General features: G+C 43.9%; 1 protein-coding gene across 2 annotated transcripts; it reads right to left on the bottom strand.

Annotated features, from left to right (window-relative positions):
* Window positions 1-572: 572 nt before the first annotated feature.
* ARHGEF38 (Rho guanine nucleotide exchange factor 38) lies at window positions 573-110,251 on the bottom strand. 2 transcript variants are annotated; one of them, XM_083178834.1, is made up of 13 exons: window positions 69,325-69,609; window positions 62,725-62,848; window positions 61,240-61,387; window positions 50,697-50,714; window positions 47,726-47,925; window positions 43,753-43,883; window positions 42,668-42,772; window positions 30,408-30,530; window positions 24,643-24,963; window positions 14,390-14,530; window positions 11,565-11,763; window positions 3,965-4,227; window positions 573-1,117 (listed from the first exon to the last, which is right to left on the bottom strand). In XM_083178834.1, the coding sequence occupies exons 1-13, from the start codon at window positions 69,601-69,603 to the stop codon at window positions 932-934; spliced, it is 2,238 nt and encodes a 745-aa protein (XP_083034960.1). In that variant the 5' UTR covers window positions 69,604-69,609; the 3' UTR covers window positions 573-931. The 2 variants fall into 2 exon arrangements, with proteins under 2 accessions (XP_083034960.1, XP_083034969.1); XM_083178843.1 differs by lacking the exons at window positions 573-1,117; window positions 3,965-4,227; window positions 11,565-11,763; ... (5 more) ...; window positions 47,726-47,925; window positions 50,697-50,714 and adding an exon at window positions 110,050-110,251 and having other exon boundaries at window positions 61,236-61,387; window positions 69,325-69,512.
* Between the last annotated feature and the right edge of the window lie 33,928 nt (window positions 110,252-144,179).

Below are 144,179 nucleotides of genomic sequence, written 5' to 3' on the forward strand. Positions count from 1 at the left end.
GATCAGAATTTCCATTATGACTCTACAACATTTTAACTGTATCAACACTTTGGGCCAGATTCTCTAAGCTTTCAAAGTGATAAAATGGAGAGTGATAAACAGCCAGCCAATCAGCTCCTGCCTGTTATTTTTCCAACCCAGCCTGTGACATGACAGGTAGGAGCTGATTGGCTGGCTGTTTATCACTCTCCATTTTATCACTTTTGAAGCTTAGAGAATCTGGCCCTTTGTCAGCCTATTGACTAGCACCCGATTAACATTCATGGATGCTACAAAATATGTATGATATAAGTAATAAGAGGAGAAAAGGAAAAGCTTTCCGGCAGAGAAGGGCAGGTGTCATTTGGTTGAATATTTGAGAATACATATACATTTAATATTAGATAAAAAAATTTCAACTGCATTATTTGCATTATTTTTGCATAGTACCCGCATAAAGTTTTTTTGGTCAAAGCATTTTTAAAATAGAATATATATATATATATATATATATATATATATATATGTCTGGTGTCTGTGTGTCACCGAAACATTGCCATCTGTTGGCAGCAAGTGAAACTACATCTCTTTCTCTCTCTTACATTAGCTACCTTACTAGCTTTCGAAGCATTTCCTTCGAGCGGGCTTACTAGTATATATAGCTGTATACAGCGTACATCTGAATCCAACAATTATGGTAATCACAAACAGATCAAGTTTATAAGTGCTTTAAACAAAACTGTATCTATGTTCCGTAGAACTTACAATAAGAGAAGCCTGCAGCCTGCAAATGGGCCTGTGTGCACATGACTTCTGTCTGTTTTGCCACTCTTTTCAATAAGCGAACATAGAAAATAGATCCTTCACATTGTATAGCACAGGAGCATCTAGAAAAGGAAAAATACATTCCAAATTCAACCCATGCTTCTTCATTGCCCTTAAAACGGAAATGCTAAGCGTATGTCATCTTCCCCAAATAATTAGCTGGAACGTATCCTCTCCGGCCATGAGCCTCTCCAAGCCACCACTCCTTATTGCCACTCAGGTCACAGAATTTAATTATTCTGACCCTCTGGTTCTCTTCCAGAGTGAGTTCCTGCTGACTCCGAGCTTCAAATGCATAAACAGCATAGAAGATCTGAAATATACAGAAAGCCAATTATAAGACCTACAATACACACATAATATATATATCAGATAACAGACTCCCTCCTATAAATCATATGGATATTATGGGTCACAGAGGAGTTCTGGGATCAGGCATAAATTGGCCATACACTACTAATACTTCTCACAGGGGTGTATGGCCAGCTGATCCTCCTTGTGCCACCCAGGACCTTTTTGAGCAGCAGGATCGCATGCGCACTGGACCGAGCCACGGATGGGGGGGGGCTGATTCTGGCTCACGCGCAGACGCAAACGCTGATTACGAACAGCCCGTTCGCACGGAGGGGTGTGGGGTGGGGGGGGGGGATGTAGGGTAGCCATGGGTGTCGCCCATTTGAATGCCCAATGTTTCATGGGTGTCCCCATGAAAATGCTGGGTGTTCCCATGGGATTGTCTCTACTGACTTATATTTGCGATAACAGGGGAGATAATTCGGCAACCATCGAATGATTTCCCCAGCTGTGGGCACATGCGAGGGGATGTGTCTATATGGTTGCGAGGGGAAACGGTGACGGGCAGTTTGCCTGGGCAGTGGGGTGGCGTTACAATGACTTGGTATGTTGGCAGATTCGCAGTTTATCGAGTCAACCAGAATCACCCCCTGGATGTCAAACATCCGATTTGGCCACTTTTGATTTCTCCTCCTGATTTCAGAATTGGGTGAAAAGTTGCCAAATCATACTAGTGTATGGGCATCTCTGGGCAGCAGGACATGTGATATAATATAAGAGAAAGACATTCAAGGTAACTAATAGCTTTTAAAATAATGTATACTAGGGGGTGAGATTTCCAAATCAAAATAGAAGTGATAACATCGGGGGCTGACCAATTACAAAGCAATTACATCAAAATTCACTAGTTTTACATATAGAGCCTGTTTCTACTGTAAGTCATACATAAGTCAAAAAAGAAATGCTTCTTGCGGAGCTGAAATTAGGATTTCCATTACCCGGCAAGGTAGCAATTTAGCTCATTTGCACTTTCATAGAGCGTTCAAGAATGAAAGATTGACAAAATAGGGATTATTCTGGTTCACTCCTTCAGGCAAATTGCTTCTCAAATGGACAAAACCATGTGCACTGCAGGTGGGGAAGATGTAACTTGTGCAGAGAGAGTTAGATTTGGGTTGGATTTTATCTATATTGCAGTGTAGAAATAAAGCAGCCAATATTTTCCCTGCACAGAAACAAAATAACTCACCCAAATCTAATTCTCTCTGCACATTTTACATCTGCCCCCCCTGCAGTGCACATGGTTTTGTCCATTTAAGAAGGAATTTGCCAGAAGGAGTGGACCAAAATAGCCCCCCATGTGCAGTCAGAAAGATCACTCTGTGAAATGGGCATTTCTGGGTAGCGACTGGTTGCACGGAGCAAAACCATCTTGTATTAGTGACATGGGAGTATTGTGGGCGTGTAGCCAGATTTCCCTGCTTGTTTGAGGCATGCAGACACTGTAGAGAAATGGTGGACCCTGTGCACCCAGCATGGGGTGAGGTTCTGATACTAAATGATGATATGATGATGATTATGGCTGTGGCTGGGAAAACAGTGGTGGACAGATACTCACATATTGCAGGCAAGGACATCCCAGTATGCCAGCACTGTGTGCCTGACTATGTTCAGGACTTTCTACATACTGTAGTACTGTTTCCCCACACATTACTAATGCTGCAATACCTCAGCAAGTAGTAATTAGTATATTATTCTTATTATAAGTGTTTACTGCCAGCTCTTCTATTGGATTTAATAAAATGGAGAGTGATTATAAATGTGATGTAAATGTTTATTTTCACTCATGTAATTAGTGATAGGACTATTAATACATATTAAAGAGGTGAAATTAACTTATATTTATAATGTTTAGACATGATAAATATCAAATCATAATTTTTATTTAGTTTCTGTATTAAAGGGTCTATATAATGTCCTAGGTGATACATTCAGCATGCCAGTGGTTAGGATGCTGGTGTTCAGTATACCTACACTGGTATCCCAACTGTCTTCAGAAGACAGGCACCATAACTTTGAAAGATTCAGGATGCCGACAACCGTCATCCTGATTGGTGAGTATGCGGGGCAGGTTAGGGGCAGGCCGGGTAAGGTTTAGGCACTTGTGGGGGGACTTAGGGTTAGACCAAGGGAAGGTTAGGGTACGAGGAAGGGGGTTAAGTTTAAGTACTTAGAAGAGGGGGGGGGGGTCAGGCTGCAGGAAGCTGGGGTTAGGTTTAGGTGGGCACTAGCAGAGAGGGTATGTTCAAATCCCCCTGTTATTAAGCATAGACCCCGAAGGCTCTCTGGCTTTTCATTTTCATAGATTGATGTTTGATTATATTTATTTTCCCCCCATAATAGAAAATCATGTGATGAGCACAAGTTATAAGTCTGGTCCCTAAGTAATGGGACATTGTGATGACTGTAATAACCTAGGCAGTGGTCCTCAGTCCCTCACACAGGTCACAATTTTCCAGGTCACCTGGCAGGAGCACTGTGTATCACCAAATGTTACATTTTTTTAATCCACAGGTAACCTGGAAACCATGAACTGTGTGGGGTACTGACGACTGAGTTTGAAAACCTGCGACCTAGTCTTCTGTATATCATGAATAGGACTGTTATATTCCTAATTGCCCTGTATCTCAGCTCCATGCTACCCTGAGTGGCAATGACAGTATCCAACTTTTACCTCATTACCTTGAAATATTGATAGTATGCTATATGACTTTCGAATGCTGTAATTATATGCATACTTCCCCATGCATAATTACATTATTTGTTTTTATCAAAATAGATTCACATGAAGGCATAAAATAATTACATGATATTCTTCACTATTCTGCCAATTGTCTGCATCGGATTCAATAATGTCATGTTTCTCATCGTCTCCATTTATGGATGGGCTACTGTCTCCCGCACTGCCCTGTGATACGCTGCTGTTTCTGTCACGAGGAGGCCGAGATGAGACAAAAAGACTGAGGTCATCAAAATCTTCATCACAGAAAGCGCTGTCCGATGAATCTTTTTGCTGTCTTCCAGGGTTGTATGGCTTCAGGAAAGACGAATAGACATAGCCTTGCAGTACTGAAACAGAAGGTGAATACGATAAATAGGTGCATAGTCCAAAAGGATAAAAGTATATTCCATCATAGGTCCAAGTACCAATTTGGAAAGCCCACATTTGCTTAAAGTCAATGCCCAACCACATGTTGATGCTGTTGCATTGGCAGCACTGACTGAAATTAATGGCTCAGCACTGGAACAAATTCCATATAGCCCTACTAAGCACCCTGTGATTTCTGGGCATTCCCAAACCTGAAAAAATAACTGCTTTGGAAGAAGTTTTGAACAGATGATGAAGTGCAAAAATGCCACAGTTGCAACATGAAAAGTGATGTCACAAAACAATCTACTGCATGTCTTTGAATAATTGTTGAAACACTGTGAAAAATGAGTTGAACGTGAAGGACGTTACTTTGAAAAATAAAAATTAGAGCCTCAGTCTCATTACTTTTCAACCAGTACTCGTAGATATATGAAATGCAGTAGTTCTAGTGCAGGCCTGGCCAATGTGTTGCTATCCAGCTGTTGTGAAACTACAATCTTAGCATGCCTTGCCACAGTTTTAGCATTCTCTATTAGCAATGCTATGGCAGGGTATGCTGGGAATTGCAGTTTTACAATAGCTGGAGAGCCACAGGTTGGTCAGGAATTAGCTAATGGATGCCCACAGAACTGTTCATCGTGGAAAGAAGAAACCTGTATGAAGGTACTAACTTAATTAGGTCATCAAGTGTCCCTCTTTCCTCATTTGCTACCCTGAAGGCTGGGACCTGAAGTGAAACCCATCCCACCTTGCTGCTGTTCTTGGTGAACACTGAGGAATTTGCTAGACATTGTGGGGGAAATTTACTAAAGGAAATTTGTAAAAAAATAGGCGTATTTGTATCCAGAAATACACTTATTTTTGACATTTACTATCCCAAAAATACGGCAATTCGTAGTCGTATTGATGTGCTATCAATACGAATACGTCTAGCCGTATTTTCGGGATAGTAAATGTCAAAAATAAGTGTATTTCTGGATACAAATACACCTATTTTTTACAACTTTCCATTAGTAAATTTCCCCCATAACATGATTATGTGCCATGTATTGGTATAATTTGAAGTGGCCCTTGAAAGTTTACGAACCATTCAGAAAACTACCTAAAAGTTAATAAAAAAGAGAACCAAAACAAACAAATGGCGTGCTATTTTTTTTATTGAGGAAAATTATCCAATATCACTGTCATGCTTGGCTTTAGCTGGTATCTGGGATATGATTAGTGGCAAATGAAGAATGGAGGAAAGATGATGGTTTAATCCACCTTTAACTCATAAAAGAAGATACATATTAAAGCAGAAGAATTTGGAATTCACGTAGGCATTCTAGTGGTATACAGGTCAGGAGACATGAGAGTCTATGTTTGCTGCAATGAATATAACAAGTGGGTGAGTAACCAGACAGAAGGTTTGATAGAAGACTGAAGAGTAACCGGACTGAAAACCAGAAGAATAATCACATTAAGGACTTGAATGAGAACTGTATAAATACTGGACTAGAGACCAGAAGAATAACTGGATTAGAGCCTTGGAATGAAGACTGCAGTATAACCAAACTAGAACCCAGATTAACCAGATCAAGAACTTGAATGTTAACTGTAGAGAAACGGTACTGGAGACCAGAAGAATACCAGAGTGGAGCCTTGGACTGAAACCTGTAGTTTATCTAGACTGGAGCCCTAAAGGTGTGTACACATGGGTACAATCAGCATGAGATTTTGACTATATAGTCAAAATCGCATCAGGATTGCATGCAGATCACTCAAGTTTTTTACCTTGCAATCCCAATGAGCGCTCCCGAAGCAGCAAAAATCGAAACCTAGATAGACAGGGCTGCAATGACTATATAATGCAGATCTGCACTATATTGTCCAAATCGCATGCATGTCGGATGGCTTGCTGTGCAATTCAATCCCGATGCGATCTGATTGCTTTGGGATTGAATAGCAAGCCTAATCGACCGTGTGTACAAACCATAAGAATAACTGGATTGAAGATTTTATATAAGTACTAAAGTGCAACCGGAGTGGAACCAGACGATTAACCGCAATGAAGAGTTGAAGTAAATACTGAAGTACAAGCAGGCTGAAACCAGAAGATGCACAGCAAAAAAAGAGAAAAAAAGTAGTGCTAATATACCAATGAGGAGTTAAAAAATTAAAATATACATTTAATGGTGCACATAAACATACATAACACAAAAGATAAGGGAAATTAAAAATTACACATCAGATTGCCAAACTTCATAATAGATGATAATGGGATCCATTCCTATGTACACCGCCATACTTGGATGTAAAAATGGGGAAAGATTGAACCACATTAGTTGGCAAAGTCTCCAGTGAAGTTCTCAAATAGTGGTATAGTTACCAATTGTATACACCTAAGGAGTTAATCCAATTTAGGATAGCATAGCAGCGATGTCCTCTTCGTTGGTGAAGGTGTAGAGATGAAGTCCCACTGTGTGAGGTAAACAACTGGAATTAGGTCCCCACGGGTGGCAATAGGCAGTGGAATAGGCTTGCAGCCACTAACGCGTTTCACTGGCACAGCTTTTAAAAAAAAAACTGTACCTGTAACAGTGAAACGCATTAGTGGCTGAGTCATCTTTCGAGCTGTAATGAGACTGGACTTCTTCCAATTAATTAGCCATTCATGGGCCTGAAGGATGGACAAAGTTAGCTGAATGTGCTCATGAAGGGTGTCCTGAGAGTCTGCCATCAGAAGGAGGTTGTACAAATAAGGAAGTAGTAGGATGCCTTGCAGTCTCAGTCATCACTGCCATCACTTTCTTGAAAACACAAGGGGCCGAAGACAGACTGAACATCAGGGCCTGGAACTGAAAGTGACGCTGTTGGATGGCGAAACAATGAAAACTCTGATGGTCCTTCTGAATTGGAATGTGCAGATAAGCATCCTGCACATCTTAGGTTGCCAGGAAGTCGTCCTTCCATAGAGCATGCAGAATAGATCTGAGGGACTTCATCCTGGACCTGGAGACTTACAGGAATCTGTTCAGAAGGTTTAGAATAAGGCGGAAGGAGCCGCCTGGCTTTGGGAAAAGAAAAAGGTTTGAATACAACCCTGGTCCTTGTTGCAGAAGAGGAACAGGTTCTATGCAGCCAGGAGAGATTTAACCAGGATCCAATTGACTGATACAATTGGCCAAGTAGACAATAGAGGAGACACAATCTACAACAGATATCCCCAAATGAGGTGAGAAGGTAAAGAGGGATTAACAAAATAAAACCTATATATAGACATCTATATCCCAACAACCAACAGAATGAGATGAGGAAGGGGAACATATGACCTGATGCAGGGTAGTGTAGAGCAGGAAGGCAGGAGAAAAACCCTGTCCGGAGCCACCCAGAGACTACCTTATGAAAGTATAACTTTCTCTGATGGCCTAGAGGGGAGTCTGAATGATCGGAGTCCCCACTGTTGGGACCGATGCCGCTGCCTCTGCTGCCAACGGTAAACTGGCGCAAACAGGTAGAGTGGGGGTCCCCCGGAGGGAGTCTGTTTACCTTACATCCGACTCCTGGCACTGTTACGGCTCTCCTGATATCTGAGGAGGCGCTGCGGCATCTGGCCATAGAGGTCAGAGACCCGGCACAGCGCGGCTGTAATGCTGCAGACGGGCACGCTGTGTGAAACAACGCTTCTGCAGCCTGTAGTTAGTAAAGATAAATAAAATTTAATAAATAATAACGGTTAAATCAGGGCTAAAATGCCCTGCTCCTAAAAAGTGTGCCCTTTCCTGAGGCACCAAGGAGAAAAACTGACTGTCCTGGGGCATGCTGGGTATTGGGGAGGAAGAACCTCTCCCTACTGCACTCCGGAAGTTTAACTCTTTGGTGCCCGGTCTGTGGACCTGCAATACCCAATTCCCAGTAATCCAAGGTAACCTTTAAGGTACTGAAGGCCTTTCTCACATTTGCTAATGTTAATGTTCATGAGTCACCATCAGAAGGACACTGATCAACAATGGTGTGCATGGCAGGATTGCAAGGAGAAAGCCAATGCTCTCAAAAAAGAACATTGCTGCCCATCTACAGTTTGCTAAAGATCACATAGCCAGAAGGCTATTGGAACATTGCGGTTCAATGTTGATAAATGTAAGGTCATCATGCATCTTGGGAGACGTAACCAGTGTGCTACCTACAATATAAATGAGATACAGTTAGGGGGAAGAATCACATCTGAAAAAGGACCTAGGAGTGCAAATTGATAACAAACTGGGGTGCCGTGCTCAGTGTCAAGGAGCAGCAACTAAACTCAACAGGATACTAGCCTGTTTAAAATGGGGCATGTAAGCTAGGGACGACACTGCCAAATTACAAGACATTGGTTAGGCCTCCTCTGGAATTCGGAGTGCAATTCTGTGCTCCACACTACAAAAAGGACATTATAAAACTCGAAAAAGTTCAGCAAATGGGATTAGTCAAATTTGGAACGTTTACGCTTGAGAAACGACATTTATAGGAGACATGCTTACATGTATAATTATATCAGGGGGCAATATATGGAACTATCAGGCACTCTCTTTACCTGGCCGTCATTGACCAGGACACATGGACATCATCATCTTAGACTAGAGGAGAGAAGATTTTTGAGCCTCTGACGGAAAGGTTTTTTTATGGTCAGGGCATAAAAAGGTGTGGAACTCTGCCAGCTGAGGTGGTGTTGGCGGACACAATGAATGCATTTACATGCAATCATCCATGGCGAGTGATTGCGAACGGATTTGCAGCTATTCGCAGTGGCAGCAATATTTTTGCAGCCCATTTGCAGGCTAACACAGGACGGATTTCACTCTGGTTGGGCAACTATGTGATTTTAAGCGATCAGGTCTGAATCAGGCCCAATGGTTTTTGTACATGGGAGACCAAAATAGAGCTTTTTGGTTAAAATGAGAAATGGTATATTTGGAGAAAGGAGAACACTGCATTACAGCATAAAAAATATACCATCTGTGAAACACGGTGGTGGTTGTGGTATCATGAGGTGGGTCTTTTTGCTGCATCTGGCCCAGGACAACTTGTCATCATTAATGGGACATCTGTCCCTGTGCTGCACCTCAACCAAAGAATGGTAAAAGAAGAATACATTTTAAGTTTGGGAGTGGCTAAGCCAAAATCCTGGTGTTAATCCAATTGGCATGTTGTGGGAGGACCTGAAGAGAGCAGTTGATGGGTGGGAACACACCAGCATAACAGGGTTGAAGCTGTTTAAGGAGGAATGAACAACAATTACAGGTGAAATGTTTAAATGCAGTTATTGCTGCACAAGGGGGTCATACCAGATACTGAAAGCAAAGGTTCACATACTTCTGCCGCTCACAGATATGTGATATTGGACCATTTTCCTTAATAAAAAAAAATTAGCATGTCTAATTTTTTTGTCTCATTTGTGTGCTTTGGTTCTTTTTATCTACTTTTAGGAATAAAAATGGATAATCTAAGGTAGTTTTCGGTTAAATATCAGCAGAAATATCGAAAATTCTGAATGGTTCACAAACTTTCAAGTACCACTGTATTTTGCTTTTTACAAACTTATAACCAAAATTCATGGTTGGTAACTTGTGTACTTATTATAGCATAGTGATGAATACCAAGGGCCTGCTTTGATGAACAGGTAGGTTTTCTGTGTCTGTTAGAAGCTTGTTACAGTGTTAGGGGTCAGCACCGGAGATATTTACACAGAAATAGCCATGTAATGCCCCATACATACTTACAGTCAATATGTAAGTATGTAGTGAAGTATGCTCCTACATATTTATACTGTATATCTTCAAACTGTCCCTAAATGTTCACATGCCCCTGGTGCTGAATGTGATACCCACATGCAGGGGTGGGGGAGACGGAGCAGAGCCAAATTACTCCAGGTGACGAAAATCCTAGTTTTGGCTTTACTGACAGTTAAACTTTGTGGACCATGAAAGAGGCACAGTTTTGGCTAGTATCTATGTTAGTGTCTTGGTGTTTGGGTCTACAATGGTATAATTTGAATGGGTTAATGTAGGGCCTTTTTTTGTTCCAACTTCACATATCTATTTGTTGGGTAGCACTGTATACCCTTCCAGAATGGCTGGGAGGCTCCCAAAAATCAGGTTCCCCTCCCAACCCCCCCAGAAAGGTGGGCAAACCTCCCGGAGTCCGCCAGATCCCTATACCCCGCTACATCTAGGTGCCTCAGTATTGTAATACCACGATCCACGGCTTTTCGGGGGGGGGAGGGGGGGGGGATAAAAACGCAAATCGCATCATTTTAGCCCCGTCCTCACCTCAAAGACTCACGAATTGTGGGATTTTCAGTACTGGGGGCGGGGCTTGATGACGTTTCCTCTCTGTGCTTCTTAAAAGTAGGGAAGCCTGGTATGTAGTATATCCTCACCTCCACCATAAGGGCAGTTTCACACGCTCTGGCTCCTGCCGGGTGGCGAAACCCTGCACGGCCGAAAGCTGTGCCGTGCAGGGTTTCGCCACCCAGCGGCACCCAGTTGTTCGGCTTCTTGGCCGTGCAGGGTTTCGCCACCCAGCGGCTGCCGATGTGTGTGAAAGGGGCATAAAGGTCCTGCACTATCCAATCGCTTACTCAGCTGCAGAGAGGAAAATGTGAAAAATATTTTGAAAAGTAGCAAAAATAACCAAAGTATCTAAAAAGTGCCGAGAGCTGCAGGACACAAATGAGCTCCTGTCTATAGGAAATATATTGGTGGAAAAAGTAATGTAAAACTACTGTAACCTGTAAATGGTAGTGCTTAAATGTGTTAGGAAAACTCTATAGTGTAGATTACTCCAAACGGCAGGTTTTCCATACAGCACTTCCCGGGGAAGTTCAAAGTATTTAACTCTTTTGTTTCCATATCGCACACAGGGCCAGATGCACTAAGCTTCAAAAGTGATAAAATGGAGAGTGATAAACAACCAACCAATCAGCTCCTGCCTGACATTTTTCAAATACAGTCTGTGACATGACAGGTAGGAGCTGATTGGCTGGCTGTTTATCACTCTCCATTTTATCACTTTCGAAGCTGAGTGCATCTGGCCCACAGACTGAAGTGAGCATTTACAAGTTTCATGCTTTACCCAGGAAAGGGTTACTTTATTTGCATCATATTATACTGAAACCAGGAAATCTGCTCCGGTGCTGTAAAAATAAATATGCAGAGGATGTTTATTGTTCAGCACTGACAGAAGGACCATATTTCTAGTTGCTTAGTAAGAAGAGAACCACTGTGCTCAGAGCATGGAACAGGCTGATGTTCACACAAAAGAAAGTCAATATTTCATTGAGCGTTTTGTTACTTACTTCCTGTATCCACAAACCACCTGCTAGTACTTCCCAAAGGGTCCTTGTACTCCACAATAGCCACCATCTCCCCCTCAAACAGATCTATATCAAGGTCCTGGGAAGCATTGCACTTGCGCTTTGCCTGGTAAAGTTTATCGACACCATAGGTAGACAGTAGCTTGCATCTGTGAATCTCAGTCTGACGAGGTAGTTCAGGCTTAATGGAACACAAACGGGGAAGTTATTGACTGATGGCAATGTAAAGTAGAATATTTTCATGGTCTACTTAAAAAAACAAAAAGAATATTGTATGTTTGCTCAGTGGGGAATGACATGCAGATCCCGTAGAAGAGTTAACTCTTACAGTTCTCTTGCATTGTGTATATACATATCACAGCAAGGAAAACAGAGTATTTTATCATGTAGATATTATTAGCAATGATTCAGATATTTGAATATTAATTGTAATGTCTTTTTCAAAGATACAACACTTTATTTTCACTGAACCTAGGGTTGCCAGGGCAGCTGCTTAACAATAGACATCTCCAAATTGTATTCATGCATCATGTATGATTACAGATCATGAAGGACCGGTGACACCTAGGAAATAAGGGATCCTTGTGATAAACACAAAAATGCATAATCCAAACTCATGGAACTCAAAAATAACTCTGAGCAAGTAGGGTCCATGGGCCAGATGTCATAGCATCCCAGTTTGGCGGCCGTGATGGATGCCGGCTGAACTCGGACAATTTTTTAAAGGGGCAATCATTTACAAGGTATAGTTTGTACGCAAGCCTCCTATTCTATTCTCCCTCTATGGGGGTCGTGGACCCCCACGAGGGAAAATAGCCGACGGCCGTCGGGAAACCGGGCATCAGTGTTTTGACAGTCGTGAACCCGACGTCGGGTGAATGCCTGTTGGGATCCTGACTGTCGGGACCCCGTCCAGCATCCCATTATACTGTGCATAAGTTACACTGCTCAGGACTATGGTGTATTTTCTACAATGCATTCCTGTTATTAACCTGGTACATTATATTATGCATGCAACATCAGTATTTACTATATATATATTTATCAAGGGGCTCGATCATGTACTCTTTAATGCTTAGCCAAACCTCTGTGTTGGCTGGCCACACCCCTAAGCATGGACCCCTAGAACTGTATTCCCCCAGTGGGGTATTTTTGTCCCAGTCCAACTCTGCTCTGTATTTTTATTACTAATCAACATGATTCATGTATCATTACTAATGACTAATAACGCCCACATAGCTTTATTAACAATATTTATTAATTTCCAGTGTCTGCATATGATTACTAATAATTAAGTGCCATCAATATATATCTATAAATGGAAATAGTGCCTCCTTAGTTGAATTCAAACATAAATTTGTTGTGCAGAATATGCCATTTCCGAATATTGCTATAATGACAGCTACTCCTCACACAGTACCACACCTCCCCCCACCCGCTGGCAGTCAGACATGTACATGGACCCTATCTCAGCCCTGAGCCCCTGGCTCCCACCATGACAGCTGTGATAAACTGTGACAATCCTTGGAAGCCATCCGCCCAGGCCGCTCCCCCTCCTGCCACCCGCCTGTGGCATAGCACAGCCTCCGGCAGCATGGACAGGCCTCAGCCTCCTCTCTACAGCGTTGTACTGGCACTGCCCTGCCCAGGCTGCCTCCATTCCATCTTGGCCTCCCCTCACTGTTCTTTCCATGAGGTCTCCTCTGAAGCACGCACACAGCCTCTCCTGTCACCTCTGGGACCTTCAGAAAGCGGAGCCTTCACCCCAGAGTTGCCAGATCATCTTTTAATAAGCAACACATAATGAACTGCACAGGTTCTTGACTGCTCATCAAATGTAATAACAGTTGGTAAAAACTCCTCCCAATCACACCAACTGTCATTACATCTGATGAGCAGGCAAGAACCTGTGTAATTCATACTGTATGTCTTGGGATGATCTTGCAACTCTGATTCTTCCTCCTCCTCGACTATCACTCTTTGGAATTCTGCAGCTGTCCCCACTGCCAGTGTTGCAGAGCGGGAGTAGCCCCCCCCCCAGCGCCCCGGGGCCGTGACTCCCTAGCCCCCCCTCCCTGTAGTTACGGACCCGTCACTGCATACGTCATTAGTTTAGCGAACTGGGAAGTTTCTATGAAACACTCATGTGAAATGTGACATTATAATACTGTATCATTCCATTATAGTGATAACTTCATTTTCATATCTAAAATGTTAATAACACATTTCCATTTTTAAGGAAAATATTATGTTCTGAATATTGGTTTGGCATGGTGTTTCTATTTTAGTAAGTTTGCCATGGGTAGTGCCTTCTTATAACCTGCAGATGTCACTGTTGCTATAAGCTGTGTATGAAGAGATGTAGCGACTATAGCACACATACATGAATTGCAAATAAAACATACCACATACCTCCCAACTTCTGTGTTGGGGAAATAAGGACACTCGCGCGGAGCGCCCGTAAAGGGGGCGTGGCATATGCAAATGAGGCATGGCTTATGCTTATTAGCCGCAACCTCATTTTCATAGGAGAATAGACGCTGTGCGCATGCGCACAGCGTCTATTCTATTAGATTGGGGGGTCTCCCAACTGCCACCCCCGCAGCGGGACAATGCCTGCCGCTGGTGGGACAGCGGGACAGGACCCGAAAATCGGGACTGTCCCGCTGTAATCGTGACAGTTGGGAGGTATGATACCACCAAGCATCTGTGTCACTAATTGGGACACTCGCGCGTCCCCCAAAAACCGGGACGCTCCTGCGGAAAGCGGGACAGTTCGGAGGTATGAATAAAGGACTCTATCTTACCAGGGGAGAGAGTGTCTTCTTCCTCTCGAAGCTCAGTTTTCTTTCAATGAATGTACCATTGTTGTTTTCCTTCATAAAGTTTAGATTCTGCAGCTCATCCATGATTCGTTGCTGAACCTCATTCACATTTGCAGAGATCTGCTGCCAGAAAGCAAGCAAAAATCACATTAGGTTACCAAAAATGGGTTCTTAAATTACATCACCCAAAATATACAATATTTAGACACATGTAGCATTTAAGAAAGTAAAGGGTTATTTTACATACAGACAGGGGTTTGTTTTCCAACTCGACTGTCTATTCTTGCTATTCAAATTAATAATCAATTAAGGCAATTAAATTAGAGAAATTGCCAAGAAACTTAACATTACCTACAACGGTGTGTACTACTCCCTTCAGAGAACAGCACAAGTAGAAAGAGAAGGGGGAGGCACAACTGAGCAAGAAGAAAAGTATAATAGAGTCTCTAGTTTAAAAATAGACACCTCATACAGTAGGTCCTCAACTGGCAGCTTCGTTAAATGCTACCCGCAAAACACCAGTGTCAACGTCCACAGTAAAGAGTTTACTTCAGGATGATGGCCTTCTAGGCAGAGTGGCAAAGAAAATCCATATTTGAGACTGGCAAATAAAAGGAAAAGTTTAATATGGGCAAAAGTACACAGATATTGGACAGAGGAAGATTGGAAAAGAGCATTATGGACAGACAAATTAAAGTTTAAGGTGTTTGCAGTGGTGTAACAATAGCCCCGCAGACCCCGCTGTGTAGGTGTGGGCGCCGGGGGGTCTGGGGCTATTGTAATGCTGCTGCCACCTGCCAGGAGCTCACCTGCCGCATCTGTGACCGGAGCCTGGGAACTGCAGAAGATTTGTCTGCGGTCCTGGCTCCGCTGTCTTCTCCTGGCCTCTATCACAACGGACTATCACAAAATGTCTGCCCCGAAACAGAAAACTGTCTGCTGTATGGGGGCGGACATTTTGTGATGGTCCATTTTCATTAGATGCTGTCATGCTGGAGCCAGGAACGGACATGGGAGCAGGGACCACAGACAAGGTGCCTGGCAGGGGGGGGGGGTTAACTTACTGTGCAGGGTGGGGTGTTAACTGTGTGTGGGGGGGTTAACTGTGGGGGGCGCTGCCGGCAGAGAGGGTGCGCAAAACTTTAAGTTACGCCACTGGGTGTTTGGATCACACAGAAGAACATTTGTGAGAAGCAGGACAAATGAAAAGATGCTGGAATATTGCCTGGCGCCATCTGTCAAGCATCGTGGAGGAAATATGATGGTCTGGGGCTGCTTTGGTGCTGGTGAAGTGGGAGATTTGTTCAAGGTAAAAGGGATTTTGAATAAGAAAGGCTGTCACTCCATTTTGCAATGCAATGCCATACCCTGTAGACAGCGCTAGATTGGAGACAATTTCCTCCTCCAACAGAACAATGACCCAAAGCACAACTCCAAATTATACAATAACTATTTAGGGAAGAAGCAGGCAGCTGGTATTCTGTCTGTAATGGAGTGGCCAGCGCAGTCACCAAGCGCGGGGTGAAGTTTCTTCAGATTACCTCAACAAATTAACAGCTAGAATGCCAAAAGTCTGTAATGCTGTAATTGCTGCAACAGGAGCATTATTTGACAAAAGCAAAGTGCGAAGGACAAAATTGATTGATTTCAAATAAAAATCATTATTTCTAACCTTGAGGAGTCAGTAAGGAAATGTTTTTTCCGCACTACGATTGGGAAGGCTGCTGGTGCAGATGGCATACAAGGCAAGGTTTTGAAAAAGTGCGCTGCCCAGCTTGCAGGAATTTTCACATTTATTTTTAATTTATCCCTTAGAGCTTGTTACGTGCCCAAATGTTTTAAATTTACGACTATTGTACCTGTCCCTAAGAAAGGCAAAACCGAAAGTCTTAATGACTTTCGACCAATTGCCCTGACGTCATTGATTATGAAAAGTTTTGAGAGATTGGTTCTTGCTCATGTTAAGGAGTGCATTCCCCCTGGCTTCGACTCCTTTCAGTTTGCTTATAAAGCAAATAGATCTACAGATGATGCAATGCTCATGTTAGTTCATGAGCTTTCTGCCCACCTAGAATCCAAGGGTTCGTCTGCCCGGATTTTGTTTGTCGATTATAGCTCGGCGTTTAACACCGTGCCGCCATTATTATTGGTGAAAAAACTTTCTAGTATAGGTCTGAGTGGGTCCATCTGTGGTTGGATTCTGGATTTCCTGTCTGATAGGCCTCAGGCCGTCAAGATAGGTAATCAGGTCTCCACTACACTTGTAGTTAATACTGGAGTCCCTCAAGGGTGCGTTTTGAGTCCTTTATTGTATTCACTATTTACGTTTGACTGTTTCTCCAGCTCAGATTCTGTCCGTCTTATTAAATTTGCAGACGACATCGCCATTGTGGGTCTTATCACCAATGACGATGAGTCGGCTTACAGATCAGAAGTTTCGAAATTAGAGTCCTGGAGCAGAGGGAATTGTTTGGTCCTTAACGTGAGCAAGACAAAAGAAATGATTTTAGATTTTAGGAGGTATAAAAAGACTGTGTGTTGTCCGTTGGTTTTAAATGGTCAACCGGTGGAGATTGTTGATACTTTCAAGTTTTTGGGTATCAATATTGCTAATGACCTTTCATGGAATACCCATATTAACATCATTATTAAGAAGGCCAACCAGCGCATGTATTTCTTGAGGAAACTGCGACTGGCTGGTCTGAGTGAGAAGACCCTGATTAATTTTTATTCTTGTGTAATTGAGAGTATCCTCACTTATGGGTTATTGGCTTGGTTCGATCCCTGCTCGGTTACGGATCGAAAGTCCCTTCAGAGGGTTGTGTCAACTGCGGGTAAGGCAGTGGGTGTTGTTCTGCCGAACCTGCATGACATCTTTCTGAGTCGACTTTCTTTGAAGACAAAATGTATTCTGAGTGATTTAACCCACCCATATAATGATTTTTTCTCCTTACTACCATCTCATAGGCGTTATCGATCAGTTTTATGTAAGACAAAGAGATTTAGAGAGAGCTTTCTTCCAACAGCTGTTCGGATTTTAAATAACTGTAAATCCTAGGGTTAAATAATGTAGGCATGTACGATTTGGCTGTCTGTTATCACTGTCTTTTTATGCTTTTGCTGTATATATGTGCTGTATGCTATTTATTTTCGTTTAATGTTCACTGCGTGTGGCCATTTTATGACAAATAAAGATTCTGATTCTGATTCTGTATTGGTACAAGATAGAAAGAAAAGTACTCTCTGGTTTTGGGGGGCACAACTTTTACAGAATATTTTCTTAAAACTTAACTTTTAATTTTTATAGTGAAGAATAAAATGCACTTACAACACATGTAAAACAACAGACAGATACATAAACCAAAAAATTATGAGTGATGTTTGAATTATATCATACACTCAAAACTTAATTGCTCAATCTTGCATGAGAGGTCACCAAACGTTCTGAATATTGGGTGACTTTTGAGCTACTGACAATTAGATACAGTTTTAAAGTTTTGTGAATAATATTATTAGAATTAATGTATTACTCCAATATTATTTAAATACTCTCCTGAGAATTCCTGACTGTGTATATAATAAACAGCCAGGGTTGCATAACAGACATAGATATTAGTATATGCAATATTGGTCAGAGCACAGTAGGAGATAACGGAATATCCCTGTGTTCAAAAAATCTCTACAACAGTGATTGTAAGTGGTATTTAATACAATGTTTCAGGGGTATAGAGTGTGGATAATAAATTAACTGTGTTGAAATCTGACACTATTACAAGAATAACTGTATATTCAAATAGGATTCCTGGTGAATACCACTATAAATAAAGGGAAAATGCTGCTGGTTTAATGGATGAATATTATTCGCAAAACTTTAAAACTGTGCCTGTATAACCTCCCTACAAAACATGGGCATGCTCCTGATAAGGTGGCGGATAGTCTCTTGAGGGATCTCCTCCCAGATCTGGACTAAAGCATCCACCAACTCCTGGACAGTCTGTGGTGCAACGAGACATGATGTCCCAGATGTGCTCAATTGGATTTAAGGCTGTGGAAGGGCGGGCCAGTCCATAGCATCAATGCCTTCGTCTTGCAGGAACTGCTGACACACTCCAGCCACATGATGTCTAGCATTGTCTTGCATTAGAAGGAACCCAGGGCCAACTGCACCAGCATATGGTCTCACAAGGGGTCTGAGGATCTCATCTCGGTACCTAATGGCAATCAGGCTACCTCTGGCGAGCACATGGAGGGCTGTGCGGCCCCCCAAAGAAATGCCACCCTATACCATTACTGAACCACTGCCAAACCGGTCATGCTAGAGGATCTTGCAGGCAGCAGAACATTCTCCTTGGCATCTCCAGACTTTGTCACGTCTGCCATTGCAAGTGGCGAATTTGCCAATCAAATGCCAAACGTCCTGCACGGTGTTTGGCTGTAAGCCCATCCCCCACCTGTGGACGTTGGGCCCTCATACCACCCTCTTGGAGTCTGTTTCTGACCATTTGAGTAGACACATGCACATTTGTGGCCTGCTGGAGGTCATTTTGCAGGGCTCTGGCAGTGCTCCTCCTGTCGCTACTTGCACAAAGGCGGAGGTAGCATTGCTGCTGCTGGGTTTTTGCCCTCCTATTGCCTCCTCCACATCTCCTGATATACTGGCCTGTCTCCTGGTAGCGCCTCTATGCTCTGGACACTACGCTGACAGACACAGCAAACCTTCTTGCCACAGCTCACACTGATGTGCCATCCTGGATGAGCTGCACTACCTCAACTACTTGTGTGGGTTGTAGACTCCGTCTCATGCTACCACTAAAGTGATAGCACCGCCAGCTTTCAAAAGTGATCAAAACATCAGCTAGAAAGCATAGGAGCTGAGAAGTGGTCTGTGGTCACCACCTGCGAAATAACTCCTTTATTAGGGATGTCTTGCTAATTGCCCATATTTCCACCTGTTGGGGCAGATGTATTAAGCTTTAACAAGAGATAAATCCAAGGGTGATAAGGAGAGATAACGTCCAGCCAATCACCTGCTGACTGCCATGTTACAGGCTGTGTTTGAAAAAAGTCAGTAAGGAGCTGATTGGCCGGACATTTATATCTCCTTATCACCCTTGCATTTATCTCTTGTTAAGGCTTAATACATCTGCCCCGTTGTCTATTCCATTTGCACAACAGCATGCGAAATTGATTGTCAATCAGTATTGCTTCCTAAGCAGACAGTTTGCTTTCACAGAAGTGTGATTGACTTGGCATTACATTGTATTGTTTAAGTGTTCCCTTTATTTTTTTGAGCAGTGTATGTATCGGGGGGATGACGTCAGGGGAAGGAGCCGGAAGAGACGGCGTCCTCTGACATGCGCCCCATCGAGACGGCACCATGACTCCATGACAGAACGGGAGAGACAGGCCTGGAGGCCGCGGGTAAGTGTCTGGCGGGCGGGACTACACTGCCTGGGGGGGTGTGTTTCTTTTGATTGTGCACGGTATATATTTTGTTTCACTGAGAGTGTCAGATTGATCCCTGAGGACGGGCAGTAGCCCGAAACATGTTGGAGCAATAAAGCACCTGTTTATTCACTTTGAAGTTCCTGAGAGTGCCGCCTGATCTATTCGCTTGTACACAGGACCTTTGGGTCCAGGGAGGAAGGCACCGGGCAAGTACAACGTGTAACTTGAGGAGTGCCGGGCAACAGTGGATTCTATATATATATATATATATATATATATATACACCCTTCCATGGGTGCCCTCTGTGTGGATAATGAAGATAATATAGCAAAAAACTGTGACACTCAGAGACTGATGTCAGTGGCAATGAAATATGATTTCGTTCAAAACGTGAAAAACCAATGTTTCGGGTCTACACAGTACCCCTTTGTCAAAGTGAACAAGTCAGTAAATATGAATATTGGCTTACCTTATAAAGTTTACTTTATAAGTTAAGCCAATTTTTTATTTACTGAGTTGTTCACATCAGTCTCCGAGTGTCGACGTTTTTGCTGTATATATATATATATGTATATATAACACACAACACACACACAGGTATTACGCCATAGCAAATATTCTGCAGAAATCCTCGGTCCTGTCTCCTGGAACTGATTTCTGTTCCTGGAATGATTATCTGCTATGAATAAATGTCAAGTAAAATAAAAGGATTCACACTACACAGACGGAAGATATATGAGCAAGGTGATTGGCTGTGGCTGTGTGGATACTGAGGTGTTTGGAATTCAGCTCAGCTCTATGGGGATTGAGCAGGATATAAACTGGAAGCTGATAAGCTTGAGGCAACACAGATAAGCTCCTTCTTTTTGTGGCTTATCAGTATACTGAGACCCATGTGACTGCTGATACTCCTTGCATCCTATTGTTTATCTCCCTTGCTAATACAAAGCCACAGAAGGCATTGTTGTGCTAATTATCATTCACTGTCCATGTTCTCTGGGAGAGAGGGAGTTAATCCAAGTCTGGAACCCAACAGATGTGCACACATATTGAAATGTGTCTGAAATGGCCAACACGCTGGAGATGAGAAACACATGCTGGTTTGCTATATTGGTTTACTTCTATTATCACTAGCAATTCACTCACAGTGCTTAAACGTGCAAATCACCAGTGCCAGCATGTCTATAATGCATTCTGTTTTACATATGAGGGCCATATTGTGATTGTAAACATAAATGTTTTACAGTTTGTGCACCATCCTGTTATCAGAGGGGTGAACAATACATGTCAGTACATTGTCTGTTTTACTGATTTGCAATCACTCCACTTTTCTTTTATAACAGATTCATAGGTAACCGGTAGACAACAGGTAGCTCTCCTTTATCCAATGTCTCTTCATTCATGCATTCATGGGAATTTGCACATGACTATGGTAATTCAGTAAGGATCGCAAAAGCAAAATCTTTCTCTAATGCAGTGGTTCCCAATCTTTTTTGAATCACGGTGCCCTAGAGCATCAAAATATTTTCAAGGCACCCCTAGGCCAAATGCTTCTTATCAAGAAATTCAGAAAAAAAACATATTAAAGTAAGTGCATTGTGTTTATATGTCAGTTATCTGGTGAGGGACAGGATTTGCTTCTGTTTGTCCACATATATTATGATTGGCAGCCGCCAGCACTGGTTTTGCCTGGTACATTGGCCATAAATAATATGAATTGATCTTGGTCCACCAACCCAAGGCACCCCTGCAAGTGTCCTGAGGCACCCCAGGGAGCCTAGGCACACAGTTTGGGAACCACTGCTCTAATGGATAAAACTATGTGTACTGCAGGTGTGGCAAGTGTAACATGTGCAGAGAGAGTTAAGGCCTATACACACTGGGTGACTTTGAGCTGAAAGCTGCTCAAAACAACATGTTTGAGCGACTTTCAGCTCAAAAGCCACCCAGTGTGTATGCCCCGGCAATGAGCGGTGGGTGCTGCTGCTATAATCAGATGAGCTGCATTGAGGATGGCTTTGCATAGTGTTGTGCTATGCAAAGCCGTCCTCTCCCCGCTGATGGTGCCAGGCAGGGGGAAAGCTGCTCAGTGTGTATGCATTGAGCGGTTTTCCCCCCAGCGATGATAATGATTATCGCTGTCCATACACGTTGGGCATAGTCACCCAGTGTGTATGGACCATTAGATTTGGGAGGGGTGTGTTCAAACTCAAATATAAATTGCAGTGTAAAAATAAAGCAGCCAGTATTTACCCTGCACAGAAAAAAAAAAAAACTCACCCAAATCTAACTCTCTCTGCACATTTCATATTTGCCCCACCTGCAGCACACATGGTTTTGTCCTGAGGCTTGTGCTCCGGGCGCCAATGGTTTGCACGGCGCCCCCTGCTCTGTCCTGTGCATGCCAGCCTATGTGAGCTCAACAGACAGGCGGGCGGCCGCGGCGGGCGATGTACGGATTGAGAAGCGATGACTCACTGCATGCTCTCGCCGTACATCACACGCCAAGGCCGCCTGCCTGTCCATTAAGCTCAGCATATAGGCGTGCGCACGGGGGTGCCAGGCAGTGTTCCCTCTAAGCTGTGCGCGTGTGCGCGCGCACACAACTCGCCGAGCCCGCGCACAGACATTACAACTGAGCGCACAAAGGTTAAAATCTTGTTTTAGTGTGCCACGAGTTTAATAAGGTTGAAAATCACTGCTATAGTCTATATGTGTGGTGTGTGAAGTCTGTAAACATTCAAATTGCTTTATTAACTCAACAGAACTCGAAACCTAGGCCTGTATACGTTATGTGACGCACAAAAATGTACATTTCCTTCCAAAGTTGCACAGCCAATATCTTTTTCTGCACAAAGCCTTCGTAAAATTAGAGGGAACATTGGTGCCAGGGGTGCACAGGCACCTGCGGCGCTGTGACAGGGGTGCCACGGGCAGTGTTGCTGTACATGCAGCCTGGCTGCCGCTTTTAATTAATTTGTTGCCCGCAGTGACTGATCAGGGAGGGGGCTGACAGTGAGAGCGGAGGGGAGGTTTGGGGTGTGTGTGGTGGTGTGCGGGAGGGGGCTGGCGTTTTCTGCAGGATGATAAGATAGGAGATAACCGCCGGGGGGGGGGGGGGGGATGGAGGAGAGCTTTCTCTGGGTGCCCTGGCTGCACCCTACGCCACTGGTTTTGTCCATTATAGAAAGTTTTTGCTTTTGAAATCCTTACTGAATTATCCCTTATAAACAGTAATCACCAACACAGACATTTAGAAAGCCACATTGGCAGTTTTGACAACTGGTCACATATTGCGCTATCTATAAGACAAAATAAACACTGGTCATTCAATCATCATCTGATTTTGATTGGGACTAGTGAAAAATGTAGATGCCAATGACCTCAGATTCTGTGTGCCCATAATTTTACCACATGAATGTCCAGATCTATTACATTTGCCCACAAACTGGACATGAGTTGTCAGATCTGTGTATATGCATCTTTCTATTTAGTGGAAGGTAGTTCCATATACCCAAAGGTATAGCCAGAACTTTGTGGACCCCAATGTAAGGGGATCCTGCCTCAATGCTATTCCACCTCTCTCTTCAGCTGTAGTGCCTTAGTTCATCATATGACCACTGTGCCCCCTGTATATATTGTGTTACACTATAGTGCCCCAGTTCATATTGGTAGAAAAGACAACTATATGATCTGGGTGCAAGTGAATTGGGCCTCCTATGCCTCTGTGCCCTAATCAGTGGCATCTCCAGGACCCACTATAGCTACACCATGCATTTACCAGTTTGTAATATAATGGAGAGAGGTCGATCATTGAGATCTCAAAATATATACAGTATATACTCGAGTATAAGTCAACCCGATTATAAGCCGAGGCACCTAATTTTACAACAAAAAACTGGGAAAACTTATTGACTCAAGTGGGACTCTCATTCGAGTATAAGCTGAGGGGGGCTTTTTCAGCATAAAAAATGATCTGAAAAAGTAGGCTATATATCAGGGCAAAAAAAATATATATATATATATATATATATATATATATATATACATTTACATATACCATATATAGCAGGGCTGGGCAACACCGGCCCTCCAGATGTTGATGAACTACACATCCCAGCATGCCTTGCATCAGTTTCAGCATGGCCACATAGCAAAACTAATGCAAAGCATCCTGGGATGTGTAGTTCATTAACATCTGGAGGGCCAGTGTTGCCCAGCCCTGCTATAATATATATATATATATATATATATATATATATATATGTATGCAAGGCGGCGGCACTCACTCACAACAAATAAACTGAGTCCACTCAGTAATTCATATTAACGTTTTCGGTTTACTTAACCGTCATCAGATATATTATTGTTGTGAGTGAGTGCCGCCGCCTTGCATACATATATTTGAACATTCTTGTTCTTGGAAGGCCCCGCAAAAATTGGACCATATCCACAACATTTGGAGTGCCGAGACCAATCAATTGATATATATATATATATATATATATATATATATATATATATATATATATATATATATATTTTTAATGCACAAAAATCTCAGTCGCTATCTCCATCTTCTTTGTCACTGTCACAGTGAGAAAATTCAGGAGTGGACAGTTTTGGGAGGATTAATGAAATTATACTCCAGATTATACTCTCTGTTTTCAAAATGTACTCATCTAGAATAGTCAGATTGTTTTCCCAGATGCAGTGGAACGAAACCTTCTAGGGTGCTTGCAACAGTATTATAAAAATATATATTTTTTGTGTTTTATGTTACTTACTGGGAAGATTTCAGCTCCACACAAGCACGATCCCAATGCAGTAGACATGATTTCTTTCACAAGGTTGATGAAGAAGTAGAGGCAATTGAACAGGATATTTTGTGCAGCCTTATTAAACAGTTGCAGCTCCTCCACTAGTTGTGCATTAAGGGCCTCATAATCCTTCCTTGCCTGATCTAGATGGGAATCAGCTGGTTTCTGAAGGCAGCTGTGGTAGTCCAGCAGTTTATCATAGCGCTTCTGGATCAGCTTCTGAGGCACGGAGAACATGGATTGCAGCGCACAAAGTGGTGTTGAAACTAGTCGGTCCAGTTTGCTGGCCTGTGATACAAAGACAATATGGAGTTCATTTAAAAGTACAATCTGGCTCAGGGTAAGACTACTTTAATAAAGAGTACATTTAGTAAAGCTTCTAAAAATGAAAAGAGGAGATGTTGTTCATAGCAACCAAACAGATTAAGGGGGGGTATTCAATCACCGGCGACTATCTCCCCACAGGCAACTCGCGGCCATGCCCCCTTCTCTTCCCACTGCAGGCGGGACATTGAATCCCCCCTGTGTGTTCTCGGACGAGCTGACCAAGAACGGGACAGGGTCACGGCGGTCGAGCAAGCTCAACCGATGTGGCCTCCAGATTGAATACCCCCCCTATGTCTATCATCTTCTAGAATGCAATAGAGAATTGATAGACAGAAGCTGATTGGATGCTATAGCAGGCAACATTGGTTGCGTCTTTTAATTTTTTTAGAAGCTTTAGTAAATTTACTCCTACAAGTGTAATAAGGGATTTGTGGTCATCATTCCTTTGTAGGATGTTAAGAACTAGTATATGTGTACAGGCCTGCAAACCTTGTACTCCCCCCCCCCCCCCCCCCCTGTCTAGAATTGGGTGCAGAATCATATGGAGACAGACAGGAGGGCAGGTATGCAAACACAGATCCTTAAGAATTGTCAAGGTACGAAAAGCTTATGTTGTTTAAAGGCTCACAGAGACTAAGTGATCTTTTTGTTTGCATTTAGGTAATCACCACTTGCTAGCAGTCATCTCTTTCTCTCAGGGATCTTTTTTTAGTCAGACAAGGCCCACATAAAGTAACACCTTTTATAGCAACCACTCTCTAGTTTACTCTAGGACCCCTTTACTTGTGGTTGATATGACACTACCAATTAAATACTTGATTTCATCTTAGAGGCAAAACATACAAGTTTACTAACTATAGCTTAGAAATTAACACAGATAAACTTTTAATACCCTTAAGGGGATATGCATACCCTCCAACATGACCCATTCCATTAGTTACAAAATGCTCTGTTCCTGGACTTCCCTACTAGTGGCAGTTACAGATGTGAGCCTGCACAGTCCAATATTCAAAAAGGAGAGCCACATCTACTGCCACCCCAAACATCACTGTCCTGAACTCACTGGCAGTTGATGTGATCCCCATCTTTGAATATTGGACTGTGCTGAAGCCCCACCACTCTAACTGCCACTGGCAGGGAAGTCCAGGAACAGAGCATTTTGTACCTAATGGAATGGGTCATGTTGGAGGGTATGGATATGTTTGTACTAAAGGTGCCCACAGACGCATCAATTATCAAATGCGTTTTGTACTTTTTAAGCACAAATTGCATCTTATGTACAATTATTGGATGGTGTTTATGGGCTTGTGCGATGCGATGCGCGTTCCCGGGAGCCCGATATTGTATGTCTAAAAAAGTACGTGCTGCACATACTTTTTAGACTACATCTGAAATTTAACATTACAAACATGGGTTCATCACATCGCATCGCATGCATCCAAGTGCACATTGCATCGCAAGCTGGAAGAAAAATTGTATAGAACCATTGTACAGACAAAAACGCATAGCACAGTACAATTGTAGCGTCTGTGGGCACCTTCAGCCTTGCAAAGAGATAAAGTCGATGGAGATAAACTACCAACCAGCACCTAACTGTCATCATTCAAACACAATGGGGAAGATGTATTAAGTCTGGAGAAGTGATACAGTGGAATGTGATAATGCACCAGACAATCAGCTCCTAACTACCAAGGTACAGGTTGGGTTTAAAAAATGACAATTGAGAGATGATTGGCTGGTGCAATATCACCCTCCAATTTATCTCTTCTCCAGGCTTAATACATGTGCCCCAGTGTCACAATCCAGAGGCTCAAACCTAAATTCTTAACTATGAGGTCTTTCCGATATGGAAATGTGGTTTGCTTGCACTATATTTTGCTAACAGTGGGCCTTATTCTGGAGGCAAATTCCTTCTCAAATGGACAAAACCATGTGCCCTGTAGGTGTGGTAGATGTAACTTGTGCAGAGATAATTAGATTTGGGTGGGGTTTTACTTCAAAGTATGACCTATATTGCAGTGTAAAAATAAAGCAGTCAGTATTTTCTCTGCACAGAAACAAAATAACTGACCCTAATCTAATTCTCTCTACACATTTTACATCTGCCCCCCTGCAGTGAACATGGTTTTGTCCATCTAAGAAGGAATTTGCCAGAAGCAATGAACTAGAATAACCCCCAGTGGGTTAGGGAGTCCATTCAAGCTGTCCCTGTACAGCGAGGCCATCATCATGGAGAAGTTCCTGCAGGTGACTTTCTGTTATGTACTGGGTCTATTGTGAGTACTGAATGTCGGAGTTCCCTCCAATCCTGATGCTCCTCCAGAGCAGCTTAACGCAGCTCCCAATCAGCTTCCGCTCTGTGTTATATAAGGAACTTTGTGCCAGTTCCAAGATGCCAGTACAAGATTGCTACTGCTGAAATTTCTACACAGTACTTTGGTTTCCCTAGTATTGCTCTCAGCCAGTACCAACGCAGGTACTCTGTCCCAGCACTCACCAACCATGCAGTAAAATACTAGTAATTTAGGACTTCACTCTGTACCTATCCGGCTATATCTATATTGCCCTTAAGTCCGGCTCCAGCTGTAGTTGCCTCAGTTCAGTTCCAAGTTGTATATACTGGATCCATTTTAAGTTGTACTTTGCTCCAGTCCAGCTCCATGTTGTATTCCAGGTCCTGTCTGGTTCAAGCTGTACTTTGCGCCAGTCTAGATCCAAGTTGTATTCTGGGTCCAGTCCAGTTTAAGCTATTCTTAGCTCCAGTCCAGCTCCAAGCTGTATTCTATACTTAGTCCGGTTCAAGCTATACTCTGCTTCAATCTAGCGCCAAGTTGTATTCAGGGTCCAGCCTGGTTCAAGCTGTATTTTGCTTCAGTCTAGCTCCAATTTGTATTCCTGGTCCAGTCCAGCTCAAGCTGTACTCTGCTCCAGTACAGCTCCAAGTTGTTTTTCGGGTATCCAGTCGGTTCACTCTGTACTCAGCTTCAGTCCAGCTCAACGGCTATACCGAGTTCTTTCAGTTCTGGACAGTTAACGTTCCCGGCTTATTCCTGACCTGAACCAGATGGCTTCTCATTCCTGCATAATAAAGTTTACTTTCATTGTTCATTATATTGTTTTTGGCCAACCACAGCTAACTAAAGTCTCAGTGAGCATTGAGTGCTATATTTCATTTTGTGAGCAAAAGTTGGACCAGGCTGTCCAGCTTCATACAAGTGCCTTCATCTCCTGCTTTAACATGACACACCTAGACCAGCTAGAATCAGATCAGTCCTCAGAGGCATGACACATGGCTGTTACTGTAGGACCTCCAAGACTTAGTACATAGATTGTACTGGAGGAATATAGGGGACAAAACCTCAGGACATTATGCTACAGACACCATACATCTTATACATGTCAGTCAATATTTCATCTTATGTTGAGTGAATATGAGTAAGAAATGGGTATTTGATGGGGTAAAAGTATGAAGCAGTGATAAGGGAGGAGAAGGGAGCCAGAGGAGAAGTGGCCCATGGGAACCAATTAGCTGCTTTGTATAATTTTATATTATGCAAATTATAGACGTTACTTCAGTGCTGATTGGTTGCCATGGGACACTTCTCCTCTGGCTCACTTCTCCTCCCTTATCCCTGCTGCATAGATCTACCCCGATGTGCTAAATGTATTAAGCCCTAACAAATGATAATCAGCTCCTAACTGTGATTTATTAAACCCAGCCTGTAACATGACAGGTGGTTAGCTGGCACTTTATCTCTCTTTATCACTCTCAACTTTATCACTTGTTTAGGCTTAATTTGGAGATATTGGTGAGTGGTGATGATGTGCCACTGTTCTAATAGCACTTCATGGTCATCTCCCACAATGAAATCACTCTCAAAGAAGCATTATTAGCTTCTGTCCTGATGCACCAATTTGACTGTAAAATAATGAAACCACTGCAATACAAAGGTATATATACCAATATATTTTCTGGGGGGAAAGAGCTCCCTCTGTACAGTTAATGACTTTGTTTTCTATTCCTGTAATCTTACATTAATATGTTCATTAAAATGTAGATATGCATGCTAATCGGATTGTGTGGATAGGTCAGTTTTAATGTCATTAATTTGTAATTTCGGTTTGTCTATGTTTTTTTATTTTTGCATATAATTATGCTCATTAATTTGGATACCTATCTACAAATCCATTTTACCTTTTGAATAATCTGTCTTTATGCGCTATAAACCTTTGTGTATAAGTAATAGAGAACTTTGGGGATTTTCTAAAATTAAAGGTTATCATAGTCAATATTAAAACTGAACATACAATAAAATGCACATACACATATAGGGCCTGATTCAACTTCGGTTGTAGTTTTGCTAAAAAAATGCAAAACTACAAATGGCTACTCTGACATTCTTGGAACTGCCCAGCACAGGGCAAGGCCTCCTAGAATGCCAGATCCGTACCATGATGTGATTGCTAAATATTTGCAATCACATCACAGAAATGCATAATTAGGGTAGCTCACTGCCTGCACAGCCTAGTTGCGAAGGAAGTTGCCGGGCCGCCATTTTATGGCTCGCATCGGCTGTGTATGAAATCATGCAACCGTTGCGAACTGCCCCCAAAACAATCTGTACACGCCTTGTTTTATTTCGTGGTACATGGTCTCCCACCCAACATGATGTCACCGACCTCCGCTGTTACTTAGACTGAGGTCACACTCAGAATGCAACTGGGGTGCACCTATGCGCAGAATTACGAAATTTGACGAATAGTGATTTTCAGCATTCAGCGTCCACAGCTGAATAAGGCCGATAGATAGATAGATCGATCAATAGATAGATAGAAAGATTTGTTCATTACCACAAGAGGTCCCAATATATCCCCCATATTTGCCATTGATTCAGGTTGGCTCGCAAAGCATATTTGGTTTGCTAATGGACAAAATCATATGCACTGCAGGTGGGGCAGATTTAATGTGCAGAAAGAGTTACATTTTGGTGAGTTATATTGTTTCTGGGCAGAGTAAATACTGGCTGCTTTATTTTTACACTGTAATATAGATACTGTATCAGTTTGGAGTACACCCCCACCCAAATCGAACTCTCTCTGTACATGTTACAACAGCCCCATCTGCAGTTCACATGGTTTTGCGAGCCAACCTGAATCACCCCCTTAGTACACTATTGCAGAGAAGGTGTCTGACCACTGAAATTAACCACAAAGAAGACATAACTAAAGTTTCTATAGAACCTCCGGATAGGCATAGACCACTTTTAGCATCTTCAGATAACACAATACGATCATTCATGAAGCACAACGATTAAGTAAACAACCCTCTAGTAAAATCATGAAAATGCTATTACCTAACTAAACAACCAACCGCAAACATCATTGAAGATCAGCCAAAACCTTACCAGCTGTTCATACTGTGTACCAACACTGTTATGCCAGTTTATATATTGACTGCTTTCCTGGGAATCATCATGTAAAATGTCATGTAGTCCCATAACATTTAGTCCAGCCAAAGGTAAAGAATCCTAGAAGAATCACAAATACTTAAATAAAGACAATACACATTGTCAAACAGAACAAATGTTACTATCAAGTTCATTTTATCGACATTTATTTAAAGTCCCCATACAGTACATCCCAGACAGATTGTTGAAATGTCCTGACCTTTCCCCAATTGCCTATCAACACTTTTGAGTGGTAGATCAGACCGAAATGGGGAAATGGCTGCCTGACTTTCACACAGTATTCATTATACGCAAAATTTGGTGACCTCTACATTTGTATTAACATACAGCAGCATATGCAAGCATACTGTATAATAGCAAATTATCCTTGGTCTTTTCAAGTAGGTGCTGGGTTTCACTAATGTCATATATGCTCTGAGTCTTAAAATGGCTTCTACTTCATCTTTGTGGTGCACACTTCAATGATTAATTTCCATTGGAGGTAAACCCCGTAAACACAGTGTGATTTATTTTCTGTTCAATCCAGACTCGATTGGGATCAAATCAGGATCGAATCGCACAGCGCAGTGTACACATTTAAATCGGACTGTATAGTACAGATCTGTACTACAGTATATAGTATTGCTTGCACAGTCTATTTTTTTAAATTAGATTCTGATGCCACAATGCCGCACATCTGGATAGAATGCGGCTGAAAAACGTTCAATTTCGATTCGGTTTTAATTTGATTTTGACTACAGTATAAGCATAATCTGGATTAATTTCTAAAGTTGCAAGTGCTTTAAAGAATGTAACAGACAATACATGCTATTCCATAAAATCCAAAACATAAATTTTTAACTTGATCTAAATCAATTTTGAAGTTGTACAATAATACAAGCACATTTTACATGAATTTAGATATGTATATTGGACCATTTGACATATTTTATTTGTTTATTATTATTATTTCTAAATTTGTACTTTTTTATAATATTACGTTGGATCAAAGAACGGTTTCACCTACTGTACATTAGAAGTCAGTTTAAGTGCTATTATTCTTGCACACATAATAAAATTATAATCATCATTATTATTATAAATTACAAATATCATATTTGTATTATTCATATATTTTTTTTTTATTCTTCTACTCATTTTTATAGTCAAAACTCACAATCAAATCATATATGTCTATGGAAATCTGTCTCTGATACTAACCAGTACCTCCCCAGCCATTGACCTCACCGCATATGGGCCTTGATTCTTGTTGGTTCGGTTCCCCTGCGTGTTCGCATGGGGGATCGATTCTATAGTACTTTGCATGCGCATATTCTCATATGCGCGTGTGCAGGGCTTCTGTGCGGGCGCCATCGCTGACCTGCACAGTTGGTGTGGTGCTCGCACAGGGGGTGGGTGGGTCGGGAAGGAACAGGACGGGGGGTTTAGTGGTGGCGCTGGGACATGGGAATGCTAGGTGTTCCCATGCAGAGGCGGCCCTGACACAGTGTGCTGGGGGTAAGGGTCATAGGGTCTTAAATAGGAAGGTCGACCACTGAAGGTCAACATGCACCAAGGTTGACATATCTGAAGGTCGACATGGGGTTAGGTCGACAGGGGCATTAGGTCGACACAGGCATTAAGTTGACATGGGCAAGGTCGACAGTCAAAAGGTCGACATATGTTTTGTTTGCTTTTTATCCCAAATGTCAACACAGTCGACTAAAAAAGTGCACCATGTCAGCTCACATGGCTTGCTGCACTCGTCATGCATCGACCTAGCCCATGTCAACTTAATGCAGGTGTCGACCTAATGTACCTGTCGACATAACCCCATGTTGACTTTCAGTCATGATGACCTTCATGCATGTCGACCTTTAGTGGTCGACCCAATGGTTGCGAGAGGATATGGGGGGGAGGGGGGGCAGCTTTTTCAGCAGGGCGTGCACTCTGGGACTCAGTAAACTATGATCTTAACAGCTTACAGATTCAACCAGAATCAGGCCCATGGTATGCAGCTAAGTTGCTGACAGACGAAATACCGATTGACAGTATCCCCACAACCAAATGCCAATGGACAGTATACCGACAAATACAAAATACTGACAATTAAAACACCATAAGGAAGAAAACACTGACACAACCACAATGCAGACAGCCACAATAATAACACAAATAATACTGAATACAGTTTTTCATGACTTTTTTCCTCAAAAACCAACTTGTTCATACTTTACCATCCCAGCGGGCATAGAGGGAGAATATAATGTATATAAAGTGCCGCACTCAGCACGCTACACTAATACGGTGTCCACAGGGTAGAGGCTAAGACAGTAGAACAATTTAAACATGCTTGGGATAGGCATATGAATATCCTTACAAAGAAATAAGGATTAAAAAGGGTTGAGATCACCTGAAGGGTAAAAAAAGGGGCAGACTAGATGGGCCAAATGGTTCTTATCTGCCGTCAAATTCTATGTTTCTATGTCGGCATTATAACTGTGTTGGAATTTTGGTATATTGGAGCTTATTCTGATCGGAGCGGCCAAACGTGCGTACGTTCGCCATTAACGCACGCTAGCCGTACGCGGCCGTTAGGGTTAAGTCCACCCACAAATCAGCCGCTTACGTACGGGCAGAAATACCGTAGAAGGGGAGTGGCGTACAAATGAGCGTACGGCAACGTACGCGGACGGGCCAGCCCTTGCACTCCGACAACAGGCGTACAACTGAGCGTACGGCGCCGTGTACGGCCGTCTTTCCTCCGTCTCCCCACCGACTTCTTGCGGAGATCTGAGCGTACGCCAGTTTGCACGGACGGGTCCCTATTGTTTTCAATGGAAAACTCAGCTTATGTCACCGCTCGTGAGAGTGAGCGTACGTCCGTGCACGCTGGCATACCCTTCACATATATGGACCTGCAAATCTTGCCTCTCAACTACTAATCTGATAATTGATTAATTAATCTATTTGTTATTCAATTATTGTTTTCTATTAACTCAATTGTCTACCTTAATAAAGACCTAATAAAACTACATTTGAACCCACATTACATGTATATTTGTTATGTTCTAATGTGGCATTTTAATCACTATCTATGTGTCCCCATATTGCTGTTACTTTTAAATCAAGTTATGTTGGTGTTTCTGTATATGTACTAAATTATGTCCGTAATTAGTTTGTCCAAAATGTGTAACATGTATACCTACCCTGATGTTATGTGTGATGTTTTAATCAAACAACATTAAACATTCATGCATTTTCACTATGTGTTATTTTACTCAAAAACACACACATTCACACATCAATCATTACCCCTCACCTCAAATGACAAGTATAACTTACAGTACACATCTGTATGTACCTACCCTTACACGCCCTCTAACATATTTATTATTAAAAACACAGGCAATTTCGAACTGTAATCAAACTTTTATTTTATCCAAAAATAAAAAGGGGGGGGGGATAAATAAAAAATTAAAGGCGGGCCTCCAGAAGGCCAAAAAGGAGCTGGAGGTACACGAGGGTCAGCATGATTTCCCGTATTAGGGCTGCCACCTCCTCCTGCTGCTGTTCAGTGTCTGTAATGAAGGGATAAAACAAAAAATTAATATATATAACATACACAAATGTTTGTTGTATTTGTACATAATAAAAAGTTCAGAGTTATGTGTGAAGGCCACATACATTTAGAAACTACATTGAAGATGGGTCTGCTGTAAACACAGTACTAAAAAATAATATGTTAACACACACATACTGTACATAGTAAATAACATTAATTCAATTACTCCTTCATCAATGAATGTATGCTGTATCCCAATTGTTACTTTGGTTTTGGGGGACTGTCCTCTAACCTCACAATTAGCCTGTGCTATTTAAGGGTTATGACATTGTTGTGGCTTAAGCACTCCTTAGTATTTTAAATTTAGGACATTGCTGTACAAATTATAGGCCTACAGCTATGTTTGTAAAGCATGCATCCGCATGGCCTCACACACTATTACCAAAACAATCTCTACATTTAAGTTGCACCAGTGGCAGATTAAGCCTTTGGGGGGCCCGGGGTACTTTAGAGCGGGGGGCCCCCTTGCACTTGTCATTACTGGCCGCACACTGCATGGGCGAATATTATACTGTCAAAACATAGAGTAAAGGCAGAATAAACTTGGTCAATGGTTACCTGCAGGGGATATATATATATATATATATATATATATATATATATATATATAGACAGGGGGTTGGCGGCACTCGGAATAATAATAGACCCCATATATATATATATACACATACCACATGAAAAGCCTGTGTTTGTCCCTCTGCCCCTTACTCTGGAGGAGACCTCACAGTCCTAGTGCAGCCTCTGATTAAAAACCCTCCTATGACTAAGCTGCTGCTGCTGTTCTCCATGGACCTGAGAAGCATGTAATGAGCTCCACCAATCAGAGCTCAGCACAAACTTCTCAGCCTCTGTCCTCTGGTGCAAAGTGTCATGGGACTTAGTCAACTCCCAGAAATGCACTGCACACTTGTGCAATCAGTGTGCCTTGGCTCCCGATGCTCAGCACCATAAATCATTGTCACATTGGCAGATAGGTCAAGCTGCAGCACTACCCCACCCATGCACAAAACATTTAGCGAAAAAAAAAAAAACATAACTTAAACATTTTATTTTTAAAAAATACATGACAACCACAGGGGGCCCCTAGCTAGAGGGGGGCCCAGGGGCACTGACCCCTTGCGCCTCCATTATAATCCGGCCCTGTGTTGCACATCATGCTGGGAACTGGAGTTACCCAACACCTGGAGCCACATAACTACCACACCACTAATGTCGGATATCTCATTGGATGTACTGTTATGTCAATTATTCAAGGGGTGAGGCATGGCCACACTCAAAAAAACCACCAAGGGGAGCCTTGTTCCTGGAGAAGGACAGGACACACCTCATGGTCGGCCTGCAGTGATATGTTGCAACTAATGTTGATGTTGGATACACATATGTGGTTGTTGTGATTGTTTATGTGTAGAAATGTGTAGGTCAACATTAGACACATTATTTACTTACGGCTACTTGAGCCATCCTGGTTGCCGCTGCTTGGCTGTGCAGTGGTTGGGGGGGTCAGGAGCAAGGTGGATGGTCCTTGAGTTTGGCCCGAGGTAGTGGGTGTGAGTGGGGAGTGAAGAGGTTTGGGGGTGGGTGGTGGAGAGGTGTAGGGGGGTAGGAAATGGGGTGGGGAGGGGGGGGGTGGGGGTTGTGGAGGTGGTGGGGGTTGTGGAGGGGGTGGGGGTTGTGGAGGGGGAAGGGGATGGGGAAATGGTGTGGGTCCAAACTGCACCCATTGTCTCCAGTGTTGGGGAGGGGGTGTGGGTTGGGGAGGGGGTTGTGGAGGGGGTGGGGGTTGTGGAGGGGGTGGGGGTTGTGGAGGGGGTGGGGGTTGTGGAGGGGGAAGGGGATGGGGAAATGGTGTGGGTCCAAACTGCACCCAGTGTCTCCTCTTCTTCCTCCTCCTCTTCTTCCTCCTCCTCCTCTTCCTCCTCCTCTTTCTTCTCCTCCTCCTCTTCCTCCTCCTCTTCTTCCTCCTCCTCCTCCTCTTCCTCCTCCTCTTTCTTCTCCTCCTCCTCCTCCTCTTCCTCCTCCTCTTCTTCCTCCTCCTCCTCTTCCTCCTCCAGGGCTGCCTGGTCCCGGGCTGCCTGCTCCCGGGCTTCCATACGTGCCCTTGCCCGTGCTGAAATGTTCATGTTGATGGCATAGAAATCGAAGATTGGGTTTCATAAAAAAGGGGGAAAGAAAAATTCACATTAGTCATGCTCATAAGCTTCAAAATTATCATTGCTGTGATATTTCAGACATTTATCATGCAAACTATTTGATATCCTACACCCAAAAACTGATCAACTACTTAAACCCCCCCCTATACACCCCCTATACACCCATATACACCCATATACCCCCCATATACACCCATATACACCCATATACACCCATATACACCCCATATACACCCCCATACACCCATATACACCCATATACCCCCCATATACACCCATATACACCCCCATATACACCCCATATACCCCCCATATACCCCCCATATACACCCATATACACCCCCATATACACCCCATATACCCCCCATATACACCCCCATATACACCCCCATACTCAGGAACATATTTATAAAAAGTACACAAAACATTGCTAAAAAACGCTGACATACTAGTAATCAAAACTTACATCGGGCAATATGGCGGCGAAGGCTGCTGAGAAGAACCGGCTGCCGCCGGCGCAGGTCTGACCAGCGCCGCTCAACCTGCCCCAGGCTTCTGCGGACGCCGGTCGTAGAGAAGATCAGGCGGCGGGCAGCAGTATACGCCCGCCGCTTGTCGGCATTGCTAACATATGGGCCCCTGGGCCCCAGGTGACGGTCCATAACTTCTACCAGGGCCAAAAGCTCTGAGGTGGAAAAGGGCCTAGCTCTGTTGGAAGTCATATTGGCAATGGCGCAGTTATTAATTGCAGGTACATATATCACTTTTGGTGCTTGCTGATTGGTGTAAAAAATTGTTTGTTTGGTATTAACTTTATTAATCCCTCTTACAGTAACAAACTGGATGCGAATAGAAACTTACGCGGACCGTTCCGATATATACACACACCACAACCAACAGCATAAATTCAATGAAGAGAGAAGTACTGTATTTACAGTGTGCGGAAAATAATACACGCAACCCTCTACTTATAACTACGCTGCTTAAAGGGGGCACGATGCACCGATATGCATGGAGAGGAGTACTGTATATACAGTAGACGCAAAATAATACACGCAACCCTCTACTTATAACTACGCTGCTTAAAGGGCCACAATGCGACATGTTGCTGTATGACAATTTCATACACATTACATATGTAAGGAAAGCATTGTAACGTGATGTTTTGAAATGTGACTCACAAGGCATACACGAACTCCAACAGATACCAGCTGACAACACTCATCATTGGAATGACAGGTGCACACATTTCACGATGTAGCCCACAATGCTCCACAACCTGTGTATATACATATACGGGTGATTGATCAGGTGCATTGAGACCTGCGTAATTTAAGCGGCAATTATCGGCGGGAATTATCGGCGTAAATTTGCATCTACCTTGCGGGAAAAAATATACGCCCCCTTGTTCGTGGCGGGAGATTAACATATAAATATTCAGTCAGATGCAGCCCACAATTGCTGCAAACATGTCTGACTCAGACGATTCCGCAGCTGAGGACGCTCTGCAGAGAGCTACAGCACAATCCCTGCTTGATGCACTCAACAAGAGGGAACAGGAGCGGAGAAGGAGGGCCCAAGAGAGGAGTAGCCTGCAAGATCAAGCGGGCTCCTCAGTAACAGGCCCTGGTGAACCTCCACCAGCTCCACAAGGGCCAAGCAACCAGCCAGAACAAGAGGTTGCATCTCTCCAAACAGGTGTGACCCAGCAGGTGCATGGTGAGAGAACTGGGGCCACCAGAAAACGAGCTGCAACATCTAGGGTGAGGACTGAGCAGGATACCACCTCCAAAAAGAGAAACCCTGCATTTGTAGAGGCCGAAATGCGAATTCTAGTGCCCAGGGCACGCGAATGGATTGAATTGGCAACCAGGAAGCCGGGTGCCAGTGCAAGGAGAAACCTTTGGGACAAGATCACAGAGGAAGTGAACCAGGTGGCACCAGTGGTCAGAACTTGGGACGCGGTGAAGAAAAGGTTAGTGTGTTTGTCAGGGCAATTTTTCAGCAGTCTCCAGCAGGAACTGAGGCCCTTATTCTAGTTCACTCTTTCTGGCCAAATATTTCTTAGATGGACAAAACCATGTGCACTGCAGGTGAGGCAGGTGTTACTTGTGCAGAGATAATTAGATTTGGGTGGGGTTTTACACCTGCCTCACCTGCAGTGCACATGGTTTTGTCCATCAAAGAAATATTTGGGCAGAAAGAGTGAACTAGAATAAGGGCCTCAGTTCCTGCTGGAGACTGCTGAAAAATTGCCCTGGTCTTTGTCCCCCTGATAATGTCATATGTGTGTACATATGTTACATGTATGTTTTGAGACTAATAGAAAGGTGTGTTTGTAGATAGTGCTACACTTCAATGTCACATGTGAACACAACCATGTCTAATAACCCACATTGATATATGAAACATGCACCATTGGTGTGATGTGAGGTTATGGGCACAGTTCTGCTCATGTGAAGTATGTGATGGGACAAGAGAAAGTGTGTTTTTGAAAGAGTTGTTGTAACATGTTCCATATGATGCTAATGAAACAAGAATGAGCAAACTGTGCACATGTAGCTGGTGAGAAACTACACATCCCAGTATGCCATTCCATAGTTAAATTACTCCATAATAACCACATTGTCAAGCTATGGTGGAATGTGTAGTTTCACACCAGGTGGAGGTGCCTAATTTGGCCATGGATGATGTCATTTCTGCATAGTGATGTATGTATGTGCATTTAGTGGCCTAATGAATGAGATGAGACACTGAAATGCCTCCTAATTGAGACATGAATGTGTGTGTGGGACACATATGGCCAAAAAACATAAGATCACCCACACTAGGAAATGTCACGTAGCTAGGGGTACCACATAGTCCCTTTAATTCCGGACACATATTAATTACACAGGTTCTGTGGCTGGCTGACTTCAAGACTCCACTTCACCTAATTTTAAACTGCCACAGAACCGGTGTAAGTAACATGTGTCCGGAATTAAAGGGACTAGGTGGTAACCCTACACGTAGCACAGTGGTGCACATATCTCATGGTGATATTTGTATTTTTAAACTTGTAGGTGGACTGACTTCAAAAGTGCACTGAAGAGGAAGATGACTGACCGGTACAACCACAGCATGTCCACCGGGAGAGGTCCTATGCCTGACCATTTGGAGTATACCCCCCTGGAGCTGGACTCCTGTGACGTGATCGATGTGGGGGAGATCAGGGGGATCTCCAATATGGACAGTGAGCTCCCGGCGGAGGTCTTTGATGCTGCGTTTGATGGTAAGTCACAGTAATGCATTGTATTTAGAAAGATATTTTTTATTGCGTATGTGATGGTGACATTGTTTTCAATTCTTATCCTAGCTGAAGCAGAAAGCCAGGATGTACCGGCAGCATCTTCCTCTGCAGAGCCACAGGTGGAGCGAGTGGTCCAGCCTCCACCAAGACGTCGCCCCCAGCCCCAGCCACAGGAGACATGGAATGAGAGCCTGTTGGTGACGCTGGACAGGATCGAGCAGCAAGGGGTGGATGCTGCGATCCGTCAGCAGCAGGTGGCGGATTTTCTGGCGGAGTGGAAGGCCACAAACCAGCTGCAGGTTGAGGCGTTGAACCGCATTAATGAAACTCTGGCGGCTGGCATGCTAAGCATTGGCCAACACCTCAGCCGCCAGAATGAACTTCTTGCGGAGCAGCTGTCCACCGCCAGGTCCCTAAGGGACAATCCCCCATCTGCTGCCCCACCCCAAGCTGCTCCCCAACCTTCCACCTCGGCTGACCCTCCTGTGTCGACTAGGGGAAGACGCCGAAAGCCAGCTGAGCCAAAGGCCCCTGTCCCCAAGGCCCCATCTAAAAGGGGCAAAAAAGGGCCCAAATGAGACCTGGTTCACTTCCTCTGTGGTTGTAGCCCAAAGGTTTAAATTGCACTGGACATCCGCTTCCTGAGTTGCCCATCGATCCATTTGCGTGCCATGGGCATGAAAGTTCGTATTTTGACCTCTACAAATGCAGGATTTTTTTTTTGGTGGTGTGTATCTTGCTTAGTATTCACCCTGGTTGTTGCAGTACGTATTCTGGTGTCCCCATTTCTTTCACCATTGCATTTGCAGGGTAACACATGTTTGGATATATGCAACCTCTTGTTCTGGCTGTTTTATTATTTGTGTGTCTATTTTATTTGTTTATTTGATTTCTCACATTAAAGTGTCAAGCTGTGATGCTGAACAGCAAATAAATTTATTTTACAAATTAAATCTAAATTGTGGTATGTGTCATTTCTTGTGTGAAACAAATACTAGATTTATGTGTACTTACTGACCAGGGTATTTTTGAACATTTGTGGAAGTGTGGTCGAAGTTTCCCATGTGTAACCCTCTCCATGGCCATTCCCATGTTCCTATCCAACTTTTCCCTGCTAATTAGTTTGTGTCAGCACATGTGCAGAGCAACTTAATAGGTGACAAAGCAGTTTGTGTGCAGGTGAGGTAGCTCCTACAGTAGTAGGTAAAAGCAGGTCCAGAACAATGCTTTCCTCATGGAGTGGGTGAGGCAGACAAACAAGGGTGAAAAGGTACATTTGTGTAGGAATGCATATGTGTCCTCCCTAAAAAAAGATGTGTGAATGGCCCAAACATGATAAATTAGCTTGTGAACAAACATGCATAACTTTTTATATATATATGATTTGACAGTGTCATAAGCAGATGTAGGAATCCTTTGTTAGAGAGATGAGAGTGCAATAATGTGATTGGTGGCATCTTACATCCAGAGTGTAGTCAAATCCAAATCATAGCAGATGAGATAGTGGTACAGGTCATTATTTTGGGTACTATACAAAGATTGTGTGCAAAATAGTGGTCATGGGCTTAAAACGTTGCTGAAACATCCTTTGTAGGTGTTAGATGTGGTTTATGTTATTGTATCCTAAATACAAAACCTATGTTAGTATTAGAGTGAACACGTTGACACATGTCGACTTGTGTAGATTGAGTGTGCTACTGCGTAAAGTCTATGAAAGCAGGTAGTGAATGTGTCTAACTGTTTAGCAAATACCTACCTTAGCGTATAAAAAGATTCTTACCTTAAATTAAACAAACCTTTAAATGTGGAGAAGTATAGAAACATAAGCTTCCAATGTGTTTGCGTGCTGTATGTGTGGCTTGCAGGCAGTGAAATCATGGTTTGGAGTTAATAGACTGCAGCATTGCTTATTACATTCAGGTGTATGTGTTTGAGTAGTAATCAGCGTTAATTAGCCAACTCAGGCGCACGCTGGCATGCGGTATCTGTAGGGGTGGTTTGAGCTGGCGGTTGGCGGCCGCCTGTTTGGTGTCCGAAATGAACGGTGCCTTAGTCGATCGTGCGGTAGTAGCACCGCTCATTTTTGGTGCACACCCCCGTGTACGCCCATATTTACGCCCATTTTCCCTCATTATTTCGGCCGCTCCCATCAACACGCCCCTATGCCGCCCCATTACCCGTACACTCGCGTACAGGTTTTTTCGCACGTTGAGAGCCCGGCCGTAAGCGTTGTGGAGTGTTCGCGCCGGCGCATTAGCGTATCTGCACATGCGCAGATCGTGAAAAACCCCGGGACGTACGCGTACGGCCCGGACGCTCCAACCAGAATAAGGCCCATTGACTGTAGGCAGTTCAACACGTCAGTATATTATGTATGTGTCACAAAATTGACCATAGGTTTTTGGTATCCAGGTGTTATACCCTGCTGATCTAACAGTGTTGTCAATTGCCAGTAAATCATACTGATCCCCCGCATATCACTGGTTTCAGGATACTCTAATCTCTAGCCACATCTGTAACTAGCAATCACATGGTCTGTCTACAGACATGGCAAAGCAAAAACCCCAAAAGCAACCCCTTTTGGGCCAGCAGCTGGGCGAAAACATGCAGGTTACACTGAAGCTCCAATAGGATAGCCTGATAAGAAAAACATCGGGAGCGAATAAAGTCTGTTTTTGGTTCCTGATGGTTTTCGGGGGGTAATTGGGTACTCCATAGTCACTTGTGTTTTTTTGGCTTTACTTACAAACATGAATAAGGCCCTTAATCAAGACATTGGTCTCCACCTCACACCTCCCTCCGCTGCATTGGTAAAGTGAGGAATGAATGTGCGTTGCTGTTTCTTCACTACATGCTCAGCAAAGACCAAAGAAGAACAGCTGAATGCTAACTGGGAATCAGCAAGGTAGATAAATCCCTTCCCACTAAGCCTCCCTATTTTTATTATAGATGCTCCGGACCCCCTACATATTATGCAGAAATACATGGACACCTTAAGACCTTCTTTACTGTATTTTACTTATTATCTTTTTGTTCAGTTAAAATAAGAAATAAAATATATTTCCGTATGCACTCGCACCATCACACTCACATCCTCAACTCTAGCTGATGTAAAACCTATGTTCTCATTACGAACAAGACTGATATTACTCACCTGCATGTGCTGGAGGGTACACATAATGTTTTTAACACAGAACCGGACCGTCTTTTCCAAGCTCCTGAATATTTTTTCTTCCTTGTTAAATATTTGGTCTTTCACCTGCACGTTATAAAATAATTCACAGATAAATCAATTTTTTAAGTCATCTATGTGCAGTAAGGTCCCAATTTAAAACCGGACACTTTTTCTATTGGACTGAGAAAAGCCATGAGAGAAGACATGGTACTGTATAATTTATTATAGTATTTCTTTATAGTATAAATTATTGGCTTTACTAAATCTTGTATTAGTACCTTTTATAAAAGTAGCGTTGAATAGTCTTTACTAATCAACACCAACCTGCTACTTAACTTTATAGAGCAATGATTGATTGAAATATTTCACCTGCATTAGTATATATACCATGCATGTAGTCGCAAATACTGCTAGATAATTTAGACGATATTTTGGATTCAAACTGCAAACACTTAAAGCAACTAAACAGGGTTATTTGTTTATAAGAATTGTGCTTGCTTTTAAGCTAGGCAATGTTCTAACATCTAGCTCAGGGGTGGCCAAACCGGTCCTTGAGGTCCACGTTTTCCAAATCACCTAGCTGGTGCACAGCTGTAGTCATTACTAACTGTCATATTTTCAAACATGCTGCATTCGCACCTATTATAGATCCACAGCGTGCCTGAAAAACATGAACTGTTGGTAGGGCTTGAGGACAGGTTTGGCCACCCCTGGTCTAGATATTGTGCTCATCCTGAGATAAGCACTTCTGTCTAACTAGAAAAGCAGAAAGCGTTGTTGGTATATAGACAGTTGGGTGCAAATCCAATCCTATTTTTAGTACCTGTGAAATGACATGGATTATAGACACTTTTTCTATAGTCCCCCATCTCAGTGTATTGTAGTTTGTCTTTTGCAGGAAACGCCCAGATTTGGGTTTATATATTTATAATAGCATATCACAGATTCTTCATACAGGCATTCCTATTTTGTGGTGATGCAGCCATTAGGTAACTATAGCTTTCACATTGTTAAGGTGGATTATCTTGCTCTGCAGGTGATACTGTCTGAGAGGGTTATATTACCTGTTCTCCTCCTGTAAGTATCTTCAGATGACTGGTCACTCTCTTCGACTTCTTTGTAATAGAGTGAATACTGAGTTTGGAAAGTTTGTCTTTCAGTGATTCCTCTTCATCTACCCTCCTGTACTTCAGCACTGAAAAAATATCAAAAGGCATCAAATATTGTCAGACTGATGTTAAAGGGCAAACTCTTTCTGTAATGTTATATTGACATCCTTGTCAAAAACATAGTCCCGGATTCATGGAGGAAGATTGATCATATGGTAATCAAAGGCTCTGGGCTGCAGGATCAGTTTTTGGCTGCACACTTTGTGAATGAACTTATAAAATTCCAAGGCTTATTGGTGTGCACGTTGTGTTATACTGTGAAACTGGAATCTGAATCATAATTCTCTCTATCCAAACAGGGTCAGCATCAAGGATTGTAAATATTAATATGAAACAGCATATAAAAGTACAATGCAGTTATGATATGAGCAATAGTTGAAAAAGCCCAGGTTTGCGTGATAGTTAAGGGCAGAGGCCGCACTAGGCATATGCAAACTACTGTAGGAAAATGCTTAAGGCACTTGAAATGCCTTCCAAGCCTAGGGTCAGATCACATTGACATTGGCCGGTGGCAGGACTGGGATGTGCGTAATGTGTTTAAGGAAAATGGGTACAGGTTGATTATCCTTTATCCAAATATCCGATATCCAAATTATTCCGAAAACCACACATTCCAGAAAGTGATTTCTTATTTTTTTTTTGTTGCTAAAAGCACTACTTGGGACATGAACTGTAACTCTGCAAGAAAATGATTGCTTGGCATTCAAATTCAGTATCCGAGATAGTACACAAACTTTGTTCCATGTTTTTAAAACTTGTTTTATGCACAAATAAAATATATTTGTGTGTATTTCATGTGTTCTGTGTGTTTATACATCACAAATGCAAGATACCTCAAGATACATCATTGAAATATAAAAATATTCTAAAATACTGAATAATCTGTTATCCAAAATTCTTCTGGTCCCGAGCATTTTGGATAAGGGATACTCAACCTGTATTACTGTCGTATTATTTCAACAAGATGAAGGGAGACTATCATGTCATGTAATGTGAATAAGATTGCACTATTGTGTGATGTAATTTGATGTGGTACTATTTTATGTCCAAACCCTTTTCTGGGTGCACACGCCTTTGGTGCCTGCTGTCCCTATTAAGTATAATGGTGTCTTGCTGGTACATGGCACCAAAATGTCTAATAACTGCTCTGTGGATGAGGATTGCTATGGGTGTTGCTGACTGCTGCTGTAATCTGTGCTGCTCGGTAATGGGTACTGGGTCATGCAGCCTCATTGATCCCACTCCATCCTCTCTGCTGTCAACACCCGAGGGCTCAGACTGTAATGCGCATAATGCTGGGAAAATGGATGCCACACCTTTTCCCCAGTGATTTGTGCAGTGCTACTATCAGCGTAGGACTACAGTGGGGCAACGATTCAAGAAATGGGTGCAGCATGTGTGGTGTGGGGCCATATTTACTGCACACACTGCACCAATTATAAATATGCCAGGGCTCCTTCTATGTAAAAATTGTCACTAATGCAAAACATTTGTGACATTCGGCCTAATTCAGACTCAATCGTTTACATTTTTATTTCACAAAGTTTTACTGCCAGTTTCTAGAATAAAAATAGACTACATTATAATAAAACATTATGATGTTATTATGGATGATTCATGCATAATAACACTCAGTTAAGATACAGCTTGTAGCATTTAACCATTTAACTACATTTCAATAGAAAGACATATTTCCCTGCAACATTGATTGGTGGAATTCTGAACAGACATTGAAATGCCAAACAGATGATGCATGAAAATTGTTTCATTGTTTAATGATAAACTTTATTTGGTTGTTTTCATATTGTTAAGTTAACTTTAAGAAAATAAATAGGACTATTTGAAAAAGAAAAAGGCATTAATAAAAATATACTTTACTCTTTAAACTCTTTAAACTTTGGTAAATTTTCCCCAGATGGTTTAATTTATCCGTTGACTTGGATCAAATTACACCTAATTTATGTAAATTGAGTCAGAAGACCAATCGTTATTTTAGAAGTTTATCACAGCTCTTTGTCATAGATGCAGTAATATAGGGCCTAATTCAGGTTGGCTCACTGAGCAGTATATTTTCACTACCCAGCAGCAAATAAATGCCACCCGCTGCCCTCCATCCGTCGGAACATCCGCCCCCCCCCCCCCCCCCCCCCGCCGTTCGAAATCCCTGCATTTTCATGCAAGTGAATTTGTACGCTTACCCATCCCCTCGCATGTGGCCGCATGAGCAAAAAAATCATTTGATGGTCACCGACCATCGAATGATATTTCACCTGCTTGCAGATAAAGTCAGTCTGAGCTAACTTTTATCTGGGCCTGAGAAAAGGGGGCGGGCGCTGATGTCATGTGATGTCAGCAGACCGCCCCAACTAGGGGAATACCCAGTGTTTTTATGGGGATGCCCATAAATGCTGGGCATTCCCTTGCCCCAGCCTGCTTTCTGACACCTTCGTCTCCCCTGCCTGTGCGTTTACACAGCGCGTCTACAAATGCGTATTTTCTGTCATAGGCATGTGCAGACCTGTAACATCAGTCGTTGAGCCCCTGAATCAGACCCATTATTTTGATTGCAGGAAGACATTCTTAAATAAAGGTAGATGCTTTGTTTTTCTTCTCTCTCATTTTTCCTTGCCTAGGTGAAAATATAAGTAAAAACTAGCCCGCCTTACCAAACTCTCCCCTACTCTATCAATGCACTGGGAACTTAAGGCCCCGTAAACGATGCAACTTTTCTGAGGGGAGAAGTCGCATACGATCCTCTTTGCATACATGCAATCATAGCAAGACCTGTGGGATGTGATCTATCTATAGGGCAGGCAATCTCCAGCTGCGATCTGATACGCACAGGACTGCAAATCGGATCGGAATTGGAGCGGAAACACATGCAATTAGATACTTTTAACCCGATTCCTCAGCCTCAACTGTTGGAATTGGATAAAAGGGCCCAAATTGCACTAGTGTGTGGGCACCTTACACCCTTGAATGATAGTCCTGAAGAGCATTAGGGACCCCAATGTTTCCTGTGCGGTTACAGTCTCATCTCCAATGGTTCAGTGTGTAGGTGTAGGTGAGAACAGGGACAATCTACTAACTAAACTTTGGTATGTAAAATCCATTATGGGGGCCTGATTCCACTGGATGGGGTGAGGCTCTTAACATGGGTCTGTGATTAGATTTACATAGGGCCTGCCTTGTGCCTAACACTCTATTCTTGCTCCATATCATCTTCCTCTCTTAAAGGTTGCACAAATTCCCTTCAATTTAATGGATGTCAGTGCCACACTACAGCCTGCATATGTACAGTATGTCCTTGATAGAGCCTTAAGAATATGTATGCATGAGGCTGTTTTTACATTATCCTCCATTGCTGTCAGAGACATCCTACTAATCTGACTGTTAACTAACTGAGGATATATCAAGCTTGGATGGAGATAAAGGGGAGTAGTGGCCCAAAGCAACCAATCAGAAGCTAACTTTATATCAAAGACAGTGCAAGATAATAACAGGAAATTGATTGGTAGCTTTGGGCAACTACTCCGCCTTTCCTCTCTCCAAGGCCTGATACCTCTGCCACTATATCTACCAGACAGGCATGTGTCCAGCTTTCAGAGTGACATGATTTTGCACCTCTGGTACTCAATGGTTCAGGAGATGAGAATTGTCAAATGGTCTAAATTGCCCTCCATAAAAGCAATCCAAGGTAGCAGATACACTTCACTAGGAATAAATCTAATCTATTATGTAATGCATAAAACTGAACTGCATTATCAGTATGTCAGAAACGACACAGTATGGCAATGTGAAAGTTGTACTGCATGAGACCGGAGACATTATTTATGTCAGTCTTGAATCCCCATGTCTGTTACTGTACCTAAATCCTTCCTTCTCTTCAGCTCATTAATATTGCCATTGATATCTCTGATGGCTGTGAAGGCGTCCTGTAGTGTCCTGTAGTCCGGGTGACACGGAGGAGTGGAGTTCAGTAGTTCACATAACAACAGAGGATATTTCATCACTCGCTGGATTGGTTTAATTATGAGGGATCCCATGTCCAGTAGATTTGGTTTACTTCTAGGTGGCAAAAATAGGGACATCATTTACAAACAGACAATTAACAGATAAAACATTATTTGTGCAGTATTGCACATATGGCAGTGATATCATTAGTTTGCAATGCAAGACCTTCTGTAAAACATTAATGCCTATGTAGGAGCTACAGCTAGACATCTAGTAATTTTGTAATTTTGAAGACAACACTGTACTGTTCCTCAGAGAGTGAGCATCAATTTTCTGATAATGTTTTATATATATATATATTTATACTGGGCATTGAACCATTCTATTCTGTGTATTTTTTATTCTGTGTATAAAAAATACACAGAATTTGTTTCATTCATGCAAAAATGTGATACAGGTGATACAGGAGAAAATACAATAACATACTAAGACACCAGAGAGGTGTCTTACATCTGTGAGCGCTGTAGAAATCATTCGATGGTCGGCGACCATCGAATGATTTCACCAACTGCATGCAAGGCTGCTAAACATCCATTCGCGTGTGTGCGACGAAATCGGCATGCGAGGTCGTGTGGGTGGCGGGCACATTTAGAGGAACTGCAAAGCTTGCAAGTCAACCAGAATCACTCTCTTTGTACCCAAAGTTTGTTGTACTGTACATATTCCCTTCATGATCATTATGAAGCTATAATGCACAAGGAACTGACAGAGTCAGAGTAGAACGATGCATCATTTCAAACTTTTAGCATGTAACAAATGTGCAACAATTCAAAAAAATGTTTACACTTAAAGATTATAAGCTCTTTACAAGTCAATAAGTAGTTGATGGACATGAGTACGTGTTAGACAGTGCAGTCTAACACTAATCACATAACTGAGACTGAGCAGGATAGTCCCGTGACTTTGAGCATTATGTATTATTATGTATAATTCCCAACCACTTGGTGTCTCCAGACACTGCCTGTTCATCAGGCTGCTGCTATTGCAAATAAGCTCTGTGTGATATATCCCAGCTTATGGAGGGTATGCAAATGGTATTTCCTTCATAAATTACTTTTATATAACGTAGACATCACAAACAATGGGGGTTATTCAGAGATGATCACTGCTGTGTGATTTTGCAGAGACCTGTGATCAGATAGTCGCCACCCAGTGTGAAGAGTGAAAACCAGGCCCTGTGCAAGTCCGCAAATGGTTTACGACAATATCGTGGTGCAGCTGCAAATCCATGCGCAACTCACTCACCGTCCAATGAGTTTTCAAATGTGTGCAGTCTGTGTGTAACGCTGATCCTTCCACAGGTGTGCGATAGAAACAGACTGATCGAGGCCGGGGCTGACATAAAACGTCACATGCCCTCCGTGAAAATGCTTAGGCCTGTATCTTTCCTGACAAACCAGAAAATGGACAGTTACCACCCCCATACACCGGCTTCCTGTCAGTCAAGTTGCGAGGGGATTGCAATTAAAAATGTCACTTTTTTTATGCTATTTGGTCTCATACATGCGTACTGTGGCCTGTAAGCATGCGTAGTCATTCAATATAGATCTCTGTGTGAAAAACAGTGATCATCTCTGAATAACCCCCAATATTCCCTTTAGTGAAGGGAAAATCATATTCCTGAAATCAATTTAATACAAAGCACTGAAAATAGCTATAAAAAAAATAACAATTATTTTACAATAACGCCGTAACAGGGGTAAACTAGGTTGCCAGCGGGGCTGTAAGAGGTGGCGGCACTGCAGTAGGGATTCTGGCTGTGGGTGCCATTCCAGGCAACATGCTAGTCAGATGCAGAAGCTGTGGGAGAGCAGTGGGCGTCCCCATGCGAACCCAGACATGCACCTGCCTTCTGGGGGGTGGCTGATGTCACAGGACGTCAGCCACCTGGCACGTTCTTGGAACCGGGCACCGCAAGTCTAGGTCAGTCCAGACTAACTTAGATTGAGAACAGGCGACCATCTAATGATTTCGGCCCAGTACGTTACCCTGCGAATGGATGTATATGCAAAACATCCATTCGCAAAGGGATGTGCGGACCACGGCAGGAGGCAGGCATTCAGGTGGTTGGCGTGCAGCATTAGAATTTTCACTGCTTAGCGAGTCAATCAGAATAACCCCCTAGTTCAAAATGCATGGTGCGCAACATTAGTAAAGTTGTAGCATCTCTATAAAACTATAAGGGATGCATGCAATGACAGCAAGATGCAGGCGTTGCAATGGTTCCAATAGCACCTTATGATCACAACATTGCAGAATTACTTGAAACCTCAGAGGTATGCAAGAAAACCTGCCATTAACAGTAACGTCGCTCACCAAAGATGATGGAATTACCCCCTTATAATATCACTGTATTCAATATTACATATAGCACAAAAACTTATTCAGACTTTCCTGCAAGAAAATTTGCATTTTTTATAATTAACTATTCATATGCCCTATACCAGTGGTAGCCAACTCCAGTCTTCGAGAGCTACCAACAGTTCACATTTTCCAGCTCACCTCACAGGTACACAGGTGCACTCATTACTGACTGACACATTATAAAAGATCCACAGGTGGAGCTAAATACTTCACTTGTGATTCTGTGGAGAGACCTGGAAAATGTTAACTGTTGGTAGCTCTCGGGGACTGGAGTTGGCTACCTCTGCCCTATACCAACTGGCCTAAATCATCTGCCCAAGTAAGCTTTATTATAGATCTATTTTAATTTATTGAAGCTTGTTTATTAACATTGTGCAAGGTGCATACATTATCTTTAATCTGTAGCGAATAATAACACTTATATTGCAAATAAAGAAATACTGTATTGAAATAATACTTACTGTTCTTCATATATTTTTCTGTGGAGTAAAAAATAGAATAGAAAGAATTAGAGAAAACAATTCAGACAACTACATTAAAAGAATCAAATACAAATCAGACAAATGTATTTCATATAATATTTTTTGGAAAGATTTATTTGCTGGTACTTTAATATGCATTCTATTTAACAAAGTAGATTTATTTTGCAGTTGTATACCGCTAAAAGATACAATAAAATAGAAGTAAGGGTGAAATTTAATAGGATGAGAGAGTCAGAAAGTGAGAGATTTGGTAAGAAATCTACAGTTTTTTAAAGCGGCAATCATTTACACTTCAAAATCAAACTGGTTTTGAAGTGTAAAGGATTGCCGCTTTAAAAAAAAACCTGGAGATTTCTTACCAAATCTCTCACTTTCTGAATCTCTCATCCTACTAATTTTCACCTAATATGGTTTTAATTTTCCCTTCTTTTAATTTTCAGTAATCTTCCGAATAATAGATTTTCACCAGCACTATTTTTGTGTTATCACAGATCATGGTATTAAAGTTTCTAAAAACTATATAAAAGAGAGCTGGCTACGAAATTCCGGCAGGCTGGATTCCGATGGACAAAATCCGGATAGCGGTAAACATTTTAAAACTAACCTACCCCTTCTCTTCCCTAACCATTTCTTCCTACAACCTGGTGTAGATCATGGAGTTGTTAGTAGTTGTAGGTCAACAACGTCTTGGTAACTCCATAAGGTTAATGTGCACAAGGTTGACACTGAAAAGGTCAACATGAGTGTTTCCATTTTGTGGTGTCGATGTCAACAGTTGAGCATGCTGTGCTTAATACACTTTATCATACTTAATAGGATGGTAAAGTATGAAAATGTCATCTTGTGTGTACCCATCGCTAAAATGCCAGAGGGGCAAATTAGAGCCAAAGGACAGGTGGTGGAATATTGATGCGACTTGTGGTGTCTGAATGGCATGTGGTTACATTTTTTTGGCAGGTGTGATGACTGTGGCATAATGTGGCAACTGGGAATAATTTCAGAGCAAGTTTGGGGAAATGAGTGGTACATGGGCATAGATGCTGATTGTAATTGTAACAAAGCTCGCAGCTTGCAGAGTCCTCCTAATGCCACCCTGGCGATTACACCCCCCCACCACCGCTGTTTCCCCTCGCAACCATGTGAGGGGATGTATCACAAAGACACATCCCCTCGCACGTACCAGCAGCCGGAAAAATCATTCGATGGTCACCAACCATTGAATGAATTCTTTAGGGTTTAGCAAATATAAGTGAGTGGAGACTGACTTACACTTTCATCTGAAAGACAGGACGGGGGGCTGTCATCATGTGACTTCAGCCACCCACTCCCGACACACAGAGTCACACCATCATTTACATGGGAATGCCCAGCATTTCTATGGGAATGCCCATGAAACACTGGGCGTTCCCAATATCGGAGCGCCGCTACCATATTTAGAACCTATTTGTCCTATGTTCAAGTCTGAATTACCCCCAATGTGAGAGTAAGGAGGTCAGGGTGCAGGAGAATCTGGATAATGTGCAACCCTATGGCCAGTAATGGGGGCTTGCTTACTTCTGATGTAACTGGCAGCATGGCAGAAGGATTATTTGTCCTCCCACAACTACCTGGAAACACGTTTGCTTTTAGTTGGCTCAGAAGCGTGGACAGATGTAAATGCAGCACTGTAAAACAGCATTCCTGTGTCTCAAACTGCAAAATGTGGATTCCATTGTTCACAACAAAACAACTTCTTCCTGCTGGTGCTTTAAATGTTAATAATGAAATACTGTTTTATAAAGATTTCAAAAGCAACATTATTCCGACATTCATCCCCCTTTCCCATCTCATTCAGCGTCACATAAAAGCCTCCATTCTATCATGAATAACCATTTTCGGCATCTATTTAACATTTTGCTCAAAGCCTGCAATTCAATATCATTAGCTTTTTTCATATTCTTTGATTTTCAATACCAACTGGTCTGTGGTGTCAGAAGAGGCGCATTTTATGCTAAAAAACGAAACAAAAACAAAAAATACAGAGAAGCATTTTAATGCTATGTGAGAAAGGCTGGGCCATCCCTATGATGTGGTTGGGAAAAGCAGATTGCTGTGGGTAGAACCTCTGCAGGCCACTGATCAATCTGCTTTGCAGACAAATACATTGAGAATGTACTTCAAAACAGACCAAGGTGTTTGTGCGCCGTCCTTGAAGAAAAATAATACCCTACAAGCTTTGTTTAGGTCATTATTTAACCCCCCCCCCCCCCCCCAAAGCACAGAGATGAATCAATTGTTTCACATTTTAATTGAAATGGTAATTACGCTTCATTAAACACGGTCCACTCATGAACGTATTATTGACTATTGCTAAAAAGAAGAAGAATTGCATTCAGTATTACATTGCCTTCAGGAGATTATCTGTAGTAAGGGAAGAGTAAATGATATGTATCTTGGAAAATATATTGTGTTGGCACACAATGTTAATATTCAGGTATTGTGGAGCCTTAGGGCTGTAGGGGCAAATTAACTAAGGCTTCTCAAAATAAAAAGAGGTGATGTTGCCCATAACAACCAATCAGATTCTGTCTATCATTTCTGTATTGCATCCTAGAAAAACAGACAGATTCTGATTGGTTACTATTGGCAACATCACCTCGTTTCCTGTAGTGTTGAGACTAGTGACTTGTTTTGCCAGCAGGATTGGCTAATTGGAATATCAGTGTTCAATCAGGTCATTTTAAATGTAACATAATTGGGTAACAGTCACGCCATTATAAGTAAGTAGTGCTAACGACATGTTATTTGACAATTCACATGTGTCCATGAGTGTCACATCTGTATAAACAAATGCATCCCTTGCCTGGAGTTAAACAATAGGTTGCTTAGAGCAAAACAGACTGAAGTTATGGCTTAAGCCATAAACTAATTGGCCAAGAAGTCAGGGCCGTATTAACCCATGGCCCTTAGGCCCCTTAGTCTTTCAGGTCTTTCGGGAACCCCTCTGGCACTTCAACCTTTCACCCTGCTACGGCTGACATTTGAGAGCAGAACTTTTGATGTAATTTACACTCTCAGTATTAACACACACTAATACCCAAATGAAATAAAGTCTGCTGCCCTCTTTTCTCTCTCTGGGGGAGATGTACTAAGACTTGAAAAGTGATAAAATGGCAAGTGATAAACCACCAACCAATCAGCTCCTACCTGTCATTTTTCAAACACAGCCTGTGACATGGTAGTTACGAGCTGATTGGTAGGTGGTTTATCACTCTCCATTTGATCACTTTTCAAGCTTAGTACATCTGGCCCAGTGTAATCATCCTTTCTTTTCTGTTTTGAAATAGTGCTTGTGCCCTGTTGGCTAGCTGTCCCCCTCCCTTCATTGTTTTGAAAGAAATCTCAGCTGACAACAAGTGTGCCTTGCTACAGCGCAGAAGTGCCTTTACATTAACTATTGGAGCACTAGGGAGCAGGTGACAGCACTTCAGTCCCTGCAAGGCCCCTAGGCTACAGTCAAGCCAACCCTGCATGCAGCTGAGGCAAATACGATTTTAGCAAAAACAAAAATGACTATGGGGGCCGCCCCACGGTGAGTGTAGGGGAGGGGAGGTGGTCAGGGGGCGGTCGCCTCTGATGACCCGGTCCACACGGGGAGGGGGATGGGTAACGCTCACCTGGCTCCACGGGGGGGGGGGGGGGGGGGGGGTGGTGGTGCTTCCAAAAGTGCTGCCCTCCAGTGGCCGGCGCCCACAGGCAAATGCCTAAAGCTGCCCAGTGGTGGTGCCAGACCTGCTCATACCTATGTGTTATTCTAAAAAAAATGTTATAGTCAAAACTCACCAACAAATCATATAATATGTGAGTGTAAATGTGACTCATACTAGCCAGTGTCTCCTCAGCCACAGAACTTAACGCTCCTAAACTGTTATAAATTGAAGATGATTACACAATAATAGGACAAGTCAATTAATCTCTCTATAGAATCTAATAAGGAGGACAATTTAATCACAGCCATATTGTAGAGGATACTAATGCCGCTTTATCCTCATGTAGATTATTTTATTCATTCTGAGCCCTCTGCAGGGCCAGGGCTGAGTGAAATGATATTAGATGTTACATACAGTTTTCAGAAGAAATTATCTACAGGGAAAGTAATGTTAATACCGTTAACTTAATACTTAAAGCTACTGTATGAACTTTTAAAATGCATGTGACGCAAACATTTCTTTTTATTTCTAACAGCTGTGGTGTATTTTTATTCCACTACTGTATGTGAAATCCTCTGAAAATGTAAGCACTACCATGATGTAACATGTACCAGTTGTAACAAGCTGTAAAATTAGTAGGGTTACTATTAGCAGGGGTTAAAGTGAGGGGGAACATGGTGGAACTGAGTTCCACCACCTCTAATGGTAGGGTAGGGTGGAACTGAGTTCCACCACCTCTAATGGTAGGGGGAACTGAGTTCCACCGCTACCACAGCCCTGAACAGTAATTCCAACAGAAAAACCTGTCCCAGCGACTTCTTCTTCTGGCACGGCATATGTGATGTTACGCCATCACTGCTGCTGGAGACAGGTGAGAGGGGGCTGGAGGGACTCAGGGGCAGATTTATTAAGCTCGGTGAAGTGATAAATTGTCTGGTTTTTATCACCAGCCAATCAGCTGGTAACTGTATAGTTACAGGCTTGGTTTGAAAAATGACAGGTAGGAGCTGATTGGCCGGTGAAAAAACCCAGACAATTATCACTTCACCGAGCTTAATAAATCTACCCCTCAGAGAGAAGGGGAAGCTGCTGGAGGGACACAGGACATGTAACTGCTAAGGCACATAGGGGCACATTTATCATGATCGCATTTACAATGCGATCTGGGCGGAATATTACCGCCCAGGATCGCATTGTAAAATGCGATCATATCGGGGGAATGTATCAATTTTAAGGGCGCAAGGACAGGGCTCCGAAAAGAGCCCGTCCCTGCGAAGCCCAAACCCGGAATCCGGGGGGTCAGCGCATGCGCGGTTATGTGCTGACCCCCGCCGACCCCTCTTACCCAGGGGCTGGCTGGCTACTTTTAGCCTGGGGGGCAAACGCTAGCAAGTGGCCCTGGATTTTCTTCTAACGCACATATCCTTCTGTTCAGGGCCAGTGTTAGGGTGTTTTGGTGCAACCCTGCAAACTATAAATTTGTACCCTCCTATACTTTATAAAGAGAGAGTGCTTGCCAACATGTACGCTGGAAAAAAAGGGTGTGCAGTATAATGCCCATAATAGTAGTACATCTTATACAGGAGCCCAGTAGCAACAGTTCCGTAACTAGACACCTCGGGGAGCTGCAGAGTGCGTGCACCAAAAATTTAGGAATGTGGCTTCATGGGGAAAGGGGCATGGCCACATAATAATACCATTCATATTACATGACACAGTAGTGTCCGTTATTCACATTACACCCCATAGTATTTGTGACTTAAAAAATGTGGCACCAGAAATATGCACACCGTAATACAAATTACGTTGTCACACACTGTAATGCCCATTACACATTATTCCATACACCGTAATGCCCCTAACACTGTAATGCATACACTGTAATGCCCATTACGCCACACACCATAATGCCCCTTACACTATACAACAAACACCGTAATGCCCCTAATGCTGTACGCCACACAACATAATGCACCTAAAGCTATACGCCACACACCATAATACCGATTACACATTATGCTACACACCATAATGCCCATTACACATTGGGCCACACATTGTACTTCCCATTACACATTATGCCACACACCATAATGCCCATTACACATAGTTATGCCACTGACACCAAATCTTTTTTTAAGTCACAATAGATGTGGTGTAATGTGAATAACAAATACTATGTGGTGTAATATGGATTGCACCAACTAGAGCTCCTTCGGCACAGTGCGCAATCTGGCGCAATCTGCCGCCCCGTAGGCAGATTGCACCCAGTTGATTCAGTTGGACACACAGCACCAGAAATATGCACACCGTAATACAAATTACACGTTGTCACACACTGTAATGCCCATTACAAATTATTCCATACACCGTAATGCCCCTAACACTGTAATGCATACACTGTAATGCCCATTACGCCACACACCTTAATGCCCCTTACACTATACAACAAACACCGTAATTCCACCAAATGCAGTACTCCACACAACGTATTGCACCTAAAGCTATACGCCACACACCATAATACACATTGGGCCACACACCATAATGCCCATTACACATAGTTATGCCACTGACACCAAATCTTTTTTAAGTCACAAATGATGCCACATCGTAAGGCTTATAATTAGTCTTTGAAAGGGGTTTCATGGCAAAAGAGGACTAGTACCTCTTACACATAATAGCCCCTGTAGCACTGCTTACACACATAATGCCCCCTGAAGTACCGCTTTCACACATAATGCTGCCACTAGTTCCGCTTCCACACATAATGCCCCCACTAGTGCAGTTTATATGCAAAATGCCCCCGGAAGTGCCGCTTACCAGAGGTTACAAGCTCATTAACAGGGGTTTCTTGCTTCTTGCCAGGGGTTTCTTGCTCATTGCTAGGGTGAATTACATGCTCGTTGCCAGGGGGATGTCATGCTTGTTGCTATGGTGGGTTACCTGATCATTTCCATGTGGGGGGGGGGGGCTGTTACATGCTCTTTGCCATGGGTGGGGGGTTTACATGCTCATTGCCAGTTGGGATTACATGATCGTTGCCAGGGGCATATTACATGCTAGTTGCTAGGGGATTACATGATCATTCCAGTGGGGATTATATGCTTGTTGTCGGGGGTTTACAGGCTTGTTGCCACACCACCAAAGCACCTCCCTCCCTATAGCAGTGGCAAACACACAGACGTTGATGCCATTGAACATGGGCGTCTGCTGCCCGCAGAGAGGAGAGGGACAGGGTGGCAGTGGTGGAGAGAGAAGAAGCACTAAAGGAGAAGGGAGGACCGGGCTGTCAGGTCTCTCCAGTGGGGACCGGACAGTACACAATGTGACCTGTGTCTGTCCTATTAAAGCAGCGCCCGCACGTGAGCCCCAGTAACTACTACCCCTTTACCTCCATAGAAGAACTGTGTGCGGAGCTGCAGCTGGGTCATGCCACCGCCAAGGACAGGAGGTTGCAGGGAAGCCACTGATACAAGCAGCGCCGCTGGTATTTCAAATGCGCAGCGCCACTGCGCTGCCTACTGTAAACCAATCAGTGCTTGTAGTCTGGGAACCAATCGGGAGCCGCCGCTGTCTCACTGAAAATTCCAACTAGCTTGCAGAAGGCGACGGTGCCGCTGCCGCATTTAAAATACCAGTCCAGCGGCACTGTTTGTATTAGCGGCTTCCCTCTGCCCTCCTGTCTGTGCGTGGCAGCGTAATAGTCCGGCTGGCCCTGCTCATACTGACAGCCGGAAGCCAAGGAGAGATCCTTCCCGGCTGTCAGGCGATCGGTCACACACGGGCGGCCCTGATGCTGCATAAATCTACTGGCCCGCCACTGCTCTTACCGCACTGCCCTGCTCGGGCAGTGCGATGTGTAGCCATAGGCTACAATGGGCTATCGCCATATCAGAATGGCGATAGCCCAGGGGTGCGATGCCGGGCTGCCCAATGTTGATACATCGGGCAGTTTCACATCCCCCATAGAAACCTATGGGGATGCGGCCAGCGGCGTTGCAGGAAGGATCGCAGCAGGGATCGGAAATCCCTGCTGCGGTCCCTCTTTGATACATTTAGGAGATACTAAATATTTGCGGCTAAACCCTGAAAACGTGTGTTATCAGGGATTTAGCCGCAAATATGGTTTGATAAATGGGCCCCATAGACAGAGAGCTGCTGGAGTGACAGAGAGCTGCTGTAGTGACAGAGACAGATGTGTATAAGGAGCACAACTGTTGACATTATACATTATGTGCATAAAGGGCACTACTGTGTGTTTTAATAGGAATCCAGGGATAATCTTCCCACCCTCCCGCAGAAAATCCAACCATCTTTCATACTAAACTGTCTATACTCACTGCTACCCCTTCTGTGTCACCCCTGTCTGTCTTACCCTTCCTCTCTCCTCATGTAGTTTTCTTAGAATATATACATCTCTGCAACCCTGATAATTGCTTCAGTGTCCTGTCCCCTGATGTGACTATCCTTATTTACCATGTACTTGCCCTAAATTGTCTTGTACTGTAATTCGTTATCTGTTTTTTTGGCCTTTTATGTATTGTTAGGCATTGTGGAAACCTTGTGGCGCCATATAAATAAACAATAATAATAATAATAATAATTACATGCTGTGTAATGTGTATATGATTGTGCTACTGTGTGTTCTAATTTTAATTGGCGTGACTATTGTGTGACCAAACCCCTTCCTTGTGGGACCATTATCCCTTTATGGGAGGTAGGGCACAAATTCCCTGTCACTGGTCTAGGCTCTGTCTAATGTGGTGGTGGTGGGGTGGGAGGGGGTGGAGCTCCACCACCTCTCCAGGACCACTTTAAGCCCTGACTATTAGCATGCAGGCGTCGGCCTGGAGAATACACTTATAGAGAAGCCAGGCGGCTGAGAAGCATGTGCTGTGCTCTGATTGGAGGAGCTGATCGCATTCTCCTCTGACCGCTGCTGCTCATTTTCATTTGGGTACTATACTATAAGGCCACAGCTTACACTACGGAACTTATGTAGCGTAACCCGCACCACCCTGGGTCCACACCACCATCTATAAGTGTGGCAAGCTCTGGGAAGGAGCAGTTAAGGGCATGGGGTGTTGGCAGGAGTGGTGCAGGCTAGTGGGATGTTGCGAGAGGTGTGACACAGTCCAGGCAGGGCCCAGGTACTTTTAAGGGGGCATGACCTATACACAGGAGGTGTGGCCATGCACCCTTATAATAAAATACAAAGAAAACAGTATTTTAAGCACTGGGCTACTAAATCAGACCTGGGCCTAAGTAATTAGTTCCCCCCTCTCTCTGCGCCTCTGGGAACAGTGATCATGTCATTGTGGCCCCCTATACAATCACAATGCTGTGGTTACCATCAATGTCAAGTGTGTTGAGGGGGCATAATGACGTTATTAACCCCAACAGTCAGTCATCCTGGCCGACTACTTCACATGTGACATGAGCGCTATGGTCGGCCTATTGGAAAATTTGCTGCCTTTCCATGTATCTGGGAAAGCCGTCTGAGATTCGGGAATCTCAGATATTCCAGGAGAGTAGACAAGCATGGTATAAGTGTGCATCAGGTGTGGCATAATTGGTATGAAGTGTATATTGTAGTGGTGAATATGTATAATGTGTGGAATATTTTTTGTAAACTGTGTATAGGGATCGGTGCGTAACTGGTGTGTGATAATGGTGAGACCTGTGTATAATGATCAGTGTGTATCAGGCGCATCATATCAGGCTGACCTGTTAATATCTATAAGTGTGTATCAGGAGTATGCACCAATGGACATATATTAATTAGTAATAGCTGTTTTGCAAAATATATAATATTACTGTGTGTTTATTTAAGAAATTTTATGTATAATGAGAAAAGAATTGAATGCTCATCCAGTCAATTATAAAGTGTGTATGTGAGTGTGTTTGTATGGGTCCTTATGGGGTAGGAGCTGTGGGAGATGGTAATATTATTATACTGTATACAGTATCCTCACAGTAGTTTTATGTATGTCCCATGCATTTTATGTGCTTTCATTGTATGAAGTCCTACCAGCTCTCCTACAGAAGTATATGATATAAGTTCCTCTCTGACAAAAGTGCTTCCTTATGCTGCCTTAAGTACAACTTCATACAGTGCAGTGTTCCCTCTAAGCTGTGCGCGTGTGAGCGCGCACACAACCTGACGAGCGTGCGCACAGACATTACAACAGAGCGCACAAAGCAGCAGTGGTCCCCTTTTTGCAGTTGTGGACTCAATTAATGTGTTTTACCCATTAACTGCATTGTGTATTGTGTTTTGAATGTTTAAATGTTTTGAATGTTTAATATCATTTTAAAGTAAAGTTAACACAAATTCTTAACATCGTTTTCCAGTTAAGTGACGCACAAAAAAATTAATTTCCTTCCAAAGTTGCACAGCCAATATCTTTTGCCGCACACAGCCTTCGTAAAATTAGAGGGAACATTGATACAGTGCCTGGATCTTCATAAAATAAAAGCTGTCTACATTAGTTAGGCTGAACTGCTGACACTATTTTCTATCTTTATATTATAATTAGACTTGTCTAATTATCTTGATCTGTGAAATGAACCCATTATCCATTTTCCAAGCTGCTAAAGGAAGGGTATTACATACCCTTCAACATCTGAAGAGCAAAAAGTGGTACAAATTTGAAAAGGGGCAGTTGGTGACCCAAAAAAAGTTACAGGCCATAAAAACGGTACTGTAACTGCCAAATAGTTACAGTTGGAGGGTATGGTATTATACCATGAAATAAGGGTGATAGTTGGTAGCACTATGAGATAGAACTAGAAAATACATATCAAATAAAAAAAAAAAAGTTTCCTACTTTAATGTTTGTGTATACTGTCTTAAATACTCCTTCAGCTCCTGGTCTTTCTCATAGGACTCCAGTACAGTGTGTGCTTCATCATGGTGGTAACAATAGATTTTATAAACGTCTTCTAGTGGGCATTTAATCTCCAGAAACAATTCACCTACGAACAATAGATAAATACATTTATGAAGACATTTGCTGCAATTAGTTTAATTTAATAATTTATTGTCTACTTTCTCAGTTCTATGGTTCAGGGAACTGGCAACATTAAAAATAAATAATTTCCAGTGCTGCCATTATCACTTCCTTTTGATGTTAGACTTTGCAGTTTCACCTGGATCTTTGTGACCTGGGAGGCAACTTTACAGACTTGGGGGGAATAGGATGAGAGATTCAGCAAGGGAGAGATTTGGTAAGAAATCTCCAGATTTTTTTAAAGCGGCAATCATTTACACTGCAAAACCAGTTTGGACCAGTTTGATATTGCAGTGTAAATGATTGCCCGTTTAAAAAAATAAATGGAGATTTCTTACCAAATCTCTCACTTTCTGATTCTCTCATCCTATTAAATTTCACCTCTGATCTCTTTAGAAAGTTGTGGGTACTGTAACTGGTACAGCATATACAGTATACTATATACTAACAACTAGACTGTGCCAGCTTCTGCATAAAATGACAGTACAAGGATCTCTTTTAGAGTAGGCTGGTACTTTCTTTTTTAAATGTGCGTAGTTTGTGCAGCATGTGTTAAATTATATTAAGAGATTGATTAATTATTCAACAGCATCTGGAAATTAAAAATATCTGGGAAAACGCAGGCGTGCCAAAGCATTTTAGGGGAGAGTGTCAGGTACAGTATCTCTGTTGACCCCACTTCCTCCCAAGATCAGGGGCCAACTACTATATATCCTATAATATGATACACTATATAGTGATAATCAATACTCCTTTCCTGTTGCTCCTACACTAATAGCCCCCAAAGAATTATATAAGATGATCACGTTGGCATGTAATGAAGGTTAGTACGAACGATGACCAGTGTTAGTGATGTTACTTCTAATAAATACCATCTACCATCATAATTGAGGGGGTTATTTTGGTTCACTCTTTCTGACAAATTCCTTCTTAGATGGACAAAACCATGTGCACTGCAGGGGGGCAGATGTAAAATGTGCAGATAATTAGATTTGGGTGAGTTATTTTGTTGCTGTGCAGGGAAAATACTGACTGATTTATTTTTACACTGCAATATAGATCTCTCTTTGAAGTAAAACCCCACCCAAATCGAATTCTCTCTGCACAAGTAACATCTGCCCCACCTGCAGTGCACATGGTTTTGTCCATCTAAGAAGGAATTTGACAGAAAGAGTGAACCAAAATAACCCCCTGAGTGTCCCACTTCATAGAGTTCTTTTATTAGGAGTTCATACATGATCAGTGCAAAATGAAAAGTAATACCTAATACATTCTGTAGCAAGTAAATTAACAGCAAAATACCTATCACTTGGTGTCCTGGGTCCACGTCTGTTGTCGCTTCTTCCAGCAAGGACACGAGTTTAGCTGATATCTGGCAGACAGACTCAATATTACTGAATAGGGCATCCACATCAAAGCGTTCGGACTGAGAAAACACAAGATGCAGAGAAACTAATTAAGTGTAATTAATGTACACATGCTACCTTTTTATAGTGTTCTCACTTGGAGCCAGGTAGCCTGTTCATATTCTGCTGTCTCAATGGAACATATAATAGAACACTAAGGACAGGGCAACAAAGACGTCATACAGAACTATTACAAATGCTAAATGGATGCACAACGAACCATAGATGTAAAACTTAGGACATGCTATGTCCATGATTTATAATCCATTTACAAAAAAAGGATTAGAGTCTTTTGTTAACCTCCACTAGTCTTTTGTTTTCAAAATGCAGCTTTGCCCAAGTGGAGAGTACCGTACTCACAGGCATTGGAAAACAATGAGATATAAAACATAGGTACCGCCTCAAACTTTGTCCTCACTTTACAGCGTGTTCTCAAAGCTTCCCTGCAGCAGTTTACTGTGTACTTAAATAACCACGTTTATAGAACGCCATTGTATTTCTCAAGGCCTTAACACTTCTGAACACTTCAGGTAGCTTCAACATTTATGGGACGTAAAGCAACAGACAGTGAATTCTTGTCAGTAAGTGTATATGTACAGGCCCACTCACATTATTCTCTAGTCAAAGCCTGATTGATATACAGTACTTTCAGAACACACTATACCTGGGAGACCCTTAGACAGAGAAAAAGTGGACGGAAATATAGTACCAACCAATCAGCTCCTAACTATCATTAAAAAAATAACAACAGAGTGTATCATGGTAGTTAGAAGCTGATTATCTGTTACTTTATAACTTTCTACTTTGTCTCCAAGTCTTGATGCATATCCCCCTATGGGCCAGATGTATCAAACTTCCAAAAGTGACAAAATGGAGAATGATAAACAAACAGCCAATTAGATCCTACCTGCCATGTTACAGACTGGGTTTGAAAAATGACAGGTAGCAGCTGATTGGCTGGCTGTTTATCACTCTCCATTTTATCACTTTTTGAAGCTTGATACATCTGGCCCTATATGAGATACCACCCCTGGCTTAATGGGAGCCAATGGACATTCAGGAGTCTTCCACTAGGTGGAGCCATAGCATGCTTAAACAGAAACAAGCAAAGTAACAGAACCAGGCGTAGGGATGGCCATCATTGCCATTGCCATTGATGGTTGCCATCAATGGCAATAGTGCAACTGGCCATCTAAAGTGCTAAACTATGCAATGGACGACCAACTATATTTTTGTCAATGGTCATCCATTGTCGATGGTCATCCATTTTGTTTGATTTATTGGCATGTCGGCCAATCAAAACATGGTACAGGGCTTCACGTTTGTTTTGAGCGGAGCTATGCGCCGTACCCCGGCACTTTGAGATAAAAGAAAAGCAAAACATTGTTTTGCTGTACCATCGATGGAGGGAAACCATCTGGTTTTCCCCCATCAATGGCAAAAGTATTCTACATTGGCCATAAACCATCAAAGATTTTGAATCATCGATGGTCAATGGCCATCCCATGAACCCTACGTGGGGCTGACAACAGTTGTCAGCCCCACGTGCAATCATATATTTAGGAGTCAGACCACACACCACAGTTGCCAATGCTGGGAAGAAGAACACTCTGATTCCTCCTGACATGTGCTCTTCCTCCCCTGTGCTCAGTTTCTGTCTGAACATGTCTTTCCCTGTCTTGCTACCTTCACAAATTGCACAATGAATAATTGCAGTTTAATAAGTTGCACAGCCAATATCGTTCCACAGGTACCCATATGGATTGCTTCGGGACCAGCGGAGGGATGGAAACCTACCTACCTGTCAAGGTAGGTAAGTATGTGTATGTATAGGCTCAGTGTGTATAAAGTTCTACTTTAATGCTGTGTGTGTGTTTTTATTTAACTATTTGTACTGCTGTGGGACTACAAGTCCCAGTGGGCCCTTTAATGCCCTGCATACTGGGACTTGTGGTTCTCCAAGTCCCTGCATGCAGTGCCGGTTTGCTGGGACTCATAGTTCCACAGCAGTACACAATAGTTTCTATTCTTTACACAATCATTAGCCCGGTGCCCAATGCCCTGGGCCACCGGGGACAGCCCCAGGCTTCAGTCTGGACTGGTAAATTCTGGAAGGGGGGGGGGGGACTGCTTCATTGGGGGGGGGGGTCCCAACTTCCCCACTGCTGGTTTTAAAAAATACGGGGAATTCCTATTTCGTTTGTTCCCTGAGTTTTTAAAACCTGGACTGGCTCTTTGAGCCTGGGGCTGGTTATGGATTATGAAGGTGGAAGGTTATAACTTTAAAGAAAAGGGAAACCTTTCCTGGAATATTATGCACTGAGGTGTATTGAACTTCATCAGAATAAACTACTACAATATCTGTTGTAATACTTTTTTTTTGTATTATTTATATGAATATATCCATGAGGAGAAAACGTGACATCTAGAACCGTCAGACAAATTGACCACCAGACAGAGGGAAATTACTTGTTTATATATTAATTCTTATAGCGCTTTGCATTCTCCATCTATACCCTGTATATGTTTTGGGTAGATGATGGTGTTGTCAACAGTGATATATAGATTGTGGGTTGGGTGGTAGAGACCCTAAATGGAGAAAAAATTATGAGTTATATGAGTTTGCATAGAGATTCACAGTTAGGGTAGGGAGTGGTGTGTCCTAGTTCAATTGTAAATAGGTAAGTTAAAGCTACACAATAACTATTTGTTTTGTCATTTAGATTTCATCTGAATACAAGTTTATATAGTGAATTCGCTTATCCATTAGCTATCAATATCCCTGCTGTCTCTATGTTCCTTGTATCACCTTGCAGGCAGTGAAAGCTATGGGAGATGCCTTTCACATTACTAGGACTACTATCATGTTACATAGACCAGCCAACAGATGATGGCAATAATGAGAAAGTAAAAAAAAAAACAACAGGTAAAGTGATCCAAGCAATTTGATCTAAACCATTAGAGGGGGACAGTTTGTTCCGTTTCATATGGGACAATTCTGTATTCCTGTATAGTACAGTACACCTAGTATTTCCTCTGGTATAAACTTAATGTTCTGCTTTCCAAATTATAATAGTTCTAGGGTTTATGAGGAATGAGGAAGAAACTCCAGTTTTTAGTAGATTAATGTGAATATATAATTTACATTATTTTATACAAATCAAAATTGTTTTAGGTTTAAAAGGACACAAACCTCAAAAATGTTCTGTGCTTAATTATGCCTATAATGGGGACAGTATATACCTGGCAGAGAACTGTCTCCTACTGTACTTCTCCCCTGTCTTATGTATAAAAGATCTGTTCATTTCCCCAAAAGCAGTGTTTATTTTTATTCCAGATTGCGAGTGGCATCACAAAAGTACCTTGATGTACATTGGACCTTATTCAGATCTGATTGCAGTACAATTTTTTTGGAAAATGGGCAAAACCATGTGCACTGCAGGTGCAGAGAGAGTAACATTTGGGTGGGGTGTGTTGAAACTGAAATCTAAATTTTGGTGTAAAAATAATGCAGCCAGTATTTACCCTGCACAGAAACAAAATAACTCACACAAATCTAACTCTCTCTGCACGTTACATCTGCCCCACCTGCACCTGCAATGCACATGGTTTTGCTCATTTTCCAAACAAATTTGTACTGCGATCAGATCTGAATAAAGACCATAGTGTGACCACATTACGCGTGCAGTCTACCAATAATCACTGAGCTGTGGCAGTGCATACAAATCTGAATCAGGCCCCAGGTCTTTTGAAGTAGGCCTAATATTTGTGTATCATATAAAGTAACTACCCACATACAGTGGAGCAAACCAACTTCTGTCCAAACATTTCGCATCCTATTGCCCTGTACATATGATTAGATTTGGTCTATTTTTCTATACGTGAACTGTGTAGGGCCCCGAGGACCAAGTTTGAGAACCACTGCTATAGGGTATGCCAGTGGTTCACAAACTTTTTTTAATCAAGTTGCCCTATGGCAGTGGTTCCCAACCTCAGACCTCAAGTACCCGCAACAGTTCATGTTTTCCAGGTCACCTGGCAGGTGCACAGGTGCACTCATTATTCACTGATACATTTTGAAAGATCCACCATCCATCTAATTGTTCCCCTTTGATTCTGTGTGGAGACCTGGAAACCGTAAACTGTTGGGGGTACTTTAGGACTGAGGTTGTCTCTATGGCAGTGGTGGGGATCCTCAGGCCCGGGGGCCGTATGTGGCCCAGTAGCCAGTCTGAGTGGCCCTCCCACCTGCCTGGCGGCTTTGCCGGGAGTCAAGCACAGGGGAATTATCGTGAGAGGTCGGTAGTTCTCGCGAGATTCCTCTTAATCAACAGCAGCCGGAGACTGTCAGTCCTATTCAGCAGCAGCCACCGGAGCGTGGGGCGGCTGCAGCAGGACAATTTGTAAGATAAATTTTACATATGGCCCCCGAAGGATTTTTTCCCAATACAAACGGCCCTTGGCACAAAAACGGTTCCCCACCCCTGCTCTATGGTATAAGAATATTATCCATGGCACTCTTAGGCCAAAAGTTACTTACTGAAAAATGATTAAAAAAAAAAAAAACATCTTTAGGTTAAGTATGTAGTGAAGGACAAATGTTGCTTTTTTTTTTCTGCTTCTCACATATTTTATGATTGGCAGCCAGAAGCACTGGTTTTGCTAATTACATTGACCAGAATTAATTTGAATTGCTTCTGGACCACCAACACAAAGCACCCTTGCAAGAATTCCAAGGGAACCCAGGATGCCACGGCACACAGTTTGGGATATTAATGGATTCGGTAGCATTGTAGATTACAATGTTGAGACAGTGATTTGTACTGTTAGTGCTAGATGTGATCATTAATGATGTTGCTTGTTGTGATGCTTGGCTTATTGGGAGCAGAGGCCCTTATTCTAGTTGATTCGGACGGATGCATATTTCAGACAGGAACCTCCCCCATCTTCCGGTGGTCGCCGACCATCGAATGTTGGACCGAGCTGTCAGGCAGCACCGAGTGCTCCAAGCCACTCAGACTTTTTTCCGTATGAAAGCAGGGATATGGGCAGGCAGCTGACATCCGGCTATGTCAGATGTCCACCCCCCACACATGCGTCACTGCCACATTACCATACGTACGCCCAGCATTTTCATGGGAACGCCCATGAAACGTGGGGCTTACGCATATGGTAATGAGCCCAAACAGCCCTTCACGCCCCTCTCCACCCCCTGCTCGGATGGTTCTGTAAGATCATTTTCTGCACTTACCTCACTCCGTGTTTGGACGTGCGAGGCGTTTGCACATGCGCAGATACGCCTCTGCACATGCGCAAATACCAAACATCGCCCGTCCGACCGCACATGGAGCCGTCCGACTCAATCAGAATAAGGGCTAGAATGTCATGTTATTATTGAGAGACAGGGGCGGATTGGGTCCCGAATCGGGCTTGGGAGCACGGGGAGGGGGGGCGGCGGTGGGGGGTGGAGGTGTGTGTTTGCATGTACGCCCGGGGTGGGGTTTTTGCGGCGACATGTACGCACGGGGGGTGTGTGTGTTTGCAGCGGCATGTACGCCCGGGGAGGGGGGGTGTTTGCGGCGGGAAAGTATGCCCGGGGGGGGGGAGGAGATCGGCGACGGTGGTATGCAACAATGCTCCCCAGGGGTGGTGGGGTGCTGGCTCACCTGCTGCTGCTTCAGTCAGTGCTGGCCGGGCAGAGGTGGAACAGGAACTCGTAGCCTGGGGAGGTGCATGCGCAGCTGCCCTCCCATGCCCATTTTGGAAGTAGGCAAAGTGCTGCGGCCGCTACCCACGGCCCAGCCAGCCCACTGTCGGACACTTTTTAATGACTTTTGGCACAGCCCACCGGGAAATGGCCCGGTTTCCCGGTGGGCCATTCCGCCCCTGCTGAGAGATGTTATGTAATATCGAATAACGATTGTAAATATAAATAATATGTTATAATAATAATAATAAGTGGTTATATAAATTGATGTGGAGAGAGACGTATAGTCAGGGGAGGCAGTGTCTTCTGTACTATGTGTAACTTGTACCGGAAGCAATGGTGTTTTACTATACATAATTTGTACAGGAAAGAATGGGGTTTGTACGTACCGTAGCTTATGGAGATGCCACTAGTGAGAGAGACATTTTACGGTGTGCAGAAAGAGAGACATTGACTGTTTGTGTGCTGAGAGAGAGGGCCAGATGTAGCAAGCTTCAAAAAATGATAAAGTGAAACAACCAGTCAATCAGCTCCTACCTGTCATTTTTTAAACCGAGCCTGTAAAATGGCAGGTACAGATGTAGCACCTCTCAGCTAGTGCTAGGGCTCACCAGAATTCCCCCGCTGGCGAGCCGGCGCTCCATCTGACTGGGTCGCGCAAGCACCCAGCCTATTTAGTGCACAATTTATCATTTGTAGATAATTCAACATCAAATATGTTTTGTCATCCAATGTATAAAAGTGGTTTTATAGCATAGATGGAGGAAACCAAAGAAATCCAACACTTACATGGTGCTTTCTGAGTGGTTCAACCACTTCTCTGATGCAGAGTTCCAGGTCATGCAGATAATCCTTCTCTGTCTGAATCAGCTCTCCAATAATCTTTGCTCTCTTGCTCATTTTTCTTATCCTTAAATCCTCCGTGTCTTGCATTGGAGATGTCGGAGCGGACGCTGCAACACTGGGTGCCATCTTTTCTATTTTTAAGTTAAGGGGAAAACACAATGAAAAAAAAAATATTCCACACACAGGTATAAATTCCATTCCTAACGCTCTATACATATACATTCTCTAAGCTGGTTTGTTTACTAAGGTGGGGGTTCTATTGACGACGCAACGTTGCCCATAGCAACACACCATCAATATAACTCCCATCTTAGTAAATAATCCCCTTAGCACATTATATATGTGAGTATATATATATATATATATATATATATATATATACGCACACACATATATAATGTATATAGTAGTTCTAGGGTAAGCTATTGCCCTGTAACATGCAGACACTTCCAACATGGCACTCCAGGGACTGGATACAGTAGATAGGCAAAAAAACTTTGGTACTTGTTTAGTTTCACGGCAGCAGCGCGTGCCGCTCTAGCTATGAATCTTGGCAGCTTGCCAAACTGCCTTACTTCTGTAAGCTACGTTATCAGCGTAGCGCCTGTTTGAAACCTGGCAGCTCACCAGCTGCCTTACATCTGTAATCTACGTTTTCAGCGTCGTACGTTGACTCCACGGCAGCCCAGCGCTGCTACTCCTAAGCTCCTGTCAAGCCTAGTGAGCGCCTCTCACACAGCGCTTGCGCCATCATGATATCCTCTCTTCTGTGGAGAGGGGATCATGCGGGCGCTGGCGGAGAGGCGCTCCATCTGTGATAGACATAGGAGCATCTCAGACGCTCCAGCAAAAGGTCAGAATATGAGTAGCGCACCCTAATAGTACTGAGGAGTCATTAGTTTCACAGAACATGGAGTTTTGTAATCTAACTACTGCTCCAGGGCTTCCCAGTGGGTTGCTGATGTCACTACCAATCGCCTTCCAACAGTGGGACACATGCCGGCTGGCGCCACCGAGCAAGGATCGTTTTTTCTTGCACTTGTATTTAATGAGGTATGTGCCACTTGTTTCTTTGTTCATCACACACCTGACGACGAGACTTAGGGTCTCAAAACGTTGTACTATTAAAAGTTTTTTTTACCTATCTACTGTATCCAGTCCCTGGAGTGCCGTGTTGGAAGTGTCTGCTACAGGGCAATAGCGTCCCCTAGAACTACTGCATTTACTTTACAAAGGCACCCGGGCAGTTGCACATTTGAGTGGAGTGCCGGCTCTAGTTATACACATATTATATATACATATATTTATATATATATATATATATATATATATATATATATATATATATATATTCATACAAACACATATAAACACAAAGTAGTACATTAGCAAAAAGCCAACAGTCTATAATGAATAATACAATGGGTTATGCTTTGATTGCACACAGTTGGGTCTATTCTGAGTGCAGAGTGTGCAGCACTAATCGACCATTGCACCGCAGCAAGAGAAGCGATCAATTTACTATTCTCCTCCATGGAAGGGGTATACCACTGAAAAACATACAAATCACAGCTATATGTGGTGAAAAGGAATGCTAAATTTTGGGGCTGTAGCACAAAAATGAACAAATACTGTATACCCTAACTACCACTTGTAATTTACTTATGTCTTTCTGAGACCATACTCTCGTATACTGTAAGCCAATATTAATTTTACAGATAGAGTCATTCTCATTTAGCCCTTTAATAGGATTAAGTGAGCAACAGCTGTTGGACTTAATCCTATGCTAATCCCCTTCTGTATTGTTCTATGTATTGTATTGCAGCTGAGAACAATAGGCCTTGGTGAGCCATAGCTCACCATGGCTATCCAGAGAAGGATAGTTGAAGAAGTTGGTTAGGCTGTGGTTATAGTTAGGCAGCAGTTAGGGTTAGGCTGCATTTAGTGCTAGGCTGTGGTTATTGTTAGCCTGTAGTGATCGCTGTGCAGCAGTTAGGGCTTGGATGCATTTAGGGCTAGGCTGTGGTTATTGTTAGCCTGTAGTGATGGCTGGGCAGCAGTTAGGGCTTGGATGCATTTAGGGCAGTAATTTCCAACCTTTTTACCTTGTGGCACACTAAATAAGATTTTCAAATTGCCAAGGCACACAAGGAGATCCCCACAGGGCAAATCACATTGGCCTCCCACAGGAAAAATCCAAACCTATTAGCCTCCATATAAAAAACAATCACACTGGTCCCCACAGGTAACAAAACTAAAATACATTGGCCCTTTACATGAAAAAAAGAGACCAGTAAATAACAGTTGAACTGGTGGTGGCTATAAACTGGTTTGGGCATCTCTAGATCTGGGGGCACACTTGGGAGCAGCTCAAGGCACACTAGTGTGCCACGGAACAGTGGTTGAAAAACACTGATTTAGGGCTAGGCTGTAGTTATGGTTTGTAGCAGTTAGGGCTAGGATGCATTTAGGGCTAGGCTATGGGTTTGGGTAGGATGTGGTTATTGTTAGCCTGTGGTTATGGTTAGGCAGAATTAGGGTTAGGATGCACATAGGGTTAGACTACAGGTTTGGTTAGGCTGCGGTTATTGTTAGCCCGAGGGGAATATTTATGCAGTAGTCAGGGTAAGACTGTGGTTAGGGTTAGACTACAGGTTTGATTAGGCTGCGGTTATTGTTAGCCTGAGGGGAATATTTAGGCAGTAGTCAGGGTTAGAATGTGGTTAGGGCTAGGCTGTGGGTTTGGATAGGCTGTGGTTATTGTTAGCCTGTGGTTATGGTTAGGCAGAATTAGGGTTAGGATGCATTTAGGGTTAGACCACAGGTTTGGATAGGCTGTGGTTATTGATAGCCTGTGGGTATATTTAGGCAGTAGTCAGGGTTAGACTGTGGTTAGGGCTAGGCTGTAGGTTTGGTTAGGCTGTGGTTATAGTTAGCCTGTGGGTATATTTAGGCAATAGTCAGGGTTAGAGTGTGGTTAGGGCTAGGCTGCAGGTTTGTTTAGGCTGTGGTTTTTGTTAGCCTGTGGGTATATTTAGGCAGTAGTCAGGGTTAGACTGCGGTTAAGTCTAGGCTATAGGTTTGGATGCGGTTAGAGTTAGGATTAGTTTTTCATTTAAACTGAATGTAAAATTACATTGTCCACATGGTTAATGTTGAGATTCATAATATCAACATTTTGGCAGTACTGACGTTCTGAATATTAACATACAGATGTGTTTTATATCTTTGCATCTTTGTATGCCTTGTATGCCTTGGAAAAGGGGCCAGTCGGCAGAAGAGTTCTTGACATTCACACCTTACAATCCTATGGGACCATGGGTGCGAATGCCATGAACTCTCCCTACCCCCGCACTGACAGCGGGGACAACCGGCTCTCTCCGATGCCGCTAACAGCCTCTGTAGCGCTGTCCCAGCGCTACAGAGGCTGAGAGCGTGATTGGCCGATGCGTCTCCATGGAGACACATAAGCCAAAGACGCTCTCAGCCTCTGTAGCGCTGGGACAGCGCTACATAGGCTGTTAGCGGCATCGGAGAGAGCCGGTTGTCCCCGCTGTCAGTGCGGGGGGTAGCCGGCTCTGCAGCAGAAGGGAGACCAGCGCTGGACCCTGGATCGGTGAGTATGTGGGTGTAAAAGTGAGGTGTGTGTGTGTGTAATAAAGTTTTACTTCTCTATGTTTGTGTTTTTTTTTACATTCTTTTTACAGGTGGACTACAAGTCCCAGCGGGCCCATTAATGCCCCGCATGCTGGGACTTGTGGTTCTCCAAGTCCCAGCATGCGGGGGAGGTCTGCTGGCACTTGTAGTTCTTCTGTATCAAGCAATGTTATGTATGGAAGATTTTGTTAGATTGCAGCGCTCAGCGCCTGTCTCCATACACTGTTTAGTGTAAGGCTTACAGTCTGCCTTGTCCCCTTGCAGCCAACGCAGCTAGGCGTCACCCTGAGTGACAGCTCGCTTAAGCGAATAGCAGGGCAGAGACCCCTGACCCTGCTGGCAGCGTTCCCTTTCCTGTGAGGAAGTCCCCGCGTAGTGTGTGCCTCAGAGCGTATGTGACTCCGTCCATGCTGTTTGTAGCTCCACGTGCACCGGAGCGCATAGGAGCAAGTCCCCGCTGTAATCCCGTTACCAGCGTGACCTTTTGCACAGGGAGATCAGTCATCATTGGCAGCAGCGAGACTGGGAGAGATACCGCAGCGTAAACCAGCAAACTGTCATTGACCCTGCACGCGCCAAAACGCTACAGCTAAGTAACAACCAGAGACTGTCGTTCCCAATGTACCAGTTTGTATTACCGCTTGAAGTTAACTACTAAAGTACTGTTGTAACCTACAAGCCTGCCACTTGAATAAACCCTTCATTTGGTTATATCTTCTAAGTGTGAGGTCTGACAACCACACTGCACGTACTTATAGACACTCTGCCAATAGGTTATGGGCCCAGCACGTCACGTGCGCGAAGATTAACCCCCTGAAGACAAAGTGCTAGCGCAGTACATAAAAGAACACAAAGGAATTATTTCTAAATTGCCATTTGTGGGAGAGTTAACGAGAATGCACAGTACAGGGCATAGCATGAACTTTCCAAAGCTCAAAGGCTCAGAGAATTATACTACATGGAAGTTCGCTATGGAAATGCAGCTTAAGAGGGAGAAGCTATGGAAAGTCACAATAGCCCCAGGAGATAGTCCAAACCCAGAAGAGGTAGACAAGGCCATTGGCACAATAGGCCTGGCTGTGGAGCAGCATGTTTATTCTACTATCTGTGGGAAGGAGTCCGCTAAGGACATGTGGACAACTCTACAAGGTGCTTATGAGAATAAAGGCTTAATGAGAAGGATAAGTCTGAGACGCACACTGTATGGAACAAAGCTGAATGCATGCAAGGACATGAACGATTATATTGATAAGATACTATCGATAGCTCAGCAATTGGCATGTGTAGGAGCAAAAGTGGATGAGGAAGAAGTGGCGATGGTAATGCTGCAGAACTTGACAGAAGAATTTGACTTCCTAGTTGTCGCACTGGAGTCAAATGAAACCAAGCTTACAACTGAAGTTGTGAGAGCCAAACTACTACAGTTCCAAGAGAGAATCCACAAGGATGCCATAGCTGAGGGTTCTGCCTTAGTAGCAAAGGGTGCGAAACCCAAGAAATGCACATTCAAATTTTATGTGTGCCACAAAGTAGGGCACAAGGCTTCAGAATGCAGGCTGAAGAACACTAGTGGCATGCACAAGCGGCATGATAAGAAGAACGAGTCAGCACTGAATGTAACAGACAAGCCAAGGAGGGATCTCTGGTACATGGACTCGGGAGCCTCTAGACACTTCAGCTGCAACAAGGAGTGGTTCAATTCTTTAACACAGTGTAACCCCACAACAGTTACCGGGATTGGTGAAAAGGTCCTTACTGCTTCAAATGTTGGGACAATCACAGTGAGACTAAGAATTGAGGGACAGACAGTAGTCACAGATATCCAAGACGTCCTGTATGTACCAGAATTGGGAAGTAACCTCATCGCTATCAGCGTACTCGAGGCAAAAGGCTACAGAGTCCAGTTTGCAAAGGGCAAGTGTATGGTGCATAATGAAAGAGGGACTGTAATTGCTTCAGCAACCCGATGCAACCAACTATACGTCCTAGACACAGAGGAATGTGTAGCTTTGGCAGCCTCTGCTGAAAATGAGTCAATGGAACTCTGGCACAGACGTTTGGGACACTTAGGATATGATAACGTCCAGAAATTAGCTGATGGAATGGCAACAGGAATCACAGTGAAGGACACCGGAAGACCTGTGTGCGAGAGTTGCATAAAAGGCAAGCAGACCCGCAACCCATTTCCCAAGTCAGCAGGCAGAGCAGAAACACAATTAGCTCTGGTGCACACAGATGTGTGCGGACCAATGGAAGAGGAGTCAACCAGTGGTTACAAATACTTCATGACTCTCATCGATGACGCCACAAGAATGACACACGTATACTTCATAAGGAAGAAAAGTGAGGTGGTCAAGAAAATTGTGGAGTACAAGAACCTAGTGGAAACTCAGACGGGCCTAAAGCTAAAGGTCCTGAGGTCCGACAATGGGGGAGAGTACGAAAATGAAGTTCTAACCGACTTTCTCAGAAAACATGGCGTAAAGCATCAGCTGACGATGGCCTACACGCCTGAACAGAATGGCGTAAGTGAAAGGGCGAACCGAACAATCGTTGAAAGAGCACGAGCGATGGTGAACGATGCTGGCCTGGAGAAGAGTTTTTGGGCAGAAGCTGTATCTACTGTAGTATACCTGAAAAACAGAACACCTACAGTGGCCGTGAAGGGAAAAACCCCCTTAGAGGCCTGGTCTGGGAAGAAGCCAGACATCAGTCACCTCCGTGTCTTTGGGAGCAGAGCTTATGCGCATATACCAAAGGAGAAAAGGAAGAAACTTGACCCAAAATCAAGACAGTGCATATTGCTAGGCTATTGTGAGGAGAGCAAAGGGTACAGGCTCTGGGATGCAGAGAACAGACGTCTTCTAAAATCAAGAGATGTGATATTTCAAGAGACAGCATCACCCACAAAAGCAAAAGAGCAAGAAAAGCAAGCACTAGTAGAGGTATGTGAAATAGAGAGCATACCTGCAACAGAAAATACTGAAGAAGGAAGCGAACCAACTAATAGAGCTTCTGTAAGAAGAAACAAGGGCATACCAGCCAGGAGATATGAGGAAGAATATGCGAATATTGCTTTCAGTGAACCTCAGAGTATTCAAGAAGCGAAAGCGTGCAGTGATTGGGCGAAATGGAAATCTGCAATAGACACAGAGCTATCAGCACTGAGAGAGAACGATACTTGGACCATAGTAGATAGGCCAAGCAACCGCAAGACAGTCAAGAACAAGTGGGTCTTCTGCAAGAAGTTAAATTCAGACGGAGAAGTTGCCCGTTACAAAGCCCGTCTTGTTGCTAAGGGATACACACAGAGATCCGGAATTGACTATGGGGAGATATACTCACCCGTTGCGAGGTATAACACTCTCAGGTTAGTAATTGCAGTCGCCACCTTACAAGACTTACTGCTATACCAACTAGACTTCGACTCAGCGTTCTTAAATGGAGAGCTACTTGAAGAAATCTATATGGAATCACCAGATCATTATGATGAGAATGAACTTCAGACAGAGAAAGTGTGTCTTCTGAAGAAATCCATATATGGCCTAAAGCAGAGTGGTCGTTGCTGGTACATAAAATTGGACACAGTACTACTTGAAATGAATTTTATTAGATCAGAGACTGACCACTGCCTTTATCACAAAACTCTGGGAGAAAAGTTGTTCATCATAGCAGTCTATGTGGATGATATACTTATAGCAGGTCACGAAGATCACATCACAAGTGTAAGAGATCAACTGAAACAGAGATTCAAGTTGAAAGACTTAGGTCCAGCCAATCATCTGTTGGGCATGAGAATTGTTCAAAACTTGCAAAAGGGAACAGTCACAGTCGACCAACAAATGTACATCGAGGCAACAATCTTGAAGTATGGGATGGCAGACTCCAAGTCAGTGAATACACCAATTGACAAAAGCATCAAGATTACAAAAGGTATGTCACCAACCACACAAGAAGAAGCAGAGGAAATGCAAGATGTTCCTTACAAGAACGTGGTTGGAAGTCTTATGTATGCAAGTATTGGAACCCGTCCAGACATCACTCATGCAGTCAGTCGGGTGAGCCAATTTGCAATAAATCCTGGAAGACAACACTGGATTGCGGTGAAGAGGATTCTGAGATACCTAAAAGGTACAAGTTCTTTGAAGTTAAAATTCGCCAAGACAAGCAATTCAAATTTGAAAGTCTTCTGCGATGCCGACTGGGGAGCAGATGAAGATGATCGTCGTTCCCACACCGGTTACCTGTTCACACTGGCCGGAGCAGCAGTTAGTTGGGCGAGTAGAAAACAACCAACAGTTGCTCTCTCAACAACTGAGGCCGAATACATGGCTCTTACAGAGACATCAAAAGAAGCACTCTGGATCAAAGAGACTTTGTGTGAGTTAGGTCTACTTTATGAAGAAGAGACTATCAGTATCGCATGTGACAACAGGGGAGCAATAGATCTTTCCTGTACTACCAAGCACCATGGAAGGTCGAAGCACATCGCGATAAGACACCACTTCATCAGAGAACTAGTGGAGAACAAGTCCATCGATGTTGAATACATTGCAAGTGAACAGAATGTCGCTGACATGCTTACTAAAGGACTGTCGACAAACTTGCTTATTAAGTTCGTGAAGGACTGTGGACTTGTCTAAGTTCAAAATGTTGATTTGAAGTTCTGATGTTCTGAATGTCTTTTCTCTCTAACCATATTTTCGGTTACAGGTATCACAAAAGGACAGAGAATTGTATTAAGTTCTTTTATGTAGCCGAAGACAGCCTTGAGCGAGGGGGAGTGTTAGATTGCAGCGCTCAGCGCCTGTCTCCATACACTGTTTAGTGTAAGGCTTACAGTCTGCCTTGTCCCCTTGCAGCCAACGCAGCTAGGCGTCACCCTGAGTGACAGCTCGCTTAAGCGAATAGCAGGGCAGAGACCCCTGACCCTGCTGGCAGCGTTCCCTTTCCTGTGAGGAAGTCCCCGCGTAGTGTGTGCCTCAGAGCGTATGTGACTCCGTCCATGCTGTTTGTAGCTCCACGTGCACCGGAGCGCATAGGAGCAAGTCCCCGCTGTAATCCCGTTACCAGCGTGACCTTTTGCACAGGGAGATCAGTCATCATTGGCAGCAGCGAGACTGGGAGAGATACCGCAGCGTAAACCAGCAAACTGTCATTGACCCTGCACGCGCCAAAACGCTACAGCTAAGTAACAACCAGAAACTGTCGTTCCCAATGTACCAGTTTGTATTACCGCTTGAAGTTAACTACTAAAGTACTGTTGTAACCTACAAGCCTGCCACTTGAATAAACCCTTCATTTGGTTATATCTTCTAAGTGTGAGGTCTGACAACCACACTGCACGTACTTATAGACACTCTGCCAATAGATTTAACACTATCAGGCCGGCGTCCACTGGCCACGGACGCCGGTGACAGCCCCAGGCTTCAGCCCTGGACGGGTGAAGCCTGGGGGGGGGGACCCCTTTATGGGGGGGTCCCCACTCCTCCAGGCACCCCGTCCAAGGCTGACCAGCCACGGTGCTCATGTTTCGGCCGGGGGACCTTATATAAAAAGTGTCCCCCGGCTGTGGCATGACACCGAGGGCTGTTGGAGCCCGGTGCTGGTTTCAAAATACGGGGGACCCCCAGATTTTTTGTCCCCCGTATTTTTGGAACCAGGACCGGTCCAAGAGTCCGGGGCTGGTTTCAGAAATACAGGGGACCCCTATGCTTTTTGTCCCCCGTATTTTTGGAACCAGCCCCAGCTCAATGAGCCCGGGACTGGTTATGCTCAGGAGGGGGGACCCCACGCCAATTTTTTGTTTTTTGATGAACAAAAAATCGCACATTTCCTTAAATTCACACATTTTCATGCCTAAAATTCGCACATTTTCATGCCTAAAATTCGCACATTATCGCACCTAATCGCACTTTTCATTCCAGAATTTGCACCTCATTTAATATGCGAATTCGCGGCAAAAATGCAATATTAAAAAAGTGCGATAATGGGCGATTTTGAAAGTGCGAAAAAATCTCATCCCATAGAATGTCACCCTAAATTACTGTAAACTGTAATTCAAATTAAAGATTTATATGCCTGCTCTTACATCTATCCCTTATGTACCCTGTATCTACCAAAGTGCCCTTTTGATTCAAATGAGGTTAAACATTTTGTTGAATTCCCACTTTTAGATGCATAGGGTAATTGTTATACCCTTACACAGCCTAAACTTCAGCCGGAAAGTACAGTTTAACATTGGAATAGTTTCACAAATAGCAAGAAGTGTAATACTGAAACATATGTCCTTGGGTCATATGAGCTCATATTTTCCGACACAATGTACAGTAATACAATTTAAGTGCTTCTTTTAGTTTTGAGTCATCTGACTTCCTAGCCACACCAATTAAGCTGTCTGATGTTACTTAGCTAAATAAACTGTTTATTAATACTGAGAATTGTATGATGTTGCTTCTATTGCCTGAAAGGGCATCGAACAATATTAAACCTAGTCTAGACAACTGATTTATGTCCATTACTGAGCCAAATATCAGCATCTTGATACTTAGTAAATCAGATCAGCCATGGTGCAAATGTGTCTGAAAATGACCATTACAGCAGTACAGTTTTACAGTGTTTTGTTTTCTAAAGCCTGACATTTATAAAGATATAATATAGTAATTTAATCCTGAAATGCCATATCAATAAAGCTAATAAAGTTATTAAGTGCATTGTATTCAAACTTTTACAATAGGTTATAGCAAAATGCTTCAGAGTCTGACAATCTCTTCAAGCATAAGTTAGGCAGGTACTGGTGGGAATATGTCACTTCATGTTAACTCATTTATCCAACTAGTGCTGCATGAGACTTCTAATAAATATGATACATTACAGCTAATTACATTGACCATATATCCCAGTAGTTCATTGTTTTGGAGAGACAGTGGCATTAAGGAGGAGGGGGAGGGAACAAATTGCCTGGGTCTGTTGAAAGCCAGGGCCCAGGTCAGCTAATGAGGGGACAGATATATGCCCACCCCTCCAATGTCCCTGAGTACCACCCGAACCTGCAGATGGTACTGTAAATACAATTGTAAGCAATAGTAGGGCAGTGCCTGTTGGGTGAAGGCACTACACACACAGCAAAATCCCTTAATCCAAGAGCATATAAAGATTTACAGGAGAATTAGCAAAGTTGGGTTACCTATTCTGAATCTATTCGGCTGAATATCACACAGGCACATTGCAGAGAAGAGAATCTACCCTTTTATGTATACGTTTGAAAGTCTTTTGTCCTTGTGCTGTGCATTCAGAGCTGGTTATAAGTGCAACTTGTGGCTTCTTTTGCTTGTCATATTGCACATCTGTATTTCCAGACAGCGTGCACTTGTAACTCCCTACAATAAGGGGCTGGGTCAGAGGTTGGAGGGATTGTGTAGACACAGCCAAAGTACCATAAGGGCAGAGGCGGAACTACCATTGGTGCAGCAGGTGCATTGCACCGGGGCCCCTGAGAATTAAGGAGCCAATTGCTGCCCAGTCCAGCAATGACTTCTTGGGTTGGGGTCAGGGCTAAAAGTGGTCATGCAGAGGTGGTGGAACTCAATTCTACATGCCACCTAATTACCCCCTCCCCAGCTCCCATTAGGCAGAGACAGGGCCAGTGGTAGGGTTTTTGGCATCCCCCTGCAAACTAGAATGCTTTTCTGTGAGAATTACTGTGCAGGGCCAATATGAAGGTTAAAATGTTCCACCTCACCATTAGAGGTGGTGGAACTCAGTTCTATCTCGTTCCCCCTCACTTTAACCCCTGGTTGGGGTAAAGGAGGGGGCCCAAATTACATTTTTGAACCTGAGCCCACCACTCACAAGTACCACCACTGCCTAAGGGAATGTTGTGGGCTTGTAGACTTCAGTTGTAACCAAAATGGCTATGCACCTGATTGGAAGGATATAGGTAGGTACATACGGGCTGTTTTCACATATTTTTAAGTAAAAAAAAAAATACAATGATAAGTCTTGTGAGAAGATCTAAAGGCCCAGAGCTTTCTCGTAAGCTTTGCACCTGTATGTGATAATTGATACATCCATGCGATGTCTTCAATTAGCACAGTGCGGGTTGGGGACAATTTGTAACACCCCATGCACAGCTGAGATGTGGATCGTGATATACAGATTGTGATAAATATTGGAGAATCTGGATTTTATGCATGTTTAATATTCCTGACCCTGATCCTCTGGTACGATGGTCAGGAGATCGGGGGGGTTGCCCCAATACACTGAAGGTGTATGGGCCCCTTTTATTACCAATTGTACAGCTCTATTTAGCCACTTAAAATAAAAATGTGGAATGGACTATAAATTAGTATTCAAATAAACTTTCAATTACATCTAATCCAAAATGTATGAGTCACGTATACGTATTTAAAAAAAATAGCTGTGTTAATGTTAGTCACTGCTAATACATGTTTAAACAAATAGTTACTGCTTACATAATCTTTCTGTTCATTTATTCTATTGTCTATAGTTAGGAATAGCATTAATTTAATTCTACATTACAGATTTTCAACTCCAATCCTCAAGTACAACCAACAGGTCATATGTTCTGGATATCTTTAATCATGTATAGCTAAATTAATTTTTTTTACTTGCCCGCTAATTATACAACCTGAAAACATGACCTGTTGGTGGTAAATGAGGGTTGGAATTGAAAACATTTGATATACAGTACAGCTTGGAACTGGATGCATTTTTATTACAAAATACCTAAAAAAGCTTAACGTACATTTCATTAATGAGACCTGGGAAATTACTGTGCAATGAACATTTACACCAGAATTGACTAAACTCCGCCATTACAGTCTAGGTTTTAAAGCTATAGTTGTTTGAGCACAGATGAGCACAGATTAGACATTAGACACTAAATTAGACATTAAGCATTAAACATTCTGAGAGAGAGATATATAGATAGAGAGAGAGAGAGAGAGAGAGAGAGAGAGAGAGAGAGAGAGAGAGAGAAAGATTGTAATCATAATACTCCAAAAGGGCAGTCATTTTTATAGTAGGAAGTATTTTAACAAATGTTATAATACCCACAGGTAATGTATTAGGGGAGATTACAGATACCTGCATAGGAACACTTCAATATATTCATAATGAAGATAAGTAGATAGAAGGTGAGTGATATTATTGCAGTTGTTATAGTAAGCACCACTATAGCAGAATATAAAATATTATGGGACTGATTCAGCAGTGGACTAATGTCTATTGTCTGCGCATGCATTTGATTTGCACACTGCATACTGTACATCCCAAAATTGTACACTAATAATACTATTATACCCCTTTTAGACCACAAATGCAGGGTTGCACCGGAACTTTGAAATGGTTCAGTCCCTGTGAGACCCTGCATGTGCAGTCTGTTCAGATCGCATAATTTTGCCAGTTCGCTGACATCATGTGGGGAAGGGGCGCGTTATTGGGGGCGGGGAGGAGGCAGTGCTTAGAGCTGGTGCTGCTCCAAGCACTGCATCCTCCATAGTGTGAACGATAAACAGGTCGCTCCAACCGTTTAACCCGTTCACACTGCACAGTAACAAGGCAACAAGCCGGAAAGAACACTTTTTTTTACCCGATTCGTATTGCCGTGTTGCTACCGGTTAGCTGTAACCACTAACCCCTTTCACATCGCACCAATTACCGGGTCGAACCGGCAAGAAACCGGCATGAATCTGGTAATTTTGTGCGATGTGCAAGGGGTATTAGTATTACAGTAACAACTTTATTTTTACAGCCTAGGGCGCCCGGACTGGGGTGGCATCTTGTACTGTAGGTGAAAGCTGAGGAATAAAATTAAGGCCTAATTTATTCCATGCTTGATAGCTATCACCTGTCCTGATGTACTGTGGGAAAGGGGGGGGGGGAGGGTAGAGTTCTTAAGGTGACTGCCAGATAGCTGTGCCAATGTAACTTACTGATGGAACCATTACTTTATCTACATTGTCCTACAGCGCCAGCTGGTCAGCCTAAAGCCAGAGTCTTCTTCACATGCCAGGAACATTAGATCCTACATGCTGGTTCTACTGTATAACCTTCGTAACATGCACATGGGCAATATGAATGATGAGTCCCTGAGCACCCATACATGTGTGTTTAGAAGCATTACAAGGGAAGCTACGCGACTTTTAGCCTATGGCACCTGGAACCTTTAATCAGGCTCTGTACATATGGCATCAACATGTAATCTCCACAATAATAAATACTACTTACAATCTCATAATACTGTTATAATACTACAACAGAAAACTGCACTATAAAAACCTTTACTATATTAATAGTTTCTCGTGTGCTTATGAGTGGGTTACCGACATTGGTGCACAGGCTGCTTTTGTGTTTATCACAGTAAATCCTGACTTTATATTACCTGACTGCCTCAGTAGTAATGATGCTGAATTTCTTATGTTATTTAACTCAAAAATTCTGTAACTTTGTACTAAAAGCACTGCGGCTCAGACCAGTAAGGAGAATAGCTCACTTGAAACTTAGCCAATGTTTAAACAATGACTACAATAGTTGTAAGTTCCGGGCTCCAAGCAAACAAGTAATGCAGATGAGTTGCTGTGTTTTAAGGCTGGCTGACAAATTGCAATGCTGGCAAAATACTATCCAACCAAATACATATTAAGATTTGTGTGGGAAAGAAACACATTGATTAGTAAACGGTCAGGATGCCAACACTAAAGCATCTCGGAAGGTAAAATCCCCCCTCCAACAGCCTAACCCTAACCTCCCCCTTAGTGCCTAACCCTAACCCTCCCTCCCCGCAGCATAAATGCAACCCTCCCCCCTTAGTGCCTAACTCTAACCACCCTAGGTGGTGTCTAACCCAAACCCCCTCTAGGTGGTTCATAACCCTAACCTCCCTCTCACGCAGCCTAACCCTAACCCCCCAGTATGTGCCTAAACATAACCCACCTCCCCATCCCCAGCTACCTACTCACCTCAACGATCAGGATCTCGGCTGTCATGATTCTGGTGCGAGGATTCTGGGTGGTATAAGGATTGTGGTGTCGGGATTCTGGTGCCATTATCTATCACCCTTCCCAAAGTGCTGTGTGTGTGTGTGTGTGTGTGTGTGTGTGGGGGGGGGGGGGGGGGTGAAGTTCTTAAGGTGACTGCCAGATGGCTGTACCAATGTACATTACTGGTGGAACCATTACTTTATTTACACTGTGCTACAGTGCCAGCTGTAATTGCAAGCAGTGTTCAGAAATACAGCATATGCTGCACTAGGGTGCTGTATGACAGCCCAACAGTCAGGATTCCGAATGTCCAAATACCAACATCGGAATCCTGACTGCTTAATGCCCTGTCAGGGTCCCAACTGACAGGGGCTATTCTCCCTTGTGGGGCTCCGTGACGCCCATAGAGGGAGAATCGAACCTGTGGTGAGCGCAGCGAGCCACAGAGCCAGCAGCGAGCCTGCAAGTTGCTTTTTTGTGCTCGCCCCCTGTCTACTGACTGTCAAAATCCCCACTGTGGGCCCGTCATACCATACCCGCTGCACTCTACAGTCACAAACTTCATGCTATAAGTACTGGTATAGAAATCTGATTTGGACATAAGTATGTGATGTAAGACTGCCAGCTTACAATATGTACTCCTGAGCATATGGGCAGAAATACACTATTTCTAGATCAGTTTTACTTTTAGCATAAACTTTAATACATAGGCCCCACCTCAGTATCATGCCTTGTATGTGAATGATTGCATGTTCATGTGGTTTATGGTTCTGCCATACATTATTTCCAGGCTTTAAAGAGCTTTACAGCATCATAAAATTCATATTCTCTGCATGCAACTTCCTTTCAATAAGAGATTTCATGATAAGGCAGCCGGCCACAACATTTAACCAGGTAATGTTAATGCTGCAACACAGCAGTGACTTTATTATCATGACTGTGTTATACGTAATTTTTTATGTACATAGTTCTAAGCAAATACTGCAGCACTCCATAGTACGTAGAGTATTCTATTACATAATGCAAACAATACACATGCTGTAACCCATGAAAGCCAATCAGATTTTAGTTTTGTTAGTCTAAAATGTATGAAAGATGAGTATTAACTACTGTATCTATAAGCTCATCTGTAGTATTAACGAAGCCTTTTAGAGTCAAATGTAGATGTCTGTATAAGTTTCCTACAATCACCTCTGCAGAAAGCAGAAGTACATTTCATGTTTACACAACCAGCATGACAGCATGCAAATAACCTATTGGAAAAAAACAGGACTAATATTTTCATATAGTGAATTCTTCAATGGTAATAGTCTCATATGTTACAGCGCATGAATCATTATTGTAAGCAAGAAATTTCCTGGGTCATGGACCCGACACTTTTTCGTAGGTAGTTTCTTTTCACACATACCGAAAACCCAGGTCGATGTGCGTTCACTTGGAAATACCCAGGATTTTTATGTGTGTATGAAAGCGGAATTAATGAATCAAGATCACCTCTGTTAATTTCTTATTGCAACTGTCATATTTATTTGTCTGAATTTAGTTCTGCTAATTCTAGGCACCAACCTACAGTAGTTGTCCAAAGCTAAAACCATGTGCACTGCGGGTGAGGTATAGGGTTCCGACAGTCGGGATCCCGACAGTCATTATCCCGACTGGCCGGACCCAGCATGGCGAGCGCTGCGCTCGCCACGCTGCGGGCACGGTGGCTCGCTATGCTTGCCACCTATTCTATGTCGTGGACCCCCACGAGGGAGAATAGCCGGTGGCCGTCGGGCCCCCGTGTGTCGGGATCCCGTGCACTGCAGGCAGGGTTTATATACCATGTTCAGAGAGAGCGTTAAGCCCCATACACATACGGGGTGACCTGGCACGTTTGCTTGACGACGTGCTTAAGCACAGTCGCTCAGCACATATCATGGGTGTCCTGCGATGCTTCGTGCTGAGCGATGATGCTGAGTGGGGCTTTACCTATTAGGCAAAGTCCTGTGATCTAGGGAAAGCCATTGCCATCGCTGCAGGGCATACGCTTAGAGCGATCTATGCTCCTTATCCTTTTCAAGGGTCTGAAATTGCCCCGTGTTTATGCCCCTTTATAGTGGGTTGTGTCGAAACTGAAATCTAAATTGCAGTGTAAAAATAAAGCAGCTGGTATTTACTAGAGATGTGCGGGCTCGGATTCCACAGATCCGAGCCCGCACGGACGTCATCAATCCGGGCCCGGATACGAGCAGCGCTCGGCGCTTCCTGCCTTACTCGAATCCGGGCGCACGGGCAAAATGTCATCGCCCGGCGTCGGATTCTCGCAAGATCACGGAACCCTTAAAGTCTGCAACCTCGCGCTGCCATCTTCACTCCAATCTCGGAGAAGGGTAGGGAAGGGTGTGCTGCTGCTGTGTGTGGTCTCTGCTGGGGCCCATGCTGCTGTGTACTGTGTCTCTGCTCAGTGATCAAGACATCACCATTGCATACCTCCCAACTTTTGATCTGAAGAAATAGGGACACTCGCGCGGCGAGCGCCCGAAAAGGAGGCGGGGCGTATGCAAATGAGGGCACGGCTTATGCTAATTAGCCGCAACCTCATTTTCATACGAGAATAGACGCTGTGCGCATGCGCACAGCGTCTATTCTACTAGATTGGGGGGTCTCCCAACTGCCACCCCCCGCAGCGGGACAATGCCTGCCGTGGGTGGGACAGCGGGACAGGACCCGAAAATCGGGACTGTCCCTCTAAAATCGTGACAGTTGGGAGGTATGCCATTGCAAGGATGACTGGTGCTGTGTTCTGTCTCTCCTTTGTGCTGGGGCCTGCCTCTGCTGAGTCTGCTCCTGTATAGTCAGTCACAGTGTGATAGTCCACTGGTGCTGCTAGTGCCACTGCCTGCCCTGCACTGCCTAGTGTCTGCTGCAGTCTGCTCTCTGCTGTTGCCACTGGCTAGTGCCTACCAGTACCTATTGCAGTATATAATTCCAGTGTGCTGTTGCCCCTGGCTACCAGTACCTATCACAGTATATAATTCCAGTTTGCTGTTGCCACTGGCAGTGGCTACCAGTATTTTATTTATTGCAGTATATAATTCTAGTCTGCTGTTGCCACTGGCTACCAGTATTTATCGCAGTATATAATTCCAGTCTGCTGTTGCCGCTGGCTACCAGTATTATTTATCACAGTATATACAGTAAATCCAGTCTGCTGTTTCCACTGGCTACCAGTATTTATCGCAGTATATAATTCCAGTCTGCTGTTGCCGCTGGCTACCAGTATTATTTATCACAGTATATAAAAATCCAGTCTGCTGTTTCCACTGGCTACCAGTATTTATCGCAGTATATAATTCCAGTCTGCTGTTGCCGCTGGCTACCAGTATTATTTATCACAGTATATAAAAATCCAGTCTTCTGTTTCCACTGGCTACCAGTATTTATCGCAGTATATAATTCCAGTCTGTTGCCACTGGCTACCAGTATTTATTGCAGTATATAATTCCAATCTGCTGTTTCCACTGGCTACCAGTACTATCAGTCCAGGGGTGCCCACATGTGTGCTGTATCCATCCAGGGGTGCCCACATGTGTGCTGTATTTGTCCAGGGGTGCCCCCATGTGTCCTGTATCAGTCCTGGGGTGCCCGCATGTGTGCCGTATAATTCCAGGGGTGCCCCATGTGTCCCATATCAGACCAGGGGAGCTACCCTTTTTTTTAATGAAAATAAAATTAAGTGTTTTTTTTTTTTTTTTTTACTGCAAGGGCTGTTAAATGCGCTGTAATCCAGGGGTGAGCCAAGAGTGCTGTATAATTCATGGGGTGTTGCTAAGTAAGGTGTGCTGCTCTTTTTTATAATTAAAAGAATACACATTTTTATTTTTACTGCAGGAATTTGTCTGCCGTATAATTCCATGCCTGCCGCCATGTGTGCCGTAACAGTCCAGGGGTGCCGCCATCTGTGCCGTATAATTCCATGTGTGCTGTATCAGGTCAGGGGTGCCACCATCTGTGCCGTATAATTCCTGGGGTAAGCCAAGTCTGCCGTATAATTCATGGGGTGCTGCCAAGTGTGCTGTATTAGTCCAGGGGTGATGCTAAGCGTGCCATATCAGTCCAGGGGTGATGCTAGGTGTGCCGTATCAGACTAGGGGGGATGCTAAGTGTGCCATCTCAGTCCAGGGGTGATGCTAAATGTGCCGTATCAGTCCAGGGGTGATGCTACCTGTGCCATATCAGTCCAGGGGTGATGCTAGGTGTGCCGTATCAGACTAGGGGGGATGCTAAGTGTGCCATATCAGTCCAGGGGTGATGCTAAATGTGCCGTATCAGTCCAGGGGTGATGCTACCTGTGCCATATCAGTCCAGGGGTAATTCTAGGTGTGCAGTATCAGCCTAGAGGGTATGCTAAGTGTGCCATATCAGTCTAGTGTTTGTGCCGCACACTTGTGTGGCTTATCATAGTTATCCAGCTACCTCGGTGCAACCTTTTGCCCTAAAAACAATATTGTAAGGTGTGAGCTGTTCAGAATAGACTGTAAATGAGTGGAAATGAATGTTATTGAGGTTAATATAGCGTAGGAGCAAAAAAAAATAAAAAATTCTGCGATTTTAGCAGTTTTTATGCTTTTTTAACAAAAAAATCAGAACCCAAAACCCAAGAAATCCAAACACAAAACACTTAGGAGGTGTTTTGGCAAAACCCATTAGAACCCAAAACCTCAAGGTAATCAGAACCCAAAACCCGAAAAGTGGCCGGTGCACATCTCTAGTATTTACCCTGCACAGAAGCAAAATAATTCCCCATTCATACCACAAATGCCGGGGTCACACAGGGGCGAGGTGGAGCGAGGGTCATGCTGTGGAATTGGCAAGTGAATGCACTTGCCAATGCCCTCTCCCCTGCTGGATCCTGTACCCCACGATGTTGCTGCATACACACATCATCTAGAGCAGCGGTTCTCAAACTCTGGGTCCTGACCCCAAAGTGGGTCCCAACCTTCTGAGCATGGGGTCACGACTCCATGTTGCTGACCATTAAGCTGATGAATTTTCTAATCTCAGTCAGTGATTCAAGGCAATGGAAAAAACTGTGGAATTGTCTATGTTAGACTCCTCCCATCATTTTGTGCCTCCACAATGCTGCCATGTATGTGCTGTCTGCTGACTACACAGGTGATGTGATGACCTTCTGCAGTAACTTGTTGGGGTCCTGTCATTATTTATATTGTCTGATGGGGTCCCAGAGCAAAATAGTTTGAGCACCCCTGTTCTAGTGTGTGCCCAGCTTTAGTTTCAGAAAAGTAAATGCTGTAATACCAATCCAGAAAGCATTATTCTTCCCAATAACCTCTACTGTCGGCTGTCGATGATCATTTGGGGAATTTGTATCTGTGGACATGATAAATATGGGGGTGGCTTTAATGGATCTGGTCAATAACTATGGTGGATCTGGGTGTAGCTTGTGTGGGTTACCACAGCTCCAAAATGTTCCCTGAGACAATTCCAAATATGGTGCAGGATATTGGCAGAAGATTACTATACAAAGAATACTAAACCCATACCTCCCAACTTCTGTCCGTATGAAATAGGGACACTCGCGCGGCGAAAAGGGGGCGGTGCGTATGCAAATGAGGGTGCGGCTTATGCTAATTAGCCGCAACCTCATTTTCATACGAGAATAGACGCTGTGCGCATGCGCACAGCGTCTATTCTACTAGATCCGGGGTCTCCCAACTGTCACCCCCCCGCAGCGGGACAATGCCTGCCGAGGGTGGGACAGCGGGACAGGACCCGAAAATCGGGACTGTCCCTCTAAAATCGTGACAGTTGGGAGGTATGACTAAACCTCTGCAAACACCACATACAGTACTTGCTCTGGAAATCATGTGCGTCAGAGGGAATCCAAGTGCACTGGTGTAAGCAGAGGTCCTGCCTTGGCCTGAAGTTACTTTTACATTGTGCATTGTACAGTACACTATTTGTGCCTTGAAAATATCCTCCAGTGATTGTATATATAGAATTTGCAATCACATTTATATTGAGGAACAGAAGTAAACAAAGCTGGTACAGTATCTCTGCTGGTAGGAAGGCTCAGTATGTTTGTGAGGCCTCATGGAAACCAATTCCCATGCCAGCTTGCTGTGATCTGAGGAAAATTATTCTACTTGCAACAGCCTCAGGCATGAAAATGACAGTGGAAGATTTCCAAGCCATGTTATGGGCCTGATTCTGAATTGCATGCGTCTTCCTCTGCTTTTCCCATTGGCTGCAGCATTGTACTCACTTTGTTATTCTATTATTTGACAATTGGCTTGACAGAGTTGGAAATCTGTGGGGTATATTTACTAAGATGGGCGTTCTATTGAAGATAGGATGTTGCGCATAGCACCAATCAGATTCTACTTCTTATTCATTTAGTAGCTTCTAGAAGATAATAGATCGGATCTGATTGGTTGCCTATAGCAACATCCCATCTTCAATAGAATACATATCTTAGTAAATTTACACAGTCTTCTAGTGTCCACAGCCACAACTGTCATAATTAGGATAAGAACTTGCACCAGGCCACTACGAGGTGCTAGATAGGGATGTGTCAGGAACAATCTTCCCTTCCCTGTATGCACAGAGATGTATGACATCCAGTACATAGTCATCACACTACCATCAGAAAAACCTTCTTAATGCGTCTTGATAATTGACCCTAGTTCTTGGCCAGCATCTCCTACTTTATGCTGGTTGCCTTAGGCACAAGGGACCTGATACCAATGCTCAGTACTTTGCTCATGCACTTGACCCGTACTGGGCATGGGCAGTACAAGTCTGCGACATACAGTAGGATGGAGTTTGGCAGCAAACTGTCAGTGATTAATGCTATGCTGTTTTTCAGGTGCCTCATTCTTATGTTAAATGCCCCCCCCCCCCGACCCGATTTTTGATTGTACACCCACCCTGATGGTTGATTACTATGTTAAATGGCCCCCCATTGTTAACACCACCCCAGTATCAATGCAAACCCGAAGCGTGGCGAGCGCAGCGAGCCCGCAAGGGGTGGCGGTACGCGTCCTCCAACCTTTTCATACCCCCACTATCCTCGTCGGTGTGGAGTTGATTTTATATAGTGTGGCGAGCGCAGCGAGCCACTGAGCCCGAAGCGTGGCAAGCGCAGTGAACCCCGCGAGGGGACGCGGAATACATGTGAAGTAATATGCGTCCCCACGCGGGGCTCGCTGCGCTCGCCACGCTTCGGGCTCGGTGGCTCGCTGCGCTCGCCACACTATATAAAATCGACGCCACGCCGACCTGGATAGTGGGGGGTATGAAAACGTCGGAGGACACGTACCGCCGTCCCTCGCGGGCTCACTGAGCTCGCCACGCTTCGGGTTGGCATTGATACAGGAGTGGCGTTAACAAGGGGGGGGGGGGCATTTCACATAGTAATCACCCATCAGGCTGGGTGTACAATTAAAAATTGGGTATGGGGGTGCATTTAACATTGTAATCAGGCATCAGGGTGCCTGTACAATGTATTATCGGGTATAATCGCGTTGCATCGCATCGCATCGCATGCCACTAGTTAAGGCATGCAATATTAAAATTGTACACTCCTCCCGGGAAAGGCTCAAAATCGGGTACAATCGCATCGCATGCCTTAAATAGTGGCATGCGATGCAATGTATCGGGCGCCCAGATAATACACAAGTACCCAATATTCCAATTTGCGTTAAATACAATATTCAATAGAGAGTCCACTTGTATGGCCACCCAACCACTTAGTTCCCTGAAGGTTAGGGAACAGAAACAAAAATGAACAATCCAATACAGGTAGTGGCGCCTAAATGTTATACATATTCTGCTGTATTTCCTGTATCAACTCAATGAAGGATCAAATAAATATGTTTTTTGTATGAACACCTCTTCTCTCTGCTTCACTGGAGTCTGGCCAATTATTCCTAAATCTATTGGTCATATGTATAACATTTAGGCACGGGCTCCATACCACTATTGGGTTTTATATATACATATATATATATATATATATATATATATATATATATATATATATATATATATATAGCAATCCAATGCTGCCGGCACTCCTAGTGTCTTGTGTACAACTGCTCCAGGTGCCAGAGTAAAGATAAATAGCAGTCCAATAAACCCACAGGCGTGGGAATAAACAGCACTCCGGGAGACTTGATAAATGCACAAAATGTACCTGTATCCACCTGTACTCATCAATACACATTTTGTGCATTTATCAAGTCTCCCGGAGTGCTGTTTATTCCCACGCCTGTGGGTTTATTGGACTGCTATATAAATATATATATATATATATATATATATACTATGGTTATTGGCTAGGTGATACTATATAGAGCACACTCCGATAACCCCCATTGTTCTATACTTTGTTTTTGGGTTCTCACTAACAGGAGAACCTTATCGGAGGTGCAGCTGATTACTAAAGAGGATCAGCGCAGAATGGAGGTCACATTGTCTTGTTATATATATATATATATATATATATATATATATATATATATATACTTTACATGTATTCCGCATCCCCTGGCGGGGCTCGTTGCGCTCATGGCATGGGTGCTTGTACAATAAAAAATTGCATCGCATCCCATTTTCTGGCATGCGATGCTATGCGATATTTAATTGTACAAGCATCGCATCGCACGCATCGCACACCACTAAATAAGGTTCACGATGCCATGCGATGGGTGCCGTGCTAGGAAACAAGTACCCAAAATTTATTAATAGAGTCGTACGGTACTCAGGTAATAAACTAACCGTAGATCGCAATCACTAATGCATATATAAGATGGGTAGCTAATAGCTATAAGATGTAAGTATATTAACAACATGATTGCATTACAATACTATATAAGAAATACATACAAAAATGAAAAATAAACAAAATAACAAAATATATGGAAACCAAAGAATCAAACCTGCACAGAATAATGAAAAAATGACCTAAAAATATGTACAGTAGATAAATTAATATACACACTGCATGACTGGGCATAGGCTATGAAATAGACGGAGACATTTCTAGTCTACATTAACAGTTAGATACAATGGATAAGTCCCAAATTCTCATTAAGCCCTCTTGGAGAAAGGGAGCAAGCTTATATATCCAATATAAGTAATTTAGCTCTAAGCGAGGGGGGATATAATCGATCATACTGTAACGTAATGTGTTAAGTCATACCTCCCAACTTTGGCACTTCAGCAGGCGGGACGAGCGTGGTCGGGGCGTGGCCTAATTTGGGGGCGTGGCCTATACTCGCGGCTCTTCCGCGAGGCCACGCCCCCATTTTGACGCTATGGGGGCATGACCCAGAGGCTCTGTGAGCCTCTAGCCATGCCCCCAGCACCCTGGCTGCGGGAATAGACACTGTGCGCATGCGCACAGCGTTTATTCCCCGCTGCTTAGCAGCTGACAGGGGGGACTCCCAACAGCCCCCCCACATCGCGGGACACTGCCGTCCGCGGGTGGGACAGCGGGACAGGCCCTGACAATCGGGACTGTCCCGATAAAATCGGGACTGTTGGGAGGTATGGTTAAGTGAGTGGGCTTCATTAAGGAAATGCAGAGGGACCCACTTTTTTAGAGGAAAGTGCTAAATGTATAGATGAGCGATGAGCAGTCATGCGCTCGTGAAATGTGTGCTCCTTTACTGGCAGGATTGTAAGTGTTAACCCATGGTACAAACAGAGTGGTGATGGGTTTATCTTTAGGCTGGAGTAGCATGTTACGCTCCATACAAAGGGCTTTATTTTTCAATCATCACTCCGTTTGTGCCATGGGTTAATACAAACCTGCCAGTAAGGGCATTAATGCATTTGCTAAAAAGCACTGACCTAAAATTCAATCAGACCCCAAATTACAGCTACAGGACACCCGTTATATTATGATGTCCTGTTATAAACCTGGGAGGAGTCTCCATGACATATTAGTGAAAACTGACATCACAGAAACTGCAGACCATACCATGCAATTTTTTCGGTACTTGTTTCCTAGCACGGCGACAGCGATTTTTATCTTAAGCATCGGGATCTAAAAAAGTTGCGTTGATCGCATCGCATGCAACCAAATCGCATGCGATGCGATCGATGCGATTTTTACATTGGAATCAATGTAAAATGGTCCCTGAAACCCAATTTTACATTGGGCCCAATGTAAAAAGCCCCCGAAACCCCAAATATAATTGCATACCCCTCTATGCCCCACCATTGTTAAAGCCACCCCATGATGAACGCCAACCCAAAGCGTGGTGAGCGCAGCGAGCCCGTGAGGGGCGGCGGTACGCGTCCTCCGACCTTTTCATACCCCCACTATCCACGTCGACGTGGAGTTGATATTATAAAGTGTGGCGAGCGCAGCGAGCCACCGAGCCCAAAGCGTGGCAAGCGCAGCGAGCCCCACGTGGGGACGCGCATAACTTCACAGGTATATGCGTCCCCACGCGGGGCTCGCTGCGCTCGCCACGCTTCGGGCTCGATGGCCACACTTTAGAAAATCAACTCCACGCCGACGTGGATAGTTGGGGTATGAAAAGGTTGGAGGGCGCATACTGCCGCCCTTCGCGGGCTCGCTACGCTCGCCACGCTTCGGGTTGGCGTCAATAGTGTGGTGGCGTTAACAATGGGGGGCCATTTCACATACTTAATGAAAAATTGGGCCCGTTGTCCCATTTCCCATTGTTCCCTATGTAAAATCGCGTTGATCGCGTCGATCGCATCGCATGCCATTATAAAGGCATGCGGTGGACGCGATCAATGCGATTTTCTCTTTGCCGGCAGTAAAGCCACTTAATTAACAGAAAATCGCGTCCATCGCATACCTTAAGTTACCTTAATTTAACTACGCCGTGCTAGGAAACAAGTACCATTTTTTCCACCGCCAGGTATAGGGTGTTTTAGGTGTGGATGTACCACATGCCAATTTTAAATTGCAGGTGATAGGTTTGAGCACCCTATCACAGGAAAAACCTTACATATTAAACATAATTTTACATGTAAATGTGGCACCCCAATCTGGGATGCCCCCAGGAGCAGGGACAATGCACGCTGGGTTGCTAGGCAACCGCAGCACTAGTGAAAATCCTGCTTCCAGGACCTAAGGGGTTAACACTTAGAGGCGCCGAAAGGGCGCGAAAAACCTGTCCCCAGGCTGACTGGCAGAAAAGAGGACAAATCAGCGGAAGGAGAGGAGGAGGAGAGTAGCGTGGCCGGCCAACGAGAGGAAAGAAGAAGCGGGTGCCTGGGGGAAGACCGGCAGCCGGAGGAGGAGGAAGAGGGACGGTGCGGTGATGGCAGCGTGACCTCCGCTGACCCGCAGACAGACGCCGGGAGCCGGGACGGAGCGGATGAAGCGCGCGACACCCGGCTGAACCAGAGAGGGACGGGGAGAGAGACTGCCGCACACAGCCTAGGAGGGAGCGGGGAGAGACCTGTGACCCCGGCTGACCTTCCGACCCGCCAGCCGCACCAGGCATACACTGAGGGGGCCAGACAGGGAAGAATCTCTCAGCGCCTGGGCGCCGCGTGGAGAGAAGCCGACAGGGAGTACAGCGGGTCAGGAAGGGCGCAGCTGAGTGTGGCAACGCTGCAGTAGCAGCGCCCACACTAGCGTGCCCTCCTGCAGAAAAGAAGAGTCCAGCACCAGCCAGCAGACGCCGGGGGACCCGCTCGCTGACGGGCAGGAGCCTGCACCTTGATTCTGACATCAGGTACCCTGCTCGCTGGTTCCCCAGGCCAGCCCTCAGTTTACCCACTCCCTATCATCAACGGAGACTGCCATTTATTGGGCAAAGCCCCCGCTACTGTCCCAGCTAGCCTCAACCCCTTTGCCCGGCCAGGTAGTACACCAGGTCCACTACCTCGAATACCCCACCAGGGAGCACTATAAGGGGTGTTAGCCCTAAAAGGTTTGGATCCCCTGTAACGCCGGGCACCAAAGGAATCGGCCCCTTCAGGAAATCTATTGGAAGCTGATAAGGAGGGATGCCCTGCTAGCTTGTGGTGGAAGTTTATAGTGCCAGGAGCCAATTCTTCTCCGGATTTAAAATTGCTGTGCCCACCTTGTCAAAATTGGAACACTTCCCTCGGGTGTGTGACAGGAAGGGTATTCATCCAGCATCGTATTCATTGTGTCGATTCTGACAGTATATGACATGTTACTGTTTGCTTTGGGATGTGTGGTATGTTGGGTACCCAGTAGATATAGGTATTACGTGACTAGGGCCCCTCATTGATGACTGCATAGTGAGTGGAAATACGGTTGCCTGCAAAGACCCAGTTGGCGGTCGTCAGGAGCAGTTTATCCACTCCCCAGTATACTGGAGAAGTTCGGGAACGTTGTTAGAGAGTTTAATGACCCCAATCTGCAAGGCGGACATATTTGGTTACTAGATCGTTAAATTGTTTAACGCACTCATTGTCATGCGTGTGCACATTACTTGTTTGTGTCCTATTTGCACTAAATAAAACATAAGCGGTTGTACCTACTGGGCGCCTTGCTTGAGTTCCTGGGGCGGTGTGTTCTCTTCGGCCGACACTGAGAAGAATCGGTGTGGAACCAAGAGTATCCAGCGACTCAAGGTATTTATCTACCCCCCCGGCGGCGTGTCACACTTGGCGTCACGAACAGGATACGAGTCGGCGGAGAGAACAACCAAGCAGGGAAGATGGAGCAACCAGCTGCGCCAGCACAAGGCGGAGAGATACCAGCACCCGAGGGTGAAAAACAAGGACAAGCCGCCGCTGCACCAACCTCCCAAATCACGTTACCTTACTACTTCGGGGCGTCATGGTTACCCAGCTACAGTGGAGACAAGAAGAAGGTGCCAGGAACCACGTTCGAAGAGTTCAAGAGAGGAATAGAGGCAGCATGCCTATTGTACACCATACAAGAACACCAGAAGATTCAGATCCTGATAGGACAACTGACAGGATCTGCTCTCCGCGAGGTGATGTCATGGGCACCCGAACACAAGACGACGGTAGCACAAATACTGAAGAAGCTATCCACCACCTTCGAGTCGCGAAGCCTCCCAGAATTAAAATTGAAATTATACGGAAGGAAGCAACGAGCGGGCGAGACATTGCGAGATTACGCCCTCAGTCTAATAGAATTGAGTAAGGCAATACAAGCCATCGACCCGGAGGAATTGAGGAATGCGGATGAGACACTAATAGCTCAGCTGATCGAAGGGGCCGAACGAGAGAGCATACGGGCGCAACTGAGGCTGTTGCGAAGGCAGATGGTGGGTGTGACCTTCGCTGACTTCAAGGACGCGGCCATCGGGGTAGTCGGGACACAGGATGAAGTAGAAGAGGAGTACCCTGAATTACGAGGGGTTCACGAACAGCCGTACTCACGGAGAGCCTTCTCTATCAGCCCTGATGGGGCAAAGGAGGACAGAGACACAGCCATACGGGTCACACAGATCCTACCGGACGACCAGTTCAAGGTTCTACAAAAGCAAATCGAGAACCTCGCTGTCAGCATGGCGGATATGCAGAGGGAAATACGCCAGCGACCCCGAACACCGGGAGTAGACCCAGACACGGAGGAATGGTGGGCCCAGTATGTGGGACAATGCCCGAGGATCAAAGTGCTGATCAATGGGATAGAGAAGGTGGCCATGATAGACACCGGGTCGCAAGTATCTATGATACAGTTACCCACCCTCCAAAACTATTGGGGGAAAGAAGTTCCATTCAGACCGCCCCCCACGCAGGTGAAAGTGGTCGCTGCCAATGGCCGAGAGGTCACCTGCAACGGGTACTGGGAAGCCGACCTGAAGATCGGACAAACGTACTTACCCAAACAGGGGTATCTGGTGATTACCTGTGAGGAAGGAAAGGTTTCCCCCATCATCCTGGGCATGAACATCCTAAAACATTGCCCCGAAGAGCTGATCGCGGCACTAAAGCAAGAACAGGTTAACCCGGATCAGGCTGAGGAGGTAACCCTGCAACACATTATCTGTGTCCAGAGGAGTCAGGCAGTGAAGAAGGTGCTGGCCACACGGGCACAAGGAACTGTCGAATGGTTTAATGTCCGAAGAGGATATGGCTTCATTAAACGGAATGACACGAAAGATGATGTTTTCGTCCATCGAACGGCCATAAGAAGAAACCACGTGCAGAAGTTCCTGCACAGTGTCGAAGATGGCGAGACAGTGGAATTCGATGTGGTAGAAGGAGAAAAGGGTGCTAAAGCGGTGGACGTGACGGGTCCAGGAGGGGGACCGGTGAAAGGAAGCAGGTTTGATACCGACAGACGCCGCTCCCGCAGGCGGTTTCACCGGTGCCGAACTGGGCGCTGCCACGACAATTCCGATGCCCCCTCCCTCTTGCCTCGACGCCCAGAGGAGGATAGCAGGGAGCAAAGCGAGATGCTGACACTTACCAGCCCAGTAACGTCCCACCTGGAATCATGCGCATCCTGGGCGCAAGAACCCCAGTCCAAAGTTGCTGACGCAAGGGACTTGGTCGACCGGAAATCAGGGAAGAATAGGGACCACCAGAAGGTCAACTATGGACAGATCACCCCAGTGTCCAAAAGACAGAATCGCCCCAAGCGCAGACTCGGTGCGAAGTGGGAAGCGGACCCCTACGTGGTGACAGAAGAACCATGGGGTACAGTAGCAGCCTACCGCACCGCCCAGCACGTTGGCACCCACTCCCAATGGATCCATCAAAGTCGGAGCAAGCCATATCTGAGTCAAACTCCAGTAGATTCCGGGTCAAGTAGAGAAGGAAGTCTTGAAAAGGAAGATCCCGTCACAAGGTGGTTCCAGGACCCGTGGGAACTGATGCCGACTGTAGGATGGTCCGTACCACGCCTTCCGAATATACCGCCGCAGAACAATCCGAGGATCGTTGAACCTGCTCCTGAGGCAGTTGAGATCGCACCCCCTGGGGCTGGAGCGGGGCGTTCAGTTAGAAGCACGCGAGGCGTGCTACCCCTGTGGTATAGGGAGTAGATTTGCCGCACGCAATGTCTTACTGAATATTGTGTACTGTACATATTACTAAAAAGATGTGTAAACTGTTAATGTGACTTTATGTATGTGACCCCTCCCCGAGGGCAGTGAATAGTTGAACCCCAACCCAGAAGACTTTTTCCAGAACAATTCTGGTTTGATGCCCGAGGACGAGCATCCTTAAAGTGGGTGGATATGTGGCACCCCAATCTGGGATGCCCCCAGGAGCAGGGACAATGCACGCTGGGTTGCTAGGCAACCGCAGCACTAGTGAAAATCCTGCTTCCAGGACCTAAGGGGTTAACACTTAGAGGCGCCGAAAGGGCGCGAAAAACCTGTCCCCAGGCTGACTGGCAGAAAAGAGGACAAATCAGCGGAAGGAGAGGAGGAGGAGAGTAGCGTGGCCGGCCAACGAGAGGAAAGAAGAAGCGGGTGCCTGGGGGAAGACCGGCAGCCGGAGGAGGAGGAAGAGGGACGGTGCGGTGATGGCAGCGTGACCTCTGCTGACCCGCAGACAGACGCCGGGACGGAGCGGATGAAGCGCGCGACACCCGGCTGAACCAGAGAGGGACGGGGAGAGAGACTGCCGCACACAGCCTAGGAGGGAGCGGGGAGAGACCTGTGACCCCGGCTGACCTTCCGACCCGCCAGCCGCACCAGGCATACACTGAGGGGGCCAGACAGGGAAGAATCTCTCAGCGCCTGGGCGCCGCGTGGAGAGAAGCCGACAGGGAGTACAGCGGGTCAGGAAGGGCGCAGCTGAGTGTGGCAACGCTGCAGTAGCAGCGCCCACACTAGCGTGCCCTCCTGCAGAAAAGAAGAGTCCAGCACCAGCCAGCAGACGCCGGGGGACCCGCTCGCTGACGGGCAGGAGCCTGCACCTTGATTCTGACATCAGGTACCCTGCTCGCTGGTTCCCCAGGCCAGCCCTCAGTTTACCCACTCCCTATCATCAACGGAGACTGCCATTTATTGGGCAAAGCCCCCGCTACTGTCCCAGCTAGCCTCAACCCCTTTGCCCGGCCAGGTAGTACACCAGGTCCACTACCTCGAATACCCCACCAGGGAGCACTATAAGGGGTGTTAGCCCTAAAAGGTTTGGATCCCCTGTAACGCCGGGCACCAAAGGAATCGGCCCCTTCAGGAAATCTATTGGAAGCTGATAAGGAGGGATGCCCTGCTAGCTTGTGGTGGAAGTTTATAGTGCCAGGAGCCAATTCTTCTCCGGATTTAAAATTACTGTGCCCACCTTGTCAAAATTGGAACACTTCCCTCGGGTGTGTGACAGGAAGGGTATTCATCCAGCATCGTATTCATTGTGTCGATTCTGACAGTATATGACATGTTACTGTTTGCTTTGGGATGTGTGGTATGTTGGGTACCCAGTAGATATAGGTATTACGTGACTAGGGCCCCTCATTGATGACTGCATAGTGAGTGGAAATACGGTTGCCTGCAAAGACCCAGTTGGCGGTCGTCAGGAGCAGTTTATCCACTCCCCAGTATACTGGAGAAGTTCGGGAACGTTGTTAGAGAGTTTAATGACCCCAATCTGCAAGGCGGACATATTTGGTTACTAGATCGTTAAATTGTTTAACGCACTCATTGTCATGCGTGTGCACATTACTTGTTTGTGTCCTATTTGCACTAAATAAAACATAAGCGGTTGTACCTACTGGGCGCCTTGCTTGAGTTCCTGGGGCGGTGTGTTCTCTTCGGCCGACACTGAGAAGAATCGGTGTGGAACCAAGAGTATCCAGCGACTCAAGGTATTTATCTACCCCCCCGGCGGCGTGTCACATAAATCTCGTTGTCATTTACCAATTGATTTTTCCTAGGGGCAAATCCTATATTGCGAAAACGGAGCACACATTTCGCGAGTGCATGACTGCGCATTCGCTCATCTATTCGTCTCGCACTTTCCTCTAAAAAAAGTGATTAGCCGTTCCTTCTGTATTTCCTCATTGAAGCCCACTCACTCAACATATTATGTTACCGTATGATCGATTATATCCCCCCTCGCTTAGAGGTGGTGATAGAGGAGCTAAGTTACTTTGGAAACACAATGGATATATAAACTTGGTACCCTTTCTCCAAGAGGGCTTAGGGCCAGATGTACAAAGCTTGAAAAGTGATAAAATGGAGAGTGATAAACCACCAGCCAATCAGCTCCTACTTGTCATTTTTCAGACACAGCCTGTGTCATGACAGGTTGGAGCTGATTGGCTGGTGGTTTATCACTCTCCATTTTATCACTTTTCAAGCTTTGTACATCTGGCCCTTAATGAGAAGTTGGCACTTATCCATTGTATCTAACTATTAATGTAGACTTGTAGACTAGAAATGTCTCTATATATTTCATAGCATATGCCCAGTCATCCAGGGTGTATATCAGGGTTGCCGACCCTCCCGGAATTCCCGGGAGTCTCCCGAAAATCGGGTCCCGGAAGGGTGGGCAACCCTCCCGGAATCTGGGGGACCCCCCTGAGCCCCCTGAATCGCGGCATGTAAATGCCGCAATCCGCGGGTCTCAGAGGAGGGGGCAGAGCTAAAATGGCACAATCGTGACGTCACAGTCAAGCCCCGCCCCCCGATCGGGTAAGGAAAGTCTCCTCTCCGGGCTTCTCCCGGAGAGGAGCATTTAAAAGTCGGCAACCCTGGTGTATATCAATATATATATATATATATATATATATATATATATATACACATATTTTTAGGTTGTTTTTTCATTATTCTGTGCAGGTTTGATTCTTTGGTTTCCATATATTTTTTTATTTGTTTATTTTAAATTTTGTATGTATTTCTGGTACTTGTTTCCTAGCACGGCCACAATCGCATTGATCTTGTGCCCTTAATAGTGGTATGCGATGGCCCCCGACGCGATGGACCCGATTTCCCATTGAAATGCATTGAAAAGTAAAAAAATCGCGTCGGTCGCGTCGCATGCGGCTAAATAAGCATTAAATGGTCCCGACGCGATGCCCCCGATTTCCCATAGGGAACAATGTTAAATGGCTCAATTTACCCAAATGAACAGGGAACAATGTTAAATGGTCCAGAAACCCCCCAAAACACCCCTGAACAGTGAAATGGCCCCCCAAAATTAGTTAACGCCACCCCACGATCAACGTGAACCCGAAGCGTGGCGAGCGCAGCGAGCCCGCGAGGGGCGGCGGTACGCGTCCTCCGACCTTTTCATACCCCCTCTATCCACGTCGGCGTGGAGTTGAGAATAGAATAGTGTGGCGAGCGCAGCGAGCCCCGCCAGGGGACGCGGATACCTTCACAGGTAAATGCGTCCCCTCGCGGGCTTCACAGGTGTCCGCGTCGCCACGGACACCTGTGAAGCCCGCGAGGGGACGCGTATAACTGTCAAGGTATCCGCGTCCCCTCGCGGGGCTCGCTGCGCTCGCCACGCTTCGGGCTCGGTGGCTCGCTGCGCACGCCACACTATTCTATTCTCAACTCCACGCCGACGTGGATAGTGGGGGTATGAAAAGGTCGGAGGACGCGTACCGCCGCCCCTCGCGGGCTCGCTGCGCTCGCCACGCTTCGGGTTCACGTTGATCGTGGGGTGGCGTTAACTAATTTTGGGGGGCCATTTCACTGTTCTGGGGTGTTTTGGGGGGTTTCTGGACCATTTAACATTGTTCCCTGTTCATTTGGGTAAATTGAGGCATTTAACATTGTTCCCTATGGGAAATCGGGGGCATCGCGTTGGGACCATCGCATGCGATTTTTTAGCACGCATGCGATGCGACCGATGAGATTTTTTTACCTGCGATGCCCCAGATTAGAATCGGTGTGGCCGTGCTAGGAAACAAGTACCGTATTTCTTTTATAGTATTGTACTGCAATCATGTGGGTAATATACTTACATCTTATAGATACCCACCTCATATATGCATTAGTGATCGCGATCTATGGATAATTTATTACCTGAGTACCGTACGACTTTATTAATATATGTCATACTAAATAACTCCCCTTGGTCTTATTACAATGTATACTATAAATGGATACGCATAAACAGCCTCTGGGGTGACACCCACATCATTTGATGGTCGCCTACCATCCAATTATGTGGTGGACACATGCAGATCTAAAAGACTCTCGGGCGTCATAGGCTTGCGTGTGTTCTGGAGGGGAACATGGTCGACAGCTGACATCCGGTGATGTCATCTGCCTGCGTCTGGCACCCACGTCACTAAATGATTACCATGGGAATGCCCAGCATTTTCATGGGAACGCCCATGAAACGCTGGGTGTTCCCATGGCCACACCACTGGCCCACCTCCCCCCGCCCGCAGTGTTGTGTGCGAGTGCTCTGTTAGCCATGGCCGCTCGCACACAGTGCATGCACATGCGCAGAAATGCACAGTTGTAAAACAACAACAAATAGGAAAAAACTAATAAAAACGTAGCTGAAGATTATTCTTCAATTTTTAAAAGCAGCCTGTTAGTAAGCAGGGTGACTCTTTGGTTATACACAGACACAAACCATAAGAAGCCATGAAGCTGAGCAGCAGTTTTACACACACACACACACACACACACACACACACACACACACACAATTCGGGTGTGGATCATTAGGTCACCAGTCATTAGGTCAACATGAGTCTAGGTCGACATTCAGGAAGGTGGATATGAGTGTAGGTCGACATGGGTTAGGTCGCAGGGTCATTAGGTCGACAGTCAAAAGGTCAACATGGGGTTTTTCACTTTTTTTGTCCTGAATGTCAACACAGTGGACATGGACACTGAAACGTAGGACCGCGGTTTCTCTACACTCCGTAAACTATTTTATTCTCCCACCACACCCTAGTGGATGGTGGGGCATGAAACACCGCCTGTCGGCACATGTCGGCTCAATAAAAATGTAAACAACCCCATGTCGACCTGTTGGCTGTTGACTTAATGACAATGTCGACCTAACCCATGTCGACATTTATGTGCAGGGGCGGATCCAGGATAAAATGACAGGGGGGGCACCATGATAAAAAAGGGGTTTGGTTGGGGAGGGGCGGTGTTAGTGGTGCCAGTGTACATGCTAAGAGAGCGGCAGGAGAGGGTGGGAATGGAATTAAAAATAGGCCCTGGCATTTAAAGTACGCAGGCCCACCATGGCGACAGTGAAGGATGTAGTTGTGCGCGCTCCAGAAAAGGGGTGTGTGGCCACTCAACAGGGGGCGTGTCAACACCATATACAACTTCTACACATTATGCAACAAAATACTAGACCCCATTATACTTGCCCCTTACACATGATGCCAAATGGAATGAGCCAAAAGTGACATAATGACACATGGATTGAGCCAAAATTCAAATAATGCCACATGGATTGTGTCAAAATTCACATAATGCCACATGGATTGAGCCAAAATTTACTTAATAACACACGGATTGAGCCAAAATTCACATAATGCCAAATGGATTGTGTCAAAATTCACATAATGCCACACGGATTGAGCCAAATGCATAAAATGCCATACGGATTGAGCCAAAATTCACATAATGCCACATGGATTGAGCCAAAATTCACATAATGCCACACGGATTGAGACAAAATTTACATAATGCTACACGGATTGGGAAAAAATTCACATAATGCCACACGGATTGAGCCAAAATTCTCATAATGCCACATGGATTGAGCCAATATTCACATAATGCCACACGGATTGAGACAAAATTCACATAATGCCACATGGATTGAGCCAGAATTCACATAATGCCACACAGATTAAGCCAAAATCCACAATACACTTCATAAACAGGGACATTGTCCACCAAAGGTGCGCATTAAACATTTACACCATAATGTCCATTACACGTTAAGTTACACGCCATTATGTCCATTATGTGTTATGCCAAACACCATAATGCCTATTAAAAATTATGCTACATAAGAGCAGAGAAGTGCTGCTTCTCTACATGCTCATTGCCAAGGGTTCCATGCTTATTGCCAGAGGTTCCATGCTCGTTGCCATGTGGGATTACATGCTCATTGCCAAGGGGGAATACATGCTCGTGGTAAATGGGGGACAGCCGCCGCCAGGCAGAAGTGATAGCCACTGACAGTGGCAGAGCCTGGCTGTATTCAGAGCACTGCAGGTCCCGGCTATTTGAAATAATACCCCTTTCATACCAGAAAATGCATTCCCAGGTTGGCCCCTTTTACACCAGCCTAGTCCCTGCATTTTCTGGTGTGAGGGGGAGAGAAAACCACCCCTCCCCCCTTTAACCAGTTATCTTATTTAACCGGCTATATCTTCGGAACCAACTGACCCATTTACATGAGACAAGTATCATATTGAAGAACTTTTGAGTGGGCTTTGAATGATTTTGGTCCAGTGAAACTGGAACGTTTGGTTCCAGAGTAATCTGCCCTCAAAATCATGAACAGCCATGAAATTACATTTCAAAAATAAAAAAATCGGTTTACACGCAATATCTCTGGAACCAATTAACCGATTTGGACCAGCCTGGTATCATATTGAAGGCCCAGCGATTTGGAATTGATATCAATCACAAGCTTCTGTGATGCCAGGGCGGGAACTGGCAGCCGTCGTAACTGGGTGGGGGTTGGAATTGACGGGTCCCATATTATCCTATGCAGTGGTCGAAGTGGAAATTTTGAAGTGGGGGTATGGAAATTTTGAAGTGGGGGTATGGAAAAGTAAAGAGTGAATATAGTGCGCACCTTCGGACACCCCCCTGTCCATCAACGTCCCCTGCCAGACTGCCCCGTTGTACAGGGGTATTACAAAAGCACAATATGCGCTGCTGAGTGATCAGAGAGCATCCTGAGGGGGGAAAAAAAGTTTTTTTTTTATCTTCAGATTAAAGTGGCGGTATGGCATACCCCCGTATACCGCCCCACTTCGACCACTGATCCTATGGGGAAAAAACGTTACAGGTTTGCCAGGCGATATCTCTGGTTCCCGGGGGGCTAGAGACACGGGGCTGGGCTCGTTGGAAAGCCCTGGTCCTCAGCTACAAAATAAATGACAGGGGGCACGTGCCCGGGTGCCCCCCCCTGAATCCGCCACTGTTCATGTGTGTCGACCTAGAATCATGTTGATCTAAATGCATGTCGACCTCATGACTGTCGAAACACATGCTGGTGACCGAATGACCGTATCTCCAAAATTCAGTGATGTATGTTAATAAATTTGCAGCTATGATGCAGTATGCAGTGGATGTGCAATAATATGCTAATGATGAAGCCAGCTGGAAATGCTCACTGGCAGCTTTACATATCAATGCACCTGCGTACACTACAAACACACAGCGGTGGTCACAGATCCTCCAATAATCGGCCATTTGAGTAACAATATGGTCACTCAAAATGACTGCAGAACTGAGATGCTGATGACATGTTTTCTAAATACAAAATCGCAGTTTTAGGTGGAAGACACTCACCAAAACTGTCACGACACACCTGCGTATTTTCCACCACAAGTAGCCTAACTAGGGCTATGTGGGTCGCACTCGGTCCTCACCACCAAGTGCTGACTCGTGCTCAGTGACAGGAGCCGAGTACTACACTGTAACATTATGTGCAGCAATTGGCTTCTGTTACAGTGTAGGAACAGGGGTTCAGGGCATAGGTGTTTTTATAATGGGTGCAATCAGTGTGGTGTACACGGACCCCCAATCTCAGGGGGGCCCACACTACACAAATACTGCACCTATGTTTTAATATTTACCTCCCTGGAGTCCTGAGTCAGCTGCTGCATTCACAGCAAAAATTGCCGCCAAAATGGTGGCCGCGCATGTGCAGTATTGATTTTAGTCTCCGGAACATGGCTGGAGCCATGTTTCTGGAGACTTGCACATGCGCTGCAAACTCTGGCACAATGCCAATGGACTCTGCATGCTGGCCGTCTCCTCTGTTAAAGCACCGCTAGTTCGGGGGTTGCGAGGCTTTGCCCTCATACTTGTGAGGCCATATCTCTTTTCGCCAGCTTAGCTTTCTGCACTGGGTTTAGCGGAAGGTAGGGATGCCCATTGGCGGATTCCAGGGCTTTCCAACGAGCCCAGCCCCGTGTCTCTAGCCCCCTGGGAACCGGAGATATCGCCTGGCAAAGCTGTAACGTTTTTCCCCATAGGATAATATGGGACCCGTTAATTCCGACCCCCACCCAGTTCCGATGGCTGTCAGTTCCTCCCCTGGCATCACAGAAGTTTCAAATCGCTGGTCCTTCAATATGATACCAGGCTGGTCCATATCGGTCAATCGGTTCCAGAGATATTGGGGATAAGCCGATTTTTTTATTTTTTAAATGTAATTTCATGGCTGTTCATGTTCTTTGAGGGCAGATTACTCTGGAACCAAACGTTCCAGTTTCACTGGACCAAAATTATTCAAAGCCCACTCAAAAGTTCTTCAATATGATACTTGTAAATGGTATCTCATGTAAATGGGTCAGTTGGTTCCGAAGATATAACCGGTTAAATGAGATAACTGGTTAATGGGGGGGGTTTCTCTCCCCCTCACACCAGAAAATGCAGGGACTAGGCTGGTGTAAAAGGGGCCAACCTGTGAATGCATTTTTCTGGTTTGAAAGGGGTATTCTTTCAAATAGCTGACCTGAATACAGCCAGGCTCTGCCACTGTCAGTGGCTATCACTTCTGCCTGGCGGTGGCTGTCCCCCATTTACCACGAGCATGTATTCCCCCTTGGCAATGAGCATGTAATCCCACATGGCAATGAGCATGGAACCTCTGGCAATGAGCATGTAGATAAGCAGCACTTATGTAGCATAATTTTTAATAGGCATTATGGTGTTTGGCATAATACATAATGGACATAATGGCGTGTAACTTAACGTGTAATGGATATTATGGTGTAAATGTTTAATGCGCGCCTTTGGCAGACAATGTCCCTGTTTATGAAGCATATTGTGAATTTTGGCTCAATCCGTGTGACATTATGTGAATTTTGGCTCAATCCATGTGGCATTATGTGAATTTTGGCTCAATACGTGTGGCATTATGTGAATTTTGTCTCAATTCGTGTGGCATTATGTGAATTTTGGCTCAATCTGTGTGGCATTATGTGAATTTTGGCTCAATCCGTGTGGCATTATGTGAATTTTGGCTCAATCCGTGTGGCATTATGTGAATTTTGGCTCAATCCGTGTGGCATTATGTGAATTTTGGCTCAATCTGTGTGGCAGTATGTGAATTTTGGCTCAATCCGTATGGCATTTTATGAATTTTGTCTCAATCCGTGTGGCATTATGTGAATTTTGTCTCAATACGTGTGGCATTATGTGAATTTTGACACAATCCATGTGGCATTATGTGAATTTTGGCTCAATCCATTTGGCATTATGTGAATTTTTGCTCAATTTGTGTGTTATTATGTGAATTTTGGCTCAATCCCTGCGGCATTTTGTGAATTTTGACACAATCCATGTGGCCTTATTTGAATTTTGGCTCAATCCATGTGGCATTATGGGAATTTTGACTCATTCCATTTGGCATCATGTGTAAGGGGCAAGTATAATGGTGTCTAGTATTTTGTTGCATAATGTGTAGAAGTTGTATATGGTGTGGTACACTACACTCAAAGATACGCCCCCTGTTGAGTGGCCACACCCCTTTTCCGGAGCACGCCTTCGGCGCGCGCACAAGTACTTCCTTCACTTTTGTTGCCACCGTGGGCCTGCATACTTTAAATGCCAGGGACTATTTTTAATCCCATTCCCACCCTCTCTCTGCCGCTCTCTTAGCATGTACACTGGAACCACTAACACCGCCCCTCCCCCACCCAAACCCTCTTTTATCATGGTGCCCCCCCTGTCATTTTATCCTGGATCTGCCCCTGGGGATGCCACTGCCTGTCACTCCCCATTACTTCCCCAAATGATCCTGTCTGTCAATCAATTTTCAAATAAATCCTCACTGCAACCAACTTTGCAAAGGTCGCTTGACTGATTATTGCTCAACTCCATACATATATAGGCATTGCATGGATCTCTGGGTCAGGCCATTTGTAATGTACTGCCCACAGCCTGGAACAGTAGTCATCAAACTTTGATTGATTGAAACTCCCACACATTCTCACCAAGGACTACCCCTAGTCTGAGAACCATCTGCCCATTAAATTTCGAAAATGAAGTAGTGTTTTTGTAAGGTGTTGAAAAAATGCACACTATAGATAGTGATATGGAAATCTCTGTACTATGACTGAAGACTGAATAGTTACATACAAGTGTATAATAAACTAAATATCAGGTATAATAAAGAATGCATTTGCAATTGAATTCTTTCTTAAACAACAAGCAGTGTTGTGGGAACTGAATAGACAAATTACACATTGAATTAATGTACAGTAACATATAGTTTAGCATGAACAGGCACAGCTAGATGCGTGTTACACATAACTGTCAGAACTCTATAATTAGTGCGATTGGGTTACGCCATCATTGGTATTACAATAAGAATTAATTAATTCATACAAAATAAAGGTAGGTAAACAGCAGTGTGACTATAGAGTAGGGACACAACAGCTTGTGGCCATGGAGATGCAGGAAGGCTGCAGTAATGCTCCAACACACAATAGTTTTGTTGCTCCTACTGTGCACACAGCAGCATCCAACAGATCCGTCATCTCGGCAGCAATTAACATGCTGGATGATACATTGCAGCAGATTCATCATACCTGCTCTGTAGCAATTCACTTAGAGCAAATGACTTTACTAGAACTTTGCATGCCCCAATTCAACAGGCTGGTTCTCCTAAAACAGCACATCCTGAGCAAAGTGTGTGTTTACATAAATACAGTTAGATCATTATGTGATTATTATTTTGTAAATGAGCCTGTAAGTACTGGTTTGTGCAATGTGTCTACATTCTGATACACGTGCCATAACTCTCAGTAAGTAGGTACTTACTAAGCAAAATTACATTTTTGCAGCACAAATTATACATGATGCCCACAGATGCCACAGAGATGCAGTTCGTTCATGTTAGGTTCATGTTCCCCTCTTACCTTTCAGCTTCTGGTTATACTCTGTCCTGTCAGATTGGCTTCTGCGCAGAGTCCCTGTACTCCCATGGTCCTCATTTATGGCATGCTCTACAATAGTGTCAGTCTTCCTCCTCTCTAGCATATACAACCTGCTTCTGAGAAAAGTGGGTTTCTTCTTCTTCACCCCTCCAGTATCTTTTCCACTGAAGTCTTTGGTATCCATGGTCAATCATTCAAAGTATTGTCTCTGCTGCTAGAATTGTATTTAAGTGGCTCTGAAATCCAGCATTGGGATGATTCAGCGCTCCCTGCAATAGATCAGCTGTACCTGCACTAGTAACCTGTCTGAGGCAGACACCTGTACAGATCATAGCTCCACCCCCTATGAAGTCATGTTACAGTGTACCTGAGGGCTTGTCACCTGAGAGCCTTGGAGTGCATAAGCAGCCCTGGCTGCTTCATAACCAGGCCAAACTTAACCTCCCAAGGCAGAGGTGTGAGCTCGCTTCCCTTAACTCCTTCAGTGATAAAGATTCCTGAAATGATTACGCATTGCTTGGCCCTTCAGCACTGGGGGGAGTCCAACCGCTGCATTCATTACTTTTATTGTTCTATCCCTATTGTGACAGCCATTCAGAAAAACACAGAGGCTGCTTGACAATGCATACTACAGATTGGGACACTTATTATTCTAAGGATAGGGAAGCTTATATGTTATTTGGATCTAAAAGGTGTTATAAGAATTATTTTCCAGTGCATTGTATGCTACTACAGGTATCTGCACCTTGCCAAGTGTGTTATCTCTACTCCCATTTCCTTAAGTGATGAAAGGACTGCTAAGCAGTAAAGCTAACAAACCAAGCCCTTTCACAACCCCCACTCCTCATTATACTATAGTAAAGATTTTCCAATGTAATTCTCAATGATCAAATACTACTGTCCGTATGAAATTTACTTCTTTCATTTTATTTAAACATACACGGAATGGCCTCTAGTGTCCTGATGGATGCTTCTGTCTTACTAGAGGGGAACAAAAATGACTACACATTGTATTACTGTACTTTATTATTGTATTATTTAACTTGCAGGGTAAAGGATAGTGAGAAACACAGTACATGTCATTAAATACAATCCCACTGATTGGTCCAAATACTACATTTTATAGATTTTCACTAGCTGAAGTTATAAGAACTCTAATGTTGCATACTTTGTACCTAATTCATTTAAGTGATGACTAAAAAGGGGGCATACACCCGGGACGATAATAGCCCATTTTCTGAGTGATTATTATTACTAGAACAAATGCATAGGCAAGAACCACAAGCTGCAAAGCTGGCATGCTGTGCATGGTTATACAGTATAGGTGAGTTACTTATAAACATAAATGTTCAAGTTACTTTTCAACGAATAAAATAAAAAGAATCCCTGTGCACAATTACTTCTAGAACATTCTTTACAGAATAAAGGTTTACATGTGCATTTCTGAAGCTTAGAATAGCTGGAAAGGGTTAATGAATGAATCGAAGTCAGCTGTCACATCTCACATAACTGGACTACAATAGGGTCGTTATGGTAGTCGATCTCCAGCTTTATACATGTCACTATTGGGTGGGGCAGCCGCAGACCAAAGGAAAACTCAAGAAAAAGAGTTCAGCTGGTGGAATTGTGTATGTGCAATGGCAAATCCTACTCTCTATGAAAACCCCCTATTCCGCAGCTTTAAACATCATTGTCACATTCATCCACTCTGGCTCTATAGAAAACGACAAAGTCCAAAACTTTTTTTTTAAATACTACATTTTGGGGCTGATTCAGCTTGGATTGTGTATTATAATCTACTCGCAGCAGCTTATCATATGCGATCCTTAAGAACTGCCAATGCAGGAAGCTGTGCATCTGCGATCGCATCATACTGTGATGCATTCGCAGTTTAAAGTAAAGGAACATTGCAAACATCAGTTGCCCCTCTGGTACTGCAGCTGAGTAAGTCTAACCTCATTCAGGCTTGCAGTTGCAGGCCGGTTGGCGAGCCCAAGGAAACAGCACAGACCTGGGCCCAGCCACTCCGGAAAACAGGGGGCAATGCGATGGCTGCCCCTCTCCATGAATGCCTCTGCCTGACACTGTTCTGTACGGTAATCGCAAGACCCGTCCTGTGCACATGCGGAATGAGTCCTGTGCATGTGCACAAGCAGCCCCACCATTGGACATAATGTGGGTGGGATCACTTATGCAATCCAACCTGAATTATACCCTTTATCATCTGCCATTAGGAATACAAGCTTGATCAGATATTTAATTATAATTGACATAATAAAAAAGAGCTAAAACTCATACTTGCTGACCCTGCAAATGACCAGGGTCGGAGACCCGGAGTTTAGGATCCAAGTTGACCCCTTCACACAGGTGAAAACCCATACAAATGACCAAGTCTAAATGTTAGACCCAGAGATTTGCTCTTCTGCGTGAAGGGGGGTCTGACGGTACTCAGCCATATAACTCGGCGCTTCAAATGCTGGGTAATTCCCAGGTTATTCAGCTGAGGATGTTTGAAAGAGGTATTAGCGGCCACAATGCGATCAGATGCAACCTTCCTGAATTATGAGAGTGTTAAGTGCTTGTATATTGAGCTCCATCCAATTCTGATCTGTGCTTACGTAGAATAGAATCCTGGTTTGTACAGATGTCTTCCACGTGCATGCGGCTGCTGCAAATGCCAGTACTAATGATGGTGGTTGTGCCAGTTCATTTAAATCAGTGGGCCGCATGGCTTCCCGACAGCAGAGACACAGTCTCCCCACATTAGTTGCATGCAATCTCCCAATAGTATAAGCTAGTGGTCACAACTTTCCAGAACTAATGGTTTTAGTTCATGAATCAGAAATTACTTCAATATGCTACTGATTTTTAGAATAGGGAGACAGTCAGCTCTTTTGAGCAAATTCTTGTCTTTTATACTGTACATATAATTCTAAAATGCATTTGAAACTTATTTGACATATAAGTTCCTGTATAAGTACATTTCCATTTCATGTTTAATGGTCCTTTAACAGCATAACAGCAGTGCTACACATGATACATGTGTAAAAGAAACTGCAGTAAAATCAACAGAAATGACTCAATGCTCAACCGATGGATATACAGGAATCGGTAGTAACCTACAGAGCCTGGAGCCACTTAACATTGTCCTGGCATATTCTGGTACATCAGATCTCATACCTTGGTGCTTGATGATTGATTAGTAAGGTCACATGACATTCCTGGCCCCGGGGTGGATGAGAGATGATATAACAGAAAAAGGTAACATGACAAAATCAGAACCTGTGAATGGTGATCAATGATCAGCTGATCCCATATGTCATTATTATTAATATTGTTATTACTTTTTATTTATAAGGTGCCACAGATGATTTGCAGTGTCGTATGTCATGACGGCACCCATTGAACCCACTGAACCACAGAAACATTAAACGGGATGCCTTTGTATGAACCTCAAAAATATCCGCCAGCCTAATATGGACAATTGGAAACGGCTCAGTATGCCGAGCGCAGCAGTACCAGAGGGAGGCAACAGGCCAAAGGGGACCACGGTACACTTATTGGAGGGCCACATGCTCTGGTGTTGACATTTACACAAAAAGGTATAAAGGTCATGTCAACCTTTTCCATGTAGAGCCTTTCCCAGTGTCAATCTTGAGCATGTCGGCATTTGGTGGTCAATCTAAGCATTGTATGTGAGCTATACCACGCCTCTAAAGGTATCAAGTTTTAAACTAATACAAGACAACTGGCGAAAAACTCTTTTGCACATTATAGCAGATGAAAATGTATTTGAAATAAATCATGAGGATTTCAGCATTTAATAAGCTTCACGATTCATACTATTTTATATGCAATTTATTCAGTTGTCTCCATTCTCATGTCTGATCCAAAATCAGTGGGAAGCACTACTTCATTTAGCTAACTACTTGATATTATCCAAAGATCAAAACAAACTCCCAGCTGCACATTACCTTGTTACACCACAATCCTGCAGAGCGGCTTACAGACCTCAGACTTCCCTTTCTTATAAACATTGTTAATAATGAGGATTACATTTACAGGGAAGTGTTTAACCCATTGTATATGACTACGTGTAGCAAAAATAGGGAGCTATATGAAATATCTTCATTGGCTACAGCGTAAGATAAAAAAATTTCCATCCATACTAAAGTCATAATAAATACTGTGAAGCCTTTTGATTTTTTTCCAAATTTCTGCATAAGTCAAATAACAGGAGAGGGGTGTGGGGCGGCGGGCTGCCCCATTACCATATGGGAATGCCCAGTGTTTCATGGGCGTTCCCATGAGAATGCTGGGCGTTCTCATGCTAATGAGGCATGACGTACAGGCTGGGAGCAGGCAGCTGACATCAACGGAAGCAACCTTACATATGCGTGAGCCTTCGCCATCATTTGATGGTGGGCGACCATCGAATGATGGGGCGGATCCCACCAGGTTGCGAATAGATATTACTGTGTAACATCCATTCGCAGGCCCTGCAGGTGAATTTGCCTTGCAAATGGGTGGCGGCCAGCCACCATTCGCAAGGCGGGGTTTGGTGAACTCACAAGGCTGCAAATTCGCAGCCTTGCAAATCAACCAGAATAAGCCCTTAAAAGTGGCCCTAGAATAATTTCCACGGGGGCCTCAAGGGGAGGGCACCAAATGTAGTCAGAGCTAACACCACTACAACTACAACTGGGTGGAACCCATTAGTTTCAACATGCTTGGCAGTCTAGTGACCCACAAACCTCCACATTTCAAATAATACCTCACTCCCCCCACTGTGACTGACCACAGACCCCCAAACCCAGTATTATTCAGACAAACAACTTATTACCATAATGCCCTGAATATCACAAATATTTCACCCCTACCCCTGGAGCCCAGAAACACCCCAGAAATTGTTACACCCCCAAATAACAATGGGTACAAAAGTTGTGTGTGGGGGACAGGAAGGGGCGGGGCAGCTACTCTGGGCAGGTTCAGATCATAAAAATAAGTGACTGTCTGATAAGTGGACTCACCAGTGCATTGGCCTACTGGGAATCTTTCCTATAAGGTCTATGGCCGATCCGCCCCTGCACACTACAGAAAGCATCCGCATCACTATCAAACAATAGTGCAAACTTGGTACTGCCACAAAGTACAGAGAGAATGCAAAGAGGATCTTTTCAGTGCCATGCATTGCAGAGATCATCTTTGTCACAGCCACACAATACATAGAAAATCACTGTCAATTATGAGAATCACTGTCACTGTCAATTATGTATCATCAGCACATAATTCAGTGAGTATCATGCATTTGCCACATAATACAGATATTTTTTTCATCACCTTCACATAATAGATATGATCCTCCTTGTCAACTTCTCACAAAGGCCCTGATTCACATTGACTCGCTAACCAGCATAAATTAGCATGGGAGCTACAAGGGCGAAATCATGTGACAGAAATCATATCTGTTCACAAATATAAGTCAGCCTTGACTGACCTATATCTGCAGCGTCCAGCTCCGAGAACGGGGCAGGCACTGACATCATGAGACATCAACCACCCGCCCCTGGAAGCCCATCGCCCCGCCTGCGTTCGCATGGTGATGCCCAGCGTTTTCCTGGGCGCACCCACTGTTTTTGTGGGTACACCCAGGAAATGCTGGGCATCCCCATGTACCAGCCCCCTGATCGCCTCCATCGCGCTCCCCTGTGTGAGTGCCTCGGCGGCTGTGCAAGTCGCCGAAGGCGTCCGCACAGCAGCCCTGCACATGCATATTTTCGCCTATAAAACATTACAGAGAACTGCGTTTCCACCACTAAGATTCAGACATGTTGAGTTGCTTTTGTTTAAAAGCAATAGTACAGTATTAATGCTGCACAATTGTAGAAATTGGCAGCCCTAGTGTCACCATGCATATAATACGTACTCATTGGATTGGTTATGCCGACGCCCCCTTAAGTGACTTTAAATTGGCATACAGCTTTATATTATCCATCCATCAACAGTGCAAGACAGCAAAGAAAGATACAGTACTAACTGGCATATGTTATAAGTCACCAAGCATAACAGATTGTACTAAAATGTAATTACTGATTCAAATACTAAGAGCAGCAAAGCAAAGTCCCTTCCATTATCAGTCATTTTAACTACTCAGGTATAGGTTTTGTGATACGTAAACTAGTGGTTACCAGAGGAAGCAGATTTTATTAACTCTAAATGATCATCTCCTAAATGTAGGAGAAACAACTAGAGTCAGTTATAGCATACCTCCCAACTGTCACGATTTTAGAGGGACAGTCCCGATTTTCGGGTCCTGTCCCGCTGTCCCACCCGCGGCAGGCATTGTCCCGCTGCGGGGGGTGGCAGTTGGGAGACCCCCAATCTAGTAGAATAGACGCTGTGCGCATGCGCACAGCGTCTATTCTCGTATGAAAATGAGGTTGCGGCTAATTAGCATAAGCCGCGCCCTCATTTGCATACGTCCCGCCCCTTTTCGGGCGCTCGAAGCCGCGCGAGTGTCCCTATTTCATACGGACAGAAGTTGGGAGGTATGGTTATAGTAAACTTAATTCTAAACACACACACACACACACACACACACATACATGTATGGAGACAATTAACTAATTATGATCAAAGCCATAGTAACTTTTGATTTTTGTTTAGTTAAATCTTATGTACGGCTGCTACAAAAACCTTAAAACCAGCTCATTGTGAACCGTGGATTGGCACTAAATTGACTGATTTATATAAATACCAAAACATACCTTGCCACTTGGAAGAATTCCATATACTGTAGTTTCTACCTGCATCTAATAAAGTACTACTGTACTACTATAGATTGTCAACTTGCAAGCAGGGCCCTCCTACCTTTTGACTGTCTGTAAATACCCTGTTTGTTGTATCACTGTCTCCTTTGTAAAGCGCAATGGAATATGCTGCGCTATATAAGAAACTGTTAATAAATAAATAAATTAAGTGGCTATAGCTAACTGTGTTTGTCAGACTTGGTGGAATGAGACTATCACCAGTTTTTCTTTGAGATATATATTATTTGTCTCACTTCCAATTCTTCTCTCAATATTTGAGAAAAAAAGTGCATATAACGTGCTGGAAACAATGTATATATAAAAAGGAAAATATTTATTTATACTAAAAATGTACACTGGCCAGTGTTTTAAAGAATATACACATACAATTTCAGAAAATAATACAATAAAAGGTAATCCGTATCTTTATCTGGATTGGGTATTGAATTTAACCTTCATTTGCTTGCTGGTTAATTGATTACCAATATTTTGAAATAAGTTTGAAAAAAGAGTCTCTGTGGGGAAGAGAAAGAAAGCCTAAGTATTCTCAATTTTATACATTCGTTCTATGAGGTTAGGTAGATGGTACGTACTTAGGTTCACTTCAGGGAAATAGGGGTATGTACTCCCTATTCCCTTGTCTGGCCAGACAATATAAAAAAAAAAGTTTTTTTGAAGCAGGAGAACTCTCCTAGTACCTGTTAGTCGTATGCCACCCCAATTGTGGCTTTGCTGATAGCTCTTTTTTGTCCTGCGGGTTCAGGCTGCCTGGATTTTTCTTGGGGTGTAAATAAGACAGGTAGGATCCTCACAGTGAGATGGATGTTCAGCCAAAAAAAGATATAAATATTAAAATTATGTGTTTTTCCGCCTCCCTGGGGTGTCAGCGGCTTCCTCAGATAGTAGGCTCTCAATATTTGTATTTTTTTAAATTGTGATTTTGTTATTGTCTTTTATCTCATTCTTGTGACATTGTCATGGATTCTGATGCAATTTACAATGTACTGATTTGTTGAAATGTAGGTATTGTTATGGACTGCATTTGATTCTTCAATAAAGAAATAAATAAAAGTACAAAAGGGGCCTGATTTCTGGATGCCTGCTGCAAACAGTATGCTATAGTAACTACAGTATACAGACATTTTCTGAGTCATATACCGCAGCATGTGTTTGCAAAACAGCCAACATCACTGTTATCTGCAGTTACACCTACTCTATACTAGGTGCAGGAGATCTGTCTGCATTATCTGTGTATATGCACCACTCACAATATCTGGCTCCATGCATACTACACACGCAGAAACCTGTTCTATTGTGTACATTTACATTGTTGCCACTCAGTTGCTACCCATAATCTCCCATTCAGAAGCCATATAAATGCATAACCAGGCAGCAACACATGCAGTTTGTTATAAAAAAAAAAAAAAAAACGGTAGTTGTGGATGCATTCAGACATGTGGATAGTGCAGAAGGGTTGGGATCATTTGGTCTACAGCATGATGCTCATCAGTCATTAGGTCGACATGGGTCTAGGTTGACATGGGAAAAGTTCGACATGGTTCTAGGTCAAATGGTCATTAGTTTGACAGGCCATTAGTTAAACAGTGTCTAGGTCGACAGTCAAAATGTCGACCTTAGTTTTTTCACAGTTTTTTTACCCGAATGTCAACACAGTCGACATGGACACAGTTTAAAGTGCTCCGTATCCCCTCGTATTGCTCGATGCGCTTACGATTCTTCGGGCACGGTGCCTCGCTACTCTTGGCACACTATTTTATTCTCCCACCATGCCCTAGTGGATGGTAGGGCATGATATACCGCCTGTCGGCACATGTCGGCTCAAAGAACAGTGAAAACCCCCATGTCGACCTTTAGACTGTCGACCTAGACACTGTCAAACTAATGACTTGTCGAACTAATGACCTTTCAACCTAGAACCATGTCGACCTAGACCCATGTCGGCCTTTTCCCATGTCGACCTAATGGTGTTGACCTAATGACTGTCGACCATCATGCTGTAGACCAAATGACCGCCTTGCAGAATATGGCCCAGAGAAAGCATTATAAGAATAAAGAGAATGTAGAAAAAGTTAACTGGAAATCAAACTAAACACTAAAAAGGGAATCGCTAAAGACTAATTAGCAGCTAAAAGCATTGCAGAAAAAGGAACAATGTGGCTAATTCAACATGGATCGCTGATTAGAAAATCGGCAATCCTTTTGACTATTGAACAACTGTGTACAGTGTTTGCATTGAGCATGCACTGCAGCAATTAGCGCAAACGTCTCAGAGAAGTCACAGTTTGATTGTCAAGATCCAGCATTTATGGGCAGAAACATGGCATTTTCTGGGTGTGTTGGTGAAAATGCAGGTGTGCCCAGGCTAGTTAAAAGCCTGTCAAAATGACAGCTAAAGCCATAAACACATTGTCAACATCGCTTAGAAGGGTTTCCTGAATTGCCCCGTGTGTACACAGCGGGTGATAGCAATGCACGGCCCCACAACATCACTATCGTCCAGCCGAATAGACACTACAGGCAAGAATATTTTGGATAGACCTGCAGTGTCTATGCGGCTGTACATGTGGGCTGCTGCTGGGGATGTCCTGCCTGTATATCTCCGGCAACATCTGGGCGATTTCGACTAAGCAAAATCGCCAAGCTGTTCACCCCTTTAGTGCCTATCTGCTCCTACGTCCAATCTCTGCCTTCACAGCTCCCTCTGTTCATATCCAGGAAGTTTGAAACATATAATTTTGGTTTTACTTTCTATTAAGAAGTAATTTGGTCCATCGAGGGGCCTCTAGTGTTCACTGGTGGTACTTCACCTCAAAAAGGTGAGGAGGATTTAGCCTTTTATATATAGTGATGAGTTATTGTAAATATCCTTTATTTAAATAGTTTGCTAAACAGCAGCTTATATATGTGGGGAACTGTTTGGGGCATATGTGAATGAAAAAGACCTAGGAGAACTTGAGGGTTCAGTGATTGTGAGGGTTCAGTGATTACCTTTTCTTGTAATAAAGAATGAAGGGGTTAAATTATGAAAAAAAAAATGACAAACTGTGGTTGGTTACTTAATGTCATATTCATGTAGAGTTCTCAAGGCAGCTTCCACTGGAGGAATTACATTGTCATTGCTAATTAAAAAAGAGTATTTTTTTTATTTTAAGGGTACAGTAGTTAAACGGTAGACAGTGTTATCAGAACCACAGAATGGATTTAAAAATATGTAGGAATAGTTATGGTGATCAAGCCAAGAAGACCAACTAATGAGGGGATTGGAATGTTTCCCACTGTGAGGTTATATTGGCATATGGTTTGTATTTTGCTCTCCTCTGAATGAACACATCAACAAATGATAAAAGATTAAGCTTGATGTAATTGTGTGTTTTACAACCTAACACTTTAACTGTGTTTAGTAGGTGGCAGCGAAAATGGTAGCAATGTATATTTATATATTGTATGTTAATAACAAACAAAAATGAATTTACTAATACATTTGAGAAAGCCATTTTCTGTCATTTAAAAAAAGGTATACACCATACTTGCCTACTTTTGAGAACTAGTTTCAGGGTTGGTAGTAGAATTTTACACAGCGCCCCATTGAGGGGGCATGTCATGTGCCACCCAAAGGGCGTGTCTAATTCCATATATGGTGAGATTGTGAAAAGAGATTGTGAATGTGGCATCTAGAAGTGTGGGTGTGTACTGCTACATCTGAGAGGAATCTTTTATTATGACTGATAACCAAATGTAGATGAGCCTCAAAGCAGTTAGTAAGAGCAACTATACTTGGTAAAGAAAAGTCACTAGTAGGGGTCAGGGATTGTACCATATATATATGGTGCTGATGATTCAATGTACACGAATCTATCTCAATTCTTTTTTTCCCCAAAATATGTATCAGTGTAATGTAGGTTAGGTGACGTGAAGGAGATTTCTAGACTTATGAGGGAGAGCGGGAGATTGCTGCTATTTCAGGTAGTCTCCTGCAGAATGCAGGAGGGTAGGTAACTATGGTATACACCACAGAGATTTCTAATAGATATTATTTGCCTGCCTATCACTGTAACCATACAACACCACAGGATGGAGGCCTGAGTCTAGTTAACATCTCAGGGTGGCCTTATTTATTCCAGCCTAAAGGGGCCTAGCATACACGTGCATTGTCTATCCTATAAGCATAGGCAAAACCCTGGTCATCACAGATCACTCAGCACACATCGCAGGTGTGCAGTGATGTTTGGTGAGTGATCTGTGCTTAAGCATCTCACTCTGCACAGTGCCCAAGGAGGATGTAGAGGCTTTGCTGGATTTCCACCAGGTCAAACTACACTGTGCATAAGCATATGGTATTGCTTTATCCTTTTGCAGGTAGCGCTACAATGTACATAAATCTTGCTGAGGGGAGGAATTTTTCGCCAGGGCTACAAGTGGAGCTTGGTAAAATGCTACTAAGATATTCTAAATGAGATGTAATTCTGTAATTCTGAAATTTTGGGTGGGATTTTTAGACATGATTTTTTTGTTCAAAAACTGCTAAAATCACACATTTACTGCAAATAGCACATGCAATAATGTAAGATTTGCAGTAAAAATCACATCTAGATGTTTCTCAATATCGCAAATGTAATAGGGTGGGATTTTGCACCCTAAACCAGAGGTTCCCAAACCCGGTCCTCAAGGCACCCCAACAGTCCAGGTATTAAGTATATCCATTCTTGGCCACAGGTGACTTAATTAGTAACTCAGTCAGTCTGATTTAACCATCTGTGCTGAGCCATGTATATATTTAAAACCTGGACCGTTGGGGTGCCTTGAGGACCGCGTTTGGGAACCTCTGCCCTAAACATTTTATAAAAATAGCAAGAAAAACAGACCTGCTTCTGGCAGATGAATTGGACAGAACCATGCACATATCAGTGAGATCTGTACATGGCTCTGTCAAAAAAAGTGTTTAAAAAAAATAAAAATAAAAATGGCGTGGGGTACCCCCCTCCCAACCATAACCAGCCCTGGGCTATTTGAGCTGGTCCTGATATCCCAAATATGGGGGAGCAAAGTGTTGGGTTTAAGAAGCCAGAATCTGGCTCATTGACCAGTCCTGGTTCCAAAAATAAGAGGGACAAAAAGCCTAGGGGTCGCCCATGTTTTGGAACCAGCACCCGGCTCCAACAGCAAACAGGGTAATTCCACAGCCCAGGGGAGACTTTGAAATGCGGCAATTCTCTCGTACATGTGATCAGAGGGAGTTCAGATTTGGCCTGTTTTCTTCAGATCATTCTCTGAGATCCATCTGAGTCTGAGGAAAACAGGTCAAATCTGACTTGTCGATGGGCACAAGTTGCTGTTGCTGTGACTGAAGCTTTGTTTTTAGCATAACAAAAGAAATGTACACAAACACTACTCTGAGTCACTCTTCCCAACACTAAAGGGGTATACACACGGAGCGATCCTTCTAAGCGATTTTGACTACATAGTCAAAATTGCTTAGAAGGTTAGTAAAGATCGCTGTCAAGGTTAAGCTGCCCATACACGTACCAATTATCCGGTACTTTTTGTGCTAAAATAGCATCGCATCCCATGCACAACATATGCACAACGATGCTATTTTAGCACAAAAAGTACCGGGTAATTGGTACGTGTATGGGCAGCTTTAGACAAATCTCCCTATAATATAGCTTAGTAAAAAAGAGTTGCCAGGCAAGAATATTTTGACTAGATCGCTGGCTGTCTAGTCAAAATCGCTGGTTTTCACTGCTGAGGGAGACATTTACTAAGCAATCTGCAATGAATACCAACCAAGTATGTTAATTCTAGCATAGTCAAAATTGTCCATAGACAAAATTGCTTAGTTAAAGTCGCTCACTAGCAAAAATCGCTCCGTGTGTACACCCCTTTATTTCTACAGATCCTCTGGGGTTAAGCAAGTACATTTCATCATATAATTCACTATATATACTCTACTGCATGGATGGGGAACCTTCCGCCCTCCAGCTGTTGTTGAACTACACATCCCAGATCGCTTTGCTACAGTTTTAGCATGGCCAAATAGCAAAACTGTAGCAGTGCCTGCTGAGACGTGTAGTTCAGCAACAGCTAGAGGGCTGAAGGTTCCCCATCCCTGCTCTACTGGATCAAGGGGATTTTACAATCTCCACCCTAACATGTGTTCTCTACTCACTTTTTATAACGTATTTAACCCACTGGGGTTGGCGAGAATAGGTGGTAAGTAGAATGTGAGATGTGTAGTTCAGCAACAGCTGAATGAATGTTAAATTTGAATGTTATGAATGTTGATTTGTATTAACAAAGTTTGCAAGTGTTTGGGTAACAGCATAGGCACTGGAATGGAGGGGGGGGGGGTATAGAGGGGGGTGGCTGCCCCCCCCCCCCCCCCAAAAGAAAAAATAGAAAAAAAAGTGGCAGATACCAGTGACAGTACTTCCTTTTCCACCTACTACATCTCCTCCCTCCTCACAACCCTTCTCCGCCTGCCTCCAAGTAAAAACATCTGGGGTGCTGTCTGCCTTCTCTGTATGGCGTACAGTTTCACTGTCAAGTTCTGAAAATAAACCAATTTCTTCTGTGAAGATGATCTTGTCAGGCCTGTAACAAGGAGCTATGAATGATATCTTCTTTGTTACCGCCTTGGTGAATAAGGCTGCCACTTGGAAATGAGAAAGGTGTTTGAAAAAAATGGAAAAATGGCACATTTAGTGATGATAAATATGGCCCATGGAAACAGCAATATATCACAGGGTATCTATATGCAGGATAACCCCTGAGACAAGCTGTTCCACTAGCCCAGTACCAGCCCAGTACTGTGACTTCTACACAGTGGCAGAACATATGCTGTAGGCTGGTTAATTATGAGGGTTGTGTAATCATTTTCAAAATGTGCAGTGTCGCCAGCCTGCTGCTGGTGAAGCCAAAACAAGCATCATGCGGAACTGATGCTGACCGTTCATATATCATTTAGATAGCCCATCCAATCTAAACAGCAGGGACAGCTCTGGGCTGCGCTGGGGATCTCGCGTGATTAGCAAGATCCCGCGCATGCCCAGTCCAGCCAGCCGGGGGAAAGGAGACCGCGCATCAGTGTAAACTGATGCACTATCTCCAGAAGGAGACATCGCCAGAGGGGGGAGTTAGTCCCCAACTGCCCACCAATGTCTTTATTTTATTTATACACGCACCTGACCCACCACTTAAAGACATTGGGGGGCAGTGGTGGATCAGGTGCGTGTATAAATAAAATAAAGCCATTGGTGGGCAGTGGTGGGTCAGGTGCGTGTATAAATAAAATAAAGACATTGGTGGGCAGTGGGGACTAACTCCCCCCTCCGGCGATGTCTCCTTCTGAAAATAGTGCAATGGCTTTATTTTATTTATACACCTGACCCACCACTGCCCACCAATGTCTTTATTTTATTTATACACCCACCACTGCCCACCAATGTGTTTATTGTTATACACCCACCACTGCCCACCAATGTGTTTATTTTATTTATACGCCCACCGCTGCCCACCAATGTGTTTATTTTATTTATACGCCCACCGCTGCCCACCAATGTGTTTATTTTTATGCACCCACCACTGCCCAGTCCCACCACTGTGTATATATTATTTATACATCCACTGGCCACCAATGTGTATACTTGTATATGCCCACTGATGTATATATTTTTATATGCCTACTCAGTGGCGTAACTAGGTTTTCTGCGCCCCCCCCCCAGCCGTTAAAGGGAGGACGCCCGGCGCCCGCCCCGCTGCACCAATCCCCGCCCCGCCGCCCATGCAAACCCCCCCATCCCCCGCAGTCTTACCTACGTTCAGTACGCGCTGGTCCCAGCTCCCTTCTTCTGCTATGAGGACCACCACAAAATGTCCGCCCCCATACAGCAGACAGTTTCAGAGAACTGTCTGCTAAATGGGGGCGGACATTTTGTGGTGGTCCTCATAGCAGAAGAAGGGAGCCGGGACCAGCGCGTACTGAAGACAGGTAAAGACTGCGGGGGATGGCAGCGGGATGGCGGGGTGTAACTATAGCACTGCAGCCCCCGGCGCCCGCACATGCACAGCGCCCCCCCAGCGGTCACGGGGGCTGCGGTGCTATAGTTAACCCACTGTGCCTACTGCTACCAATGTATACTTAAACACCACTGCCCACCAATGTTGATTAATACTAGGTGGTAACGTATAAATTACTGGCACAGGCCAGCAATGTACTGTATATGTTACCGCCTATTATTAATAAACATTGGTGGGCATTGGTGTTTAAATAAATGTACATTGTTGGCAGTGGGAATATGAAAATATATATATTGGTGGGCATACAAAAATATATACATTGGTGGGTAGTGGTGCAGCAATGTATATATTGTGGGCAGTCAGTGTGCACAGTGTACGCTGCGTGGTGGGTCAACGGGGCAGTCACTGGGCTGAAAGTGTGTCATCTCTCAGCCCGGCGGTGCCGTGTGTACACACACACAGCGATGATGGCTGAGAAACCAGCCATCATTGCTAGACATGCTGGTAAAGCCAGCCGATGTGGGACCTTGTTAGTGATGATGCAGGAGCAATTTTGGCTCATACTGTGTGTCTTTATGTGATTTTTGCCTCATACCGTGTGTCATAATGTGAGTTTGGGCTCATACCGTGTGTGATAATGTGAATTTTGGCTCATACTGTGTGTCATAATGTGAGTTTGGGCTCATACCGGTAGTCATAATGTGATTTTTGGCTCATACCGTGTGTCATAATGTGAGTTTGGGCTCATACCGTGTGTGATAATGTGAATTTTGGCTCATACTGTGTGTCATAATGTGAGTTTGGGCTCATACCGGTAGTCATAATGTGATTTTTGGCTCATACCGTGTGTCATAATGTGAGTTTTGGCTCATGCTGTGTGTCATAATGTGAGTTTGGGCTCATACCGGGAGTCAGAATGTGATTTTTGGTTCATACCGTGTGTCATAATGTGAGTTTTGGCTCATACCGTGTGTCATAATGTGAGCACATTTTTGCTGCTTAGCGAGTCAATCAGAATAATCCCCAGTGGTGGATGCAGGTTTCATGCTATTTTAATATTGTTCTTTACATGTGGCCTTCAGTTTTCAGTTAGCATCCTCATGCTTGATGGCAACACACCCTTATATGGAAAAAATGTACTATACACCTTCACCAGGGCAGAGGCAGATTTTCCACAAGGATTTTCCACCAGAAGGTCCCAAGAGTTATCCTGGCCATCCAAAACATTCCCAGAGGACCACTGCGTGACTACTACATGACAACATGACATCTCATGGACCTGCCTACACTCCCAAAGTCCCTTTGATGTTCTTCAATAGGATAAAAAAAATCTTTGGACACAAAAAATGGTTTAATCTATTGTATATAGGCAGTCAGTGTACATTAAATGTGACACAGGTATTAAGCCTACATTGAAAAGACCTAAAGCCTGATTCAGATTTGTACGCAATGCTCACGCAGCTGAAAATATATCAGTAGGCTGTGAATGCGACAAAGTACTCTATCGATGCTGGCTGCAATCAGCAGTAAAAATATAGTGCTACAGTATGGATTGTTTGAGGGAGAATGGACACAACCCTTTATCTTGCCTAGGGCCATATGCGTTTGAAATCCGCCTCTGCCCCAGGGTTTCCGGCACAAGCGGCATCATCTTCTTACATCTGCACCTGTGGGGGTCCCGAAAAACTCTTTTGCACCTCCCCAGGGCTTTTGGAAGTGGCATCCTCTTCTTACATCTTAAACATGTGGTACGGCAGGCTTTAAATTCTTTTGCAATGGGTGCCAGACGTGGTCCCGACAGTCGGGATCCCGACAGTCGGGATCCCGACAGTCGGGATCCCGACAGTAATTTACCCGACATCGGGATCCCGACTGTCCAAAACTCCTACAGACGGGTTACCGACGGCCACCGGCTATTCTCCCTCTTGGGGGTCCATGACCCCCATAGAGGGAGAATAGATTTGGTGGCGAGCGTAGCGAGCCACCGTGCCCGCAAGGGGATTTGTAGCGCTCGCCATGCTGTCTGAGTCCGGGCAGTCAGGATCCCGACGTCAGGCTAATGACTGTCGGGATCCCGACTGTCGGTACCCTATACCACACCCTTGCCAACATCCACCAGGACTTTTCTGCTGTCTTCAGTCATCAGCAACTCTTATCAGCAACTCCTCGATCATCTGGCTACCTGCCCCTGTCTCATGCTATCTAAAATTCACCAGTAAAAGGAGGTGGAGTGGTAACGTGATGAGCCAAGTTCGCAGCAGCAATCTTTAATTTCAGAATTGGCACTGCGGAAATAAGCCACATAATGACCATTGCTGTTAATCCCTGACGGGGTTGGAATCCTCCAAGATACAGTCCTGCTACCACCACATATTGCCACAATGCCCATCACGTCCCTCCGCCTTCACCAAGTCATGCAGCATCAGAAAATGGTGCCAGCATCCCTCCGAATGTACCCAGCTTAACGGAAGCCCATCCATGGATTTGAGAAATATAAAATGTGTAGTCTATTTCAAAGAAAATTGTGAAAGAACATGTGCAAGTATTGTACGTTGGTCATTTTAATATTTTCTTGCAAAAGGACTACAGCTGTCAGTGGGCCCTTATGTGGATTTTCCTTAATTCAATAACTATACGTGTGTTATTGGGGTCATATTCAGATATCCATTTTGTTTCATTTTACTCTTGGTAAACACACACTTGCCATTATACCAGCAATTTCTGAATCAGGGCATTAACCAGGGCAGTGCAGCCGGTGTTACCACACAGAGCCCAGATATACCTGGGGGAGGAACTGGAAATTATTGCAATCACTATTTTCTGGGCACATGCTGCAATGTATGTCACCAGTGATGAGCTTGGCTCCTTCTCTGCACTCCGGATCTCCATGTCCCACACTATGTTAAATAATACCCCTTTTACACCAAAACGCCGGGTCGCACCCGGCTTTTTTAGACCCAGGTTCAAGCCGGGTGTGACCCGGCGTTTAGTGCCATTTACACCGGGTGGACAGCCCGACCCGCACCCACGCCCGCCCCCCCCCGGAGCTTGGAGATGACAGCGCGATGTCATCTCCAAGCGCCAATCACCGCCGCGTGCCGCCGCCGGACCGGAACGCTGCTGGGGGCAGCCCAGCACTAAGGTAAGCTGCTAGGCTGCCCCCAGTCCCCGCGCACACTCCCCCCGCCGTCGCACAGGAGGTGAATGGATGCCGCACACAGGCATCCGTTCACCTCCCTCCCCCACCGCCGCTGCTGCTGCTGTCTGCAGGGTATAGCAGACAGCAGCGCCGGCTGTCAGTGACTGTCAGGCTGACAACCTACGGACGCTGCGGTCCGCAGGTTGGACGTTCCCCATTCATGTAAATGGGAGCCGGGTCATCCGACCCGGCGTTCCCATTTACACCGCCCTCTACCCAGGTCCTAGCCGTGTTCTACCAAGGTCAGGACCTGGGTAGAAGTCCCGTGTAAAGGGACACGGCGTTAGGGATTTACACCGCCGAAGATCCGGGTCTTACCCGCCGCTGACCCGGATTTTTCGGCGGTGTAAAAGGGGTATAAATAAGAAGTGGAATTTGATTGGTTGATATGGGCAACACCCCATATTCAATAGAACTCCCATCTTAGTAAACTTACCCTGATAAATCTGCTTGATGTAAAAAATGTATCCAAACAATTGGTCTGAATAACAATTGTCTGTTTTGCAGTATTAGGGAGAAAACTCAAGCAACAAAATAGACAAAGGGTATCCATGACTTGTCTGCCTGCGAGCCTTTTACTCATTAGCCAGATTCATTTTGACCCTATGCTTGAAGTCACTGAATCACTTTTTTTACATTTCAACTTTATTTTACTTTTTTTCACTTCATACATAAAATTCCATTACAATTTGTGTCCGTGTTCTTTCTCACTTTTGTCTGCTTATATACATCACTAAGTTTTTGTTTACAGTTTTTACTTATCACTAAGTGAACTCTATTGTCCCCTCTTTTTCCGTCTGGGTTGTGTTTATCTATATATGTGCCTATTTTCTTTTCAACTTTTACCCAACCCTCTTTATCTATTCCTCTATAAGTGTGTTTCTGTGCCATTTATGGCATGTTAGCCTATGCTTTTATAATATTCTCTTCTTCTCACTACTTAATTGTGATTCTCAAAACAAATTTTTACTTGGTTTCCCAAATGGTCTACCTTGTATTAATAATTTACTCCAATTCATAATAATAAGTGCTTGTGTTAAAAGAAAAGAAAAATGTGTGTGTATTTATTTCATATCTACTGGGGACCAGAGAGCTCACTTCGCGACTACAGTGCGTATCTTCCCATTTTTATCTTGCCCATTCCTTTGTATGTTTACACAAGATTATAATATACACATCTCATCTTTAACATATTAAAATGATGAGCTGTAGGCAAGCACCTTAAAGAAAAAAAAAAAAAGGAAAAAGAACATCACCAACAAAATGAGAAAAGGCCCACGACCAACCCTTCCTTTTGCCAACCTTATAAAATCCCCTCCCCATCCTACCCACCCCTGTTAGGTTGAACTTCCTGACCCTGTCACACTTAATTTTATTTTATTATTATTAATGTATATGTATTTTTTTAGTCCTTTTTGTTTATTTATCTCTCTTCTTTCGGTTACCCATTTTCTATATGTTCAGTCATTATGCTCCTGAGTCCTCTACTTAGAGCCCTGTTAAACTACCCCAGTAATTCCAAATTTGATAAATTTTTAATTCTGTGCCTCTAGCTACGTGTATGTATTTTTCATGCCTAATAGTTGTCTTAACTAGAGCTTTCCATATTTCTTTATCTGGTCCATCCTTCGCCATCCATTTTTGCTAAGGTACATAAATTGATCATAAATTGTCTGGTTTTTGTTCAGACTTATTTTATTCTCTGTGAACAAAACACACGCAGCTGGTGAGCAGCAGACTAGGTATACCCCTAGCCTCCATTTCATCAATTACTGCTGCCCAGAATACATGCACCTTTGGGCATGTCCATAACAGGTGCCAGAAGGTACCGATGCTATTGAGGCATATGGGACAGTTAGCGTCTTCTCTGCCACCAAACCTGTATAGGCGTTCTGATGTCATATATACTCTGTGAACTATGTAAAGTTGGACTTGCTGAAACTTAACCTGGTTCGTAGCTCTCCGTATCACTGTTAATGCCCTTTTCCAATTGTCCTCTGATATCCCCCCAACATCCCTTTCCCATTTTACTTTTAAGTCTAATAAATTATCTTCATGAAATTCCTGGATAAGGGTTTTATAAAAAAATATGAGACCTCATGTCTTGTTAGACAATTCTTTACCATTTTTTTAGTTAACGAGGCCTTCAGATTTGGATTGTTTTTAATCAAACTGAGTTTCACAGGCATGGCGGAGTTGCAAGTATCGATACAGATATTTATTAGGTAGGGCAAACTCTGTCTTAAGTGATTGAAATGATCTAAACTTCCCGTCCTCATATAGTTGCCCCAATTCAAAATTACCTTTTTCCCACCAGACCTTCTTAACTTGTAAGGGTACTAATTCCTCCAGACTTCGGGCATTATGTAATGGTGTCTCTGAGTCTACTCCTTGACTCCCCAATAAGCCCTCTACCTGTCTCCAAACCATTATTGATTGTCTTATCAGCAGGGGCCACCTACGTCAAAGTTGTCCGCCTAATAACAGCTGGAGTGGTGTAGTACCTGAGTTGATTTGATCTACCAGCACATAAATAAGCCTATTTTCATTTCCCGTTTGTATCCTTTTTTTAAGTGGGCCAGTTGTGCCGCTAGGTATTAAGGGCAGAAGTCTGGTAGGGCAAGTCCTCCTTCCTCCTTCTGTCTAGTTTGGGTATCTAATTTCAGCCTCGCTCTCTTATTTCCCCAAATTAGAGAAGAGATCAGGCTCCCATAGCCTGAAAAATTCTCTGTGGCAAATATAACAGTGAGTTCTGTAGTATATAAAGTATTTTAGGTAAGATAATCATCTTAACCAAGTTAACTCTTCCAGACATGGTTAAAGGGAGTCTGCCCCATACTTGTATTTTAGATTTTATATATTCTATTTGTGGGGTTAGGTTAAGGGCTTCATATCTAGAGGTGTCCCTTGACACCCAAATTCCCGGATATAAGAACTCCTCCACCCATTTCAAAGGAGAGGGGATTGCCCCTTTTGGTGGACAGGGGCCTATTAAAGGAAGTATACAGGACTTACTCCAATTAATCCTGAGGCCAGAGTGTCTCCCAAGTCTGTCCACCACATCCATAAGCTCTGGTATTGCATCAGTATGATTACATACAAATAACAGGATGACATCTGCATACATGGATATACGGTCCTCGCATGCTCCTATCATCATTCCTTTAATAACTGAGTTTTTCCTTATTAAGCAAGCCAGAGGCTCAATGGCTATGGCAAACAGTCCGGGAGACAACGGGCAGCCCTGTCGTGTGCCCCTCTCTACTTTGAAACTAGGGGATATATAGTTGTTAATAGAAATCCTTACGGCCGGGGCTCCATACAACAGTTTCAACCAATTAATGAATGTAGGGCCTATTCCTGCCCATTCCATTGTTTCCCAGAGATACCCCCATTCAATAGAATCGAAGGCTTTTGCCGCATCGAGCGATATTACCGCAGCCTTGTGTCTATCTTCCTGCTCATACTGGAGATGTAACTGTAGTTTCCATAAATTGGAAGTTGTCGACCTCCCTGGTATAAAACCAGTTTGGTCTTTATGTATGATTTCACATAACACTGAATCACTTTTTACAGGTTTCCAAATACTATTATATGCCCACATATGATACAGTATCTGGCACCACACACTTCTAAATCTGTGCTTTTCCTCAGTCAGAACAGTGGCGTAAGTTCGTCCAAGTTGCCCGGAGGCAACATAAATATTGGTGCCCCCCCAAACACACACAAAGCACCTTATATCATTATAAGTATACATGCATGTGTATGTATGTATGATACCTATATTATGTTTAAATGTGATGTCCTGCTAGGAGGGGGAGCCAGCCACAGAAGCGATATTGACAGCTTTCAATTAACTGATTCAAACTTGCAGGGGAGGAGAGGTGCCTCCTTGGAAGCAGGAACCCAGCGGCAGATGACTCCATTACCTCACATTACGGCCACTCTTGATTGTGGTGCACATGGTGGACTTAACATCAACAATGAACTTCCACAGCCCAGTACTAATGCCTCAACCCTACCTCTCCAATCCATTCATAACGCTGCTGCTAGGCTCATCTTCGTCTTCCGCCGCTCTACCTCCGCCTCCCCCCTCTGTTTATCTCTTCACTGGCTCCCCATTCCTTTCCGAGTTCTCTTTAAACTCCTCACCACCACCTACAAGGCTCTCTCCTCCTCCACAGCTCCCTACCTCTCTTCACTGATCTCTATCCACACTGCCTCCCGTCCTCTTCGCTCCATCGCTGACCGCCGACTGACCTCTCACCTAATCACCTCCTCCCACTCCCGTGTCCAAGATTTCTCTCGTGCTGCCCCCCTGCACTGGAACAACCTCCCGCCACCCAGCAGGCTATCTGATTCCCTTACCTCCTTCAAGCGCTCCCTCAAAACCCACTTTTTTCGACTAGCCTATCCCTCCTCCTAACCTCTTTTGATCCTCCTATCCTGCCTCTGTTCCCCTCCGTTCCTACTTATCCTATTGTATTTCGTTCGTCCACCCACCTATTTTTAGTATGTTAACTCTTATGAGCAGGGCCCTCCTTCCTCACGTACTCACCCTACCTCATTACCTCACCTGTGCTCCTGTCCTGTTCTTCCCTTCCTCCACTTCATCTTCAGTCTCCTTGACAATTTTGACACCTACTTCTGAACTGATGCTGATTTTAGTTCTACTAGCTATACCCCTATTTATACTGTATCTTTCAACACACCCTGTACGTTACCTTGTAATTTGTTTTTTTTTGTTTGCTATGTACGGCGCTGCGGACACTTTGCGGCGCCTTATAAATAAACGTACTACTACTACTACCCTTCTCACCCTCCTTAACAAATAGTAACAAAAAGCACAGAGAAAATAACAATTGTTAACAACCTAAGCCATCGTCCTTGCATGCAGGTCAATTTGGCTATGGCTATACACAGTTGCATCAGGTAAATGCACTATAAACTGCACCAGGCAGGCTATACACAGTTGCACCAGATAAATGCAGTATAAACTGCACCAGGTAGGCTATACACAGTTATACAAAAGAAAAAATTGGAGCTGCACAACTTAAAGAAGCAGAACACTGAAATGGTGGTCACCGGACCACACTAGATAAACGATGGCAAAACAACAGGAATAGTCTCACTTGCGCTGAAAGTACTGTCCCAACAAATTGATATAGATCAACGTGATCTCCACCTTTTTCTCAAGTTCAGAAGTTCAAATATGTAAATAAAGAGGAGAACGTAACAATGATGTAACACTGTATAATCAGTAAGCGTCGTCCTTCAAACGTGTGGGGAGACTATGAGACTCCCAAGGTTCCCAAACGATCCAGGGGTAGTATAGGGACACCTCACTCGTGTGGACATAAGCAAATGCTTACATGTATGCTTACGTGTGAGAATTTTGGCGACTCATATAAAGGTATCTTTAAGATGAGGAGTCTCATCACTTCATTCCGATATAAAAGGTTTTTATTGGGATAAAAACGGTGTAGGACCACAAAACTTACAGCCTATGTACCATACTAATTGGAACCCGGGTATTGGTAATGGCAACACAAAACTGAACGGAATATGATCCAAATCACTGTAGCGTTAAAAGACACTTGATTCATCATGAATGAATCAAGTGTCTTTTAACCCTACGGTGAAAGTAAACGATGGTCGTTAACGATGTGTCATTAGTAACACATCGTTGTGTGTGTATGGGCCTTAACACTAATCACGCACTCAACAGACAGACAAGATACAAACATATGCACACACACACAAAAAAGGGACAAAATATCAATGAGTTTTCTAAATATTTCCTCTACCTACTCAAGTCTAAACTCCTTCCACAATGCACGTTTGGATGGTCTGAGACATTTTTATAATCTCCAAGCGCCGCCTCCGTCTACACTGCGGGTGGGCATCGCAGTGTAAATGGAGTAAATCCCGGATCCGACCCGGCTTGGATCCTTCTTCCAAATGTCGGGTCGGATCCGGGATTTTTGATGTAAAAGGGGTATAAGTGAGTTGTGATTACACAGTTGCATGTGATGGATTCTAAAAAAGGAAAATGATAGAAGATGAAATTAGAGTTTGGCTGATTTTGGCCTTTCCTATAAGACCTGCTGAGTTTGGACAAGGTGGTTTCTATATGCCCTCATCAGGTGCCGGACGGGGTCCCGACAGTCGGGATCCCGACAGGCATTTACCCGACGTTGGGATCCTGACTGTCAAAACACCGACAGCCGGGTTCCCAACGGCCGTCGGCTATTTTCCCTCGTGAGGGTCCACGACCCCCATAAAGGGAGAATAGAATAGGTGGATCGCGTAGCGAGCCACCGTGCCCGCAGCGTGGCGAGCCCACAAGGGGCTTAGTTGCGCTCACCATGCTGTCTGGGTCCGGCCAGTCGGGATCCCGATGTTGGGATAATGACTGTCGGGATCCCGACTGTCGGACCCCTGTACCACACCCCTCTCATCTCCAATATGTTAATTAAGAAGGTGGATTCTGTGTCAGACAAAAAAGAACATAAAGATATAAGCACAGAGTGACAGCTTCCTAACCTGTCAGGCTGACCTCTGTTGGGAACAGCATCCATCCAAAACTGAGAACATTGAAATACACCAACTAATAAAATAAGAGTCTAAAAGGAAAATAATGGAAAGGAGTCTTTATACATGTAAATGAAGTGCCAGTATGTGTACAGTATGTGTGTTTGTAGTGATTCATGATGAGCCTTGAGATTTTCTGAAATGGGGCTGGTATGGAGGAAACTGTTTCATGAGAGAAGAGCAGCTTTTATATTTGTATGCAACAACTATGATCGAACTGTCAATATTTTCCACAGTGTGTATTTAACCTGTTTTAGGAGACTATTTTCCCACACATTTATCTGTATCCTTAGAGCTCTCAGAAAGAAATCATTACTGAGCAGGGCTGCCGAATGCTCTGTAATATCACCTTATTGATTCCACCTGCGTGCTTATCATGATACCAGGACACAAAATTACTGATAATAAAACAAGCGCTTGTTCAATCATGTTTTTCGAAGACTATATTTCATTATAACTCATTAAGCAACGCTTTACTGTAAATTACTTACAAATGTAATTTAAAAAAAAAGTATAAAAAGTGAAACTGGCTAGCTGTAGCATGGTATCCGGACTCATGATAGATTACCTCTAGGTCGACAGTCATAAGGTTGACCCCTATTGGTCGACAGGGTTAAAAGGTCGATAGTCAAAAGGCCGACAGGGTCAAAAGGTCGCCAGTCAAAAGGTTGACAGGGTGAAATGGTCAACAGGGTCAAAAGGTCAACATGAAAAAGGTTGACGTGTTTTTTTTTACAAAATTTTGAGCCGACATGTGCCGACAGGCGGTATTTCATATCCTACCATCCACTACGGTGTGGAAGGCGAATATAACAGAGTGCCGAGAGCAGCAGGGTGAGCGTAGCAAGCCATAAAAGGGGACGTGGTACACTTATATGGTGTCCAAGCCGACCTATGTAGACATAGACACAAAACCCACAAAAAATGCATGTCGACCTTTTCCATGTCGACCATTTCCATGTTAACTTTTGACCCTGTTGACCATTCACTGACAAACTTTTTACCCTGTCGATAGTGGTCGACCATATGACTGTAGACCTAGACATTGTAGATTTAATATACCATAACCCTGTAGCTATACTTGCCTACCTAACCCTCTCCATGAGGTAGAAAATGCTCTGGTCCTGGACTTCCCTGGTAATATGATTGCCAGCACCTGTCGGGAGCTAGGTAATGGATACGAAAGGCGTTTCACCACAGTTTACAGCAATCATAAATTAAGAGAGGAATCCAGTATTCTGTCCATCCTGGTCATGTTGGGAAGAATGGCTGTAGCTCTACACTCCCGAAAATCGGGTCCTCCTCCCGGTTCCCCGGAAATGTAGGCAACCCTCCCGGATTCTGGGCGACCCCTACACCACCCCCCGATTGCAGCGTATTCCCCCTTACCTCTGGGCTTAAGTGCGGCAATCCGCGGGTCTCAGAGGAGGGGGCGGAGCTAAAATGTCCACAATCGCGCCATTTTAGCCCCGCCCACTCCACGGAGATCCAAGAATTGGGGGTTTTACATACTGGGGGCGGGGCTTAATGATGTACAGCTCAAGCCCCGCCCCCCGAACTGCAACTGGAAGTCTCCTCTCCGGGCTTCTCCCGGAGAGGAGACAGAAAAAGTCGGCAACCCTGACTAAGACATGGGACTTGTATGGATAGGAAAACATTCCATCTTAGTAAATTTGCTCCATAATGTTTTGCCTCAGCTACTTGCCTTTTAGTAGCAGGTTTTCCTGACATGTCATTCCACCTAAAGCTTTTTCTTCAGGCCATTTCACACATCGCTGATTAGCAAAGACTAGTCGTGAAAATGTGGTCATATTCGCAAAAATGTGGCGTTGGGTATTGGCAACATGCGTTGGGGGCACGGTCTGGACAATGGAGGTGTGTGTGGACTATTTGTGAGCGGGTCCTGGCAGCTGCACGACGCTGCCACTGCGAAGGGAAAGCCTAACGACTGTCTTCATAGCTAGGCTGCGCAGGTAGGGGGCTTCCCTAAATATATAAGTGCTTCACAGTACAGCAAAGTGTTTGCATCACTGTGATGCTATTGCATGATTTTGCAATAGCATCGTGGAGAGGGACCCTTCATGCCTTGCCCTGTGCTGGGTGGGTCCCTGTATGTTAGTGGAAGTAGTTGTAGTTTTGTGAATTCTCGCAAAACTATAACTCCTGGTGAATTAGGCCCACTGGGCGGTATTGCAGGTAATAGGCTCTCTGAGGCTTATTAGCTTCGATAAGCCGGGAAAGCAAAATTCCCAAAATCACACAGGTTTCACTGAAGCTGTGTGTTTTCGCAGTGAAATGTGTGTTTTATTGGCTGCTCTAATGAAATAGCCCGATTAAAAAATATTGCTGAGACATCGGGTAAAATAGCAAAAAACTAATGTTTTCCTCTGCTGATTTTTTATTAGGGGTAATTGGATAGCACCCATTAGGTGAGGTAGCAGTGGCATGGTTCTTACTGATCCTACTTTTCTAGGGGTGTGGATTTTTAGGGTGACAGTGTCTAGGTCGACAGTCAATAGGTTGACCCCTTTTGGTGGACAGGCAATAGGTCAACACAGGGAAAAGGTTGAAATTTACAAAGGATTGGTCAACATATCAATGATCTATACGAAAAAGTCAAAAAGAGTTTTTCATTACTTTCTTTTTTCAAGCCGTCGATTCAAGTAGGCATAGAGGGAGAATATAATAGCTTGTGGGCGCAGCACACCATGCAAGGGTATGTGGCACACTCATTTGGTGTCTGTCGAAAAAGGTTGTGTGTCTAACTTTTCATGTGTTGACCATTTACATGCCGACCTATTGCCTGTCGACCAATATTAACCAGGTATCTTTTTCTAGATACAAGTACAGGAACATAGAATTGTGGGTGGTATAAACACTTGGGTGCTCCCTTTTAGTTTGAACAAATAAATAAAATGAAAAAGAAATTTTTTTTTTAAATGAAATCAATAAAAAATCAAATTCAGAAAATTGTGATTTAATTTTCATTTTTTTATTGATTTAATTTTCATTTTTTTATTTTTATCTTTATTTTTATTTATTTTTTAAACCAGACAGACCCCGAAAAGTAAGCGCCCCGTTACTCTACTAACCCGACCAAAAATCACAAGTACAGGAACACCTGGGGGTGTCAGCATGGAGGTGGAGCTTTGGTTGGGTGGTGCATCAATAGGGCATGCAGTAGTAAAATTGTATATCTTTTTTTTGTTTGGGTTGTGTAATTGTACCTTGTAATATATAAAACTATACAAATACTGAAACAAATACTGAAATATAGGAGAGAAAAGAGCTGTACATGAACACATAAAATCAAAATGTATGCTACATTAATATATTGGGAAAGCCACTTGTTTAACTCTAGTTTTTATAGATATAAGAAAAGCATTCTAAATATGTTTAAAATGCCAGATTAATAAAAAATACATTAAAAGTATCATCTGAACAAAATATATTTTTAAGAGGACACCAATTATCTCTTCTGTTGTCAGTTAAACATTATCTTGTCTCCAACCCTCAACACTACCTTTGGTCATCAGCGACCAACCCTTGGGAAGAGAGCAAACCCACACACATAGGGGGGTTTATTTACGACAAAGGGAGTTCTATTGCAGATTGGATGTTGCCCATAGCAACCAATCAGAATCTAGTCCTTATTTATAGAATTAAATTGATAATATCTGGTTGGTTGCCCATAGCAACAATACATCTTCAATAGAACTCCCATCTTAGTAAATAAACCCTAGGGAGTGTGGTTCAGAGGCACACATGTGGAGGGTGGTCCTTGACACAGTTTAGTAAGGGGGTCAGAGGCACATATGGGAAAGTTCTATGTGCCTCTTACTGTGTAACCAAAAAGAGAAAAATAAAAAAGGAGGAGAGTTGAGGGTGGGGACATGTAAGTACAAGGAGTTTAGCAGAACAGATGGTCTCTAAAATGAAGCCTACTATGAGAGGAGCCCTTGGAATGTAACTTGAGTGCCACATAAAAAATGGATCTGTAGCTGCCTTCTATTACACACTTACTAAGATGAAATAGGTACGAATGGCAAGCTCAGCCATACTCGGCTGTATGAATGAATACCATAGATAAAACTTGGCCGTATATGGCCCCACAGAGGTGAAAAGGTAAAAGTTTTCCCTCGGCTGTGACATTACACTGCTTTCTGTTGGTGCCCAGTGCTGGTTATAAAAATATGGGAGACCCCTATTCTTTTTGTCCCCTGTATTTTTGTAACCAGGACCGGTTACAGAAATAGACAGGGACCCTAATCATTGTGTTGCACTGTATTTCTGGAACCAGCTCCATCTCAAAGAGCCCGGGGCCGGTTATGCTCGTGGAGGGGACCCCCCACCATTTTTTAAATTAAATTTTAAGAAGTATCACATCTGAATGATCCGTGCGATGCTTCAGCCTTCTCCGTATTTGGCTCCCGGGAAATTCGGCAGCCAAATACGAATGGCTTTGACATCGGCAAACACGAACCCCGAGAACTCTGCAAATTGTAAATTTGTTGGGTTCTTAGTCCAAAAATACAAGCGATTGCGGCCGAAGCCATTTGGTCATTGCGGATGAGCTTAGTAAATTTTGCCCATTGTGTCAGTCGGAAGTAAGAGTGGTCTTTACTACATTCACATACAAAAGCTACCCTGGCATCCAACAGCACCCCATGGAGCTCTGCCTCAGCCCTGTCTAACCACTCCACATGGTGACAGATGAAATCAACAGGCCTATGAGCAGAAGGGCTGTCAGCAGATTCTGTGTTCTGGGTGCATGGGGGTGTATTCTGTAGGTACCCTGGTCACCAAATTAACAACTCTTCATGCTGGGCTGATCTTCCGGAATGGCTTTCCAGAGCTTTATGCCTAAAAAAAAGCCCTGGTTCTTACCAATTCTTGGCCACCAAAATGATTCTCCCCATCTCAAATATTGCAAGATTGCAGGCGTATTCCAACTCTGGACCCATCTGCTTCAATTTCTTCCTGCCCATATTTTCCCCATTGAGAGAAGGAGGAACAGAACAGAGCATACATTTGCTTTCCCAGGAAACAGGGATTAGGATGCACCTGTTGCCCTTTACTTGACTTTGTCTTTACTCTACCCCATTATACATGTTTTCTGTCGTCTGCCTAAATAAACCCTCTTGTCCGTTGTAGCTCTTTTCACTATCCTATTTGTATCCCCTAACTTTTCTACATACGCCCATGTTTATGTGGTCTTCAATTTAAAATTCCAGTTACCTCTACCTTTTGTAGTCTCTTTTACTTCTGGGATTCAGAGAAAAAATGTTTTCATAGCAATTTGCTCCATAACTGTTGTTGTATAGTATATGTATTATTCTAATACTTGTGGCCTACTCCTAACAAATGTGAAGTGGTATGCATAGGCAAATGCAAGGGGGGTTTCTGGTTGCCCCGGAAACCCCCCTACTCTTAGCAAGTGCCTTTAAATTATGACAAAAATATCACTGGTATATAATATGATCAAAAGAGCTGCCACCACAGCACACAGTTTAAAGGGCAGAGCTGCTGCACATCCCTAGTGTACCAGCTTCTTCTACCACATTTACATTGCAATGGACCAGAGTGTAGCTGCCAGAAGAAAGAGACAGGAGCCTCACCATGAAGTGGGAGATTGTGAGCTTAGAAAGTGCAGTACTGGTTCTATTATGTTTATTTATTATGCTATGTTTAACCTTTGTCTGACCACTTATCATATTTTAATGTTTGAAACAGTCCATCTGTAAGGTTAAATGTTAATTCTGTATTACATACAATATCCATTGTATAAAAAGACCAATATTTAGGGCTGTTACCCTCTCCCAGACTCCCGTACTTACTCCAATGCACTGCAGAGTGGGAGATTTTGTAAATCCCCTCTAAAAATCCTGTTTTTGCCACTGGTATGGGTGTACAACAGGGCTCTGTCACCCATTTGTGATATGATTGGTCCACATTCATCATGTTTGAACTGTCAACATGCAGCATGCTGGCTTGCTCAAGTCGATGATCATCATGTCTACCAGGATGATATGTGAAAATGAAGAACTGTTGATAACCAGTGCCTGGAGTCCTGGTGGCAGCTGCACCGTCTTCTTCTGGGTCCTGGAGGCCATATGACAGTCAGTTCCAGCGTGGAACTCTGATGCTGCAGCAGTTCAGTGAGTATTTTTCCCCCTAGTGCCTTACCATCAGCTCCCCTCACAGCCTAATCATGATAGACGTCATCCTGAAACTTTCACGTCAACATTATTAACCTGTCAACTGTTTGATGATGTGGACCTTGTGAACATCGACAAGGTTACTGTTGATGCACACAAATTCATTCTAGGGTTATTTTTTTTTGTTGGGAACTAATTACCGACCAGTATATTTTTGGATTGTTGAAGGAAACTGGAGTACCCGGAAAACTACGCAAGCTCGGGGAGAATTTATAAACTCCGCAAAGTTAGAGCTATGGAATCGAACCCATGACCTCAGAGCTATTAGGCTTATACTATTAATACCAACTCCTCACCTAATAAACAGTAATCTTAATGCATATGTCTCTCCAACTAAACATTTTCACTCAAAGTAAGCATGAATCCTCTGCTTATATAGGGATAATTATGCAAAATTATCAATTGAACACTTAAGAAATACAGAAATTGCAATGTTTTTAATCAGTCAACAGCAAATTGGACCATTTGCCAATTGAAAGTTACTGTAAATCTTTGAAAATTGATAGGGGTTCAGTTAGTAAGCTTCAAATACAATGGCTATTCCATAACAACTATGAGGTCAATTCAATAAGACCGGAAGGGGGAGAGTTGCATTGATACCAGCATGGAAACGCAGACGACAGAACCACAACTTGCTCTTTGACTTGGCTAGGATTTTTGTATGCAGCCTTATGGGGCTGCAAGCAAATATCTGTGAAGTATCATGGCATATAGCCATTTTATAACGGTACTGACAGATGTAAACAATTCCCACCTAACTGAATTCAGTTGAAAGTCACTAGAATCTTGCCAAGATTTCTGGTGACTTGAAAGTTGAATTTTTTTTTTATACTTTTCCATCCCGCTTTGTAAGGGAATCACAATCCATTAAGCAAAATCACCACTTTCTGTCATTATATACAATGCTAATCCAAAAAATAAAGACTGCTTGCGCATTCTTTCCATGCATATTAACCACTCTCTCATTGTGGGACGGTCTCCCTAACCGGTTTTCCTAGTGCTTTGTGAGTGGCGTGCTGACAAGGTTGTTATTTGTAATACCGTAGTTGTTAGATACGATATGATACAAAATCTCACTGACTGTGGAGTGCAAAGTTTTATATGATTCTTAAATGTGCAGAAAATGAGACCTGATAAAATGCATTGTCAGTTAGGGCAGGTTTGTGCTGATGAGAAAAAGTGGTGTGAAATGTTCAATAATTGCCAAACAAATGTGCATGATGAAGATTTGGCCATCACTTATCACAGGGTAGGAGGTTTTTCATTATGCATTTTGCACTGAATCGCATCACCATAGCCCTGCCCGCTGCTAACAATGCCTTTTTAAGGCTGCGTCTACAAATTGCATTTTAGCAGGATGCAGTCGAACAAGATCCTGTTTAGCAGGATGCAGTTTCTTGTGTCTACACATTGCGTTTCAGCAGGATGCAGCAGGCTTGTGTATATATCCTATTTAGTAAGCATCAGGGGCAGAACTCTGGGAGGCAATGGAGTCATCTGCCGCCGGGCTCCTGCTCCCAAGGGGGCAGCTCTTCTCCCCTGCTAGTTTAAATCAGTTAATTGAAAGCCATTGATATCCCTTCTGTAGCTAAGTTTTGAAATATATATGTGTTCTCTCTCTCTATATCTATATCTATATATGTGTGTGTGTGTGTATAAAACAGAAATATTTCAGAACAGACACATATTATATAAGGTTGTGTGGGGGGGGGCACCAGTATATATCTTGCCTCCGGGCAACTGTGACGAACTTACGCCACTGGTAAGCATCCTGCTAAACAACTCTTGTTTGACCACATACTGCTAAAAAGCAATGTGTAGACGCAGCCTTATAGTGCTCTATAGTGGTGAGGGGGGGGGGGGGGGGGGATCCACGGTGAGGTGAACATGTGACCAGGCCCCCCATCCATCACATATTTCTGCTGAAGAAGTAGGTATGTATGCTCTAAATCAGGCATATGTTTAGGTAGATGATCATGAAAATTCACAAGGTAATTAGGCACATAAATGACTCTCTGTACTAGGGGGGGTTATTCTGATTAACTCAGAAAAAAAAAACTCTCTAATGGACAAAACCATGTGCACTGTAGGTGGGGCTGATGTAACAGAGAGAGAGATAGTTATCTATATTGCAGTGTAAAAATAAAGCAGCCAGTATTTGCACAGTTACAATAAAACACCCAAATCTAACTCTCTCTGTATGTTACATCAGCCCCACCTGCAGTCCACATGATTTTGTCCATTAGAGAGTGATTGTGCCTTTCTGAGTGAATCAGAATAACCCACATAGTGTCACCTGAGCAGCTCACCAGTTTAAAAAGTTTCAAATGAAAATGATAAATATCATATGTATGTCCTATTTAATATAAATGTATATTATTGTGTTCCTGAATATTGCTTTGAATAGATGGACATTAATTGTGAGCACTTGTTATTTGTTCAGATGGCACTAGTTGTTTAGCAACATAATCCTTTGACTGCAATAAAAGTCTCCCCTGTTGCAGGTCCTCTGAACTGTGTATCGTTCCGGGTTCAGTTTCCAGAGTAACCCATTAGAATTCTCTCCAAGCTCCTGTGTGCACTCTAGAGGCAGACACATCATAGTCTGCGGTGCACAAGGGACCTATTCAAATTATGTGTGTGTGTGTCAAGGGAATGGAAATCTTACACTCAACAAGGGAAATATGTGTTACTGCTCCATGGATATTTTCATTCACGTTTCACTACACTTTCTATTCAGCTGGGTGCTCTTAATGCTGTAGAAATAATTCCTAAGATTTTTTATTTTGTAAAAAAAAGATATTATGCAGAAAATGACATTGAAATTATGGTTGCTGAACCTGCAGTTTGATCTTACAAGTTGTGCATACCCGCATAGGGTGGCCAATCTCAGTCTAATGCCGAACAGCGCCTGAGTGGCCTGGCTGCTCCCGTCTCTGGAAGTGTGGCTCTGTGCAGTGTGACATGGTCAGAGGCCATTCTGGTCAGCCCGCCAGCCACACCAAAAGCCAGGTTCTTACCAGTTCGTTGCCATGTTGTTTTGTGGTGTGAATGGGTTAATCGGGTCGAGTGACCCATTTCCCGTTCACACTAATGGAGGAGGCAATGATTGGAGCAGCACCAACTCTAAGCGCTGCCTCCTCCCCCGCCCCTGATGATGCTCCGCTGCTCTGCCACACCCCTGGATGACGTCAGTGAACTGGCAATATTGCTGGTTCCCTGAGGAGATCTGAACAGACCAAAGTGCAGGGTGGC

The sequence above is a fragment of the Crinia signifera genome, chromosome 1, assembly GCF_055691185.1.
Source record: "Crinia signifera chromosome 1, ASM5569118v1, whole genome shotgun sequence".
Classification (NCBI taxonomy): domain Eukaryota; kingdom Metazoa; phylum Chordata; class Amphibia; order Anura; family Myobatrachidae; genus Crinia; species Crinia signifera.

Excerpts from the sequence above, each read along its gene's own strand:
- ARHGEF38 (XM_083178834.1), bottom strand. The coding sequence starts at position 69,603 with ATGTATATGTATAGAGCGTTAGGAATGGAATTTATACCTGTGTGTGGA. Across the intron at positions 62,849-69,324 it reads AACCACTCAGAAAGCACCAT|TCCGAACGCTTTGATGTGGA; the intron begins GTAAGTGTTGGA and ends GTGTTTTCTCAG. Across the intron at positions 24,964-30,407 it reads GTACACAGTATGAACAGCTG|GCCAGCAAACTGGACCGACT; the intron begins GTAAGGTTTTGG and ends TTTGTATCACAG.